This window comes from Clarias gariepinus, chromosome 22 (genome assembly GCF_024256425.1).
Source record: "Clarias gariepinus isolate MV-2021 ecotype Netherlands chromosome 22, CGAR_prim_01v2, whole genome shotgun sequence".
NCBI lineage: Eukaryota > Metazoa > Chordata > Actinopteri > Siluriformes > Clariidae > Clarias > Clarias gariepinus.
This window is the reverse complement of record NC_071121.1, coordinates 10990203-11097522: the sequence shown is the minus strand read 5'-3', so window position 1 is coordinate 11097522 and position 107320 is coordinate 10990203. Positions and strand designations below refer to the sequence as shown.

The 107320-nt window shown below is 38.0% G+C and overlaps 2 protein-coding genes across 2 annotated transcripts; one reads left to right on the top strand and one right to left on the bottom strand.

The window, feature by feature from the left end:
* Nucleotides 1–9863: 9863 nt before the first annotated feature.
* Nucleotides 9864–89070, bottom strand: ephb2a (eph receptor B2a). The gene is made up of 16 exons (XM_053482320.1): nt 88890–89070; nt 64874–64938; nt 63861–64545; nt 32600–32755; nt 28105–28440; nt 20766–20890; nt 20408–20570; nt 19661–19769; nt 19515–19579; nt 18228–18350; nt 17894–18141; nt 17342–17557; nt 16684–16833; nt 16246–16439; nt 15423–15578; nt 9864–14628 (listed from the first exon to the last, which is right to left on the bottom strand). The coding sequence occupies exons 1-16, from the start codon at nt 88999–89001 to the stop codon at nt 14520–14522; spliced, it is 3012 nt and encodes a 1003-aa protein (XP_053338295.1). The 5' UTR covers nt 89002–89070; the 3' UTR covers nt 9864–14519.
* Nucleotides 89071–98817: 9747 nt separating this feature from the next.
* On the top strand, nt 98818–105397 carry lactbl1a (lactamase, beta-like 1a). The gene is made up of 7 exons (XM_053483033.1): nt 98818–98917; nt 99029–99152; nt 100342–100451; nt 102800–102957; nt 103166–103410; nt 103937–104042; nt 104416–105397. Exons 2-7 carry the CDS (start codon nt 99047–99049, stop codon nt 105389–105391), a joined length of 1701 nt encoding a protein of 566 aa, XP_053339008.1. The 5' UTR covers nt 98818–98917; nt 99029–99046; the 3' UTR covers nt 105392–105397.
* Nucleotides 105398–107320: the final 1923 nt, after the last annotated feature.

The window sequence follows — 107320 nt, the reverse complement described above, 5'->3', positions numbered from 1 at the left end:
GTAGAATGGATTTTTCCAACAATCTTGCAGGAGCTCAGGTTCAAGCCATTCAAATCGAGAACACATTCTGCCCACAAATTCCTCCAGGAAGAATGTAAAGTTTGTCCTGTCACTCTCTGCCATGACATGTCAATCAAAGTCACACAGGTGTAGATATTAAAATGTTCTTTCCAAAAGTCTCTGAGGGGGATCTGAGTTGCACTGGTCATTTAGAAATAATTCTAGAATAGTTTTCTTGTGTAAATCCTTTTAAAGTTTGCAATCAGGCTGACTGATAGGGGTATTGTTGAGGGGAATTGATTGGATGGTAATTAAGCCGAATTCCTTATTTTTCAATATTTTCACTTACAGTAATCTATAGGACAGGGCAGGGGCATGATCCATCAAAATAACTTGCTCAAATGGCAAACTATTTTCCAATAAATATTTCTTGATCACAGGGCCTGCAGTCTTGATGATTCATTCAACAAACAAGGAGTCTCATGACCCAAGCACTGGGATTAGACCTTCACATCACGTTCTGCTTGCTCTTTATTACCTTGTGCCGCTTGAAAACTCTTGGGGATTCATAAGGGTAAACAACCACTGGTCTTTGCACAAAGCAATAAACTTAGCCTGTCTTTTATGGGCTTATTTCCAGACAGTTTCATCTTCTCCTGGATGATGTACAGTAGGTGCGTTTTGGAATTCTTTCCCAAAAAAGCAGTTGCTGACTGTCTGTACCCTCTAGCAAGATCGCTCGGCTGTTTATTATTTTTTTTGGCGATTGTTTATTTTTTTTTATTTTATAATTAAAAACATTTTTCTTGATACCATCCTTGTAAAGTTTCTTTGGACTTGTCTTGCTATATCGTCATTAAATCTTGCACAAATCTTGTTTTTTTATTTATTCTATTCGGCTACCAGAAGCATGCGCCACCAGAAGCTTGGTTGACAGTATGGCAAAAAAAAATGCTTCGCATGCTGAGGCAAATTTCTTAATAATTTTTGGTAGTTTGTAAGGCGTGTACTATCGTATCGTCTCAAGTGTGTGCATGTAATAGTGCAGTGGTTCTCAACTGGTTTGGCCATGGGACCCACATTTTTACAAGGTCATCAAGCCGAGACCCAAATTTTTAGGAACTATAAAATAATTTTAGGAATTATAATTAATTTGTATTTATTTGTTAACATACACAAGTAGTGACAGATAAATCATAAGAAAATCACCAAGACGTACAAATAAACAATATTTTATTGCTGTCATTTAGCAAAATGTATCAAAATATAAAAATATTACAAAGTAAAAATGACAAATACTGTAAACAGTGCTTAGGGTAAGGAAAGGTTCAGTTACCATGAACTAAACTGAACTGTTAATAAAACATTAACACTGATCCTGTTGAACAGAACAAACCAGCAAATTACAGTAAAATAATTAAAATTATCATAACCATTTTTTTGGGTGTTTTTTTTGTTGGGATGTTTGGTTTCTAAATGTCGTTTTAATTTAGAAGGTTTCATGCTTTCTTGTGAGAGCACCTCACTACATATGACACACTTAGGTTTTAAGCCTTTTTTGTCGTCAATATATGTAAATCCATACTTTACACATTTGGGATCTTACTTGCGCTTCGACATATTTGTTGCTGTAATCAAATGAAATTTCACGTGTCAACTGGAACGATTGTCACGCGCACATTTAAAAATAAAAGTCCGGTATAAGCAAAATAAGTTAAAAATTGAACTTTTGTTGTTTTTTTTTTACCAAACATTCCGCGACCCACTGAAAATGTTCCCGCGAGTCACCAGTTGAGAAACACTTTAATAGTGTATATATGTGCATCCGGAAAGTATTCACAGCACACAACGTTTTTTACATTTTGTTATGTCATAGCCTTATTCTAAAATGGATTAAATTTTTTTTTCTCAAAATCACATTATATATATATATATATATATATATATATGTGTGTGTGTATATCCTGACGTCTGACGTCCGTGTCAGATGTTAGAACGACGCTTAGCCTACGTATTTAAGACGCAAATGAATTAAAACGACCCTGATCCGCTCTTTAGACGATGTTAATCAGATGTTCACACATCTGCCAAATGTCTGATTCATGTCTGATAGACGTCGTTTTATTAAAACACCCCCCTTCCATTACTTTAACTAAATACCCTCGGTTATTGTAATTGACCATGGTCAACAGAATTCTGTGACGGAAGGGAGCATAAGACAAACGGGATAAAACGAAGATTTTTATTTTTTGTTTAATGTTTTACACCAGCAGCAACTTACAAATGAGGTCTCAATTTAAAAGAAATGTACAAAACATAAAACAGCACAAATAAGTATTAATCATAGAAAAAAAATTAAACACTAACAGAAACGTTTTGTACTTTATAACTGTACGTTATGACTTTTAAATATGACCGTTAGAGACGGTTGGTCAGGAAACTCCTGAAGTCAGATGCAGACAGGACATTTTCAGTCACAAACTGCTGTGAAAAAATATAGAGATAGATTTAATTAAAATTCATAATACTCAATTTAGCAAATAAACAATATTTATACTTTCTTCCTCTCGCTTCACAACTCATGAGAACAGACCGAAAACAGAACCGAACCGCAGATTAAGCACGCGCATATAACCGTTGGTGTTTTAAGTGTGATTAAAAATACAAGAAATAGCTTAAACCAAAATAACGTGACTAAACATCTCTGAACAGCAGATGACATTTATGTTCAGTATTTCGTTTCTATTTAGAAAGATGAGAATTAATTCCTGCTTACCTTTTCCACACGCCCGCCAAACGTTTGCCTTCTCAACCAGTGTTGCCAACTCGTCAGTAAGGAGAGTAGCTATTAGCTGTCGTAGAAGTCGCTGGATGACGTCACCACGTAATTTGCATAATGCACGCTGCACGGTGTGAAAAAGCAGCTTTACCTGCTTCTCCAATGTGATTTATGCCAGCATAGAACAGTGTTCAGCGATAACTAATGCCATGGTGGCTTCAGCTTTTTTTGAATTGAGTCTTTTTTTTTTTTTTTTTTTTTTTTTTACCATAAATGGCAGTTTGTTTTGTGTGAAACTATTGTAAGACTTTGCCTTTTGTGTATGTTTCTGAGTTGACATGTGTTTTTTTTATATCGCAAAGTTTGGCATAAAAATCAGTCTTGCAATACAGGCAGTATGTCCGTGTATTATGTCCAATAAAAGTAAAGAAAAATGTCGCTAGAGGGATTTAAAAAGTCGCTAAGTTGGCAACACTGTTCTCAACCAACTCTTCTTCTTCCTCTTCTTCTTTATAGTTTAACGGCCGCTTGCATCCGTAAGTGCTGCACTACCGCCACCTTCTGGTTGATTCTCCTTTGGTGTTTCTTCACTCTATTTCCAGATATACTGTATATATATTTTGCGTCCACATACCAGCAAATTTCGGATAATAAAGATACGTCGTATAGACGTCGTATAGATGTAAAGACGATGTATCATTTAACAGCTTAAACAGGCGATCTAGAGACGATCAAAATACGACTATAAAAAAACGAACGCGATGTTTACCAGATGATACGCTCTTTAGCAGACGTCTCCGCGACGTACCTGTGCTATCTGGGAAGTATAAAAAAATAATAATAATAATAATGTACCCACATTTGTTTATTTATGTATTTAATAATGAAGTCTCTTTCTAATTCTGACCTTCACACAAACACAATTATGTTCTCAGTGACATCTAGTGGTTTTAACATGGTAGGACCCCTCTAATAACTACTAAAAAATGTGTTCTGTTATTAGTAGGTTTGGGAATAAAACAATAACACAGTCACTAAATCTTAATATACAATTGTGAAATCTATAAAAACTGAGAAACTTGAAATAAAATTGAGGGGTTGTTGTCTGCTGTACAAGTAGATTATTAGTATTCATTGCAGTTAACATGTTAGCAATTGTTTTTTTTGTTTGTTTGTTTTTTTTTTTAATCAGGAAGTGGGTGAACAAAAGGGGCAAAAAAAATTATGTAAACCTTTTATGCCATAAATTTCAACCTGCATCTTTGCTAATTTTTCATTGGTGGATTTCATTTTAAGGGTAACAATTATTATCTGTTAGCTAGTTGTCTAATCATTAAACTGTGTTTTATGTGAATCTTCTTTCAAAAAATCTAATTGCAGAAATTTAACGGTAAATAAACACACAAGACACAACTTACCTTATTAATACATTATCGAGTTAGTCTCCAGCTGCTCTTCCACTCATATTGAAATGTAAAAATCAATGCAGGAAAAAATACATTGTGAGCTGCCAGCTGAGCCCCAGTAATTGCCCATTTTTGAACCCACTCAGAGCTTGTGCCCCAGGTGGAACCCAGCTGAACCATATGGAATATCTCACCCACTCATCCCTGTGTGAATACTCTACCTAGTCCTGAAACTGAAGACAATGGACCAAGTAAGAGATATGATAGAGAAAACCTACAGTATAATCCCTCCCAGGTAATGCATTTTTTTATTCTCAAACTCCCTCTGTTTGAATGTTTCTGTGCAATGCATTGTGTAAATACACCCCTCATAATTAATCAAATAGTGATGACTTCCTTTGAGTAACCAATGTTTAAAAAAACGCTGCTGTTTGATGTTCAAATAAATTGTACGATTGCTTAGACTTTCATAGTTTTGAGGGGCATTCAAGTCAAACTGGGACTTCTGATTATGCAGAATAACAAAACACAGTTATGAGAGTAAGACGGCCTGCTTTATGTCAGAAATACTGGCCTTTCCGGAACTCCTTTATTACCCCAAACACGCTGAAATCACTTGAAGCAAGGTCAAGACTGTACAGGGTATGTGGTAATAACTCCAAGACGAGTTTCTGTAACGTACAAGTGGTGAGGTGGGCGGGTAGCAAGTCTGGCATTGTCCCGCAAAACCAGAACACCAACACTGATCATCAAACCAGGCCATTTTTTCACAGAAACAGCTGCAATAGGCTTTAAACCACTTTATCCAGGATGTAAGACCATTCAAATGCCTTACTGTGGCTGAGAGTCTCATCACTGTACTGTGCCTGAATGTCAATCGATTTTACACCTTCTTTCATTAGAAATTTTATCACAATTTCCTGTTTGACTTGAACACACTTTGTATTACTGCACCTACTGGTCACAAATGGGAACTGCATCAAGCGTTAGTAGCGGCCCATTGGGGTCGGAATCACTCTGCCTCAGTGGGAGGAGAAGGAGCAGCAGTAGACATCACAAGACAAAATCTGGTTTTATTGCAAATCGTCAGAATTAATTATAAAATATCCACTCACAGAAGTCGAAGTGCAGTTGTATACATACCCTTAAAACAAGCTGTCGACTGTATGCTGTACTTTGAATTTAGCTTTTTCGCATAGAGTTACTAAAAAATCAAGACAATAGACTGTAGAATATGCATGACTGACTTGTTTATAATGATTTTTTATTATTTATTTATTTCATTTGATGTCATTATTAACACTAGAAGCGCCGAGCAGCGGTCATTTGACCGCAAGGGGGTAAAAAAAAAATAATACTTCACACTCGTTCAATTTCCAGGACCCTCCTTCCATGACTTTTCCTAGATCTGTGAGCTTAATCACCCTGTATGCTTAAATTTTCAAAATCGCACCAGTAAAAGCCAGTATAAAGCTATTTTGCTCTTATTTACGTGAAATCGCTGACAGCTGCGCGGCGGTCATGCCGTTTCCTGTCTTTTCCAACCTGCGATTCTCATTTCTCTCAGCAGATGGCGCAAGGAATCGCGCATACTATCTATGCGTCATTCAGTGTGTAACTGTCTCAGGTTTCATTCCATATATGCAGTTTATTATATATATATATATATATATATATATATATATATATATATATATATTTTATCCGTGAAATATTGACAATTCGCCATTCATTCTGGCGTTGATAATCAGCGATATTTTATAAGGAGATTTAGAGGATTTAGCTTTACTTTATTTTATAACGTTTCGGGAAAATTCATTAGTTTGTTCATTCTGTTAAAAAATTTCTGTTGCAATTATCTCTAAAAAATGCAATGACCCATCCTGAGGATATAAAGCTTTATTAATGTGTTTGAATAAATCAGATCTACCACAGCAGATAATAAACTATGCTATGTCATAACCGAATCAAACACCACGACTATGCCTCATTTCGTTCGTCGGGAACGTGGTTCACTTGGCCGCGGTGTATTATAAACCTGCGGAATGTTTCACTGTTTATGCCCACATAAGATTCATGTAATAAAAGCGAGTGAAATGTGGAAGTGGCCACTCAATGAGAACTAAATCAAAGATTTCGGTAACTACACTGAGTGTATAGTGATACTAAACAGCTGAACAACTTTATCGTTTACCTCTGAGAAAAAAAGCTGTATTTTGTTTGTTTATATTTAGAATTTTTATAACAGTACAAGCAGACACACACACACACACCTCCCCTGAGCCCTCGGTAAACATCCAATCACCGTCGGTATGCAAATGAGTCAAGACGTAGCCTAACGTGGTGTCGTGTCTGATTTCAGCGGTCACGGAGAGGAAAGACTTTGAAACACGTTGTTTCACTGGTTATGACATAGTGACACTAAACAGCTGAACAACTTCACTTTTTTGAGAAAAATAGCTGTATTTTGTTTGTTTATATGTAGAATTGAATAAATAAATGAATAACACCTTCATATCCCCTCTCAAGAGAGTGCCATAGTCTATTGTTAGTTTTAATGATTTGGCTGAAACTAATTATCACTACATAAGTACCCCAACACCATTGATCATGAGTTTCAGCTGAAACTAATTCATATGTGTGTGTGTGTGTGTGTGAGTAATCGAGGCCGGCTCTACGCAGGGCATGAGGGGCAGCGCACCCTCAAATATATTTGTCTGCACATGTTAATATATTCCTAAAATTTATATATTAAATATATTGTTGATATAAAGTTGCTAAACTGATCTGCAGTAGCGGAAAAATCCGCTGAAAAAGGGACAGGCTGCAGCGCACGCACGCGCGCGCACACACACACACACACACCTCTCCTGAGCCCTTGGTAAACATCCAATTACCGTCTGTCGGATTTCAGCGGTCACGGAGTGGACCAGTTTATATATTAATCTAAGCTTGAACTTATCAGCATTGTTTCGTCCAGATTCCGCTTAAGTGTGCACACAAAAAACAGAAACGTTTCTTGTAAATCAACTGCATATGTGTTTTATTTACAGCAATTCTTTAAAAAATGAATATACATTGTACAGTACAAGGTAAACACGAGAAAGATTACAAAATGAAAAAACAAACAGTGTCTACTTTATACACAGCTTAGTATATTGTGCGTCGAGATGCTAAAATCCCTTGCATGTTGCCCCTATATTTTGTGCTTCAATTCCAAGTGAAGAGATATTTGACCGGCAGCCTAGAAACAAAAGAACTGTAGGTGTGATCACAACCCCCTCCGAACGACCGTGCCATCAATCACTGACCACCTCAGAAGTTCCCTCCAATGTATTCTGATGTTTTGCAATTTTTTTTAGCACCATTCAAAGGCTTACAATTCATTTAACCTAAGTAAATGAATATAGTCAAATTTACCTCGTGTTTTTTACTATAAGATTATAAACCAATATAAACCAAATCTAAGCTAAACGTTACATTTTAAGTTACACGTCCTTGGAATCCACTATAGTAAAAGCCTGAATTTGACTCTTTATATATATATATATATATATATATATAAAAACATATGATCAGTTTTATGGCCCATCTGCTTAAAATGTAATGTATATGTAAACTGAAAATTTAGTTTTTTTTAGTATTCATAAGACAACCTTTGAGTTTTGTAAATATTCTAGTTACAGTGTGATAAGTCTTACTTTAGGTTCAACGTTTTTAAGAATTAGAACATCCAGCTAAGATAAATGTTATGTCGTTGCTTAATAAAATAGTATCTGAACTTCTGAGGTGGTCAGTGATTGATGGCACGGTCGTTCGGAGGGGGTTGTGATCACACCTACAGTTCTTTTGTTTCTAGGCTGCCGGTCAAATATCTCTTCACTTGGAATTGAAGCACAAAATATAGGGGCAACATGCAAGGGATTTTAGCATCTCGACGCACAATATACTAAGCTGTTTATAAAGTAGACATACTGTTTGTTTTTTCATTTTGTAATCTTCCTCGTGTTTACCTTGTACTGTACAATGTATATTCATTTTTAAAGAATTGCTGCAAATAAAACACATATGCAGTTGATTTACCAGAAAGGACGTTTCTGTTTTTTTGTGTGCTAAACTAAACTTCAGGGTCAAGTAATACGGATTTTATTTGTTATATAATATATATATATATATATATATATAAATACACATATATATATATATATAATATGTGTATAATAGTTTGACACAAAAATGTGGGGAAAGATTAAGAAACACACTGAAGCGGAATCTGAACGAAACAATGATGATAAGTTCAAGCTTAGATTAATATATTAATATTAAGATTAATATATAAACTGGTCCACTCCGTGGACGCTTCATTAATATATAAATTTTAGGAATATATTAACATGTGCAGACATATATTTGAGGGTGCGCTGCCCCTCTTGCCCTGCGTAGAGCCGGCCTCGATTACTCACACACACACACACACACATATTACACACACATATGAATTAGTTTCAGCTGAAACTCATGATCAATGGTGTTGGGGTACTTATGTAGTAATAATTAGTTTCAGCCAAATCATTAAAACTAACAATAGACTATGGCACTCTCTTGAGAGGGGATATGAAGGTGTTATTCATTTATTTATTCAATTCTACATATAAACAAACAAAATACAGCTATTTTCCCAAAAAAGTGAAGTTGTTCAGCTGTTTAGTGTCACTATGTCATAACCAGTGAAACAACGTGGACTCATCGCTGTGCTTGTTGTAACTGAAAAAAACGCTGCATCTGTTTCAAAGTCTTTCCTCTCCGTGACCGCTGAAATCAGACACGACCCCACGTTAGGCTACGTCTTGACTCATTTGCATACCGACGGTGATTGGATGTTTACCGAGGGCTCAGGGGAGGTGTGTGTGTGTGTGTGTGTGTGTCTGCTTGTACTGTTATAAAAATTCTAAATATAAACAAACAAAATACAGCTTTTTTTCTCAGAGGTAAACGATAAAGTTGTTCAGCTGTTTAGTATCACTATACACTCAGTGTAGTTACCGAAATCTTTGATTTAGTTCTCATTGAGTGGCCACTTCCACATTTCACTCGCTTTTATTACATGAATCTTATGTGGGCATAAACAGTGAAACATTCCGCAGGTTTATAATACACCGCGGCCAAGTGAACCACGTTCCCGACGAACGAAACGAGGCATAGTCGTGGTGTAGATCTGATTTATTCAAACACATTATTGTTTTAGCGATAATTTCACAGAAGCGAGTTTAGAACTAAATCGCTGCTCCTGCTCCATCCAAGACGTTCAGAAGTTTCAAATAGAATGAAAAAAACGAATAAATGTTCTCCATACGATATAAAATTAAGTAGAGCTTTTCTCAGTTGAATATGAAAAAAGATACCGCTGATTATCAACGCGAGAATGAATGGCGCATTGTCCAAGTGCAAGTTGATCTTGGAGCTAAACTATTTGCTTTGGGTGAAAGCGCCATCTAGCGATCATTGTGTGTCAGCAGCAGCTTCCCATTCAAAACAATAGGCGGTCAAAAGACCGCTGAACCGCGCTTTTAGTAGGTGACACTGGCGCGGCGCTTCTAGTGTTAATATGGTCCCTCTACACCAAAAACTATGGTCATGAGGTAACACTGAAAGACTGAATACTGAAAGACTTTATCCACCCCTGTTCCCATATTTGAGCTTATCCTCATTTCATAGCATGGTCGTGTTCTCTCATAGTTTTTTTTTGTTGTTGTTGTTGCAGATATGAAAAGCTAATGTGCACTTGAAATGTTCTCTAATCATACTAAAATAAGCAGACCATGACAAGATATAATTTTCAATAAACAACACTGATTGGTCAATTTCTTTAATTTCCCCTTCTTTTCTAAGTAATACAAGATGACAAATTTTGGTCCAAACAGGGCAAAAATGTGCACCATGAGTACAAAGACCAACAGGTGCATGTATAACATCATGGACATGCCTGAGCGATGTTTAGATCCTTGCAGTCCTGTCAGTACAGTCTGTGTACCTTAAATAAAGAGAAGAATATACAGCTAAAATCCCAAACATTTCAAATGTATAGCACAATGTCACATCCCTATGATGAACTCTGTAACCAGACAACAAAGAAAAATTTGAGCACGCGAGTGAAAAGTGGAAGACTGGATTACTAAATGAAAGCAAGCACACCGAGAAGACGCAGGGTGGTCACAATAAAAAAACTCAACATCTGCAACAACTGGATTTGTGTTTGTGTTAGAAATGTGAAATATTTAGAACCATCTGATGTAAAACTGAAATTTCAAATAAATAAAAAAATGTCAGTAATAAAAAGATTTACAGATTGTAAAGTATTTTACAACAAATAGACGGAACTGGGTTAGAGGCTTCTGTACAAATGGATGAATCTATGATTGTTTCCAAATGATGGTATACAAGGACAAGTTGCACTAGTACAGCCAGTCAGCCTACCATCAGTCCTGCATCATGCCAACAGTAAAGCATCCTGAGATCGACCATTCACGTGTGGAGTTAGCCAAGGGAGTCTTAAATCACTCACAATTTAAATAAAGAATGGTACAAAAACATCTGCAAAGAGCTTCTCCAAACCACCCAAGAACAGTTTGGTGATAAACAATGCCTTTTCCAGCATGATGAAGCACCTTGCTATAAGGAAAAAAGTGATAATGAAAATGATAACTCTGGGAACAAAGCATCAAAATGTTGGGTCCATGAGCAGCAAACTCCCAAGACCTTAATCCCATTGAAAACCCTATACCATAGTAACATCTGACAAAAAGATATAAAAACAATGTAAAAGCTGTAGACTGTGAAAATTTACATTTGTTTCATTCTGAAAGCTTTTGGCCACGGCTGTAAGGGTGCTTGTCTATATTTATGGAACGGGAAGATGCGTTTTAAAATATAACTCTACTAGCAAATGTAAAGATTTACAGCTTTAATTTTGATTTGAGTCTTAAATCATGTTAGGAATAAAAAAAACTCAAAATGAAAATGGACATTTATACCAAAACTGGTGAAAGACATGATAGAGGTATGACTGAAAACATTTTTCTAATGATTTCAAATGATATGTTAACATATCTGTATACACAACAGCCATAACTGCTGACACTCCACTATGCAGATTAACTTTCCTATACTATATCGCCTAATGTAAATATCATTATTATTGACTCCCGATTTTTTTATTATTACAAAACAAAGTTTAAAAAGCCAACCGGAAAAAGTATCGTCTGAGGTGTAAGTGTCAGCCCTGTATCAGGGAACCTTTCAGAATAAACAGCTGCCTTTTCATTTTAACAGCACCCAATCGGCTGTATGATTTAATATGTGTGCCGACAAAAAAACATAGACAGGAGAAGGAATAGAAGAATCCAAACTTTGCACAACATGATGTCTGATGAGAAATTAATGGGAACATTTACATACTTTGTCACTAAGGTGCATGTACCATATTAACACTGTAGAGAAAATTGTTAATTAACATCAAAACAAATTTAGGCTGCTGAGATTTAACAGCAATCGGCAACGGTAATGAAGTCAGAAAGTAAAGCGCTTGTGATATGTGTGCATATGGTACATCATTAGGAAATAGCTAAATGGTTTATTACACTGTAGGTTAAAAAGACGAAATAAATAAATATGCACTCACTTGACCACTTAATTAGGAACACTTGTTCAAATGTACTCGTTCAATGCATTTATCCAGTCAGCCAATAATATGGCAGCAGCACGAAGCATAAAATCATGCAGATAACAAATGAAAAGTATCAGTTACTGTTTACATCAAATATCACAACAACGGGAAAAAAAAAACTATTTCAATTACTTGGACCGTGGCAAGGTTGTTGGTGCCAGACTTGCTGGTTTGAGTATTTAACTCTGGCTTACAGCCAGTGCGCCCCATAAAAAGGCATTGTCTCACTCGTCCAGGAAAAAATTACATCCAAAGCACTATCAGCACCATGGACCATAAACTTCTCAAAAAAAAACGAGCCGTCATAATTCACTGGCATCAGCCACAGTGAATCACCTACCATCCACTTTCTATAAAAAGGCCCTGGTGGCGCATGCCAATAAGTAGGATGATCAATGCGTAATATTTCTTCCGGTCTTTCTCTCCCCACAGACTCGGCCCCCTTTCTCACATGCTGCCAAGAAGAAGCCAACTCTTCAACACACCTGCCTCGGCGGCCTGCACACCTCCTGCTCAGCCTGCTCTGCACAGTGCAACGAGTTGCCAGAGCACGGATCGCCTAACTATCTTTTGCGCTCCTCCCTCTCCCACTTCACAAGGCACCAAAAGACCTTTGGTGTGTGAGAGTGCCATATGTTGCCAAAATGTTAATAAAAGTGCACCTGAGTTTACCGCAGGCTTTATACAAGCAACAAAGCTTTATACTGGTGGAGAATGCGGGCAAGGAGGCACCCAGGACGGACCTTTCGTTGAGTCCCTAACAAGGTTGAAGTCTTTCCTCACGGACAGGCAGTTCCAGTGTCATGGCATGCATCAGTGATGGGCGTGCAATCGGTCATCGCAGCTTACTAGCTCCATAGGCTCAGTAGGTAGACGGCCTCACACTTGCGGGTGCGCAATGAGGGCAGGCCACTGGAAACAGGCATGACTGCGAACTCGAGCTTCTTCCCTTATAAAAACAAGGCAGGCAGTGTAACTCGGGGTCTGTCTGGCCTCGCGCTGTGGATTCAAGTAGGAGCGTTGTGCAGCAGACAGCAAAAAATGTGAAAGAGTGGCATGCAAGCTGTGTAATGTACCGCGCCCCAGGGACCCGCAAGGAGGACAGCTGCGTGAACACTGCATACGCTTCCGCTGCACTCGCACTCCTGCATGAAGCCAGTCTTCGGAATCCTGTAGCCTGAAGAGAAGGGGCGCTGCACATCCATGTCAAGGACCCCATTCCTGTGCCTGCATGCTAGCTCGGCACTGCCACCAGACCTGCATGTGCACACATTTACATGCCCTCCTTCCCTTTCTTCCGTCCTTCCTTCTTTAACCCTTTACCTTCGCCTTTTTTCTAAATAAAATGTATATCTTAAGACTTCACCTTATGCCTGTGTTTGTAGTGCCACCCATGCATGAAACCCGTTACAAACTCAAATAACCACTTTATAACTATAGTTAGAACTAAAGTTTTTAAAATGCACAACACTTCAAACTTTGAGGAGAATGGGCTACAACAGCTGATAACCACACCAGAATCCTGTCCTTTTAGCCTAGGGTAGGAATCTGTAGCTTCACTCAGTACAGGTGCACCAAAACTAGACGGCTGAAAATTAGCGTTGGCTTGTTAAGGTACTGTGCTACTGATTGGATGGTCATAATCTCAATTTCTTCCTCTATTAAGCTGCCCCTGTTGGGCACCAGTTGTCTCATACAGGTCCCACGGTCATGACAACAAGTTCATTGTACTTCTCGTCAGTCACAAGATCTTAATTCATTAAAGCACCTTTGGAATGTTGAACAGGAGATTAGCTGGATGAATGTGTAGCTCACAAATTTAGCAGTTACATTTTTTTTTTATGCAAGCATGTCATATACCATGGAATTTCAAAGAAAAGTTACAAACACCTTGTAGACCCTGTTTTGACAGCAAATACGTGGTATTAGTATGGTGTTCCTAATAAAGTCGCCAGGGAGTGTATACCAATAAAAAAAGAAAAACACAATCTTAACAGTAAGTGTATCCCAGGCTTGTTTGCCGCTAATTTTCACAATTTCTACATTGCTCCTCATGGGTTGCCACATGGATTCTTCCTCACCATATGGCATCGACAGGAGTGTAAGAGGCTCATTTTTGTGCCATTTGTCCATGGTCCATTTCGATAATTCTCTCTTTTCCTTACTGTGCCACTCTGTGCTCTACTTTTACTGTCAACCTTTTTTTTTAACATTGTACTGTCAACAATTTTTACCATGACTACTGTAGTACTGCTATAATGTACAGTAAATGACGAAAAAAATTGGATTTTAACTTATAGCCCCTTTAAAAGGTCTTATAATCTGACTGGTGATGATCAGCATCTCCCTTTGAGTCCTTAATCTTATACTTGCAATTAAAATCATCATCATCATAATAACACAGTACACGAGTGAGCCTCCAGACATCACAGTCCGACTCCATCCTGTCTACGGCGTGCTGGTGGTTTTGGGGGGGTGTTTGCTGTGTGGGAGTCCCTCCTGGGGATCTTCCCTGTTGGGGACATCTCCACAGGAAGAAGTACAGCTGAACTCTGAAGCCAGGGGGGCTGATGAAGGAGGGAGTCAGTCTGAGAGCCTCCAAGCACGAGGGTCAAACCTCCACCGACTGGATTTGGTTCATCTGAGCTCGCATCATCTGCACGCTGTTAAGAATCTTCTTCTGGTGGCCGGCCAAAGTCACTCCTACTCTAAGGATATCACTGTAAGGATGAGAAGGAGAAAGAGAGGAATTAAGAAAATTTTGAACCCAGGGAGCGTATTGAACGCCAAAACACCTGCAGTTTCGTGCAATTACATAATCATGGGGAAGCAATGAAATCATGCAGAGCTTCAGTTGTTCACATCAACCTGGTGATGCCTTTCCAATCTTTTCCAAAATGTCGAGTTATGATAGCTTCAGATTTCTGACAGCAATGAATCTTAACTTCCCCCACAATGTTTGACAAGTTGTGTGTTATTCCTCTCTCAACGGTTTTAGCAAGTGTGTATTTGGAGTACCATAGTTTTTCTTTTTTCTGCACCATTCTATGTAAACTCTATGGAACGTAGTATGTGAAAATCCAAGGAAATTGTCGGTTTTAAAAATAGTGTTAAATATTTAACACTTATGATAAAAAAACTATTTCCCCGCATTTTGTTTCTGTTTGACCTTTAATGACCTTTCATAATGCCCGATTTTATTTACTATTTTGCAGCCACATCATTGGCAGATTAGATAAATTCATCAATAAGCAGATGTACAGGTTCAATGGTCAGAGAATATACTGTACGTTTAATTTGTTCCTTAGCATTCGCAATCAATGCATTCATCATTGCACTCAGAATATACAGTACCTGCCAATAAATTACCCCCCAGGAAATGAAATAGTGATGTGCTATTGGTACATTATACTAAAATGATGTCGTAAGTTGGAAGCATAATATTGTAATCACCCATTACCTAAAATGATATTGATTCTCCTGACTTAAAGGAACTCAGAACAAGGAAACTTACTCCAGAGTCATTTGGGAAACAGCATCAAAGGAGCTGAAGCCCTCATTGGCAAAGTTATCCTTGTACTGCCCCATCTTTATAGCATCCAGCCATTCATCCACTGTACTGAAGCTGGAGAAGTCTGGAGTGCTGCGGTCCAGTAGAGGTAGGTGAACGCTGGAGTAAACCCATAAAAATTGATTGAGAGTCAGAGAGTCAGGCCATGGAGTATAATACAGTATTTATTGCTTCATTTACAACAATTTTATATATATATATATATATATATATATATATATATATATATATATTGAGAGTATACATGCAATGTATAAAACATAATACGGTACTGTTAGCATTTTTTCAAATTGTTCTTTAACCATATTGACTTTTGCATGCTTCCCTCTCCCTTTGTTCCCTTGAGTTCTTCCTCATTCCTTATACGGCAATGCCTTCTTATGGTTCACCAGATGTCTATAAAACTTGCATCTCTTTGTTTTCTCGGATTTCTATAGAACATGTGAACAAGTCATGCTCTTTGATGTAGCTGCGGATGTACTTGATATGCAAGCACTTTGTGTTTACTCAGGGAGTTTGGCTTAAGACTTATATATACCCTTTTTGTTGTGTGAATAAACCAAACCAAGAGAACATTCCGATGCTCCACTGCGTGTGATTGCATTCCTCGTTATATCGGCCAGCACAGTTCATTTATCTTATTTTTATTTCAATTAATGTTTACATTGTAAGTATAAATAGAAGAAGAGAGATTAAAGATCACTGGTGATGGACGTGATCCTGATGTCATCTATTATTTAGTCTCTATGTGAATAAAAATTCTTACCCTGAAGAAAGAGGGGTGGTGGCTTTCAGGCTGTTGGGGTTGCGGATCATTTTGTCCAGGGTGTTCACGATCTGGCTGAATTTAGGCCGGTTGTTTCTGTCTTTCTGCCAGCAGTCCAGCATTAACTGATGCAACGTACTGGGACAGTCCATAGGAGGAGGTAACCTGTAATCCTGCTCTATGGCATTAATCACCTGCAAGGATTAGCACAGAGTTTAAGATGATTTAGAGATTAGGATTAAAATTATTTTATCTTGGTATTTTATTACAAAAGAGCAAATTTCTTTTTTTTAATATACTGTAATCAAAGAATCATTTGAAGCCAAGCTGATTTTTTTTTCTCCACTAGAGGTCAGTGCTGTATTATAGCAAGACAGTATTATGGAATTCTTTTCTATTCACTATTCTATTCATGATAAGACTATGCAAATATCCTACATCTTGATTGCTCATGTCCCAGTATGGTCTCTCTCCATAGGACATGACCTCCCACATGACGATGCCGTAGCTCCACACGTCACTGGAGGAGGTGAACTTCCTGTACTGGATGGCCTCTGGTGCAGTCCAACGGATGGGAATCTTCCCTCCCTGTAAAAGAGAGAGCAGAATCAGAATAAAGGCGAGAGTAATTTACTTGAATTTTTATATTTACTTTTTGGGACACAATGCCCAATTTACTGTTTTTATTACAAGTAATGGAAAAATGGAAATTCCACTCTAAATGCACTCAGTCACATGTTACAGATCTTAAGTTCAGGTCATTTTCATTTGAATTATCCAAGTTATCATTTTTGATCCTGTCATATGATCTCCGTTAAAACTGAGCACACGATAAGCATCTAAAAAGTATTTTGTGTAAAAGAGCACTTAAATTTACTAATAAATATGCTATATAATTACTGTATATGAACAGGCTTAAAAAAATACAGCTGTATGGGAACAAAACAAACTAAAAACAGTCTCTGACAATTGGACATCCAAATGATCAAAACAAATGAGCAATAATGTCTTTTAATGAATATAACATGCTTTTCATTTTATATCAGTGATAAATTAAAAAAACTGGTAAATGTCTGTGATTGGCAAGCAAACTTACTAGGGCACTGGTGTAGGTAGGGTCCGATGTGTCATCCTCTAAGAAGCGAGAAAGCCCAAAGTCCGACACTTTGCACACCAGGTTGCTGTTGACAAGGATGTTCCGAGCAGCCAGGTCTCGGTGCACGTAGTTCATATCACACAGATACTTCATACCAGCTGCAATGCCACGCAGCATACCGACCAGCTGAATCACTGTAAACTGCCCGTCGTTTTGCTGAAAGTAAATGCCACAAAATAGCTCATGACCATGACAAATGAAGGTACTCGAAGTACTACAGTAAATATGCAATATATAAGCTACTGCCGAACACCTTTGTCTCCATATTTACAATAGAACCCATCCTGGCCCTCACCCAAAAATCACATTTAGATCTCTAATGACTAGTCCAGCTGTGCCTTCAGTCAGGCACATCTGGTCCCTGCCTACAGGGACACCAGTCGCTGGAGGCCAAACTACCATGGATGGCTTTGCCCAATTTGAAAGCTAAAGAAGTAGAAATTTTAGATAATGTGAGGAACAAAATGTATTATTATAAATTTTAAGACCCACCCTAAGGAAAGAGTCCAGCGATCCATTCTCCATGAACTCAGTGATGATCATGATAGGGCAGCTTTTTGTCACCACGCCCTCCAAGTGGATGATGTTGGGGTGATCAAACTGGCCCATGATGCTGGCTTCGCTCAGGAAGTCCCTCCTTTGCTTTTCAGTGTAGCCAGACTTCAGTGTCTTGATGGCTACCAGGATCTCTCTCTTTCCAGGCAGGCGCAGGTTTCCGCTGCACACCTCCCCAAACTCACCTGAAGGAAAATCAGATGCAGCACCTGACTAATACAAAACCTTTTCCCAACTTTCTCCCAATGTGGATTAGAAAAGTCTTTTTTACCTGCACCGATGACTTGCTCGATCTTCACACAGGACATGTCTATTTCTTTAGCGAACTCCCGTACAGCCTCGTTGGGATCCTCATACGTGAAGGGATCAATATAGATCTTCATACCTGGCGACACTTGGGAGGAGAAGGTCAAGATTAAATACACCCGTTTGCACTAGTACTACAACTGAATCGTAAAATGTCCAAAAGAAGCCGTGTATTAAAGTGCATTAAAATTTTTATAGCTTGTGTAGTTGCAATGAAAATAGTGAGCCTTCACCACTAACTATATTTAACTAATAAGGGATTGTATCAGACTGGGGGGAAAGATGCTTTTCAGTTTGGGGCAATGTAACAAAAAATACTAAATAAAAATGTAAATGAAGGCTATTAAGAAAGGTATTAGAACACAGTTGGATGTGTATGGGGCTTAACAGGTAAAGAGTTCAAAGTTGTTGATCTGGCCTGCAAATTCCCCAAATCCCAATCTGATCAAACCTCAATGGAATGTGCTGGATTTACAAGTCTGTTCCACACCTTATAAATTACAACACTTGAAGGATCTGCTGCTAACGTCCTGATGCCAGATACAACATCACACCCTAAGAGGTCTTGTAGAGTCCATGCCTCAATAGAAACTTAAAAAAAAAACCATTAACACTAAAATCATCCAGGTTTTATGTTTTGGCTGGCCTAAGACTCCTGGAATAGGCTCCAGGCCCTTTGCAACCCTGTACGCAGGATAAAGTGGTAAAGACGATAAGTGAGTAAGAGGGCTGATTGCTAAAGCATATGATAAGCTAAATAAAAAAATATTTTTATTTTATGAGATAAACTTATATCATCATACTATGGGAATTCCCCATGAATCAGTTATAAGTCCACTCTCGTTCTCTCTATATACTAAATCCCTGAGCTGACTAATTAGATCTAGTGACTCCTCCTACCACTACTATGCCAATTACACAGAACTTTACTTTAACTTCCTTGTCCATCGCCACTCACACTTTCAGTGATTTAAACTGCTGGACATGCTGTCTCACTGGACAACAAAACACACTTAGAAGGAAGCAATGTCTGCCCTTTCCACGCAAACATGTTAACAGATGCGGCAGACTGGTTAGCATTGCTATAATGGCGTCCTTCCAATTCCCAATGGCTGTGTGTACATTGTTCTGTTGTGCCACTTGAAAACTAAAAAATCGGACATTTCCTGACTAGTTTCCTGATGCCGTCGGCTCAGATTAGTATTATGTACCGAGATTACAATGGCATGGGACATCAAGTTTGGCTACTTACAGTGGCCGCTAGTGTAATGCTGGAGCTTGTCTGATAACTCCGATTCTGTCCTGTCACTGCCTCTCCTAGAGGAAAAAAAAGGGAGATTACGTGAAACAGGTTTAATTGGCATGCAGACTCGCCAAGCAGGATTTAGGTTAACTCACCGGTTACAGACGATGATGAGCACGATGACTGAGATGAGAAAAACAACGCCTGCGGCTGCAGAGCCGATGATAAGTGGCAATTTTTCCTTCAGGCTGGAATCGTACTCCTCTACACACATACACAATGGGAACATCGACATATAGTATAAAACAGATGCCCAACTGGATTGGTCCCACTTCGTAAAAAGTCAACACCATGCAATCCAAAGGGCCAACCTGACTAAGGTCAACCAACAGTAGAGTCACATCTTTTTGCGATCGTACAGTATAAACCTCTACGGCCGTTTGGAGGTTGGAAGTTTATAAAATTACCAAACACTTTGTAAAATCTCCTCTTAAATATTGGATAGAACCATATGACTGCCAACTGGCAAGGCTTTTATTTCTGTTAGTTTATAAGCAACTCTGTAAAAAGTAGCAGGGAAAGAGCAGTGTGCCAGTTCACGTTTGGAAAAGCAGGAGCATGTTGGGATGAGAGTTTTGACATCTGTTTCTTGGCTATGCTCTTGGCATTGAGATGTACTGACATGCTTAATCTGATTGAAGTTATTGCTGTTACAGTAACTGGCAGTAATTTAAATCCAGTAGCTCGTCAGTCAGCGTCAAGTGACCAGACTAATAGCTGACGAAGATTTGATTGGTCTGTGCTGTCAGGATCACACAATGCTGTTGAGAGTGAAATAGAGAAGCTCTTTTTTTAAAGGTATAAAAGACAAAAGTGTATGTAAAAATACACACAACCCTTACCTTCAGTCATGGTTTGGAAGTACATCTTCCCACTGAAACGTCCAAAGCCTGCGACTGTTCGTGCTCGCACCTGGAACACATAGATGGTGCCTGGCTTCAAGCCTCGGACTACAGCTGTATTCGTCTGGCTTCTCAGCGACGAAGAGTTGAGCTCAGCTGTGTTCTGGAACAGATCAGAGCACACTATAAAAATGATGCAACATACGCACTCTCTAACATGAAAGCTTTTCTTCAAGCAAATGAAAATGACTCTGTTAACTTTCTTGCCAAGTGCAACACATGAATGAATAAATGCCCCGATGTAACATGTGCATGTGGGTAAAGGTGTGTGTGTGTGTGTGTGTGTGTGTGTGATTACCTTCTCAAAGTACTGCAGCTCGTAGTCTAGTATGACTCCGTTGGGTTGGTCAGGCTGAGACCATGACAATGTGATGCTATCGATAGTCCTGCTCACCTGATGCATGATGGACACCATTGATGGAGCTGTGCAGGAGAAATATTGAAAAAGGCAGAGATAATTAGCATCATTTTAGGTGTAATGTGCACTTTAAATGACGTGTAAACTCAACACACAAACTGCAGAGGGAAGATCGCGCAAAAAGTGGGACGTCAGCATAATGAAATGGTTTGGAAATAAAACATGCAGTTAATTACATATTCCGCTTGGCGACTAAACTTTGGAAAATTTAAGTATGTGTGTGTGTGTGTGTATGTGTGTGATTTTGTCCACCTCCAGAGCCAGGTGTAAATTATGCATGCACATTGCTCGGAGCGGCATAGCCAGTGCTGCCAGGTTCATGCTCATCCTGTATAACTGGGAAGCCGTTGAGCTGGCACCTTTTAATTGGTTCTTGTAGAGATTCTTTATGAATAAAAATTATGGAAGATGATTCAAGACTATTTACAGTATGAACCTTAAAACCTAGATAAGCTATGATTTATTAATGCAGGGCTTCCTTTATCAATAGTCTTTTTGATGGCACAAATTTCCAATTAATAATTTTAAAAACACTCCCAGTCTGCATGATGGTACAGATATCATAAGAAAAATGCAGTTCAGATGTATAGACAAAAATGTCTCATTCTGTACATAACAGTGTTTTGATTAGTAGGTCATCAGCAGTGGGCAGCAGAGTACTGCATAGAGCAAACATATCTGTATAGAGATAAGCAGCATTTCTTCTTGCCTTCTGTTCTGTTTTCTCTATCGTGAATGGATTGGGGAAAAAAAAGAAGAAGGGATGTCTACTTACAAGAAAAACATTGACTTCCTGGATGCATATCATAACCAAACTTCTCCCAACATTTCAGATTCCGGTTGTCTTTCAAATAAACCATTAAGTGTATTAATATGACATAAAACAAACAAAAGTAAAAAGGCTTTTCATTTATTAGTTTTTTTTCTGCGAACATATCCCGTTTTAAGTGCGCACCATGAATCCAGAGAGCTAATATTCTAAATGGTATTTATTGTTGGCATGAAGAAGCCGTCTATGGGTGATGGCTTTGTGACTTACAGGCCTTAGACTGTAAAGCTTCCTTTGATTTAGGAGGCTTAATAATAAACATTATCACAAACCAGCTCGAGGAAAACCTGCCCATAGATTTAGATTCCTAATGAGCAAGCCAGAGGCATCGGTGGTGAGGAAGAATTTCCCAAAATGACACAAGAAACCTAACTACTCTGAATCCACTGCAATGATTTATACGCTGTTTTATCAGGTTCACCTCTAAATGCAATCCCATGTGTGAAATTTTGCCAAAAAGCCCAAAGCACACTAAGAAGATTCAAAGAAAAAATTGAGTTAAATTGTTTCCAAGCAATAACTGTTATTTGGCATACAGAAATAGCAGAAAATATTACTGCTCATTAAATGTTAACATTTAAGGCAACGCATTACTCTTCTGGCTTTAAATATATACAGTGCATCTTAAAAAATTTTTATTCTTGCAATCATTTATTTTAAAAAGTGAACCTCTTGTACAATCTAGATTGATTACACATTATATTAAATATTTCAAGCTTTTTTATATATTTCTAGGATTATACACATTTCTAAGCTTACAAGTGATCAAAACTCCAACATATTACAATACTTCCTAAGAGCATTTCAAAAAGGGTTGACGATACACAGATGTAAAACTTCTGAAAAATATGTTTGTTTATGCGCTCCATAAATGGTCATGGCTCCTTTAGCATGAATTACTCTATGAATGCGGCATGGCGCGGAGGCCATTGGCCTGTGGCAATGCTGAAGTGTTATTGAAGACCAGATCGCTTTCATAGCGGCCATAAGCTCGTCTGTATTATTGGGTTAGGTGTTTCTCATCTTCGTCTTGATAAAGCCTGATAGATTCTCTATTGGGATTCAGGTTAGGTGAGATGGTTGGCACAGTAATATCATGGTAACCAGTCAGTTACTGGTAGTTTTGGCACTTCCTTTTCAAGTTCTGTTTAAAAAGGAAATCGGCATCTTCTTAGACAGCAGATGGAAGCATGAAGTGCTCTAAAATTTTCTGGTAGACGGCTTACATTGACTTTGGACTTGATAAAACACAGTGGATCAACACCGGCGAATGACATGATACTGTAGCATCCTAAAATCATGAATGACTGTGGCCTCAGAGCAACTTAGATTCTATGACTCTCCATTCTTCCTCCAGATTATGGAATTTCATTTTCAATTGAAATGAAAAATCATTTGGATTGTTCAGCAACAGTCCAGTTATTTTTCTCCTTAGCCCAGATAAGACGTTTGGGATGTTGTCTTTGGTTAAGAATAATGGGGCCAGGGGTAGCTCAGTGGTTAAGGCATTGGACTACGGTTCGGAAGATCACAGGTTCAAACCCCACAACCACCAAGTTGCCACTGTTGGGCCCTTGAGCAAGGCCCTTAACCCTCAACTGCTCAGATGTATAAAATGTAGAAGTGGTTTGGTACTAGAAATGCAACCCATTTCCTGAAGATGTCTCTGCGTGGTGGCTCTTTACGCACGGACTCCAGCCTCACTCCACTCCTTGTCAGGTTCTCCCAAGTTCCTGATTCTGTTTTTCTTGACGATCTTCTTTAAGCTGCGGACATCCCTGTTGCTTGTACACCTTTTGCACCCACACTTTTTCATTTCAGTTAACTTTCCATTAATATGCTTTAACATGCAGTTTGCAAACATCCAACACTTTTAGTGATGACCTTTTGAGAATGAATCTCCTTGTTGAGGTTGTCGATGATTGTTGACAACTGTCCAGTCATTTGACCGCCCAACTCAACTGCCAACAATGATAACCAATAAACCATGGTAGCACACTATATTTTTTTTTATGGAATTGAGACTGATGAAAGATTTTTTTACCACAAACTAGCAAATAAAAAAGCATCAGATTTGAGGCTGCATTATATGCTGCATCTGAGTGCAATTGTTCCCTGTGTTTTGTGAAGCAGGTCCTCGCTGACAGAAAGAGCCACATGAATTCAGCCAAAAATCTTCTATATTTTCAGAAATTGTTCAGCTCTGCCAAAGTGATGTATTTTCCATTTCCCAGCGTGCTGTAAATGGTACTTGATCGCTCAACTCCTTGCTCGGCCTTCAAATTATAAAAAATTTAAGTAATGCTTTCACACAAATTCATGTGTCCTTGCGGTATTATGGTAGAGAACCAGAGGAACCAATTATGAATGTTTCCATCTGTAAAGAATTTGAAGATTTCTGTGCTTGCCAAGAACTGTTCCACTCCTTTACATGACAAAGTAGGATCCTAGTTAATCACGCTTTGAATCATTTCCTATAGAGAAGGTGCTGTTGTATATGTACCTATGCACCATGCAAAAGGCCAAAGGGGAGGTTTAATGTTATGTGGCAGGATATTTATTTTATATCATAGATCTTTACCACTTATAAGATCATGTGTATGCTCTTCCCCCACACAGTGAGGAGGAGGATGGTGAAGGAAAAAGGCCCAAAAATCACAACGTAAAAAAACAACTGCTAAATGCCACTTTCATAACAGCATGCTGTTTAAAAGTCTTGCCAGAAAGAAGCAATTGCTGAGAGCAGCTCATCTGAACTTTACCGTGCGTCATTAGAACTACAATTAGCATCATGTGCTGTAGTCAGATGAACTCGGGATCAAACATTTTGGCCATGCAAATTATCAGCATGATTGGAAACGTGACCAACGTGACAAGAAACACTATCACAAATGTGGTACACAGAAGTGACTTATTTGGACTATTTGGAATATTGAAGGTTGAAACCTGGCCTTTGGGAGGTGTTTCAGACATGGCCATGAAGAGACCTTTTAAAATCATGAAATAAAGAACACACACGCAGATTCAATGTTTTATAACCTCGCTCCCCAGACTTGAACTCTACTGGAACATTGTGGTGGGAATTCATAAATTAATTCTAAATTTATGCGTTTGCAGTGCGGCAGGAGGGGCACTGCTCCCCCTAGAGGCTAAAATATGGCACTATGTTGAGTCTAAAATAGGTAAACAATTTTTAATTATTCTTCGTACATAAGGGCTGAGGAAATTAACCCACAATGAATGTGGATTAAAAACATTAATGTTGTTAATGGAGCGTGCTTTTTCCTTTCTCTATATAATTCTAACCATCATCTCATTGCAACGTGTTCTTCTGTGTGGTAGTACCACTGACTGCTAGGGCATGCCTTTCCGTACCGATTCCCTTTAAACACGTTGCGTTCAGCTAATTAGACTGAAATTCAGGTGGGACTTGTACAAAACTTCTAGGTAGGACTGGTTATTTTATACACTCACACAACACACACACACACACTGTGAAAAATGTTGGCCCATATTGATAGGATAGCATCTTGCAGTTAATGGAGATTTGTGGGATGCACATCCAGGGCACGAAGCTCCCGTTCCACCAGATCCCAAAGATGCTCTATTGGGTTGAGATCTGGTGACTGTGGGGACCATTTTAGTACAGTAAACTTATTGTCATGTTCAAGAAACCAATTTGAAATGATTCGAGCTTTGTGACATGGTGCATTATCCTGCTGGAAGTAGCCATCAGAGGATGGGTACATGGTGGTCATAAAGGGATGGACATGGTCAGAAACAATGTTTAGGTAGCCTGTGGCATTTAAACGATGCTCAATTGGCACTAAAGGGCCTAAAGTGTACCAAGAAAACATCCCCCACACCATTACACCACCACCACCAGCCTGCACAGTGGTAACAAGGCATGATGGATCCATGTTCTCATTCTGTTTATGCCAAATTCTGACTCTACCATTTGAATGTCTCAAGAGAAATCGAGACTCATCAGACCAAGCAACATTTTTTCCAGTCTTCAACTGTCCAATTTTGGTGAGCTCGTGCAATTTGTAGCCTCTTTTTTCTATTTGTAGTGGAGATGAGTGGTACCCGGTGGGGTCTTCTGCTGTTGTAGCCCATCCGCCTCAAGGTTGTGCGTGTTGTGGCTTCACAAATGCTTTGCTGCATACCTCGATTGTAACAAGTGATTATTTCAGTCAAAGTTCCTCTTCTATCAGCTTAAATCAGTCGGCCCATTCTCCTCTGACCTCTAGCATCAACAAGGCATTTTCGCCCACAGGACTGCCGCATACTGGATGTTTTTCCCTTTTCACACCATTCTTTGTAAACACTAGAAATGGTTGTGAGTGAAAATCCCAGTAACTGGGCAGATTGTGAAATACTCAGACCGGCCCGTCTGGCACCAACAAACATGCAACACTCAAAAATTGCTTAAATCACATTTCTTTCCCATTCTGACATTCAGTTTGGAGTTCAGGAGATTGTCTTGACCAGGACCATAACCCCTAAATGCATTAAAGCAACTGCCATTAAAGCAACTGCACATGGAATTTTTCCATGTGATTGGTTGATTAGATAATTGCATTAATGAGAAATTGAACAGGTGTTCCTAATAATCCTTTAGGTAAGTGTGTGTATATATATATATATATAATATATATTTCAAGTGGAACTATTTTTACAAGAATACACTAGATGTAAGACATGGGAATGGTGACTCAGGTGGCTAAGACTCTAGGTTGTTGATTTTTTGGGGATCTGAGGGTCTGGGTTCAAGCCCCATCGTGGGTGAGTTGCCACGCCCAATACTACCCAGCCACTGCTTGCAGAGCCGGTCCTATTTGAGAGATTTTAATTTAACATTTGTTAAATTAAATTCATGCATACACTACAATAAATGTTTTATGAAGACTATAATGTTTGTCCCCCACTGTAAATTGCGAACTCTGCCTATGAATTTACATGCGCAAAAACAAAAGATTATAAAAGGGGCATAAAATGTTGTATGTGGGAGTGGACCAAGATCCTTCTACAAGTGTCTACAACCTTGTTAGAAATCACAGGAAAAGACTGTGCTGTTATTCTCTCCAGGGCTGGCGTCACACAGCATTCATCCCAAAATATTCATTGTGTGAGTGCTGGGAATCAGTATTTTTCTTTTCGTCTGCCAATAAATTTGGAGGCCACTGTACATTCCTCACTCACACACAACATACCTTTTATTATTAGCTTTATATTTAGTTAAAAACAGACCAGATCAAGGTTGGACAGGAGAGTAAGCATCATAGTAAACATCTATGACTCTAATCCTTAAAGCTTTTGGGCCCAGATCTAAAATTTCTACGTTTAAGCAATATTAAAAGAAATCATCTGTATGCACTTTATGAAGTGTGCGCAAGTTTTGGTGACTTTACAGAAATCAGTTTCGTGTCTTATACTGTAGAACGAATTTGCAATCAATAGTAATTTGTCTTAAGCATCTGTCTAAGCTTTGCATGGCTGCACAGTAAGCAGTAAGCATTTTCAACCTGGGAGGTAAACAGAAAGAACGAAAGATCTAAAACTAAAAACAGACTAATCAAGGCTACAAAACATTGCAAGGTTTTTCCCATCGGAAAACCCTGATACTCATTACCTACTTAACTAATTTAGCGCGCACATAATAGGATGAACTAAGGAAGCCAAGTGAATGCAAAAATGCTTAGGTGAGACCCAGACGATAGACACAACACAACACAAAGTTGTGAAAACAAACTTCTGATTTTGTTTTAAGCTGAGGGGAGAAAGCTTTAAAGCAGTGATACGAGGGAATGCGGCAAATAAAATTCCTATGCCGCATTCTGCGAGACCCTTAAACTCTTCTCTGCTTTTTTATTTCTTTTACCACTTAGTTTTCATTAACTTCACTATCATCTGTAACGAGAACTACAAGCTGAGAGCACTTTTCAAGCCCGCTCGCTCAGTGATTTCAGCACAGCCTGATTAAACGAATTTGGAGGTGGCTGATGCTGTGAGGTGAAGTTTCCCAGCACTAGTGAGGCTATAACGTACACTGACAGGCACACCAGTGTAGCCGCTGCCTGCGGTACAACCAGGTCCAGAGCTCTCATTAAACTGCCCTATTACCGTTTACTATGCTCCTTTGAACTGCTGCTTTTATGGCTTTTTTTTTTTCAGTCTACACACCAGGAGATGTGATGTGAACTGTAACTGCCACTCTGAGCTCATAAAAGTAAAGAAATCTGAAATATGATCAGGTGTCGAGTTCAAGTTCAGAACAAAGGACTGAGACATACATCACTTTACTAAAATATTTCTCAATTTCCACGGAACACCTGGGATCTTGGTTGTTCATTAACCTTAGTTCATTTCCAAATATCAAATTCTTACCAGCCTGGTTAGTTGTGATGTTGACCGAGGCAAACTGGGGCGAATAGGGGCTCTGGTCAGATACACCATTCACCGCCTGGATCTCGAAGGTGTACTGGGTGTGGGCGAGGAGCTCGCTGATGTGCACCCACGGCTCGGTGAGGCCCAGCTGGCGCGGAGCGAACTGCACGTTGTCTCCGCAGCGTGTGCAGGGACCTCGGCCCGAGCCACAGCTTTTGCAGATGATGTTGTAGACGAGGTCATTTCGGCCACCGCTGTCACGAGGAGGAATCCACTCGAGCCTCAAGGATGTCTCGTTTACACTGGAAATGACTCTCTGAGGGGCAGAGGGCACAGCTGTGGGTTGGAAAAAAACAACCATGATTATATATCGAAGAGACTCCATTAATCAATCCGGGATACCCAGGGGTTCTGGGTCATAAAGCAAAACTCATAAATTCGACGTGGAAAATGAACAAATGCATGCAATTTATAAATCGACTAGGAAGACAAAGCGGCACTTCTCTTTTAAGAGAACTAGACATCAAAATAATTCTGTCATTGTTTTTTGGAATTGACACAAAGCTGATGATTTTGAACTTTTATGTTCTTATTACAAAGAACTATATTTTGAAATTGATGGGGAAAGAAAAAAAAACACAAAATGGGAATGTATTATTTTGCAGCGTTATTTTATTTTTGTTGGAAAATATTCCTTTAATCGACGACCAATTTTTCATGCAAAGACGAGACAAGGACTCACTCACTCATCGTCTAAACCGCTGTAGCCTGTAGTCACGGGGAGCTTGGAGCCTGTCCCAGGAGACTTAAAGGACGAGGCAGAAAACACCCTAAATGGGTTCCAATCCAATCCATTTACACACAGCGGGAAATTTGGGAATGTCAATTAACCTAACCTGCATTTCTTTGGACTTTTTGAGAAAACCGGAGTACCTGGAGGAAACACACTAAGCACACTATGCACACAGACCCGAGGTGGGAATCGAACCCGGACCCTGGAGGTATTACTTCTAATCCACAATAAAATAAAGTATTACAAAAAACAATTGCATGGATAAATTATTTATAATATACAATTTATCTTTCTATCCTATAACCTTCACAAATTTAATAACTGCAGCACACTATAAAAAATAATAATAAATAAATTGCCCTGTCCACCAGCATTAAAAACAGCCCTCTCGTGATGTGCTAAGTTTATTAAATGCAGACACATAAGGTTAGATTATCATCATTAGCTTCTATGCTCACTACCATCACGTGCCACTCTTGAATTGGCAGCATTAGTTTTACATTATGCTATGTTCGCCTTTAAGTAACCTCGCTAATGGTAAACCCTGAGGGGGGTCACAATTCGAATTAACTGCAAGTGAATGCAATCCCTGCAACCTTTACAGTATCAGAAATACTACTGCTTTGCAAACTGCAATTACTAATTGCACGAAACTAACAGCGCAAATTAATGTCAGCTGTGTGAAGCCACTTTAACTCAAGCAGGAACGATTATTATGAAGTATTAGCATTGTGCATCCAGCGTCTATCTGCGGTTTCAGCTGTTTTTTTTTTTTTTTTTATTATGAGAGGGAATGGTGCGAGTCTGTTATCTGAAATCGGTAAATGTCCTGATTTGCAATTCTCCGATAGCACTGTATCCTCTTGTTGCTCTTGTGATGCTTTATGTAATTGCACTGATCATAAACAAAAGTATTCTGCAGTTATAGTGAAATCAGAGTGTTTGTGCTTACTTCACTGTAACTATATATTACACAAATGACAAGGTGAAACTGTCATTAGAAATCGAAATGTCTGGGAAAAAAAAGGAAAGAAATGTGACTAGGGCCAATTTCTTTCCAGTACAGATAATAGACTGGCAAAATCCATCAGTCTTATTTGTGTCATACTGTATACAGTAGGTAGTGTCTGTTATGGCAAGTGCCCTTTAAAGTTCTGGGGGATGAGCATCAGGGACATGCCGGGGACATAACCGGTCACACATTTGGAGACAGTAAGGGACAACAGTCCACTGAACAAACTCCTGTCAATCATGGACAATCCATCCCACCCTCTACATGATCCTATACAGATGCAGCGGAGTCCATTCTCTAACAGACTTGTTACTTGTTATTTGCACAAAACTATTTTTATCTCCGCTGCTACTTACAAGGAATGTTTACTACAGTATTTACTGTTTCTCCTCCCACTACCTCAATTCATTACGACGTGGTATTGAAATCTGTCACGTTGTCACTCTTGTTGCACATTTGCACGTGCACTTTGTTGTCTCTTTTATATATATTGCTGTTTACCTAAAAATGTCACTCTGTCATGTCTCAGGTGTCTCAAGTGACACCTGTCATATCTTAGGTGTCTTAGTTAGCTAGTTAATTTTGATCATTTATATTGTTAAATTTACGTTGTATGTACTGTAGCACCTTGCTCCAGGAGAAACGGCGTTTCTTTCACTGTGTACTAAAAGGTATATGATTGGAATGACAATAAAAGCCGACTTGAACTCGACTTGACATGAGACTGATCCAGCTTTGCTGTCAAAAAGAATGGTTCAGGAAATCATTCCTACCGTTCGCTATCAGTGCGCACTGTACAACGACCTACCTCTTATGTAACAAAAGACAAAAGCAACTTGTATACATATCCCATAATTCACTGTCACTTTACGCACACTTTATACACACTGACATTTTGCACATTTCATCTGTTTTTCTTATCTTAAATTGCCTGTTTGCACTCTATATTTTTCTATAGAGTATCTGCAATACTGTATTATTTTATATACTGTATTCTCCCAGCCCCTCTTCTCCTTCCACTTTACTACTGTTTGTGTAACCTGCTGCAATTATTTCTATCTATTTATAGTGAGGACCCTATTTTAGAATATCCGTTTTTAAGCCTGCATCATTTACATACATAAAACCCTTATTAGCGCTAACCAGAAAAGGTGAAGGTAGATAATAATTAAGCATTATAACACTCACGGTCGGCCATCTGACCGCACCACTGTGCTGATACTCAGTACAACAGCATGACCTTACAGGAAATCTAGTGAGATTAGTGGCTCATGGCAGCCCTGAACAAAATAACAGGGTTGGTTCAGAGGCAATTCAGAATGACTTAGATACATTTACTAAGGACACAAACTGTTGTGTAGGGTAACATAACATTATCAGATGCGTTTTCTTGCAGAACGTGCTTCCATAATTGACGTAACTAAATTCTGTATTTCTTTTGTTGGGGACATCACGAACTTCTAACACTTGATGTAAATCATAAGGAAGCACAAACGGCTGTTTTTCTCTCTTTCAATATGTACAGTACTGTATGTGCATGTTTCCTACATTATTCTTATGCCTACCTTAAATACCATAGCGATCAATCCTGTTATCTTCCCTGAAATAAGACAGAGTTAATAATGTATTGGCTTTCAAAAACACAGCCAAAAACTATAGACACACCAATGTGCAAAATGCAGTTGGGGACCTTGCGGGAAATTATGGTTTATTGCTTAAAATTCATTCGCATAAAACCACTTACCTTCAACGTTCGCTCAAAAGTCATGCCCCTAAAATACATGCATACACTCTTAGAAAAATAAGCTTCCATCTGGCACCTGAGATTCATTTGAATTTTTGAATGAATCGTCTCTCTGGGAAAAGAGGTGTACTGGTTGAACATAAAAATTTTAATTACTTTTTTTTTTTTTTTTTACCTTAGGAAGCTTCAAACTGTTAACTATTTAATGAACAGTTCAGGGTTATAATTGGCTGTATGTTGGTGGTATCACAGCGTCCAGAGGTTTTTCATTAAGCAGACATTTAATTGCCTGAGACGTTGCCAAATATGACAACAAAATTTGACATCAAAGCACTGATCGCATCTCTAATTTTCTGATAGTGAATTCTGAATCTGTGAGGCAGGTAGTCCAGTGTAGATCTGGATCAACAGCCTGCATCATTCCTCCAATGATTTCTCGAACACCAAGCGACCGTTCTCTTTCCTATATACTACAAGCTGGTTCTTATTCATTCAAACCATTTTGATTGCTCCATTAGTATGAATCAAATCAAAGCAGCCTGGTCCTTCTGGCAGCTCTTTAATGTGTGATGTGATAAAAAGAACATTGTGTTTATTATAATGCAAAGCAACTGTGAGAAAAGTATTCTCTACTTCGCTTCTCTCAAACAGAGTGCTGCTCTCATTCACAAATGGGCACTCCTCTAAAAAGCACAGGGAATTATGCAAATCGGACTAGGCTTGTTATTTCTTGGCTCCTTTTCAGTTATACTAGAGACTGACATTTTCATTCAGAGTGCACTACATCTACTAACCACTGCTTCAAAAAAAAAGGGCAAAGAGATAAAGCAGCACAGTTTTACATGTTTATGCAAAATGAAGGAAATTTTGGGACCGTCATGGGTCACACTGTATGCTGGTAACACTTAAAACATCGATTGGCCTTGACTCATTAAATCCAACATACTTGTACAGGGCATCTGTGCAGGATCTGAATCGGTGCGGTAGTAGCCAACGCGGCAAACGCAGTTAGTAGCTCCCTCATTAGTGGTGCGGCTGTTGATAGGACACTGCTGGCACAGCTGATCTCCCTGGGATGGTTTGAAAAATCCAGATGAGCATGCTGGGTAAAAACAGACAACATATTACGACAACATTTTAGACAAATGTCTGGTTAAGAGCACATCATTAGGACTTTTAAGTAGTAAGCCATTGTCATTGTGTGTTGGAATACAGGCTTTATTCTTTGTATGTAATCCATAGACACAGAGACTATGCAATCACAATACATTCATATGGGCCTCTAGTGCTGCTGGTAAGCTTGGCCTCTCACTGTTCAGCTTTTGTTTGACACACAAAGAGCAAAGCTCTACTTAGAAATATCTGACTACTCTCACAAAGGCAATGAAAAATTCCAGATCCATTTCCCTCTCAAAACCACCCGAAAGCACAGCAGAACCACATTTCTATTTGGGCTTTTAAAAATTAGTGTTTTAACCCTTTAACCCACAGTTAAGCACTTTTCATGAATATTCAGTTTTATTAGTACAAAGAGTACGTTTTCAAATGTTATGTTGCAGCCAGTTGTTTTTTTATTTAATTATTATTATTATTATTATTATTATTATTAATCTCCACTTAGTAACCCATAATGACAAACATCAAAGCAAAATTGTAGAAATTTTCTATAGTTCTTAAAAAGAAAAAAAATGAAATATTACATGTACTTAAGTATTTAGACATTTCTTAACAACAACTAAGATTTAGCTGAAAACCCTATAGGCCTTATTAACCATGTTAAATGTCCATGACAGCACAATTAGAAGAAGACTGAACATGTACAGTATGGTTTGTTTGGAATGGTTGCCAGTAGAAAGTCTTTTCTGCTTAAATGGAAGCAGGCCTGAGGTTTGTAAAACTGCATTTGAACTAGTTTTAGTATCGTCAACGAAAATAATGACGAGAAACATTCGTAGATGACCTTTTTTCCTATGACTAAGATGAGATGATGACAAGACTTCATGGATATCAATGAACAGTGACGAAATCAGCATGCAATATTGATGAAAAAATCTGAGACTAAAATGTAAAAAAAAAAAAAAAAACACATGCTGCGGTATGGTGTTCATTCATTATGGCACGAGCAGCAGTGTTTCCCGGGTCACAGCACGCGGCATATCAGGAGCAGTTTGTGACGGGATGTTCAACTAAAACTAGTCATTTTTAACTCTTCATCATTACAGCAGTGTGGGCATTTCCGCCTCAAGGCACACCATAAAAATCACGCAGTATTACAGTCTATTCGTGGTAATTATGCTACCACATGTTAACATAATTATGTTGTAATGTAATTTATTTTATAGTTAAACTGTTGGCAAATACAGTACATTAAGCTAATAGGCTAGCAAATAATTGTGACCCATAGAAGCTATCGTAAAAACAGTCCGATTGCGTAAATTCATAAAATAAAAGTTTCCAAACACTGTATATATTGTCCATACTGCTTCTATTGTTTTGTAGTTTAAAAAATATAGACATGCAGCAGTTGTTGTGATGCGTAAAAATAAATATAATTAGCTAAACACATCAGATGAAAAGATATATTTCAAATGTTAATTATTTATTATTAAAAAAAAAAAGAAATGTACAGACTTTTAGTTGACAAAAAAATGGCAACAAAAAAAGGATAAGATGGACTAAGTATAATAAAAACAAACTGGGACATTAATCCCGGGACTAAGAGTAGGGCGAACGCTAATCTAAACAAACCACAAGACTTCCTTGAAAAAAAGACCTATGGACAAATGGAACCGAAGTGGAGTTGTTTGGCCACATGGCAGTGCAGGGGTGATGATTTTGGCCTATTCCTGTTGCCACAGGACCTGGACACCTTGCAGGCATTAAGTTGACCACCTCGTCTGTATACCAAAGTATTCTAGAGGCAAATGTGAAGCAGCTAAAGCTTGTTCGAAATTGGGTCATGGAACAGGACAATGATCCAAAGCACACCAGTGAATTCATATCAGAATGGCTGAAAAATAAAAGTATCGAGATTTTGGAATGGCCCAGTCAAAGTCCAGACCAAACACTCATAAAGGCATACAGGAAACAATTACTTTCATTTATTGCTGCTAAAGATGGATTTACAAGCTACTGAAATCATGGGTGGTACTTACATAGTATTGTCCAGCTGTTGATTTAATTTTTTTATTTTAGTTACATAAGTAATGGTTTGGTGAAAAAAAAATTGTTTGTCTGAGATTCATCTAATACGATTTATCTAATCTACAATCAGAAGATTGTTATTATGCTTTATACAAAAAACATAGAATTAAATAAGAGAGTATTGAAACTTTTTAACATGTTTATATATATAAATGTGTTAAAATTTGCAAATATATATATCTCTGCTAACAGCCAGAAACAGTTCTATTCACATGCACACACATCATGTACATCAGAATAAACAGTAATCACATTACTAATTATACAATAATTACATAAATAACACAGTATTCCTGCCCTTGAGTATGTGTTTATAAGGCATAAAACCTTTTCACAGGCAAATGTTGCATCAAAGGTGTAAAAATGCAGTGAAAAATAAAAAACAACTTACCAGGGTGCCATTAAGACATAATTTTTAGAAGCTGATTCCAAATAATGGATTTATTTTGTCCTTAAATGGTGGAAATGGCCTCACGCAAAGGTAATATCTGCTATATTGTTGTATTCATTTCTGCTGACTTTTAGGCTTGCTGCAGGTGCTAAATAAATCTATTGGCACTTAAACCTCTGGTCATGTGTTTTCTACTTCAGGTAAAAAAAAAAAAAAGAAAAAAAAAAGAGGACCCAAATTCTCTGTTCATTAAATGTCTGAGGAGTGCTCTTTTGCTCAAGCAATGCTTCACAGACCCTGTTAAGACATCAGCTTGCGTGTACTTGTGTACTTTTCCTAGGTAACATTTTTCTACACCTTTAGGAAACGAGATAGCTGCTATTACTTGCCGGTTACGGGATATGATACTGTATGTAACTGCTGCGTTGTGATTTGGCAGGTAATAAAGCCTCCTAAACTTTCTCATCCATTTTGTGGCTGATGGCTGGATGATCCTGTCCGTCATCTCCTCATTACAAATCAATCAGCAGCTTCAAGCCAACATCAATACAATGATAGAAAAACAAGTATTTCCATGAAATAGAGTAATAATAAGACAAGTCTGCCTGACATTTAGAAATGAAAAAAAAAAAGGCAAATTAAATACGTGACACGTTTTGTGTAGGTGCGAGGCAGTCTGCTTTCCAGAAAACACGTTGAGCATGAGTGAGCACAATGAAGCTCATTCTATTAGGCTAATATCTCACGGTGGGTTTGACAGCAGTACATTAGTCTTGGCTGTATCTTCTATGTCTGTGATTGATGACAGAGCGTTTGCTTTCCATCAGGAGGAATATAAGGATTACACATTCTCCCATCAGTTAGCCAAAATGAAGGAGGTCCAGCACGAGGTATTGGTTATGCTCCAGTGGGCCGAGGGGTGAGTGGCAGAAACACGAGCGAACAAGAATGGGATTTAACATCAGCACTTCCACAGGGAGCCACAAAGCAAAGAACAAGGAAAGCAATATCCTGGTAATTTATAAGCCATGTACTAGATATCAGTACAAAATTGTTTAAGGAGCAGATGGGAATAAGACTAAAAAAGAGAGAGAGTGTGAGCTTGTGGGTTTGCAGCTCCAGATTTTATAGCTCTGTTCTAGGGTGTGATTTCTGACCCCACGAAAGAAGCTTGTTTATGATGCTAATGTTCTGTTTCGTATGACAGTCAATACATTATCATGTGGTGAGGCGGTATTGTACTGCAGGTGTTTTTACATGTCTCTGTAGGCTAAGATGCAAAAAAATGATAGAGGTTACAAAGAGTATATAGGTTTTCCACATTTGGAAAACATTCGTGTTATTCTACCGTGCTACCAGACGACTTGGAAATTTGTCAGTAATTGGACCCATGTGCAAGCCATCAGCATGTTTGGAGACAAAAGGGGACCAGCACCTGATACCCACCATAAAATATGGACTTGGATCATTAATGCTTTGTAGCTGTTTTATGACTGGCACTTCAGGGGTCTTTTATGGCACCGTGAATTCTGTTAAATCCAAGAATATTTCAGTACAAAACCAGGCCATTTTTCTGGACAGGCATCACAAACTATTAATTCTAAGGAAAGCCAGTGTTTTGAAAAAGAACCATGTTTAAACCACTAATTATACAGTACCTATGAAATGTATACACTATATCGCATAATGGCTTGAAAATCTTATTTTTTCACTTTTAACTCTATATGTATTTTATAAAAAATATTTTAATATATCTATTTATAAAATACATATATAGTTATAGTTAATTAAAAATTTACAGGGGGGCGTTCAAGTCAAACCGGGACTTGAGATGAGATTTCTCGTACATGAAGGCCAAATCAGCCACCTGTGAAAGAGATGCACCTGTCTGTGCGAACTGTGCACATAATTATTCTTAAACACCACTTGCACATTAAAGGAAGTCAGCTAGGAGTTATTGCCACATCCCTTGTACAGGCCTGATGTTTTTCCAAGGCATTTCCAAATGTTTGAGCCATTACAGGACTTCCTGGGAGACCATGAGTTTTAGATGTGAAGTCTGATCATTGCTCCAGCATACTGAGAAAACCTTGTAAAACGCTGGAGTACATTAGTGTGGCAGAAGATTATATGGGGAAATAAAGATAGTTTTTACTCTCACAATTGTGTTCCGTTTTTCTGCACAATCAAAAGTCCCTGACTTGAACATACTGCAATATATCTTAATGTACACATTTTTGCTCCTTTTCAATAAAGGTGCCAATAATTATGGAAAGCACTGCACAACAAAACTGAATGAGAGAAAAAGAGTTGTCCTGAATTTTATCTTTCTCCTAAACGCAGCAGGCACTGGCACTGTAGCCTTCTTCCTCAGACAACTGTAATTACATAATGTATTGATGCAATCTCTTTTAGGTCTTGTGTCATAGATTAAAGTTTGCAGCGAGCTTTGAGAAATGTGTATCTGAGCTTTCTCATTACTCCCCTTTCCTTTTCTTGGCCTATTTCAGCAGGAAGCTGCTCCCTGCGTCATTTCACGCAGCGGGAGAAATATTAATATCCATTAGAGGTACCTAGGTGCACTCTAACTCCGCTGTAGGGGAATGCTGGAAGATGAGCACCATCCAGTTCATTACCACTCTACTGAGTCTCAGCATGTCAGGGAAGTGAATGCGACATTCATTACCTGCACAGACGACACAATGTGGTCATAGGAGTGGCAGAATGTATAGAATGAAACTTGGCATAGTAGAGCTTACATGCTATAGACACATGGTTTTGATTTGCACATTCATGAAATTATTCAATCATGCCAGGAGCACAGTGCATAAAATACTCATACAAATAAGTAAGGGTAAAGCTTCTATTAATGTTCACTTCAAATAGTATAAGAAAAATTATGCTATAATTTTTTATATAATGTCAGCAAGCACACCATTCCAGAACATGGTGGTCTGAGTCAATCTAGTTTTAGTATTTCAGAAACTGCTGATCTGGGGTTTTCTTCTTACAGATTTAAGTGATCTTGCTGGTATAAATACAGCGGGGCAAAAAAGTATTTAGTCAGCCACCAATTGTGCAAGTTCTCCCATTTAAAAAATGAGGGAGGCCTGTAATTTTCATCATAGGTATACCTCAACTATGAAGGACAAAATAAGAAAAATTACATTGTAGGATTTTTAATGAATTAATTGGCAAATTCCTCTGTAAAATAAGTATTTGGTTGAGCAAGATTTATGGCTCTCACAGACCTGTAATTCTTCTTTAAGAGGCTCCATTGTCCTCCACTCGTTACCTGTATTAATGGCATCTGTTTGAAATTATCAGTATAAAAGACATCTGTCCACAACCTCAAACAGTTACACTCCAAACTCCACTATGGCGAAGACCAAAGAGCTGTTAAAGGACACCAGAAACAAAATTGTAGACCTGCACCAGGCTGGGAAGACTGAATCTGCAATAGGTAAGCAGCCTGGTGTAAGGAAATCAACTGTCGGAGCAATTATTAGAAATTGGAAGACATACAAGACCACTGATAATCTCCCTCAATCTGGGGCTCCCTCAAGATTTCACCCTGTGAGATGAAAATGATCACAAGACCTGTGAGCAAAAATCCCAGAACCACACGGGGGGACCTAGTGAATGACCTGCAGAGAGCTGGGACCAAAGTAACAAAGGCTTTTTTTTCAGTAACACACTGTGCCACCAGAGACTCAAATCCTGCAGTGCCAGACGTGTCCCCCTGCGTACAGTACTGTACATGTCCAGGCCCGTCATGTTGGATGATCCAGAAGAGGATTGGGAGAATGTCATAAGGTCAGATGAAACCAAAACAGAACTTTTTGGTAAAAACTCAACTTGTCTTTTGGAGGAGAAAGAATGCTGTGTTTCATCCAAAGACCTAGAAAGAAGGCTAGGTCTTTCAGCATGACAATGATCCCAAACACACCGCCCGGGCAACGAAGGAGTGGCTTCGTAAGAAGCATTTCAAGGTCCTGGAATGGCCTAGCCAGTCTCCAGATCTTAACCGCATAGAAAATCTTTGGAGGGAGTTGAAAGTCCGTGTTGCCCAGCGACAACCCCAAAACATCACTGCGTGGAAATCTGCATGGAGGAATGGGACAAAATACCAGCAACAGTGCCTGCCCATAAGATTGGCCAGGAAAAAAAATGCCAGACTTGGTTTGACATTTTGGTTTGAGTGAACAGAAAAGCTATGGTAACCCAACCACCCACTCTTTACAACCAAGGGAAATACAAAAATGTCTCAAAAAGCAAAACATATCAATGTTTGAGGCAGATGGGCTACAATAGCAGATGACCACATTGGATTTGAACCAGGTTAGCCATGAACATGAGTCTACACTGGACACAGTCTCCCAAAACTGGACAGTTAAAGGCTGGGAAACGTCTCGATAATGATTTTATGCATTCAGCTGTTGCCTCATGATTGGCTAATGGGATAATGGGATAGATATAAAAAGTACACATTTCTATACTGGAAGAGGTCCCTGGCTGCAAAAACTGTTGGACCTGTTACAAGAGCGAATAAGAGCGAGTTCAAATACATTTTAAATACAATAATGAGTTATGATGAGACGATAATGTGTTAGGCATCAGTCTCATAGTAAACATACTGTAGACCAGAACTTATGCAGTAAGGAGAATATATATATACAGTATATATATATATATATATATATATATATATATATTTTTTTTTTTTTTTTTTTTTGTAGCGTTTTTCATTGCTACGAAGGGACTTAGAGAGACGAGTGAGCTTCCTTGCTGCCCAATGCAAATGGCTGGGAGCATTTTATTCATCACGGCACAAAACAGCATAAACTACACAGTCAACAGTCACTAAACACAGATCAACAGGACACACTTCTAACTCACACACACACCCTGGCCGAAGCCACTAACCCAACCACCTTTCCTCGACAGGGTGAACACCTAACAACCCCTCCCGCAAAGCATGATGGTTACTAGTCCAAACCCCACCCACGCCACACTATATATATATATATATATATATATATATATATATATATATGATGCATTTTCTGAATATATTCTGACGTGTGTGTGAATGTATTAGCTGAAAGCAGCAAAACAGATTTGGGGTATGTGTGTGACAGCCAGTCAGCAGTTAAAAGCTCAAAGAGCATATGGTGCTCAAGCCAAATCCAGGTTTCTGCATCCCAGTGCAAATCTGCAGATGCTTCTTGACGTATAGTATACCATACATAATCATCCAAAACTAAAATATGTAAGCCTTACAGCATGATCGCATCTGCGCTAGTAATAATGTACACTAACGCTTCACTAATGATGCCCTTTTTTTACTCATTATGTGTGATTATCGTAGGTATTAACTCCTATACAGAATGTAGGTAAAAAACTGGCAAAAGAAAATTAGGGGAAATTACACAAACACACACACGCACACACACACACAAACACACACACAAATGTGGGCCTTTTGAGAAACTCCAAAACATGGAGCTAGCTCGCTACATACAGAAAATGATTCAGCTACATAGTTAGCTACTGTGTATACTAGCTGAGTTTCTAAAAAAGATTTAAAATATAAACAATTAAATTTTGTTCTTGCCATCCCATTAAAATCACAACCATTGTTTTTTTACATTATTCTTTTAACTTCATTTTAATGTAAACAAATTTGCATTAGTGGTGGGAAAATGGTGCATTTCCTCTATAATCCTGCAGGTGGTGCGTTGTAAACTATTCAGACATTGGCAGGCAGCGCGCAGCCTGTATAGAGGAGCAAATTATTTACTGAGTTTAATTAGAATTGTAACAAAATCTTTATTAAATAAATAAACTAAAGATGTAATGTCGAATTGGGATATTTCATGAAATATAACGGTAAGAGGATCACAATACAAATCGAATTGGCACCTACATGTAAGTATCATCATAACATTATATCAGCTTCATTCTAGTGATTCTAATCCTTAATATAATATCCTATAATACTTTGTACTCCCTGGATGATAGCAGACCCTTGATGGGAGAATCCCATAATGATGGGTGGGAATTGGCTATGGCTAAATTATGTAGAAAATATGAAGAAAAAAACCCCAAGAAAAATAAGAAGTATTTCTGAAATGTCATTTTGGCATTTGATATTGTATACTTAATAACTCAGGCTTCGTTTTGTCATATACAAAACACCTAATGTTATATTCTACTGTTTGATGAACTAAAAATAGGTTAGGTTATAAAATAGGTTAGCGATACATGCCTGCAATGTATAATATAGATTTTACTTTACTTTTAACTGTCTGATCCAAAAAACAAAAAAGAACAAAACATCATAAATAATACCTCTTGCTCTCAAAACCACTCTTTCACAATTCATCTTGTCATTGTTGTCCTGGAATATGTCTGTGCTATCAGTGAAGAAAAAAATTCATTGCTAGAACAACCTGGCCATTCAGTACATGCAGATAGTCAGCTGAATTTATTTTACTGCCACATAATGTTGCTGAGCCTTCATCAGCCAAACTGGAGCAACCCCAGATCAAAACACTGCTTCCGAGGGCTTGTACAGTGGGCACTATGCATGATGGATGCATTGCTTCATGCACTTCCCTCCTTCTTACCCCGACCCTGATAAAAACCCATCACACCGGAATATGATAAACATGGACTCATCAGACCACATCACCTGTGCTGTGTTAACCCAATCAGTGTTTTTTTTTTTTTTTTTGACCAGCCAATGTATTTGCTGAACTTCAGAAATAGATAAAAAGTAATTGCTGCCTGTGCAAAAGACAAGCTCCCAGCTGTGATGTAAATTAACAGACATTAACGGACTTATTAAGGCTCTTTGGGAAGGTCGAAATCTGTATTAAAAATACTAAATTCTCTGATGCTGCGTTCCGATCAACTAGTACGGCAGTTCCCTGTGAAGTAGACTGCACAGGGTATTCAGATATTATAAGTAGGGCTCTGAAACGTTTGGGAACAAAACTACTCAAATTAAATGGAACTGTGGTGTAGGGCAGTGGTTCCCAAACTGGGGTCGTGGAATGATTTCATGGGGTCGCGAGAGGGATTGAAAAATTATGTCTTTTTTTGTGATTATAATACACACTTTTCAATATTATATGTAAATGCTATATATAAATATTTTCTGATTTGTAAGGATATTACTGATTGAGTGTAAATGTTTAAACTGAGTGTTTAAAAAAAAAAAATCTGCGACTCAAAGATATGACTTCACTGTGCAGCGACTAGCTGACTAGTTACTGCTACAGCGCACAATGGCACGTGAAAACCGCAACTGCCGAGATGGATAAATTTGTTTTTCGCAAATCTAAAAATGTTAAGGAAATTGTGAACAGTTTGCCTGAGTCATCGGAACCATGTACATCGACCAAGCATGAGAGCAAGACCCCGTCAGACCCAAGTAGGGAAATTTGAGGAGAAATTCATAAAGTATGGATTCACTTGCTCTACTGTTGACAACGTAGATTTCCCCTTAATGTGTAATCTGTTCAGAAGTGCTTGCTCATGAAAGTATGAAGCCCGGCAAAACACATATTTGCTCAACAAGCAAAAAATCATCTGGGGAGCGCTGGTTCGAACCCCGGGTGATGCTGTTTTCCTCTTACAGCCGGAGGCACAAAGAGAGCTGATTGGCCGAGCTCTCTTAGGGGGGAGGGATGAGAGGTACTTTGCGCTCCCACATTTATTACGGCTCTACAGCCAATCAGGGGCGTCTGTGAGCTCGCTAGAGGCTAGCACTTTCCTCCGAGTGTGTTACTCCGGCTCTAACGGTGCGTTAGCAAGCAGTTCGACAAGATGCGGTCGGCTGACGTCACGCGGTTCGGAGGAAACACGTGATAGTCTTCGCCCTCCCGACTGAGTGGTAGTAGTAGCCTTAATGTGGAAGCCCCCTAGCGACGGGGAGGAATTGGCTACAACTAATATTGGGGGGGAAATTGAAAAAATTAATAAATAAATAAATAAATAAAATAAAATACTGTAAACAGCTTGTTATGTTTATTGCTTGTTTTTGATAGTGGGGGTCGCAAGATCTTGTCAATCTTCAATTAGGGGTCGCTGGCTTGAAAGTTTGAGAACCACTGGTGTAGGAAACGACCGTACAATGGATCATCACTTCAACCAAAGAAGACAAGCACAATTACTCATCAGACACTGCACATCACTGGAGAGCAAAAAAATAAAATAAAATTAAACAAGATCTTGCATTAATTTCATGCACCATTCATTATTATCAAGGACAACATAATGTTACTATAACTTAATTTGTATGCAATCTACATACAGTATAAGTGTAATAATTTGTTTATAGTACATAGGCTATTATTCTGCAAACTATTGATCTCCTTAGGAAAATCAGCAGGTTACTGGGGTCTTTTGGCTACTCCCATCAAACGGTCACCACCTCCTGACGCAATCTTCCCATTTTATCCAGGCTTGGGACCGGCACTGCATCCGGTTGCTTGGGTTTGAGCACATGGCAGGTGAAAATCCAACCACCGAGCCACCAATGTCCCAGAAAAGTTTTGTAATGTATCAGTTTTGTCTCAATATATAATCAATATTTTATTTCAAAAGTGTAAAAATGTTCATAGGAACTGTACAGGTATCCGAGGTGTTTACATTACCAGTGCAACGCCCTGAGGAAACAATGTCTGCATTGGTGACATTGCAGGGTGTTTGTACTATAATAGAGTATTATTGCCAGAGGAAGTTTCCTTAACCAACATTCCCTGTACTGAGAACAGGAAACGCCAAGCACACTTCACACAGAATAGAATAGAACACAGCACGACTCTCCAAACTTTGAAGAGTAACCATGTGCTCTTCTAAGCAGCTGACTGAGGATGTGAAAATTAATCTAATTGATGCCTACAAAGCAATGAAAGCTATGAAAAGAAATTAAAACACCTCCAGCACACTATTTCCACTGTCTAAAACACCACTTATGAAAACCTGGATAAGTCAAGGCAGGATCTTTAAGACAAAGAAAACTCTCAGGTAAAACTGCCAATATGCTGGCAAAGAAAATTATTACAACAAAGACCTGCAAGTGAGGTTGTGCAGCATTCTACTCTACTCTAATCATGTGCATGGGAGAGTCAGCCGAAGAAAACCCTACCAGCGTCCTTGTGACAAACATGAAGATCTGATGTATGCAAAATAATATCTAGATTGGAAATAAAAATAGAAGTATTTGGCCACAATCGATGAAAAGAGCTTCTTGCCACTGCTGATAAATCTATTATATTATACTGCACCGCAGAATGGATTTCTGTAAATAGTCAGTAAAGAAATTGGAATAGGTGTCTACAACAGGACATTGAAGTAAATCAAACTTAAAAATCACACTAGTGACTAGTGTGTCTTAATTTTTTTGAAAACAATAAAAAAAAATCTGACCTATGCAACAGTAAAATGCTGTTCTACAGGAGACAAAAAAGAGTGAACAGGTTTCTCAGGGTTCGATGGTCAATCAATAGCATTATTTAACTTTACAAAAGTACAACTGGAACATAATTACTCACTCATCGTCTATACTGCTTTATCCTGTACTGGGTCGTAGGGGGCCTGGAGCCTATCCCAGAAAACCTAGGGCATGAGACAGGGTACACCCTGGATGGAGTGCCAATGCATTGCAAGGCACACGCACACATGCCAATTGGCAATGCCAATCAGCCTAATCTGCATGTCTTTAGACTGTGGTAAGAGTACCCAGAGGAAACCTACCAAGCTCGGGGAGAACATGCAACATCCATGCACACAGACCCCAAGGCGGAAATCGAACCCCCGGACCCTGGAGGTGCAAGGCGACAGTGCTAACCACTAATGGCATATGAAACTACTGTATATAACACTATGACATAGAATTAGCATACATCTGGATGAGCAGTTATAGCCTCTTGGTGGCAAATGGTGAAACAAAAGCGCAGAAGAACGTTGCAACATGAAAAATGGTTAATTGAACACAAAGTCTTTGGCAAAGCTTTCACTGTCTAATTGCTAACTAGTTCCACTGTCAATGTCACTTTTCTCTTTTTAATACTAGATATGTTTAGAAGTTTCTAAGCCCTTTAAATAGAGTCTCACATCTGCAGCCACAAATTTTCCAATTGCCTTGGTGGGTTTTTCTTCTACTTGGATCGAATCTGCGATGAAAGACTGCCTGAAAACAGCTGTGTGTGTGTGTGTGTAGGTTTTCATCCAATTCCACCGAACAACTCACCACAGATGTTTGGACATGTTTGCGGTGTTAGCACTCGTGCAATGGTATTCCCCACAATTTACTGACCTTCAGTAGTGTAACGTGCTCCCATATACCAGACCTTAAAGATATCCAGTTCCTGCTTCCTGTTGACAGGAGCTAGTAGTGTATTGGCTTCTGAAATACAGGAGACATAGGTTGAATGTGTTTCTGTTGTGGCCACTTATGGCCTATCATCTGGAGATTGTAAGTTCTCAGGTGATGCAACGGCCATCCATACCCACAAGTCTATAGAACAGATGGCCGTGGTCCTCCAGGGGAGACGGGTGGCATTCCCGTACTCTCACATCAATCATAGGGACACTAGCCAATCATGAGCGTCTGTGAGCTCACATGAGCAGAAGGTGCAGATAACGCTTTTCTCTCCATGTGTTAGGTCATCACCAACGTTGTGTGAACAGCAGTGCAAAATAGATGCGCTCAGCTGGCATCATGTGTCTCGGAGGAAGTGATACGTGATAGACTTCGCCTTTTACGGTTGGTAGTTGTCGCCTTGATAGAAGAGTACCATTACAGAGAATCAGGCGGGAATCCAGAAGAGTTGAGTTTTATCTCTTGTAAACATGTTTATTATACAACAGTAATATCAGACCAAACAATAGGATTGGACAAGAGGCATTCCTACAGTAAGTACATCACTTGGACGTTTAACAATCCTTAATCACACTAAGAACATGCAAACTCCATGCACACAGAGACGGGAATCGAGCCTGGCAGGGAATCAAACCCGGACCCTGGAGGTGCAAGACGACAGTGTTAACCACTACACCACCGTGCCGCCCAAATTATAATCTGATAATAAATGGAGTTTTTAGAACTGAGGTCACGCTGTATTGCTGGATAAAGCACGGCTGTAATGTTTTCGCCAGTTGGGCTGCGCACTCGTGTCTACATGCCACAGCTATGCCATATGCAGCAATACAGCACTAAACAGTACAGACTGCAATTAGTACATGATTGATCTATTCTACTGCACCTTTAAGCAGACCTGCATATGTCTTACATCCTTTAGTATATAGTATTACAATAAAAGAATTAGAAAGGGGTTAAGAATGAGGTAAACCTTTAGAACTAAAGGTAAATCTAATGTATTGTACCCAGGATTGGCCAAATACGTACACATACACATTACTATATACTGTACAGTACAGTATATAATTATTTTTTCTTTGGTTCTTTGTTGTGTAAGGTCCAGCCTGAATAAATAAATAAATAAATAAATAAATAAATAAATGTCAATAAAGGACAGTTCAGACAGACAGATAATAAAAATGAGCTGGCATATAGTATGCATGGACCAGACAGGCAACTGTATTCCAGCTAGGATGAAAGCCCAGACATCACATGATCACTCACTGCTCAAAGCCACACACACACACACACACACACACACACACAGGATGCTATTTTGTATATAAACTGTATAAATAACTACTGTGAACTCATTTAATTATCTTAGCGTCTCAAAAAAACAGTATAAAAATACTAATAAATCATACCACACTAAATGCCATGAGAAAATATTCAGATTAAGGAGTAAAGATCTTAACCCTATGCACAGTATTTATTAGAAATATACAGTACTATCCTTGCACACTGTCCTAACAATGCGTTTCTTGTTCAAACTATTATGAAAAAAAAAAAAATACAGGATTTATTAACTTACTAAAAACAGATTGTTTTAGGAACATGGGGAAATAAAATGCATGATCTTTGGGATTTCATAAGACAATGTTCAGACAATACTTCAGATACGCCCTGATAAGCGACAGCAAGAGAAGGAGAACTGGGAAAGATTACTAAAAACTGATAAGATGGACAGGCTGGTGAAGAAGATAGGGGGAAACATATGGCATATGATAATACGATAACCAGTGTATTTGGAATGTTGCTTTCCTTTCTCTTTACTAAGTGGATAAAACACCTAATATGAATGAAGTTAATAACTTATAAATGTAACCATATACAGTAAGTCCCCCCATATGAACATTTGAGTTTCAACCTATCGAATATAAGAACATGGATTCGCGCATGTTCACTCGCGGAACTTAGATCACATGTCTGGTGTACATTGTCACATGTGTGCAGTGTGCATCCCAGGATGTCCAGAAACCAGCGAAAAATAAGTGGCAAGCAATAATGATGGAGAAAAAAGTGAAATGAATCGACAGAATGGAGCAAGGTGAAAAGATGGCAGAAGAGATTTGTGTTCTTTTACTATCGTGCAACCATCGGCCTCGATTTTAAAGATCACTACACTGTATTGTGTACAAGTCAAAATCTGTGCGGGCGTGTACTGATTACTATGACATGTGCGTGCGAAAAGCCAAACCAAATGTTTCATTAGAAAGGTTCCTTGTTAAAAATTCAGTTTCCAGAGTCTCTCTTGTCAGAGATTCCATTTGTGTGTGTGTGTGTGTGTGTGTGTGTGTGTGTGTGTGTGCGTGTGTGTGTGCGTGTGTGTGCGCATGTGCGCAAGTGTCATTAGAGAGATTCCTTGTTAAAGAAGTTTCCCAACAGAGCAGTGTTTCCGTAAGTGTGTGTGTGTATGTGAAAGTCGTCCTACACAGCAGCCCCCTCCCTCCTCCTCTCCCGTCTTATTTTAGCTTTACACACACACACACACACACACACACACACACACACACACTCACTTACAGAAACACTGCTCTGTCTGGATTATTTTTAAAAGTAAAGTGCAGGTTAATTTGTTTTATTTTTATTTTATATTTTGTATTCATTATTTTTATATGAATATTTTTGGGTTGTGGAACGAATCATCAAAGTTTCCATTATTTCTTATGGAAAAAAATCACTTTGATATACGGGCACTTTAATATACAATCACACCTCGAATTATATACAAGCACACAAAAACGAATTATGCTCGCAATTCAAGGTTTAACTGTACATGGTTAACCCATTTAATGTTTGTTGGAATTACAAACAAATTGGACTTATGAACAATCTCTCGGAATGGAACTCGTTCATATGTTATGGACTTGCTGTCTTTACTCCAATTTTCTGTAGCACTCTAGGTTAAGCAAATGGTTGGTAAGGCAAGACTGACCACCTGGTCTCACAAACAATAGACTTACTTGTGCATATACAAGTGTTGCCAAGGGTTCTAATTTTGCCGGTGATTTTCAATCACAATGCCTTGGCATTACTAGGTGACCTCCATCATCTGAATGAGACACTCAAATAAGACAGTTTTCTAAATTTCAGCAGATACCCCACTGGGTGATGAAGCTATACTGTAGATTTACTTAATGAAACCTTTTCTCAAGTTGCTTAAGTATTTTTCTAAGAGGTTCAACGGGATCATGCAATAAATGAGGTTTAAAGTGAAGTTTGAACTGTGATATTGTAGAGTGTTAAACATGAAGGACATCTACTATGTTTTAAATTAGTACATCTACTACGAGGGTTACAGTTAAGTGCAAAGCTGTAAAGAGTAAAGTCAAATTGCACAGAAATTAGAATTTTATCCTTTCTCTCAGTGGTATAATTGAATTGATAAAAAAAAAAGTAGTTAAATTTTCCACCTTTTTATATGTTAGTTAAGAGTTCTGATTTAAAATGAGATCTTCTAGTAGCAAGAGGACCATCTGGTCCAAGTAAAGAACTGAAGAAAGGTTGAGATTTATAGACTGTAGATAGGAATAGATTGTAGTAAAGTTATATTCCCAGAGTGTGACTGGACTAGATGAGCACAGGACTACATAAGTTTAAGAAGGCGGGAGACGAAAACAGAAATAGACAGAACATTTTTGAATGAAAATCATTTATTCTTGTGCAGTTTTCTTCAGAAGTGAAATCATTTCCTAAGATAGCCAACCTGCTTCTTTACCATTCCTTTTCCCATTGTAGTGGAAATTCGTCTGCAAAATTATTATTTGTTGTTGTTGGTCTTTCGGCTGCTCCTGGGAAGGGGTAGCCACAGCGGAATATCCAGTCCGCACTACAACTTGGCACAGGTTTTACGCCGGATGCCCTTCCTGACGCAACCCTCCCATTTTTTATCCGGGCTTGGGACTGGCACTGCATCTATGTATATAGGATAATATACATTCTTGTTGGTGTTGTCATATCTTATACAAGCGACCTAAACTCATGTAAATATGCCTGCTTACTTTGATTATATTTGACTGATTTTATTACTTGGACCCCATAATAATGTCCCTATGAAACTCTGAAAAGGCAAACACACTGATGTGGATATTACACATCTGTTATGCATTGTTCTAACAGTCTCTCGTACTGTAACACGGCACCACGGCTTTTCAGCCATTCTTGTTTTCATCCTCGGTTAGCCTCATTAACTCCAGACGACTTCCGAGGGAATTCGACCAAATTTTCATCACCGACCCGGGGGGACCTGCGGATTAGTCCTGGATCCTTCAGAAAGGCATGGGATTATCCAGCTGGATAGACTGGAGCCTGAGAGGCGCTAAGACAGGAATCCTACGCGTTAAAAGCCCTGAGAGAGACTGAAAGCCAGCAGGGGCACAAGGGCCAAAGCTGAGAGCAGATGACAGCCTAATATGAAGGGGGCAAAGTTCCAAAACACACGCTCGTCTTAATGTAGGGCACGAGAATAAAGTAGAGGAAACTCTTTTGAGTTATGTCACTCAGGCGCTCTTTGAAATGGTCTGTAATCTGCAGGATGACATTATAGTTAGTGCGTGAGGCTCAGAAAGATGAAAGTACTTCTTTAAAATATAGCCTAGCGCCCAGACACCGAACATCCAATATCGTTCTTACTAAATGATGATATGAAATTGTATATTTTAATAAAGACAGTATAGTCAAAGCTCATCTAATCGCTTTTTAATCCTTAAACTTGGCTTTTATTGACAAAAGTCCCAGACCACAATCCCTCCATTTCGACTGTAGCGTAATAAAGTGGGAATGCTGAATCCTGTCCTGAAATTCCGTAATGTTGCCGGTATAAATATGACACAACAACATGCAGAACCCAGAAACACCTTCTCCTAAAGATTATGCTTGAAAGCTACATGTAGCAACCATTGTTTGCCCAGAAGAGCTCATTTTCATGAAATCGTGAATACAGGCTATTACTAAATAATACTTGTCTGAAATGGTGTCAAAACCAGTTTGGTGTTATTTATTCATTCATTGTGTATGCTGTTAATATTTCATTAGACCCCGGTGCCTTAGACTCGGCTCTCCAGGGAGCAGTTTTCTGCTGACTGATCCCATTGAGCCGTGAATGACAGTTGAAATGTATTCATTTCATCGGGAGCCGTAAATATTAATAGTGTCAGCTCCATCTGCTAACTTCTACCTGAGACAAAGGCCTCGGCGTTAACCCCGACAAGCTCTTTTATGCGACATTGTGACACCCGGTCCAAAGCTGGCTGTGTGGTGTCAACATTGCACATCCACAATACTCGCTGCTCCTTTTGTACGCCTGACAACGGAATCCGAACACGTCAGTCATAGGCGGCGCTGCCGGGGGAGAGAACTGGCAACGAGTGAATGGCAACGGCAGATAATATGACACTGACAAAGAGGCCCGGGCCTTCAGCATTATGCAGAGGGACAGCGTGGTGCGATTTGAACGAGCTCCTGCAATCAGTGCTTCGCTGCAGGATGTGCCGAGACTGACGACGCGGACGCACAGGTGCCACACAGGGCTACTGAACAAATCGGATTTACAGCATGTGCTGTGTCGTGTATGAACCGTCTGCTAGAAAAGCCTTTTAGTGCAAAGAAATTATGAGGGATAAATAAAAACGCACAAGATTTAAAAAAGGGTTCCATTTGAAACATTTCAAAATGACTGTTGAAACACTTTTCATTCATTCTTCTCTCTGCCATTTGCACTGATAAATCAGGAAGTTCAATTAAGTTATTGCATGTAGCACTATATTCTACATTTTATCTTGTCATGCATGTATGCATTACTTAGTGCAAAGGGCTTTTTCATAGTTAAGGAATATGTTTAATTCATATAACCCTGCTCCTGGGTTATATGAATGAAGAGCCTGTGCAAGGCAAGAGTGCACCATGGTTCGGAAACCAGAGAATCTCAAGGACAACCATGCAGACACGAAGAAAACTGAAAAACTTTTTCAGCCTTCGGGAACATTTTAGAACCTTGGCTGAATGCACAGTGTGGTCCAGTGTACACGATATCTCAAAATGCACCAGAATACCTTTTGTGTGTGTGTTCTGCACAGAAGCGTTTAATATTAAAACAAGCTGTAGTTAACCTTAAACCATGGATCGATCTTGCACCACTCACAATCATTCCTGTATACACTTTATCTACATTAATTGAATCTAACAGCATATTTGGAGTTTGTGCAAGGTCTACAGGTTTCACTTTGAAGCTCATGGTGTTGTTTGTTATTCTGCAAAGTCATGTGAGTGGGAGATAAATGCTATGCAAATGAATCACTCAAAAGTGCTTAAACGTGAACAGACATGGAGGGTAACAAATATATAGCAGAATCAGCACCATGCATATGAGCACTTCAATGAGAGAGAATGCGCACTTGTGTGAAAAGTTTGGTAATGAACTGCGCTGAGAGATTACCACTTGAATAAGAGTGATGTTCAGTGTCATTTCACAGCTGCAGCACTGTAGAGGCCTCCTCACGAGCTCCATTTCCTCTCAAGCCCCCACGTGAGCTTTTCTGCCGCTCATTTGAGCAGGTGTGTCTGTGTGGGGGTTGTGGGCCATTTAGAGCCCCCAAGTAGGTCATTTGGGCACATTTATGTAAAGAAAAAAAGAATCAGTGCTGTTTTATGTTGTATTTTAACGATAAGGACATATCGAAAAGCAGGTTATGTTTAAAAAGACATTCTAAATCAATCCAGTACAGATCCGAGACCCAACAAAGGAAGCCTCATGTCTTTCTTTTGTCAAAGACAGTTTTTTCTTTGCTGAAGACTGAGAGAATAAGGAGAGGCGTGAGGAGGAGAGGCACTGACAGTCTTCGCTCATCGGACATTGTCTGCCTGTTGGAGACTGACGGACGGAGCCTAGACTCCTGACGGGCCTTTGATCAATGAGTGCCTCGTCGATGACAACAGGACACCTGCTTCTCATCAAAGAAAAGAAGGCCTGCTAGAGGCAGCATGGACAGCCAGCATTCAGCATAGATTAACCCTTATAGCCACAGAAATTATACTGCTGCAGATTTACAGGCTTTTTAGATAAAGGATGAATTACAGCCAACGTACACATAGCCAAGACACAATGCACTGATTGTATACAATGGGGATGGAACCAAATACAAATAAACGGAATGGAATGAAAAGATTAAGATCAGGAAGAATGATAACTGTATATACTGTATACATACATACAGTATATACATATTAAAATGATGAAATGATGCATTCAAACCAACTACTCTAGGTTTTGGATTCACCTCGTGCAATATGCTGTGGTTTGCAGGGTGGAGCCTCCCTTGATCAAACTAATTTGTCCAGCACATCCCATGAGTGCTGGATCAGATTGGGATCTAGGGAGTTTGTGGCTTTGGGCTCTTTGCCTGCTGGGCCCCATGCATGGTGGGCTGAGTTTACTGAGTGTTCTAGTGCCATTCTATTGTGGCCAGCATTAAGTTTTTTTTGTAATTTGTGTTGCATTGGCTTTTCTATGGGATTGGATCGTACAGGCTGGACTTTAATCCCAATAGGGGAGGCCTTGGGTACCTACAGTATGATCCTGCCATCGTTTGTTGGTGTCGATTTGGTGTTGATGTTACGAATAATCAGTGTATAAAGAACGGGCATTACAAGCTTTCTTCTGTCCAGTGAGAACACTTGATTTTGCCCTGACATGACAGTGTAATGTCTGCTCAAAGCAAAGGTCAACTTCAAAGCAGCTGCTTTCTTGAATGCACGGACAATCAATGAAGTGAAAAGTCTTGTTGCCACAAGAAAGTGAGTAAAGTGAATAAAACTGCACAATATAGTCAACCACAATCCAACTACGCTAATGTTTAAGCCAAGGTTTAGATCCAAGTACAGGTACTTACAAACATTCGAGTTATGGATTTCCGCAGATACAGACGGACCATGGTTCTACTTCCGGTTCATGCAGGAAGTAACTTACGTGTATTGTACAAAAAATAGACACTGCAATGCACCAGATACCAACATTTATAGTTAGATTTAATATTTGTGTGTAAGTGAATGTATAAAATGTCTAAAGTGTGCGTCTGGGGGTGCGGGAGAAATGCGGAAGAAATGAGTAGACCTCACCGGTTTCCATGAATCGGTCCGGAAGCACAATGATAGAAAACTGCTGTCCTGTAAACCTGCCCTGATGTTGAATAATCAGAATTTTCAGAGTTCAAATCCAATACAGTGGAAAACAGCTCTGAGACAAAACTGTGGTTTTTGGCCACATAATGGCAGTGTGAAAGGGGACATATTTAGTCAAGTGGATTGGTATGCTTTAAACTGTATATTCTGTCACAGGTGTATAAAACTCACTTTGTCTGACTTAAGAACAAATTGGACTTATGAACATGCTCCCGGAACAGAACTTGTTCGTAAGTAGGGGACAACCTGTATTAGGTTTATTATTTCTCTTAATTCAAGACAATCAATCACTCAATTCCTTATGTGTCAGCATTTATCAGCACACCAAGGTCAAGGAGGGTAATGTTGTTTTTCTCAAATACAAATAACACGTATTGTGAGGAATAGGCTTTATAAAAATTAAACTTTTAAAACTCTTAAAAAAGTTAAAATTTCTTCTTCTCAAACACAACAGAATTAGGAGTAAAACAGAAAAAAAACAAATATTTGCAATGATGTATACCTATTTAATTAGTATCCCCTCATTCCACTTTAATCCTCTTATTTCCTTTTTTTACATCCCTATAATTCTGTAAAGCATCAAATCACATGTAATTCATTGCAGAAGTCTAATAAGCACAAACACGGATTAGAGGCTTCATTTGCGCATAAAAACATAAAAAGACCAAAACCAACTAATTCATATTAATTTGTAAATTAATTGAAAACAGATATACCTTTTTTTCAGAAGCTTTTGTTCTTGTGGAATTTAAGCTACAGTATATCTCATAAACACCATGTATCTGTTCAGTCATATTTACGCTAACGTTTACTCATTTGGCTGACACATTTATCCAAAGCAACCTGAAATTAATGAGGAAAATACAACAGAGTAATTAAGGATTAATAAGCTAAAGTGGCAGATCTAAAGGTGCAAACTCACAACCTTCTGCTCAGTAGCCCAGTACCCTACTCACTGAGGTCGCAAAACCTGAATGGTTGTATCGATGTTGAATCAGATTTGCCAACATTGACCCACTGATGTACTTTATGCTGTAAATGTGTGATGTGATATGATAACTGATAAGAAAAAATATTGCACATTAATAGAACACATACACTTATTAGTTCATTCATTCATCTTGAGTATCACGTTCCGGTTTACGGTAGAGTCAGAACCTATCCCAGAACATTAGATGCATGTCTGGAACATGACATGACACACAGATTCACACACTTATTTACACCTATTGCGCAAAAAAAAGACATTTTAGAAAGTGAAAATATCAAACTTTCAAATTGTCAAATTTATCTGTTATTTTTGACAACTTCCAAACATGATATTACCTGCTTTACCTATTTGCAAACTTTATTTGCTTAGAAAAAATAAAAAACAAGATAATATTATACAAAGTTTAGGCTACACAGTTAACCAATCTTGGAGGCGGGGTCAAAATTCTTTAGAAGATAAAAAAAATTATGGGTGGGGAAAAACATTAAAGAAAAAGAAATTGTAAGAAAAAAGGGACATGGAATGCAAAAAAAAAACACTGGATAAGAAATAAAAATTGGGACATGGGAGGAAAAAAATCGAGAGCAATCGAGACTCTCTACTTCTGAGTCAGTGTTTCAGTGCCAAAATAAGTTAGGAAAGCGCGTTTCATGAGCAGTACGGTTTCTCTTGTGGTATTCCTCCTGCCATCATGAATGTTTCTGGGTCCCTCTCCATTGCAGCCAGTGGACAGCGCTAATGTACTTCAACACAACAATGGCTAAAACGCACTGACATACTTGCCCTTTCTCTATTTTGCTGCTAGAAGACTGACCTGAAAGTATAAGTCACATTGTCTCTATTTTTTTCCCAGTTTTTTCCTCGACGTGCAGATTAGGTGGATTCTTCTTTGTCTTTCGGCTGTTCCCTTTTAGAATCATCTGCCTCCATCTAACCCTGTCCTCTGCACCCTCTTTTTTCACACCAACTAACTGCATGTCCTTTTTCTCTAAATCAACAAAACCAGAGCTTTCTCTGGACCTCCGGCTTGGCTGTTCCACCCTCAGCATGCTTCTACCGATATATTTACAATCTCTCCTCTGAACATGTTCAAACCACCTCAATCTGGCCTTTTTAACTTAATGTCTAAAACATCTAACATGGGTTGTCCCTCTCATGGAGTCATTCTTTATCCTACCCATCCTTGTCACTCCCAAAGAGATGCAGATTAGGTTAATTGGTGTTTCCAAATAGCCAGAAGTGTATGAATGATCGTGTTGTGTATGTGTGTGGGAGTGCCCTGCGATGGATTGGCCAGGCTGTATCCCCCGTGACCCTTTATAAAGATGAGATCATTAGTGACGCAGTTTATATTGCCATCACAATGTGTCAAAATAATCGCATTACGATTTATGATCAAATTGTGCAGACCTTAAAAGTACAGTATGTAACCAGAATACTATATAAATATAAGAAAGGCTTAATACAATTTTAGAATATTTAAGATTTTACATTCTGACGTGTCATTTAGACAATTTTTTGTAGCTAATCAACCTCCAGGATCATTTTAAACACTCTGGTAAGTACTGGATCAGCATTGGGTATTGACCCATTTACACAGCTCTAATATCCATTCTGTAACAAAAATGTTAAAAATGGGTCAATTCCAATTCATTTCAAAGTATGAATTATGCAACAGCACTGATTGGATCTATCCATTTGCACAGTAAAATCCCCAGTGTTGATTTAACACGGTTTATTTGAGTCCAACTGGACTCCTGTAAACACTATTGTGTGTTAATTCAACACTCTGTGTGTTAATTCAACACTGGGGACGTGGCTGTGAATCCCTAAAGAGAAGGAATGCAATCTTCTATTTTCTGGTCATATAACAGACTAACACAGGAGTGCATCTTCTCGCCCTACTGCTGAGAGTAGTTACATAAGTATGCCTCTGCTGCAGCCTGATGTCCCTAGGCTAATGTGTCCCACCTATTCGGTCACAGCCAGTCATCGCTTTTGTACCGGGACATTCCTCGGACAATGCAGATCGGAGTTAAAAAAAAAAAAAAACATCACTCACTCAATTAGATGCTTAGCATGTTGCTTACAACATGAGGACATCCAGTTTCCACACTTTGGCGGTCGGACCCGCCAAGGTTGGAAATGATGGAGAATAATTATATTTATTTTGATTATATTTTAAATGAACATGTTTATCTGAAGATAGCACAATGGTGTAGTGATTAGCACCTTCAGGGTCCGGCTTCGATTCTGGGCCAGGGTGGATTCCTGTCTCTGTGTGCACGGAGTTTGCATGTTCTCCCCGTGCTTGGTGGAGTTCCTCTAGGTACTCCAGTTTCCTCCCACAGTTCGAAGACATGCAGATTAGGCTAATTGGCGTTCCCAAATTGCCCGTAGTGTGTGACACATGTGTGTGTGTGCTCTGCGATGTATTGGCACCTGTCCAGAGTCTACCCCTCCTCATGCCTTAAGTCTCCTGGGATACTGTAGCCTCCAGGCCCCCGTGACCCTGAATACAGGATAAAGCGGTATGGACGATGAGTAAGTGATGTTTGCCTGACTTTTCAAAAGTGGACAAACGGCATATCTCTGTAGTGATATTTGCAACTAGAATACTGTATAAGATAGAATAACAGCCAGTCCTCAGCCAAGTGCTGTCTGTTTATATTGCTGCATTTCTTTGTAAATATGGGGGTGCAATGTTTGTGAGCAAGCTGTATGAGCGTTCATCGGGTGAAAAAGGATGTGTTCTTTCTTTGTATCAATTTACCTTTTAAATAGCATTCACTGATATAATTTGATGGCATGGTGGCTTAGTGATTAGCACTGTCACCTTGCACCTTCTGCATCCGGGTTCGATTCCCGACTGGGGTCTGTTTGCATGGAGTTGGCTGTTTGCAAGCCTTGGGCTTGGTGGGTTTCCTCTGGGTACTCCAGTTTCCTCCCACAGTTCAAAGACATTCAGATTAAATTAATTAGCATTCCCTAATTGCCCTTAGTGTGTGTGTGTGTGTGTGTGTGTGTGCCCTGTGATGGATTGGAACCCTGTCCACCTTGTGTCCAAAGTCTCCTAGAACAGGCTCCAGGCTTCCTGTGACCCTGTACAGAATAAGCTGTATAGAAGATGAATGAATAATTCGGTGTCATTTTTCAACCACACCATTTTAAACTTTCCTACATATGTCTAGTCCAGTCACACTCAGGGTGCGATTTTGTGGGAAGAGGCTCCATGCCCCCAGTGACCCTGTACACAACATAAGCGATATAGATGATGAGTTAATTAATTTAGTTAATAGAGGAAATTAGCCAGCATCAGTACCAGAACCGAAGCACACCTGTACCAAAAAGAAGGAATTTCGACAGCATGAACCATGCATTAATGCACCTAATATTTGTACTGCATCTAAAATAGTTTTTTAAGTTCCCACTTGTGCCTAAAGTGTTGTCATGGTTCTATGCATTATATCAGAACTGAAGATTATGGTTATAAAACTCACATCTCAACATGTCAAATCTGTAAGTTAGTCCTAAAAAGAAGTCATTATAATACATTTAAATCTACTGTAGCAACTTACATTTTACTGTATACTGAGCTTTCAAACTGTCTGAATACTGCTGACACAATAATGCTAATTTCTGCCTGCGTGGCTGCAGAATTTTTAAGGTTATGTCAGTGAAAGCAAAGGGTAGTGCTCCATTCCATAACCTTCACGCCTACCAGAAAAACAGCAATAAATGGGCAAGCATAAGTATAACCGATGGAGTAGTAATACGATGTCACTAATAAGCAGGATTACTGCATAATGACTAATGCATAAAAACAAAAAAAATAAATAAAAATAGATTTTTTTTTTCTGTAGTTACATCCTCTAATGCACCTACACTGTGAATATTTAAAAGTTTTATATGATCACCTGGTGGAAACGTGAACATTATGCATGACCGTCCATCTTCACAGCAACTATTAGAGACATGGAAAGTATTTAGACTAACAGAATTAACACTAACAGCTGGTTACACTCCCACTGTAATCTGGTCCAGGGAGGGAGAGAGAGATCCATTCCTCCACACTGCCAAGAACAAACTATCAAGATAATGCAAGTACAATTATTCACAGACCCCGCATTAATATCATTTTATTTCTTTTCCACATATCGCTTTGCAGCAAGACAACTTTAATCCCACATGACACGAGCGCATCGCAGGCCAGATGAACAACTAAAGATTCAGATTCCACGCACTACTCCAAGAAAAACCTCAGGCCTTGAGAGAAGCCCTGCGGGGCAGATATGGCAGTATTACACATCATAATGTAATGAATGCATTATAACCTTCAGGAAATGAGATATTGATTTGAAGCTGCAACAATAATAATTGTGCTGATAATGTTTGCATACATACACAAGTCCGCGAGCCTCGCTTTTGGCTGCAATCCATCTACTCTAAGCTGAGTTCTTTCTCGCAAATGCAACGCTATACTCTCTCACAGGTATACTCTCTACTCGTCAAATGCACGTCTAAGGCTTGGTAATGTTCACATTACCAGCCTGCAGTGACACAAATCCTATTTTTTTTTTTACCTTACCGTGATACAGATCTGATTTTTTGTTTGTTTGTTTTTTAGACGGTCCAAGTGCAACATCTGATGTTTTTTAGATAATATCAGAGTCACTTTGAAACCTGGACGTACTGTAGATCGAATACATATCTTATTCACAAAAACGTGCAAATCAGAATTCATGTGACTTTTTGCCTCTGCGCAGGCATAGGGCGCTGACATCATCATCACTGTGCTATCAGTGTGCATCAGCAGTGCTAAGAATAGCTGCTAAACAGCTAAAGCTAGGTGTCTGGCTTTCTTCTTCCTTCTGAACCTCAGCAAATATAGCTGACTAACTGTTTGCCGTTCTCCAGAGCACAATCGCAAAAGCATATTTTGGCTGAAATCGCATCCAATGATTAAAATACATGTGTTTTAACCCAGAGAACATGAGCAAACGTGTATGTTCACATTGGAGACAGATTACTTGTAGTTTGAATGTGAATCATTATAACATGCAAATCTGATCTGATCAAATACAAATGTGGCTTGTAATGTGAAGTGGTGCTCTGGAGTAAAATAGATTTTTTTTTGTCTGGAAGCTTCACTCAACATGTGTTTTAATTCTGTACAGTAAGTCCCTTAAGGTTAGAACACATGTCCAGCGTACACTGTCACGTACAGTATGTGCAACGTTCTTTCCAGGATGTCAGGAAGCAAGTGTAAAATTATCGAAGATGAAACTGGTAAGAAGCACCAAGGAATAAGATGAAGACAAATAATTACGAGAATGGAGCGGGGTAAAAATATGATAGACATTACTCGTTTTTTTTTACATGAATTATTTTTTTAAATCGGCACGAATTTTCTAAAGAACAAGAACAAGATCATGGAACATGTTATTTTTATACTCGTTATATTGGTGCTAAAAAGTGTCTTATCTAGGTGAAAAAGTGAATTTTCAGATAGAATGATATAACACCATTTTTCATAATACTTAATGCTTCTTATCTCCCAGTTCATACTTTATATATATATACTTGATATATATTTTATCAGATAAAAAAACACATTTGCTGAATAAAATTTTAAGGCCTTTTTATGTAACTTTTTTTAATTCAATTCTTTTAATTATCTTAACGGTTATTTAGATGAAATTGAAATAGATTTCCTAGAAAGGGACATAAAACTAAATAAGTGTATTATTCTTAAATGCTTAATTGTTAAGATTTTGCAACATGAATTTGACATGGTTACAGACACTACATGTTTTTGCTTTTTAAACGTTTACCAAAAATCCATAATGCTTTAATTTAAGCAACAATTTTTACAGATCATATGCTTCTAGACGCTTGCACCAATCTTAGTACTAATACTTAATAATTAGAATTTCAATATGAATAATTTGCATTTTAATTTATTACTTGTTTGAAACGAGAAAAAATTATATGATAACGTGAAAAAATGGTCATTTTTGAGACAAATACAGTATAAAGTGATCTCTCCAAAATGGCTAAAGTTATCATCAAACGAATGGAAATTTTAAGGGAAGCAAGATTGGTCACTTCTGTGTATGTTGCATAAACTTTAGAAGTAGATTTTTGCCACATACATTTTCTGTATTATATTTATGACAAAAAATATATAAAATAAGCACCAATACTGTGCTTTGGCTGATTATGTATAGCAAATTGTGTTAATATCCTAGTACTTAGACAATGTCTGTTGGACTTACGAACAAACTGGACTTACGAACAAGCTCTCAGAATAGAACTTGTTCATATGTAGGGGACTTTATATTTATTTACGTCCAGTAAAGTTTCCTAACCGTAAACTGTTACTCAGCATGCACAGACTTCAAGAAAAAGGTTAGATTTTTAAACTGAAGTAGTAGATCCACTTAAATTGCTTGAGATTAAATATCTTTTGGTTGAGGGCTTTTTGACTGATATAAGAAGAGGGAAGTGTCTGAATATTTGCTCATGTATTTTTACACTGTAACTGCATTAAAATGAGCAAATTTTGGCTTAAAAAAACACTGCTAATTTTTGATATTAGGTGTTATGATGATGATGCATAAATGAGTTGGCAGTCTGAATGAGTGGGCCACCCATCCTGTTTAATATTTATAGCAAATGTGTTGAGCCTAATTCGTTTAATATTATGTTACATTTGCAATTCAATAAATTTGTTTGTTATTGCAGGCATGAAAATGTTAATTACATGAGAGCTTATGAATATCGGAATAATAGACTTTGTCTTTCATAATTCAAGCATGGTTATTTTTCCCCATGCATTATTAATAAGTGTAATAATATTCAGAATAATTGTATAACAGCCTACAGTTGAGTTTTGACTGTATACTAGTCATGTATACGATGTGATAATTCGCTTTAAATTTACAAAAAAAAAAGCATGACAAGATTTTTTTTTTTTTTTTAAAGAATAAACAAATAAAATAAAATTTATGTTTTCATGCCCTGGATAATGAGAATAAAGCTAGCACACAAAATACAGATCCTCAATCCTTTTTTTGTCTGCACACACTTCTTGGTTAACCACCACAGGGGGATACATTAGTTTTGCTTTATATTTGAATAAAATCACGAGGGAGAGCCGTGCCTAAGCGTGCACACTGCTCCCTCTCCACACTCCAAATTAGTCAATTAGTAGTGTCATTAAAGTGGTGCAGGCGAGGGGATTAACACCAGGGGAAATAAAAGAGACAATCTGCCGCGTGCTCGCCGAGGATATTGCCGATTTCCATCCATCAACCGCTCCAGATGGATGGACGCTAGTAATTTATATTCTGTCAACAGTGCCCAGGAGAACTCTGCCAAAATCGTTTCCTCATTTCAACTCTTCTGTCTGTATGAATGTAATCGTATCTGCCGAGAGCTGAGCAAGCGAGGGGGAAAAAAAAACACCTTCTCTGTATAAAATCCTTCTTCTATAGGATATCATTACCTCTCACTAAAGCATTAGCATTGCCATGGCATCAAGGATTTTTTTTTCACTATTGTTCCTTCATCCATACAGAATGAGGGATAGTCATGCACGCTCTGATGTTCGGACACTATATCCTCGTGTGTGCACGTGTGTTTGGGTATGTACTACTGCATATGTATGTGACTGGAGACACACAAATGGATCAAATGTAATGTCATGATTTATCTACAGTATGTGTATTGACTGATATAATACTTTATAGAGTTTTACTTTTTGAGAGACAGACAGACAGACAGAAGCAACAACATAATGGCCTGCGGTCTTTATCTGCATGTACTGTATATAAAATATGTACAGAGAACACAGTGGCTACTTTTACTTATGAAGTCTTATATGTTATTTTTTTCTTACTGCATATGGACAGATATTTATAACGAAAAACATCTGCATGCTAATTTTTCTTAGTAACATTTCATCTGGTGTTTTTATTTTATTGAAAGACAATTTTCATATGTAATAATATACATCATTTGATTGCACTGATAAGATAATGTCCCTATACTATGTATATAGTAACAGTATACCCTTATTATTTACCATATTTTACCTTGTTACATTTTAGCATAATAATCAAATCACCTTTTTTTTCACTGTTACTCAGTACTAGTAATTTCTTTAATTGATCATCGGATCGAGTAAACCAATGGATGATCGATTAATAATTGGTTAAACAGACTTTTTGCACTCGTTGTGCTTCCTGGAAATCAATCCCACCACCATTCACTATACCTACATGACTACAGACCGACAACTGGGATTACTCACTTAAGGCATCTGTTACTGAACAAATATTAACATTACAAAAATGACACAGCTTTTATTAATAATAGGGCCAACTATTATTTACCACTGTACCATACACATACTGCTTGTAATAGATTTAGCAAATTATGTTAAAATTTTCTTTTGTTGGTAATTTCCTTGTATAATTTTCCCTTATTCCACATCTGGGAGCAGCATATTTTTGAGGAAAAGAGTAAAACACATCACTCAGAAATACCACTCCGAAATCATCCCCTCATTTTATGCAGCCGTGAGCATGTGCAGTTATCCGCATTATACACAAGCCTGTTCCCCAGACTTTATGTGCGCTTCTGCTGCACAGCCGTTACCGGGTATACAGAAACGAACATGGAAACCATCTGATCACCTACTATCTAGTGCCAGTCAAAAGTCGGGAAACAAGTGTAGATTTATCGCCCAATTTTATTTTATTTTTCCTAGATTTTAGTTCTTTTGCAAAACCCACCAAGCATCATGGCTTTCAAGAAGACTATTCCAGGAAAGCAAGACCAAAACTTACCTCTGCTTCAGAGAAGTTCATTAAGAGTTACCAGCCTCAAAAATCACCAATTAACAACACCTCAGATTAGAGCCGTTATGAAAGCTTTGAATTCTCAAACATCCCATCTCATCAAACGGATTAAATTAAAATGAAAACCTTAGAGAAACTAACCTTTGCAGACGGTGCCATTCTCAGCCGCCTCGTATCCTGCTTTGCACATGCAGCGGCCGATAGGGACCAGCCACTCGCCATCTCCGTTGCAGTAAAGTTTAATCGGCACGTCGACTTCCTCTCCGTTGGGTACGCAGGTCCCTCTAGCCGCCACCAGAGAAGTGCTCTCAGCTCCTGACAAAGTCTCTGGGAAGACGGCTCCGTTCCGGACAATGCGCGGACACTTTCGGAAATATACCTTGACGGCGATGAGCGACATACAGGCGCCGTAGTCCTGAAACGCCAGGTAGAAGCCGTTGCGAGAAACGGGTCCGAAGCTGCGCACCTCCGTGTTGATCTTCATCACCCGTCCGCCTAGGTCCACCTGCGAGAAGCTTTCGTCGGCTGCGATGGTGTCCACCTTGGTCCAGGGGTTCTCCATCCACGGAGGGTGGACTTTAGTGCCTATGTCCGCGTCAGACTCGAAGTAGTAGAGGTTGAAGGTTTCCTTGCATGAGCCCGGTACATTAGGGATGCTGCTGCAGTCTCGCACGGAGAACTTGATCTCGACGTGGATTCGCTGAGCCCCTCGCCGCCGGATGTACTTGGTACGCACCCAGTTGTTTTGATTGGCGTCGAACACGTTGCACACCTGGTAGGTGCGGATGGTGTTCATGTTCTCATCGTAGCCACTCACCTCCTCCCACTGGAGACAAGAGCAGAGGCAAGACTGAATTAGTAATGAGAAACGAAACATCTCTGACAAATCCTTAGTGTGTCATAGCCACCGAGCTCATTTTCCAGGACTCGCAAAAATACACACACACACACACACGCACATCAAAAAACGTTTCATTACATTTTATTAGGCTTCATTTGGATTTCATTTAAATGCCCCTGTGGGAGCTGAACATCACGAGTCATTGTGCATTTGTGCAGTCAGGCGATAAGTTTGGATAAGGTAAAGCACTGAAGCGTTGCGTTTACACAGGGTAAACGGCCAAACCAGAGTAGGTCAGCTAAACAGTGCTCACCCCTACTGATGGGTAGATTGTCCAGCCCAGCTCTGCCGTAGCCGTCATCGAGTCCATCAGCACATCTGGAAACAAAAAAATGCAAAAAAAAATAAATAATCCCCAGTCATAAATATAATGCATTCCAAATTTCAATGTAGCTGCAGTAATGAGATTTTTTCCCCCCTCTATAGCATCCAGGCATTCATAAGGCAGTTAACTCTGCTCAAGCCTCTTGACAATAATTGCCGTCCATAATAAATAGCATTCCCGCATGCCAAATCAGTGACTCACATTGTGCCATGTAGAATAACAATGGCTCGTTCTGTCAGGCTAGGATGCCTGGCTTATCTGTTTCTCTTAATAAAAAGATGCGGGATGGGGTCATTATCAGATTCAAGGTGTCCTGCGCCATGAGTGAGGGTCACTCCAAACTGTTTTGGATGCCATCAGTGTGATAATAGATGAAATCAGCATTTCAAATCATTCTTGACAATATACTATATGGTACTGTATGTATCCGGAACAAATTCATTGAGTATATGGAATACAGTAGCTCGCTGCGTACGGATCTGCTTTTCAGAAGTGTGGGTGGACAGGAAAAAAAAAGAAAATGAATCTGACTCACACACTGTCCGCTGCCCTGCCATTGTAAGACACTTCCTTCTCTTTTACTGCCATCAGGATAAAACCCAGAAACGGCCCTGTAGTCTGTCACGTTTTCAATTATTCAGCTCGTTTATGCGCCCGACTACTGCTGCACATTTGTCGAGTCGGTAAAAAAATAAATAAATAAATAAATGCCCTTCAGTGTATGCCTTCACAGCTTCATTTATATAGAAAAAGCAACAAATGAGGGGATATTAGGGTAAAATAAATGACTATTATTCTGTCAAACAAAGGAGTATTTTACAAGACGCACAATTAAAAGAGAGAAATAAAGCAAGTATGTGGAAAGATTCTGCACGAACAGGAATAGAGCCAGCATTTCTTGATGAACAGACTGACCATCCAGACTCTTTTGAGACACACATCCGTGCGTCTGGAGTGCACTAGACGATAATGTGAGGCTATGAATTAGGCCATGAAATGAAGTGGGCCATGTGGCTGCATCCTCGGTGCACTGGAACACTATCATTTTTTTTTTCTCCACAAGAGATGTCAAGAAACATTGTTTTTTTTTTTTTTTTTTTTTTTTTTGCTCCAGCTATAGAAAGTGACCACCGAGTGCTTTTTTTTTTTTTTTTTTTTTTCGGACGTTGGCTTGGAGGAGAGGAAGCCAGAAACCTGTGTGACACAAGATCACGGAATTGGAAGCAAAAATTGGCTCAATACAGGCCCTCATTTATATTTCAGCAGCTTCTGCAGCTCAGGGACAACCGTAGCAATTCTGATCAGGCACACCGTCCACCGCCGCCCACTGCCTAGAGGTCGAAAAATGCCAACGGATCATGCATGTTAAAAAAATGTGCGATATGTAATTCTATAATCCTCATAGAATCAATCACGCCATGGCTTTAAATATCATCTTTGAAAATTACTACGACGTCTGTGCATTGAGAAAGAGAAAGAGAGTCCTCAGAACAGAAACCCCCACTCCATCTGTCTAAGCATTCCTGCAATATACCTCCCTCTTTCTCTTTTTCTCACACTCACGATACTTTAATGAAAAGTAGGGCAACAAGAGCGCATGTATAATCCTCACAGGCGAGCTACTCTCCGTACACCACGTCAGATTAGTCCCGAGGGAAACGCCTCACGGAATTTTAGGTCAGTGTGCCAGAAAACAAATTTTCCCTCGTACATTCTGTTTGTTTATTTATTTCATCATCAATTCTCAGGACTTGTGGAGAAAAGTGCAGGTTTATACGGTTGAGATGGCAAACTGTGTATGATGGCGCCCACTGGACACTGTTTTTTTTTTTTTTTTTTAATCTACAGTAAAAAGAAAATCTTCATCCTGAAGTGTGTTCATTGTGATTATATTAAAATAAATGTCCCATCCACTGAGCATGCAGAACACCCTTAGTGCCGCTCCTAAGCCCAGTGAGGGTTGCATTCTAAAGGGCATCCAGCGTAAAAACCTATTCCAAAATCAAACGATTGAGACCAATCAAACCCTGAACACTGATATAATGAAATATTTGGGGTATGATTAGCAATTTTAGTGCTAATCTGTTAGCCTGTGTTGTATTAAAATTCATTATGCCTGTGAGACGCCTTGATAGCGACCATTTTCAGAATGTGATGCGATGCAATGCGACCACGTGACTCCGAGACTCGGCTCAGGACGTGAGTGAGCTATAGGATGACAAGCACAATGGCGCTGATGGCAGTATCAGCACGAAGGCTCAAGCTGATCGGTATGAGCAGAGCGTACAGATGAGGAGGTGAGAGGGTTTCGCTGCTTCACTCTCTCTTTAGGTGGATATAAAAGTCCACTGATGCCACTGGCAGACGGCAGTCAAATTATATTCTGGGTATAAAAACTCCACTAAGAATTTCATTACCATATAAATCTTGGATAGCACTGAAAATCGCATGATTAATACGTCTTTCTTTACAGATTTGTACTTTAAAGGTACCGTATTTTACTCCTATTTTCAAAGTGAACATGGTTCCTTAAAGTATGTCTCAGGAAATATTCCTGGGATAATGGATTAAACTCATTGTTTTACTCCTCACCTGAACGTGCCATTTCAGTGTCTGTGTACTGTAAATGAGCTACAAGCGTAAGCGAGTTGTCCGCTTAAATCTAACTGGCTTGATTAAACCCTGGCCAGTACAAAAATGGGAAAAGGATAAAAAGCAGGGAATGTTTAATTATGTCATTTTGTTTGTACTTGCATGCTGGGGACCCACATAAATGTCTAAAACAGACTAAAAAAGGGAATTTTTTTATAATGCTGCACAATTAATCACATAAAAATCTAAATCAGTATGTACCTATGCAATTATTTGGACGCAAAAGGCTGCAACTTACTACAGATAAAGTGCAATGGTGACATAGTCGCAAATTTATGCAGCGGTTGTCAATAAATAATTTTTTTTTTTAATTATTATTTTCTTAAATACACTTGAGGGAATAAATCATTTTTGGCAAACATGCTTTTAATCAAATCATTTGTTCCATTATTTAAGACACTGCCTGTACAAACTTTTTTTTTATTTTTTTTTTTATCGCATACTAATATTTCATTGAACCAACTTTGTGCTTTAATTATGGCTATTCAGAGTTGCATTAGTTGCATCCAGAGTTGCATCAATTTCTCTCCAAGTTTGATGATGGGAGAACTGGACTGCTGAGTAAAGTCTTCTCAATCGGGTTAAGGTCTGGACTCTTGGCCAATCCATGTTTGAAAATGATGTCCCAGGCTCTCTTAAGTAAGCCCAATTACTCTATCAGGGAAGAAAAAAAATTCATGACCTGAACTGAAGCAACCCCAAATCATAACACTGTCCCCTCTCTGGATCACTCTGGAACTGGATAATTCTGTACTCATGATGACATCACCTTTTTCCAATACTCCACAGTCCATTCTTTATGCTCCCTAAAAAATGTAAGCCTTTTTTTTGGGGGGGATGGGGGGTGTTGCGGGTTCAGGTTCAAATCCCATGACCCTAGGTTGTCCCTGTTGGGCCCACGAACAAGGCCCTTAACCCTCAACTGCTTAGATGTATAATGTAAGTCAATCTGGATAAGGGCATCTGCCAGAAATGCCTAAATGTACCTTTCTGTAAACTACACAGCTGTTTAGTCCCAATCCCTTGTGTTCCATCACCTTGTGCATGTGAAAATGCTCTTACTTTCTCTATTGAACATAGCCATAAGGTCTAATGTTGTCTTTTATTTTTATTTTAAGCATTTAAGTGATTAACCATCACGCCCAGGATGTTTTTCCAACCACATTTCTTCCCCGATGATGTCGGTTCACCAAGATCCTTACAGGTTTTAATAAAGCGTTCTTAACAAATTTTAGCAGTTCCAGTAATCTCCTTAGTTGTATTATTTTCTTGATGCGGGCAGATAATTTGACCCTCTTTTAAAACAGAGTAACATCTTTGCCACAACTACAGAACATGTCCTCTTACATGGAAAGCAGCAGAAATGAGAAGCTACTCACTGCATCAGGTAGGGTTAAAAAAACTGCCAGCTAAACCGGATTAACCATCGCACTATTTTTCCAATTTAGGACTCTTTACTATTGGCTAAGTAAAATTCAGGTAATGACTTTTTTTGACTGCAGTTTTTTATTTTTATTAAATTTTTTGGGGATATTTTCCCAGATTTTCCCCCTAATTGAATTCCCGTCACTAGGGGGCTCCCACTTTAAGCTACTACTACCACTCAGTCGGGAGGGCCGAAGATTATAACATGTTTCCTCTGACCGCCAGCTGAACACCTCTTTTTGAACTGCTCACTCATCGTTGGGGGACAACGCAATCTGCTCCTTCAGCTTGCGTGAGCTCACAGACGCCACTGATTGACGGCTGTAGAGCCGTGATTAATGCGGGAGAACTAAGCACCTCTCATCCCTCCCCTCTGAGAGAGCTCGGCCAATCAGCTCTCTCTAGACCAGCTAGTTACAGCATCACCCAGGAATCGAACTCACAATCTCCGGATGATAGGGTGGTACTGTGTTAGTTTCACTGTAATAACTGAACAATCTTTTGTACCCCCTGAATAGTATGCTTTAAAGAGAATAATTGCATCATAATCCTGAATTTTAAGGGGTTAAATCAAGAAATCAGGTTGCGATAGTCATGAGGTTTTCTGTGGGGTAACTCTGTGATGATAGCTCATCTCAACACATCATTAATGCTCCATACTGTAAATAGAAAAAATAATTACTTGGTAATGTTTCAGCTGTAGCTAAAAAAGTGCATCAATCGACTGGAATTGGAGTCTCTCCTGAGTCTCACGTACCAATCAGTCGAAACAATTTATTTTGCTCTGATAGAGTAAAGGTTTCCAAGCTGCAGTAGAATATGAACTCATGTTATTTCACCCAGTAGACCTCATGGAACAGAAAGTACATTCAGTTAAACTGACACAAATCCGTTGGCATTCATCATCCGAAAATCAAAAATCCCCAACCACAGCATGGTACTTTACACCTGTCAAAAACCTAACTATGAAGAAAATAAGTTCTTTAGAGATAGACAGTATGTATCATTTAACCTGTTGAGATCTTTCTTAAACATCCAACATCTAACATTTAGAGACAGACGAGTTCATTTGTCCCTATAGGACGTTATCACGAGGCTGGCTCTTTGTCTGTTTTCCCCAAGCGGGCTGATGAAAAGACTCATACATTGCACTAGAAACATGCTGAATAATTCATGTGGAGATAATTAATTCACAGCGAGCTTTGATCAAACATGACACGTGCTAGAAAATCCCTCACAATCTCAGCAGCCCTAGCACGCTCGCAGACAAATTCCATTGCACCACAAACAAAACAAAGAAATCATCATGCTCATTATTTGAACATGGCTATGTGGTACAAACTGCATACGTTAGTGGCCTACATAGAATAGTCGTGTGGGACCGCTGGACTTTATTGATGATCCGTCCTCCTCCTGAATAAAGCTAAAGCTGAGACCCTGATTACAAATGCCAGTGAAGGCCTGGGAACACCTGCAGGCACTGTGGGACCTTGATGAATTTGCATCATACAGTGTTTGTTTTGGGGAGGAGAGAAATAGCTGGAAGGGTGATGTTTGGGGGGGGGGGATATTGATTTCAGAGGCTCTGAAATATTTTCATATTGTGGTTGGTTAATATACCATGCATACTTGGCTATATACAGTAAAGTATGTCTGGCAGATAACATTGTTTGTGCTACAATGCTGTTCATTCAAGCATGACAAAAACAATATAATTCCTATTTTACCAACTCAAATTTTAAATTACACCATCGTTTTGCTTGTTTAATTAAACTGTATTCTCTTCTAGCTTTTCTACTTGTAACACCCTACTTCACATCTTCAAATACTGTAATGAAAAAACTGACAGAACAGTCACACATGACTTCATCCACATATGTGACACATTGTTGTTGCTCGCACTACTCGTACATCTTGTATTGTATATTGTGCAATGCACAAAAAGTTATACTGTACACTCATATCTGCACCTTACTTTTATTCGCACTACTAGATAAACTAGATTTAACTATAAACTAGATACAGGGAAGAAAAAAATCTATTAAGTTATGAATTGTGATTCTTCTATGTCACAATTTACATAATTACACTGACTTCAAAATAATTGTTTTCACAATATTTATTTTTTACATTTATAACAAAGATGAACCGGTTGGTTGGACATTGGACTAGTGATCAGCTCATAAGCCATAAACGACTGCCGTTACATTATCAAAAATTGTGCACGTTAAAAAAAAATTTCTCCAAACTCACTTATTGCACAAAGTCTCAAAACACTACAAGCGCTACTTATTTAAAAATCACATGTTTTAGAAACCCTTTAGATGCGCCGGCGTGCTTGCAATCACCCAAGTTGAGTTTAAAAAACTTTGGAAGTGTTTGGGGTGCAGTTTCTTTATAATTCTATAGGAGGCACACTCTAAACAGAAGTGAATTATTTGCTAAGAAATAATACTTCTAGCGGATGACGTAGCTACTCTTGGTGCTTCTCAGTTGAACCTTAACCTGAAGTTAGTTTTTTTATTGTGTAAATGCAGAGTCTGTTTTTTTAAAGTGAGAAAACCATTGTTATAAGAAATAGGCTACACTTAATTAATTATTATACTTTTTTAAATGTTCAAAATGGTAACTGGAAAATGTAATTTCGAATTAGGATATTGTATATAAAAATTATAGAATTGGAATTTTAATCAGCTCGGTACCTCGGTATCGTGATGATATCATTATTTCCCTTGTACTGTATATGGTGTATTGTGCAAACCGTTTTACGAACCTTGCTTATCATGTGTAATGCACCTTACTGTTATTTGCACTACCATGCACACTCACACTTTATGTACACTGCTGTTCTGGTACATACTCTTAATACCATGGTCTTTATTTAATCTTAAATATTGTGCACTTTCTGTGAAACCATATGTACAGTGTTGTTATTTATGGCTTTACTTTTGAAAGTCACCAGCAGCCAGTACCAAATTCCTTGTGCGTGCCAACATACTTGGCTAATAGACGTGATCTGATGTTGGTAAGAACAGCGGAATTTCCACCTGTTTGGGGGGTTAGCCAAAGAGAATCTTGCACTTGATTTATTCATTCATTCATTCACTCATTTATCCATCTTCTATACTGCTTATCATATGCAGGTAATGGAAGGCCTGGAGCCTAAGAGCCCAAGAGTTCAGGCAAGTAGCAGGGCATCAGACCAATCTACTGTATCTCAGGGCACACCCTTATTCATACCGCACGGAAACACAAATTGTCCTAATCTGCAAGTCTTTGGACTGTGGGACTTAACCAGAGTACCTGAAGGAAACCCACTCAAGCACAGGGGGAACATGCAAACTCCACATGCACAGACTCAAAGCCAGGAATCTGACCCCATGACCCAGGAGGTTCACCACCATGCTGCCTTATTTATGTATTAATTCATTCATTTTTAAAGCCAGCTAGCTCAGTAATATCAAGGTAACAGATACTAAAGTATTAGGGTTTCTACTGCAGGGAAATGATTACTTGTTCTGGTTTTATTACATGAAATGCAATTGTCTCCTATTACCAGTATGTTACTTTAATCATTTATAGTGGAACTATCATAAAGGAACTCTATTTCATAGTTCAGTTAACATAATCAATTAATACCACAAAAATGTATGAGCGCATCACACCTGTGGATTTAATTGTACTACATACTGTATGTATCGTGCCAGGATTTTTTTTAAGCACTGTCCCAATCTCCCACTGACATAAATTCATGGCTACATCCATGTTAGGGAGATCCAGTGAGACATATAAAACATGGATTAGTCAAAGGTCAGTGTTGTGTTCCCTTCGCTAGAGGGGCTCACCGCGGTCCCATGTGGACCCAACCGGACTGTACAGAGAAAAAAAAAAAGGGACAGTGTCTATTAATCCTCTGTGCTCCAGTTCTGTCACTCCTGCCATGGGTCGGATGCTGTAACATGCTGAAATCCTCAGCCGCCATGACTCACTCAGCGTGGTTAAATATGCAAATGTGAGAAACAACTCACATGAAGCAAATGCACTTTTTTAGATGTTGATCACTCATATATATATATATATATATATTTTTTTTTTTGGTCAGAGAATTCATGCAATAATAGAGAAAAATGTGTTTGTTGGTCACCGTGGAACTTTGCTTCTTAAATCATGTATTCTAGTAGGGATTCACATTAAGAGTCAAGATTCAGAATGAATGTGTTGTCATATGCAAAGCAGTTAAACTGTACAATCAACTAATTCAATTCAATTTAATTCAGTTTTATTTATATAGTGCTTTTAAAAATGGTCACCGTCCCAAAACAGTTTACAGAATCAAAAACACTCTAAGGTATTACAAGTTAAAAAGTATACAGTAACATGAAAAGATATGATGAACTGTATATTATAAGGATGACTGCTTTCTATATTTAGAGCAACTTTAAGGATTCAGATAAGTAGCAATTATTGATGGGAAGTTAGAATCATTTTAGTGACTCGGTTCTTTGAATCTCGTTCATCGCAATAAATTAATCTTTTTTTGAGTCATTTTGTTCTTATGGTCAGAAATGAAATAAAATGTTAAATTTTTTAATAAACAGACCCCCAACACGCCCACATAAACCGATTTTGGCTATAGTTCCAGTAATGAAAATAGTAAAATGCAGCTAAGACTAGGGATGCACCGAAATGAAAATTCTGGGCCGAAAACGAAACCGAAATTTTTGGATGCACTTGGCCGAAAACCGATACCGAAACCGAAAATGGCTTCATTAAAAAAACATGTTTAAAATATTTTCTTTTTGTTTGTATTAAAAAAATGTTGCATATTGCAACTTTGCTGTCCTCATCTGAAACTTTGAAGTGCTTCCAAACCGCCGACATACTCCGTGTTTGATGCGTAATGACAGCGCGAACGAGACGGGAGGATGGGAGAGGTGTGGCGACAATTTCGGCTTTTATTTTCGGCGCTTTCTTTCGTTTCGGCCGAAACCGATAATGCTATTTCGGCCGAAAATTTTCGGCGGCCGAAATTTCGGTGCATCCCTAGCTAAGACATGTTGTGATAAACCAGATTCCTGAAAATGCAGTCGTTATCAAATCTATTTTTACTCTGTTACGAATTCACGTCACTCCGTAACATATTTGCATAATGTCCGCCCACGTTCTATGTCACGAACAACTTGCCCGCCATCTAACAATTAACGTTACCACACTCTTGTTAATGTGGCCGAGCATTCATGCCAGGTTCGCTTAAACACTTTGTAATATACAAAAGCAATAAAAATGAGAGCCCACAAAATCCTTTTTAACTGTTTATTCTCCACCATAGAAGCTACGGCAAGCCCTGAGGAAAAAAAAATGCATCCGCGGACGCGAAGTGTGCATGCGCCTTGTTCAGTTCAGTTCAGGAGCAGTAATGGTGGAACAGCGCTGCCGTTATTTGTTTGGACAAGAGAAGGAGAGATTGCTGTGGATCATTTTCTTTCTAAAATTTTTTAACCGGATTATCTTTGACTGGACATATTCCCCGGACTTCTCACCCTCTATCAGGGTCTCGGACTTCACTAACCCTGGTAAGACCGAACCATACTCCTCTAACACACATACAATAAACATGGACCAATCACAGCAGTGAGGGCTCACAGAAAGGAGGGGTTTAGACAGACTGAATCTTCGAACTGCTTCACACGAGTCGTTTACGAATTATTTAGAAATGGGGTAAAATTAAATCTATTTTTGGAGAAAACTAAAGTGTTTTTTGACCTTGCATACATTTTTAAGAGACTCATTAAGCAATATTAGCAATCTTTAAAATGGCATAGTTGGAGCACTTCTTTAGACTCGTTCAAAAAGAATGAATCATTCATGAACGACCCATCACTAGAAGCAATGTTCGTAATAGGAAGAACATGTAAAGATGTCCATCATGGTGGGTGCCATCTTTTATTCAAAGCATATACATTCCTTAAACCTTATATTCATAAAGGCTGAAAATATGCGGCACAAAAAAATCACTGTGTGTTATACAACTCTGAAAAATCTTAAAATTTTGACAGACCCTGAGTTACAACCTGCCTTTGCAGTACACTCAGTGAAGACATACTGCAGGTTTTACTCCCTTATTCACTTCAATACATCAGCGGTTAGAATGCTGGGCAGAAATAAAGAGAACAAAGAAAAAACGCTGTATATTCAACACATAACTTTTCACATCTCTAAGGAGGAAATGTCATACACAAATGACAGAAAAGCACAGTAAGACAAAAATGCTATATTTATATCACCTAATAATAATAATTATAATCATGATTATAACTACAAAAGCAATTAAACATGATAATTTTATATATATTTTCTTCTATTATTTTTGAAATTATAATTATTATTATTCAGCACAATATGTATAAATGTATACACACGTACAATATCTTAATACTAAATGTATTGCTATATGTCATTTATTGATATATATGATAATATAATAATATTATTAATATTATATCCATATTATATACGTCTTACTATTTTTCGTTTCCTTGAATGTGTATAATTTTTTTCCCTAGCTCTGTACGTATATACTGTATTTACATTTAGGCATTTGGCAGATGCTCTTATCCAGAGCGACTTACAAAAAGTGCTTTGAAGTTTACAGCACTGGATAGTTACTTACACTGGGTTACTAGGTTACTAAGTGCCATCACTCAAACACAGTTGGAAAGAGTTGTTTTTTTTGTTAATTACATATACATAAATAAAAAATTTGGTGATTTCCAATTTCCACCTGTCTTGTCAGGGCACTACCCCATTGGCGACAGCTACCAACCAGGGAAGGAATAAGGCATGCCAACTGCTCACGAAACTGCCTTAAGTTGTGCCAACCACACCTTTCTTAAACTGCTGATTATGCATTATTAGGGTGTGATGTAAAACACCATCTCTGATTGGTTAGCATCATTAAAATTTATGCAAGAGTGCAAATGTACCATCCCTCTCCTCTGACAGAGGGCAGCCAATTTGCTTTTTCTGGGCTCCCAGCTACAGATGACTGTAGCATCACCCAGGAATCGAATTTACAGTCTCGCATTTCCATTGAACCACTTGACAGCCCTTTTTAAGTCATTTTGATAAAAAATGTATGTCATATTATTATTCATTGTGATATGTCTGGTAATAAGCTTCAACGTGACAAAATCAACTGCTCCAAAAAGTTCCACATTGTATTGGCAATATATATATTTAATTATGGTTTTATCTTTTTTGTTTTTATCTGTCTGTTTTGTTTAAGCAAAATGTTTAATATTGTATTTTCTTGTGTCCTTGTATGCATTTAAAGGTAAATCATATTGAGTCGCTATATACGTAAAAATGTTGCTCGTGATGCTATTGTTATTATCATTTCTTTGTTGGATTACATGGCCCAAAATTTATAAAAATGTTCCAAAAACATTATTTTTTGTCATAGGTCAAGGTTTTTCAAAGCACTTAAACCACTCTTGCTTTTTTCTTGCGTTTTATAGACTTTTCCAAAGTCAGTATTGCAACTGTCAATACCCAATCTCAATGTAACAGTACGCTTTATTCAACCATGAACACTGCGTTTTAAAATGCATTAAATGAAGATTCAAATCTGAGACTTTTAAATGCAACAAAGTCTAGTTTCCTGGCCATGTTTTCCTCGCTTGTCAGCGTGCATGGGAAGTGTCATCGCCATCACTAAAGAAAATCTCTACTGCTACATACAAACTGCTGTCAAACCCTTTTCTGAGCCATTGTTCATGGCACGAAAAGAAAAAACGTAAGTACATTTGCAAAACTAACGTTTCCTTCCTGAGATCCTATCAGAATATTCATCAGGTGTGTGTCAAATTTCCCAAAGCTTAAAATATTTTTTTTAACCAGAGGAAATGAGTCCTCCTAAGGAATAATGGCCATTGATTGGATCGGAGTTGTCATCATAATCATTATTGTTAAGCCATTAGTTTAATGTCAAACTCAGGATAAAATATTAACCCGTTAAACTCCCAAAAGCCACCAGCTGGTTTATATTTATACTTTATATTCCCTCTAACTAAGCATGGCTTACTTCAAAAAGAGATAGGTTAGTAAAATCCGAATATTAAAAGATGTACGGACAGATCATTATATGTTTATTCTTCCTGCAGGTTTGTCTCATATGCTCCGAAACCATGGTGCTAATTAATGCATTGGTGTGGAATGCCACAATGAGATAAAACAAGCATACTGTATCCATAGCAGTCTGAGGTGAAGGTGTGTAAAATACCATGTGCCGAATGTAATAATCTACCTTAAACAGGGAGTGTATTTCACGCATTCTGACGACGAAAGAAATACAACTTAGCATAAACAAGGTGTAAGATACTCAATCTTACTAAATGTATTTCTTTGTATTAATAAGTTATGTAGAGTTCTTTCATACAGAATGACAGGCAGACATGTACGTGGGCTTTTAACTGAAATAATGATTTCACTAATTACATTAAAGCTCATCAGCTTAATTTTTAGCTTTAATCTTAATCTTTAATCTGATCCTAAAAACTCTGTAGCCATTAATGACGAGTACTAACGCTAGTGCTTCATGGCACCGAGATCCCATAAAGAGAAAATATAAATTATGATGTAAAAATACAAACAACACTAGGTCAACTTTAGGACATGCAACAGACAAAAAAAAAACATTAATAGTGATATTAATGGACAAAGACTTAATTAATAGTGAGGTTAACAATTGAAGACATTTTAATAATGATCTTAACATTAAAACATTAAAGTTATTAAGTAAAAGTAATAAAGTATTGAAGAATTTGAATGTCAAATAGAACATGTCAGAATAATAAAAACATTTATAATAATTTTAAATATTTCCGGCAGTACTTCAGTACTATGAGACACAGAAGAAAAACTACAGTACATGGGACATTGCAAGATTTTTTGCAACATGGATGCTAGTATGCTCTGTGTAAGAATAGTTAATGTAGAAATAGTAACTGCTATACAGTTTCTAAGATCATATCTTTAAATTGATTGTTTCTATAAGCAATTTTTCTTTTGGTTTATTTCGGTCTAAGCATGTAAGGAGCTTGTAAAGTACAGATAACTGAGCTAATGTTAGATTATAGCCAATTTGGCAAGATTTTTAATATATGAAAAACAAACCTTATTGGTTAATAAATTATTTAATCAAGAGGTTAAGGTTAGAAAATCCTACCTTCTGCATTATGAATGGTTAAACAGTCTTGTAAATTTAGCATTACACATCCAGTTTATGTTTAATAAAAGGTAAAACTATATATATATATATATATATATATATATATATATATATATATATATATGTGTGTGTGTGTGTGTGTGTGTGTGTGTGTGTGCTTATATGGAAGCCTTGCCAGCGTTAACGGAGAACTTTTAGTTTTGTCCGTTAGAATAAAAAGTCATCATTACTTTCGTAACGTGTAAATTTTACCACAACTGGAATACTGGCATGAAGTCGCAAAAATGCAGTACTCTCAAAAAAAGCACATTATTGTCATCATCATTATTATTATTATTATTATTACAACAGTGGAACCTTGGATTACGAACCTAATTTGTTCTGGAAGTGGGATCGTGTTTTAAAACACTCTTAAACCAAAATGAATTTCCCAATTAATACAGAATATGAAGTAAAAAAAAAATAAAATTCACCTGCACTTTACCTTTTAAAAAAATGTAAAAATAAATCCCGACATATAAGTGTTTCTGTTTATGCGCGCAGGTGCTCTGTCTTTGTGTGTGTGTGTGTGTGTGTATATGTGTGTAAATCTAAAGTAAAAGCGCATACGTGCTTCATGATACTCGTAAACCAAGACTTGCTTATTTTCCAAGTCAAAATTGATTGAAAATCTTTGCTCGTCTTGCAGAACACTCGCAAACCAAGTTACTCGTAATCCGAGGTTTCACTGTATCTTGTTCATGGAAACAACCCAAAACAAGTTATCATGTATATTTGTGCCATTTATTTGCCCATGTGACTGACACATTTCTATTTATTTGTTGCTCACTCATGTCTGTATAGTAAAAATGAAATCCTGATCTCTGTGTAAAAAAAAAGAAAGAAAGAAATAAAAACACACAAAGGAAAAAAAGTGGCTTAAATGCTTTGGGTTTGAAAAGCTACACAGTTCTGGCAGCACAAGCCAGTGTATCCCATATTGCCAACGCGTAGTGTATCACACTGATTTATATGTGTTGGCTGCCACACTATCAACATTGACCTCCACAAATTCAATTCCTACTGTTTAATTATTTAAAATGGGTAAATCCTTAATTAATTGTACACAGAGCATTGATTTGCTCAGCCTGTCTTTCACACACAAACACACAGACCCATCTGTGAATAGCCCTGCCCCTCCACTCGCACACATCCACTGTGTTTAGATGTTTGTAAAACACTTGTGAACATAGAACAGTTTATGCCAAAAGTGTGACAGAGCTTTCCTGAAACTGAAGATGACAGAAGAGGATGTGGATTGTAAGCAGGCTAAGTATGAAAAACAACCCTAATCTGTTAATGCATTTTATAATTCGAGTGACTGTCATAAAAAAAAATCTAACTGATTAAAAAATGTATTAACCACTAAGATGTGTTTTTCATATAGTGATAGCCTCAACAATCTGGCACTAATCTAACATGATCTTACTTACTCACCGTCTATAGTGCTTTATTCTGTATACAGGGTCGAGGGGGGCCTGGAGCACGAGGCAGGATACACCCTGGACCAGGGGTTCCAATCCATCGCATCGCACACACACATACACACACTCACACACTCTGGGCAATTTGGAAACGGGAATTAGCCTAATCTGCATCTGTTTGGACTGTGGGAGGAAACGGGAGTACCCGGAGGAAACCCACAAAGCACAGGGAGAACATGCAAACTCCATGCATACAGGGACGGGAATCAAGTCTGGCCGGGAATCAAACCAGACCCTGGAGGTGCAAGGCGACTGGAGACACCCTGGAGGTGCTAACCACTACACCACCGTGCCGGCTTAACATTACCTTAGTTTTTTTTTATATAATTGTTTTGGGATTTTTCCAATTTTCTCCCCTAATTTAGTCGTAGCCAATTCCTCCCCGTCACTAGGGGGCTCCCACATTAAGGCTACTACTACCACTCAGCCGGGAGGGCCGAAGACTATCACGTGTTTCCTCCGAACCGCGTGACGTCAGCCGACCGCATCTTTTCGAACTGCTTGCTCACGCACCATTAGGGGCGGAGTAACACACTCGGAGGAAAGCGCTAGCCGCTTCTTCCGCGTGTGTGAGCTCACAGACGCCCCTGATTGGCTGTAGAGCCGTGATTAATGTAGGAGCATAAAGTACCTCTTATCCCTCCCCCTGAGAGAGCTCGGCCAACCAGCTCTCTCTAGACCTCCGGCTGTGAGAGGAAAACAGCATCACCCGGGGTTCGAACCAGCGATCTCCGGATGATAGGGCGAGCACTTTACCACTGCGCCACTCGGAGGCAACATTACCTTAGTTATCCTATTATCTACATCACCTTAGTAATCCTGTAAGGTACACATTACCATACTTAGCATTAAAAATCTGTGTGTGTGTGTGTGTGTGTTTGTGTGTGTGTGTGTGTGTGTGTGTGTGTGTGTGTGTGTGTGTGTGTGTTAGATACCTGTAGATATTATATAATATATCCTATAATCCACATCCTGGTCTGTATTCTTATAACTATAGAATTCCTGTAAGTAGAAACCTCTCTACAAGAATTTGGTCTCAAATAAGATTAATTTGAGTCCTAAAGCATGTACACACATTTACAGTATGTTTCATTTAAAAGTGATTTTTAAATAAGACAGTCATTAATCATCCACACTTTGCTAATGCAACTGAAATTAGGTTTATTATGCTGCACTTTCCATCTTTTTCCAGCGAAGCATGCCTTCTGTCTCACAATGTAGCAGAAGATTTTGGTCAGATCTATGACTGATCATAACAGGATCTTTAATGTGCATAAAATGCAAGCCAATCTTAGAGTATAAGACGGGACTTGAGTCATCCTGTTTTTAGCACAGTTTAGCTAAAGTCCTGCAGTTAATGCTTATTATGAAATCAGCATCAATTTAAGTCTAAACACATTGACAAGTAATTTTAGTTCTTTTTATATTAAAATCGTTGTTGATGATGAGGATTATTTGGCCACTGTAACAGTTTGTCTAACAGCTGAAGAGTGACACAGATGAGTCACCCTGGGTATTGGGAGAATTTTATAAGATTTATTTAGATAGAATTTGTTTTCATCCATGTCTATTTAGGGTCTTCATACCAACCAGTAAATATAATTCCATAATATAAATAAGCAACAATTGATTCTGAAGAAAGAATCCAGCCCCAAACAAATACAAACGGCTCAAACAACTGTGCTAGCTATGCAATATTAATATAAAACATCACTTAAATGAACAGCATGCAAGCGCACAACCATGTCATCCAAAACAAAATGGAATAAAAACTTTTTCAACAAGATTTTGTTGTGTTTTGTGAGATACAGTTGTGCAAAGGAACAGTTTTGACAAAGCTACAATGACTGGAGCTAAGCTAACAAGAATGGTAGCATTAGCTCATTAGCAAGCATACTGTGTTAAATGATGCACGAGTCTTCCTGGCTATAAGTCTTTCACAAACATTATATGGTCAAATACAATGAAATAGATGGATTAATGACACAGCAAATAACTTATCTAACATTAGCTAGAGTCTGGGATACCAAACTGTCACTACACTTGCTGCTGCAAAGTTAGCATGTAAGCGTGGTGGTGGAGTTTTTCATGTACAAAGGTAGAAGTTGTGAGGGGTCCCATAAGTTAGTGATTGCCATTGATAGTATCATTGTAATTGTAATCTATAAATATAATTGTAAATGTCATCAGCGGTGGTCAGAAATCAAATATTAAAGGTGTATCAGGTCGTGCATCATAGGTTCTCACTCGACGCAACCACATGAGAGGATGACAGTTTCCCAAAGCCTGCATACTTTACCAGCTCCACACTTACAACTCTCCTAGTAATATAGCTAAAATTATATTATCATATCTTGGGGCTCAGCAGGTCAGCAATGTGCATCTTTCCTGCCATGCGGAAGGCCCGGGTTCAATTCCTAACCAATGCTCAAATCCCAGCCACTGGATGCAGTGCGTGTCCCAATCCAGAACAAAATAAAAAGGTTGTGTCAGAAAGGGCATGTGTTTTAAAACCTTTGACATGTTGTATGTGGATCAGATGCGCTGCGGCGACACCTCGACAGGAGCAGCCGAAAGCTTAGCAACATCTTGGGCTAGAAGATCCAGGAGCAAATGAGTTGATGCTACCCGACACATAAATGTGACACAGGTACCTGCTTGTTAGCTAACCAGTTGTGTGTGAAACAGAAAAACTAGTGTGGCCCAAGTGCGATAGCTGCATCCTTTTTTTCTCCATTGTTGAGACACCCCAAAAAAACTTGACTGTTTATAGGACCTCATTTTTAATTATTCCTCTTTGGCTCATTTTTGGCTGTCTCTCCTTTCTGACAATGTGTGGAGCCCGGCATGTTAGTAGGTGCCAGATTTATCACTGCTCTTGCTTTCACTGTCCCCTTCCCTCATTTTCTTTTCCCCTCCTAGTCCATCCGTCCTGTGCACAAGCACAAACACCCCCCTTGATGTTGACTGGCTGGAATAGGGTTGTGTGGAGCAGTCTGCACCACGTTGTTTGCTTAACATTTACAGAGCCGGGGCAGTGTATAAACACTAGATCTTTTTTTCAGCCCACACACAGAATGGACAGCAAAGAAGACAGAGATGAACTTGACAAAAAGTATACACCGGATTAGAATCGCATACTGTACTACACCTTTTAAAACGAGCACACGTTTCGGGAGTACACCACGCAGTTATAATGAGTGATATTTCATTCAAAGGCTGATGGTCTTTAAAATATCCATATCCATTTGCAAATCACATCAGCGCCTCAGTGGATGTGTGAGTAGATTAGTAGCTTCAGGGCATAGAAGCAAATTAACTTTTCATCTGATTTTTAATCACTCTGACTAGTGCATATTTAGCTCAGGGAACTCTTACACTTTTGCACAATTCTCCTTGGACCAAAAGCTTCTGGGTCAGATTTTGGATCAAACGTGATCCCGTCAACAGAAGACAAAGAAACAGAGGCACATTTCCTTTAGAATGACAATAGGCAATAATGACATTTATGGCAATAGTATTTAGTTAGGATTAGTTGCAAGTTTAATTTAGATGGTTTATTTAAAAAAATGTATATGTATGCAGTTGAAGTTTGTAGATATAATCAACTTCAAATAAAGATTTAATAATACAAATACTGGATTTAAAAATGCAAACTGGCAAAATATTGTATCGGTGTTAATAAGTGTCTCACCTAGGTGAAAAAGTGAATTTTAGATAGGATCATATAATGCCATTTTTTATAATACTTCTCCTGATCTATGCTTTAATTTCTGTAAATATGCATAGACATTTACATTTTCATCAGATAAAAAGAAGCAAACAATTTCATGCCCTTTTTTCTAGTGTCTGTAACATTTTTTAATTCAAATCTTTCAATGAGCTTACTTGTCATTCACAAGAAATTAGGCCAATTTAGATTTCAAAAAAAGAAAAGACAAACATGTGTTATTCTAAAATGCAAAATTGTTAAGGTTATTGCAACATGAATTTGACATGGTTACGGACACTACAGATTTTGTTGCTTTTGAAGATTTTACCAGAAACCAATTTAAGCAACAATCTTTACAGGTCATATGCTTCTAGAAGCTTACAACAATTTTTGTTTCAATACTCATAAAAAATATGAATAATTTGCATTTTAAATTATTATTTTGTTTAAAGCGAGAATGTAGACCGCTGAAAAATTATATCATACCGTTTTGTAAGGAAACAAGATTGGACACTTCAATGTTGCATAAACTTCAGAAGTAGCGTCTTTGGCAATCTCATTTTCTGTATTATATGTATACCATGGAAAAATTTTAATCAGCACCAGTACAGTGCTTTGGCCAAAAGAATTCCTTTGTGCTTGATTCTTTTTGTATATTTATTTTATTTTAGTATTTACGGTCAAGTTAAATTAACAAATGTCACTATTTCCAGCCATTCATAAATTAAAGATGAACTCAATGTTCTTTGAAGCATGCTAAACACAGCTTTGAGGTGAAAAAAGCAATAATAGACCGTCACTGCATGATGTATATAAATTCTGTTTTTGCCTCGGGATATTTTATGTCTGCTTCAAATAAGTCACTTATTTAGGGGGAAAAAAAACATCTTTTTAGCAAATTAGTTGCACAATATAAGCCACACTGAAAAGACAGTCCAAATTCATTGCCCAATTTCATCCAAATTGACACATTAAACAAAACTGAGGCGGCTGAGGGATAATTAAGCTGTCAAGGAGTTGGCAAGTCCCTCTTGAATACCTGATAATTTCACCAATCTGACCCCTGCTAAGCCTGCAGACAAAACTCCCTTATTTTAAAGAGAAGCCATTTCGGTTCTCTAAGGCTTTACAGCAACATCAAATTCCAATCAGACATTAACATTACACTTCTCTAGGCAGAACGTGAGCGAGTACACACTCACAACAGCTTGGATAATTACAAGCTGAATTCGCGCTTGATTATTTTTGAAATGGCGAGGCAAACAAAGGAGGCAGCGGCAGCACATTTGATTTTCTCTGTGCAGGCCAGACAGGGCTTGCCTAGCTGATGGCTTCTGACGTGGCTGAAATCGGTTAGGTTTGTCCTGCTTATATAAAGGAAAATTGTCAGAGGAGCTTTTCTCGGGGTGGGGGGGGGGGGAAGCGCCAGTGACTAACACAGCAGGACGGGAGAGAGCAGCAGGCCGAGAACGATGCTCGACACACGTCACATATGGAGTCAGCACTGCCAGACATCATGTGACTTCAGGACCATCATCCAGGTGTGCATGCACAACATAAGAATTTATTTATTTTTATCCTTTGCAGAGTTTATTCAAATGAAAATATATTAAAGATCATAAATGTTTGTTTTAGATACATCTGTTTTTTAGATAATAAAGCAAAACCTGTATCATTTAAGGTGTGACATTTATACACTGAGTCATCTATGATAGCTTTCCTTTATTTTCCATGCAAATCTTTAACAACCATTGTACGATTCTGATAGCATGTCTTTACCGGTAAAAACTATAATCTACTCGAATTTAAGCTCTAAAATACATAGTGCAGCATTTTCATTGAGTATCTTTGATGCAGTGTTTATGCTATTTACAGCACCGAGATATGAAGAAAGACAATTTGAAGTTAAAAATACTGACTTAAGATCATAACCAAACCTTAGTTGTTTTCAGCAACACATGTGGATCTGAATTAAAATTAAAATCATGAAAAGACCTAAATGTCAGTCTCAGTCTATATAAAACTGTATTAATTGTGATACATGCTGTATATGGTGGACGTATCATGATGCAATATTTTTGTCATATTTTTGATCCCTAGTGTATCCCATTTGTTAACCTTTCACCCTACCAGACATCCTTTACATCATCACTGTAGTTACTGGAAACCATGCCTTAAAATACATATTTATATTTTAAATTTATGATAAACTCTCACTTTAATGACTCAAGTGAAACTACAAGGAAATCTAGTTGAGCCTCATCTAACCTACATGAGCTCATTTGAATGAATGGTCAATTTACCACAGCACAGTAAACTAATAGAGAGATTACCAGAATTGATTATTCATTCTTACTCATCAGTTTTGGACAAAGCCTTTACAGCTTTGTGACTGATTTAAAAGATATGCACATGAGACGCTACATTGAGCCTTGGTGCACTAAACAAGTTTCCATGTAAAGAACTATCAGACCTCTGAAAGCACTGGACACCACATAGGCATGGTTTCGAAACTATTACTTAATTATACTGATCACACATTATCCAATGGAGTTTACTGCTAAACACTGAACAAATTAGAGTGTTTTGTTATTAGGGCATGGTGATAACAGGACTGACACAAAAAAAGCCATTCAGCTATCCTTGATTGTACCATTATGCATCCTAAAAATCAGAGACGCAAGTGGGTGAGTTTGGACATGTGAAGACGTGCTTAGTATTGACTGTACAGACAATCTGAAACCAGATTGTACAGTTGTTTTTTTGCACTCATTGCTTATTCATAACATTCGACTGAATTTGCCCAGCAACCTTAAAAAAGAATAAGTTACACCCAAACGTCCTGAAAAAAATTAATTAAAAATCATACTCTACATTAGACTCTGTGCTCACTCATACTTTTTGTGATTATCAGTGCACCGGTGGATTTAATTGAACCAAAAATCTACACAATCAGCTTGACGGGTAATTAGGACGTTAATCAGGGTAAAAGTCTTGGGTTTGGGTTTAGTCAATGCATATTACGACTGCTGCAAAGATTTATTAGAAATACTATACATAGAGAAATTAGCATGTTCTAATCACAAGCACATTAAAAAATAGTTTTTCCTTGAATATTTTATGTGAAAAGCGAAAAAATAATCATTCCAAACTGAGTCATTATCAGCCTCCACATTCTTATTCATTTGGCCAGTCTTTATCTAAGCCTAACACATAAATGTGTAATTTAACCAATTGACTTCTACATAACCACATTACATAAGCATTATTAACTGCAGAAAAATTACCGGCCTCAGCACTGATTTGCGAATTATGCTTAAAGATTTTTGGGTCTGAAATAAAACCTGAGTTTAAAGGGTACTTCCATAAGAGTGAAAGGAAGTCAGCTTGTTCCTTTATTACAACCACTGATCTGGTTGTAATAAAGTGAATGAGCTCATAGTGTCATGAGCAACAGGTATAAAAATAGTAAAATCTGTCTTGTATATGCACCGTGGTAGTGAAAAAGAATTTCTATGGTATTGCTTATGATAGCTTTATAGTCTTGGCTATATAAGATTTTTTTTCCGATTTCTCAGATTTTCCTTTAACCTAGCTTTATTATGCCCTTTGCAGTCCAGTTTAATATACTGCACTGTATACTGTATGTATATGGCTGGGATGACAGTAAAATTGAATTCTATCTGACGTTATGATTTATGTTGTTCAGGAACAGAATATCAACTACCATGAGGATGTCATAAGAATATGAAAAGAAGGGGGAAAAAATTATGACCTATTTATGGCTTTTAACAATGGCACTAGATTAGACGTGAAGACGTCACTGTCCTTGTAAACCTCATGCACACTTCCACACCACATTTGTGGACTGTATCTATTCCTCCAACAGATGTAGTGACATTTTCCTTCTTTTTTTTTTTTTTTTTTTGGGGGGGGGGGGGGGGGATGTAATGTTCCTTTTAAAATCACTGCTCTTATTTAGGGATGACTTGACTTTGTTTTTCATTTTATATTCAGACTCAAAGTGTGTCCACTGCCTAATGTATTTGGGTAGATACTGGTTGCCTTGATCTAATGCTAATTATAACCCCACCCTCTGGCAAGAGATCGATCTCCTAAAATGGTCACACCACCGATCAGGATGGATTTTGAGAGTATTCGGAGGATGATTGTAGTGTTCATTAAATTAAAAAAAAGGCTACTTTTGGTGTGGGTTTTTTTTTTATACATAAAAATGGCAGGAAGCAAGTCATGTTTTTTTTATATTAACAGTAATAATCATTTAATCATTTGTTCATCTTCTATAGAGGGTCACAAGGGGCCTGGAGCCTATCCCAGGAGACTTAGGGCATGACTGTGGGCAATTTGAGAATGCCAATCATTCTAATCTGCATGATTGACTGTGGGAAGAAACCTGAAGGAAACCCACCAAGCACAAGAAGAACATGCAAACTCCATGCACACATACCTGAGATGGAATACGAACCCTTGATCCTGAAGGTGCGAAGCCATACTGTTATCACCTACAGTACACCACCGTGCAGACTATTATTATTATTATTATTTATTATTATTATTTCCTATAATTTTTTTAATACCCAGTTTAAGTTTGGAAAAGTCCAATTAAGGACCAAGGTGTTTCTTTTGTGAAGTTAATGTAACAGTAGATTGTGTGGTCCTGCAAGACAAGCACAATCAGTGTGTAGATCCTAACAGTTTTATGGCAGATCTTGGTACGAGGTGACCTACAGGAGATGTGGGTGAGTTTTAAGGTTTAAAATTCTGACATACTATGCAGTACATTAGTATGCAGTTTGGGATGTAGCACCTATTCTAGAAGTTTCCAGTATAATCTCTGTGCAGCTTAAAAGTCAAATTTTAGATAAAAAAAAAGGCTGAATTTAAGTTTTAACCTTTCAACCCCCCCCCCCCCAAAAAAAAACTTTATTTTGGAAAACCCCCAAAGTTACCCTTATATATACTTGGATACCAAGTATTTCGTAATAAAATAAATGAAACAAAGACAAAAGGAATCACAATGTATCTAATACATTATTAGTGCTTAAAGCGCGCGAGGTTATGGGCTCATGGCAATAATAAAAAGGCAATTTCAGAGCCAAATAAAAAACAACAGATTTTTTTTTTTGTTTCTGGCAGCTGTTTATTTGCACCTGTAAGAAACAAAAAAAAGCCTACACAAAAGCGCACCATACAGTACATTAATAAAGCAAAAGCAACAAAACAACACCAAGCACCGTTACTATTCCCTCTAACCCTGTGTGTTCAGGACAACGGCGGAGTCGACCATCACACACACACACACACACACACAGCCTGGCACTGGTACACAATTCAAAGCAAACCACACGTTGTGACAAGAGATAATATCTGATCTGCACTCACCTTCTACAGCCCGGATAGGTGGCGTTATCCATAACAATAAAGCGAGACCGTGTAGAATGTGTAGCACTGCCATCACAGGGGCCATCTGACTGCGAGGAGCCGGGCTGTTCATTCACGAGCAATCCGCTGGCCCATCTGTAACCGCGCCGCGCGCACACAGACAGGCGGCCACAGCACACACTGCGAGAGAGGCAGCGTGCGCGAGCGAGCGAGCGAGCGCGCGTACACACATACATTCACACGCGGTAAGTTCGGTAGAAACCAATCAAATACAGACAAAGGGGGAGGGGGAGGGGTGTCTGGCTGGTGGGTAGCACTGTTTAACACACTGATCACTCGAGCTCTATAAATGATGATGATAATGAAAATTTTTATTGTTACTGTTGTTAACCTACACCCATATAACTAAAATATAATATACTATACATAGTTTTTTATATTATTATTATCCTTATTATTATTATTATTATTATTATTATTATTATTATTAGTGGTTTATTATTATTATTATTATTATTATTATTATTATTATTATTAATAAACCACTAACAATAACAACAACAACAATAATAATAATAATTAAAGATATCACTATGCTTTTCTTCATAATTTTTCATTCATATCACTTCCTTGCTGACCATTTTTTGATGTTTGAAATATTTTCATATAATTTAACTACTATTCAAATTCAAATGTAAATTCTATTTGTCACATACACAGTCATACCCTGTATGATATGCAGTGAAATATTTACAACCGCCCATGGACCTAAAAATTCCGATATATAAAGTATTCAAATAAAGAATATAAAATCAGAATATCGTTATAAAAAAGAAAAACCGAGTATGAATAAATAAGAAATATAAAATATGATATCCAAATATAATAATAAAAATTGTACACTATAGAAAATATAGAAATCTTTAAGCAGTAAAATGTACCTTATGTCCAAGTAATGAAATAGAATCGAAATGGAATTGAAATGGAAATGTCCAGTCATGAGCATAACAGCATAACAGAGTGCAAATGACTTTTAAATGTGCAAATGTGCATTGATGTGCAGTGTGCAATGTGCTGTGTGGTGTTCGAGTAGGAGCAGATCAGAGCATTTAGTCCTATGTGGTGCTGTGATTGAGGGTCCGTATAGCCTGGGGGAAAAAGTTTCTCCTTAGTCTCTCTGTGTTGGTCTTCAGGGAGTGGAATCGCTTTCCTGAATGCAACAGAGAGAATCATTCATTGCTGGGGTGACTGAGGTCCTTTAAGATCTTCTTGGCTTTGGCCCAGCACTATTATTATTATTATTATTATTATTATTATTATTTTAGCTGTGTCTATCCAGAAAAACCTGCTTAAAAGCCTAAAAACCTCTTGTTTCAGACGAACAACATAAAATTACAATTAATCCAGATAAAACCGAAACACAGTGTCTTCCAATAAAATGAACCAATAATTCATCTCAGTAAATCTTTTTTTTTTTTTAGAGTGATTGTACTGTCTTGTACTGTTTGCACATGTTTGCATGCACTTTATGTACTGTGTTTTAATCAATCTTGTGTAGTTTTGTGTTATTTTATGTAATATTTTGACCCAGGGGAAACGTTGTTTCATTTCACTGTGTACTGTACTAGCTGTATATGGCTGAAATGACAATAAAAGGCCACTTGACTTGACCTTACTATGCAAAAATATAAAACTTTTAATAAAATATACAGGAACCACTATTATTTACCCTGACAGTGGCAGAGAGTTAATGCTGTGCTGTAATGTAAATAATAATCGACCCCAAACCCCAAACCTACCCCTAATCTCGGAATTTCAGTTATTCCCTTTATCAAGAGATCTCTTGAGCGGGATAGTTCTCAAACAAGCAGGACTGCTGTATAACCCAAACAACTGGTTTATAATAATAATAATAATAATAATAATAATAATAATAATAAATGATGTGTTCTTTCATACTACACAATAAATTTCCCTGTGTTGAGTTAACACCAAGGGAGTTGAATTAACACCTTAGTTGTTAATATGAGACCAATTACTACTATTTTAATGTTGGTTCTTTTATGATTTACAGTACTTTACTGTTAATGCAGATGACAGCAGTGTTCAACAGTCTAAAAACCTCAGAGATCAATGTGCAGAAATACTTGTATCAGCTCATAATAAAAGAACGCAATCAGATCTTTTTGTATAAATGACCTAAAGTAATTAAAACCCACAACTTTTCCTAAATATCACTCAACAGAAATATCATATTATATCAATATATACAGTAACTGAACCCAAGTATTATTGACCAAAGACTGCTCAAAATGATTCAGACGTCTGACACTGTGATGGTTGATGGTTTCAGTAATGGGACATGGAATGCAGGTGCAATTCTATCAACTGTGAGTACTACTGTAAGTTAGGGCCAAAATGCATGAGTTAGCCAATAGTGAAAGCAATGTCAAAGGTTAACCGAGAAAACAAACCAGGAAAACGTGGCGAAGGTCAACAAGGCTAACAAGGCTAGTTTAAATTAACATCTCAAAACCTAAACAAAAGGTAATATTGACAAAGCTTCTCAATGACTCAATGTTCATAAACTGCTTATATATTCACAAACCTGAACACGACCTGGAAGTGTCAGAGGTCACACTTCTGCAAAAGTAGTTAATGATAATGGAGAGGGGAAAGTCTAATTCAGAAACAATTAAATGCAAGAAAAAAGAAAAATAAAAGTATGAAGTTATAAAAGGTTATGTGCCAATAAAACTAAATAGCATAAAAAAGGCCAGGTAAATTCCAAATACAAAACATGTTTTATCTGTTAAAAGTCAATGATGGAATGCTTTCATTACATTTTTTTTTTCTAATGCTCTCTGGGTCTTTCAGGCACCTCACGTTTCATATGTGAAAAGACTTTTTGTATGTAGTTCATTTGGCATTCAGAGATTGCTATCTTTGTTGGTGCATTATGCATAAGTGGAGTTTGTTGGACTTGTAATATGACTTAAGGTGGCAATGCAGGTGAGGGAAAAAAAAAAAGATGTGGGCCAATTTCTTGCCCTCTTGTAACCTGAAGTAGAGTTGCACCTGTGTTATATCCCTTAGATGATAGAGGTCGCTTTTAGTAACATTAATAATAATAAGTCAAAAATTACACCATAATTTATTTTTTCACAAACTTCAGCTTTAGTGGAATCATTAGAAATATTGCAATACCTCACAATTTGTTGAAATCATTAAATGCAATTATAACACTTTAATGAATACATTTGTGTTGAGATCCTGCATCAACAGTGCCACCTGGGGTTAACAGAAAAATCATTTTGGTTCATGGGGAAGCGTAGGGTATTCAGCTGTTGCATAATCCTCTATTAAATCATTATTTTATCCTCTTTCAGTCCTTATCACAGTGAGGATTGGAGGAGACTGACAGACCAGTCAAAGCATTGATGTGAGGAGGACAATTGGCCTACTCCTTTGTATCTGTTCACACGGTCTTTGACCTTTATGTGTCAGGCATTTCGATGGAAAACAGTCAGATGTGAAGACCTTAATACTTGGCATGGTCCGTTTTGTTAACCATGGCAGCACCCAAAGGCCAGAAACATTTACGCAGTCTAGTCGTGTTATTTCATAGTCAGCTTCGGGGCATGTTAGGGCCTGAAAAGGTCATGGATGAAAAATCTTTATGGACAATATTTATGGACCTCACTGCACAAGCGCAATTTCTGAATGCAAAAACATTTTACAGCTTGTTTTTCTACACTGCAGTTTTTTCTACCATTACACATATACCATATACAGTACATGCACATATGGGTGGCACTGGCCATACATGGTTGATTTTTCCCAGAACATTGATTTATAAGGTTATGTAAGATGTAACATACAGTATATTTACAATATATGGGTTGAGCTTGATGTCTTGCTGTTTTTATAAATATGTCTGAAGTCAGGGGAAGACTTATTGCTCACCCTATATGTTATAAATATATGCTACATCAAAGCAATATGAATAAAAGGTTGGAGAAACTAGGAGGGAAGATAGAGCTTTGGGAGGAAATAGAGCAGAAGAATATGGAGATGACATAAAGCAACCTAGAATAATTCAGCCTCAAGATGAGTGAGGGCTGAAAACCAGCAGACTACAGGAGATGGGGTCATTGCCATGGAAACCTTTGCCCAGAGAGATCAGCGACCCTCCTGTCCTCAAATGTGAGCACAGTACAGATTGTAGGTCACATAAGCCACCAGCAAGCCAATCAGCTCTAATCTGTCTTGGCTTGTCTGTCATGGATTGTCCTATGAAAGTGGTCTATTCTGGCATGTAACACAGATTAATCCATGTTAAAAAAAAAAAAGTTTCTATGTATTATTTTTTCACTTGTACAGTAATATTATAATTATAAATAGTTTACGACAAAATGAAATGATTTTTTTTGGGTTCTCCATTTATTTATTAGTCTTGCTCAGAGACGGGCTGCTCTTTTTTATTGATGGGTTTTGTGTGTGTGCGTGTGTGTGTGTGTGCGTGTGTGTGTACATGTGGTGTGTACATGCTGTGCCAGTGATGTGCTCACATGTCAGCCCTGGAGACTAGAGAGGTGGGCTGGATGTCGGTATAGCTCTCATACTCAAGTGAGTTCATAGGAACAACAAGCTCCAGTGTTGAGTCATATGATGGAATGTGGTGGTGCAAAACAGTCTGTTCTAACATGCCAACATGCTCTTATATACTGTAGGCTACCAACAGGCGGCCAGGGGTCAAGGAATAATTAAAGTCATCAACACTGGCAAGAGAAGAACATCCCTGTGTTTGAATAATATAGACACTGAATATATCTAAGTAGCCTAAAAATGGACAATTTTATTGCTTCTACTGTATAAGACACGTTTTCAGTTGCAATAAAAAAGTGCAAAATGCTTTTCTAATGATTAATTGGCGTCAGGGTGGTGTAATGGTTATCACCGTCGTCCTTGAGTGTTTCGTTTTATACTACACAAAAGTCTTGAGCAATGCCTTATTTTTAGATCCCAAGCACTATGACATCGACACGATGATGGCATGACTATTACGTCATTGTAATCGTTCTGATAATGTTGTTTTAATAGTAGTAATGTCATGAATGTGTGAGGGCCCTTTTGTTCTTCTAAAGATTATTTAGGGGCCCAAGCACTATGATATCAGCCCTATGTCGTCATAGTGTGTGAATTAGGGCCCAAGCACTATGATATCAGCCCTATGTCGTCATTGTGTGTGTAGGCCCTGTTGTTTTCCTAAGGATTTTTTCCCCAAACTTTTTCGGCTATTTGGTGGTCTTAACATGCTCAAAAACACATGAAAATTGGCAGACTGGTTGGAATCTGCTCCCATTAGGATGCCTGAGATTCTGGGCCCTCACACGAGATTTTGCTGCATAGCTCATAAACACTCGCATGCAAAACCCGATACACATTAAGAGCTCATTGAGCTGAACAAATTTCACATTGCATGTCATTTGCCCAACTCAACAGGAAATCAGTTATTTTATGTCATTTGCTAAAACGCACAAGAAGGAATTTGATTCGTTTTGATTTGTTTGAAATTCAAAATTTATCCCCTTTAAATGCATGTGCCCACTGTCCCCGCTGTTTTCCTGGTGTGCCTGGGTGGAGATAGTGCAGGGTGCTTGGGCCCGCTCATCATTGCTTGCAACTATATTTTTTATAGCTGAACAATTTAAACTATGCACACACCCAAGCACCTGCACCATCACCGCCTGCTTCCAAAGAGACAGACTCTCTTGTATTTTTAATGTATTGTTCAGAAAGTGTTCTCCAGATTTCCTAAAGAACTTTTTGCCTCTTGTTCTTGACTCTCATTTTCAGTCTAGTCCCTGTACCTTACCAGCTTCGACGGAATGTTTTTTTTGTTTATGAATCAGCCACTCAGTGACCCATGAATCAGTGGGAACCAGGTACAGATGATGACAGATGCTCAGGCCGGTGATTAGTATACTGCTGATCCTGAATGCTGAGTGGTTCGACGAGACGAGAGGGGAAATGAGGTTGCTGCTGTGGCTGTTACATAAACAACCAGTTTTTAAGTTGTATCTTTAGACACTTTGCAGCCTGTCACAGTAAAATTTTGTTATCTTAATCTGCATCATCTATTGTGGCTCAAGACTTGCAGTACCGTAAATTTATAAAATAAGGGATGTAGTGCTAAATAGTAATAAACCTCATCCATTTATATTACTGTATTTGCATTTTTACACTGCTTCCATATGAAACTAACAGATAATTCTTTGTAAAAATAAAAACATTTGGCAGACAGCCTTATCCAGAGCAACTTAAATTTTATCCCATTGTACATCAGAGGGTTGAGGGCATTGCCCAAAGGTCCAATAGGGGCAACTTGGTGGTGGTATGGGGGGTTTTGAACCTGGGATCAGTAGGCCAATGCCTTAGACATGAGGAATGTGTCTTCGTGACTTCTTAAGTAACACGTTGGCTTTCAATCAGAAGATCTGTGAGATTGGATATGCAATTGGATTTTGTACAATTCCAGTGTAAAATAATCATGTATTAATATGCTTCGCTTCCTGCCTGTGGATTGATTCACTAATTAGAAAAGGCTCATGATTAGCTGTCCTTATGTTATGTTTGCAAATCCATAACAATTCACACATATTTGCCACATTGGCATCAGCTGTTGCTATTGGTAGGTTGTGTCACAGTAACTCTTAAGCCTTTCTCATGTAAATCTGAAGGGCTGAACTTTTCATTTCAGAGACCTTTATAAGCCGAGGAGAAACACTCTTGACACCCAACTGTACCTGCCTCCTACAGGCCTTTGATATTAACGCACTGTGAGATGTGGCTTGTCTTCGAATGCTGCTGATGTAAATTGGAAAAATTGACCTTGTACAAAGAGGTGACATGGGGTCGCTCTGTCTGACATTTTTAGGCTGTGACGCAGTTTTCGTTAAAGACTGCTAAAATGCCTGGAGGACATGCAACTACTTCATGAGTAATTTAAAATGTGGAGCATGGACTAAACCCTGAAAATAGAAACTAATATAGAAGACCGTGCAGCAGCTCTAGAGTCTTTAAGGTGGGCAGGGTCATCAGCACACACACATAAAAAATAGAGTCACTAAAAATGTGATAGATAAATATGGCTGGTTTGTATTAGGGCCCGGTTGGTGACAAACTCTGCTGCTCACCTCATTTATCACGCACGGGTCCAACAAAAGAATCAGTGCCCTAAGGATATAAAAAATGGAAAAATGTGGTCAAAGCAGCGTTGTAATTATAACAAGCACAGATGGTGCATGTCCTTTGTTGAGCTTTGGTCATTCATATCTTTTCAATACATCTGATTGGTCAGAAGATAATTTTCTAAGATAATTAGTTTTCTTTGGGACAGTGACTTATATGGAAGATGCTATGTAAATCTAATGCTTTGTAAAAAATAAACAGGTTTAAATACATGCTATTTAACCAAGGCAAGTTTCTTTATAATAAATAGTGTAGATATTCCTCAACATTAAATATAACCGTAAAAAGAGTTTGGTATTCACTGATAAGGAATAAAACACATCATGACATGCTGCTAAAAGGAAAACAGTCAATACTGGGCACATCACATATAGATTACTTTTCTACAACAGCATTCACTGTGGCTTTGTGGTTAGCACTGTGGCCGCGCACCTCCAGGGTCCGGGTTTGATTCCAGTCTGTGTGCATGGAGTTTGCATGTTCTCCCCGTGCTTGGTGGGTTTCCTCCTCGTGATCTGGTTTCCTCCCACAGTCCAAAGACATGTAGATTAGGCTAAATGGCAATGACACAGTGAATGTGTATAAGTGTGTGTGCCCTGCAATGGATTGGCACCCCATCCAGGGTGTACTTCACCTCGTGCCCTAAGTCTCCAGGGATAGACTCCAGGCCCCCCTCATGACCCTGTATACAGGATAAAGCTCTATATACTGTAGAATGAGTGAGTGCGTGAGTGCGTGAGCATACACCGTTGTGTTTCATTCTATAAATAACAGGCACAAAGGCTGCAACATAATTTTATCATTTCTCAGTCTAGTATTGATCTTTTCAATGAATTACTTATTTATGTATTGAGCTCCGATATGTATTAAACTCCAATTTCATTGCCTGATATTTGATGCCACTCTTTGTGTTTCATGCTGTGTCAACATGCAGAAGAATCTGCTGCCCTCTAGTGCTGTTTGCTGTATAAGTGATCACACGTACTCAGACATTCCCTAAAAACAGCAATCAATCATATGATTAAAGAACGAACGTTTAAATCACCTAAGTTTTTGGTTCCCCCTGTGCCCCCGAGGAGGGTGAAAACATGCAAACAGGCCAATGGAGGTGGGAATCGAACCCGTAGATGCAAGGCAACAATGCCAACCACTACGTCACCATGCTACTTGCCATTATTCTAGTTCTTTCAAATACTTGCATTGTTGATCCTTGTTCCATTGTTCCCACCAGCTATCTGTTATAAACAAAGGATTTATACCAGTGTTGTGTTTATAGAACAGGAGCGACAAGTGTACATTTAAACCTACGTAGGCAGGTGTCTAATATGAGGAATGAGTACAGGTTGTATTTCAAACCTGACACTTTGATTACACCTTTGGCTTGTAGGGGAAGTAAAAGAAAAAGGGAACTAATTCATCTGAAAGAACAGATAAATCATGTTTTTCTTTCTTTTCTGCAGTACACCAAAGCAGACCCTGATTAAGAGTTTATGTTGTCGGCATGGTAGTCAGTTATATAAAACAAATTAAAACAGCTAAATAACAGCTTTCCAGTTTGCTTATTGCTCTGTTTTGTTCTGCTTATGACCAGAGACACACTCGATCAACTCAGTGTTCAGGGGGAGAGAAAGAGAGAGAGAGAGAGAAAGAGAGAGAGAGAGAGAGAGAGAGAGAGAGATAAAAGAGCTATTACATTCATATATGAGGAAAGCGCTTAGGTGTGCCATGTTAGTCATGCCACCCTCATGCTAAACAATGCCCTTTAACCTGCTACGTTTATGTATTTGTGAGAACCATATGCTCCACTTAATGCAATTTTTTTTCATAACTTCTGGGAGCCTCAAAATCAGATATGGTTTTTAAAGCCACCATATAAATATTTGTTCAAAATATAAAAATGCAACAAAAGCTATGAAATGGCAACATTTTACTTTTGCAGTAAATTGTGAAATTATCCTTCAAATAGATTTGATTAAATAATTACATTCAAGAATAACAAGAACTAATAAAACAAAGCAATTGGATAGAATTATGTGTAGGTTTGGGAATAGCTGGCTTGGCTGCATTTTTCAACCTGACTCTCGGCCTTATCATTCTTCTTGCACCAAGAACTTATGATGTAATACATTTTAAAAATCGTTTCATTGTTAAGAAACTGGTAGGTACTGAAAGACATTTTATCCCTGCCATCTAACATTACAACTAGACTACAAGTCATAAAGGTGAGGTACAGCAGGTAAAATTAAAAACTGCTGTAGCAATAATGCTCTGGTTTTAATTCACAAATAATTTGAACGTATAACTATTTATGTTCTAGAGACAATTTATCAATCACCTAATCAATCACCTAATTTGTTGTATTTCAGTGGAGTACAAAGTCTTTAGGCGTCAGTCTCTAAGACTAAAAAAAGCAAAATTAAGACAAAGTAAATAAAGATTTCATTAGGAATAAATAAATAAGCCATGCATGGATTAAACTCCATGAGCAAAATGCATGGGTCTTGTATATAGGTTTCCCACCTGGATGAAAAGTGTGAGGATTTAACAGATTATGACGTAGAGCGGATAGTGAGAAGACCGAGAAAGTTAAGGATTACATGACTGATGGACAGATGGTAGCCGCACATGTACTTGCAAACAGTAGCTTAAATCTACTTGTGATTTGAACATTTCTGACTGGAGCAACAGAATAGAAAGAAGATGCTGAGCAGTATTACATTATGGGGTTGAATCTCTGGCACCGAGTGCCTCGGCAAAGCATACTTTGAAAAAAGGTATGTTGATTATTAGCTCGGAACCAGTAAAAACTGTACTATTCATTTAATCTAAAAAAAAAATTGGATAGTCTTGATTTCCTTAACTTTACACACCTGTTGTACCTGAAGACAAATCCAACCTTCAATATGAAGCTGATTTGGATTAATCTAGGCTTCATCTTCTTCTTCATCCTCTCCATTATCATGACTGGATGTTTTATTTGGCAGTATAAGCTTCCCAAGGCCAAACCAGGTAAGAGAATAAAGTATTGCAGAATAGCATTTGGGAAAAAAAAGGTCTTTTCAATACATTTTGTAACTGAAAGTCTGTTTGTACTGTAACTTTGGGTTTCTGGCTCTCTAATCTCCTTACACTTAACTCATTGTTTGTTGGGGAAAAGCCAGAGGATTACACAGAGCTTGACATGGAAGCTCACTAAGTACACTGGACTGTAAAGCCTAATATTCACTTGGGGTGGGCTGTCGAAGGGAACTTAATCACTCTATAATGAATGAGTGAGTCACCCTAATGCACCCAATTTCACATTCACTCTGCATTACATTCAGCTGCAAATGCATATGAATATTTTATAATAATAGCCCAGGGTGAATAATGTGAGCAATACTCCTGACTGCTTTTCGGTGTTAGATGTCATTTTAGAATAAGTGACATTTTCTGTAATTTTAAACAAGAGAATAAAAGTGCCTCTTATAAAGTGTAAATGTAAGGATTGAATCACTTCTCGGCATGCCATTATAGGAAATCCATTAATGATAGGGAGGTGTTAGGGTCATTACCACCCTGACGAATGGTGATTATTATTCCTATAACTACACATCTATACATTTTATTCCTCTTATCCGCATCTGACAACATTGTGAAATAATTAACAAACAGCATATTTTAAACCTGTTGTATTACTGTAACTTTTAATGTTGTAGGACATCCAAGCACCAAGTTGGTTCCTTTTATCATTTATAATATAACAGCTTTAAACAATTTCTTACCAGCCTGTCTTGTTCCACACTCTTAAAGCTAATAAGACAAAATAAAAAATAATGCTTGTCATGTTACAAAGAAAACATAAAATGCAAAATCGTCCAGACTCTCACTTGGAAGAAAATGTGCAGTTAGAAAAGACTCATGGGTTATTTTATATTATATTATATTATATTATATTATATTATATTATATTATATTATATTATATTATATTATATTATATTATATTATAGGTAAATATTACAGATTATAAATGTCGTTTAAAAGTTTTTTATTAGCTGTAGATTATATGGAGCATACGCCACACAAGTGTCAAAGTAATATTTGTCCAAATATCATAGTCCTTGTTTTCCCTAGCAACATTACAGTATGTTATGTACACACATTTTTTTTCTTTCAGTAGTTACCTCACTCACGTCTGCAATCTCGCCCTGTTTTAGTGGCTGAAATAAAAGTCCAAGAGGTGAACGAAGAGAAATTGTGCCCTCGTTTCCCAGAGCCTGTGCCGCTGAAGCACCCAATACCTGTCCTAATGGAGGCTCTGGAAAAGGTTGGTCCAGCTGTGAATAAAAAGTTATAATGGATGACCTTGAACAATAATATACTTCACACAACACTTCAACATAGTGTGTCATGTGTAATGTATTTTTACTATTTAACCCCTTACTGTACAACTCAGTTTATATATATATATATATATATATATATATATATATATATATATATATATATATATATAGCAATAGTGCACATAACTGTACTTACAATGCATACAATTACAACCTGTAGCCCACTGCTATTCACAGTCTAGTCTCCTCTTCCTCATCAACCACAGCCCCACCTGCAAGTTATCAACCCACTCTTCAAGGTCATTTCTCTTCAAGGTCAACTGATATGACTTTCTATATCAAATGTCATCTCATAGATTGCTTATTCAGTCCAAACTCATACCATGTAAAAGGCAATGGTATAGAGTAATCATTCTAAAATATTACACTCCATGATATTCCCCATAACAAGCCTTATACCTTGGCAAGATTCCTTACCATAAATTAATTACTGTTCACTGTGTGCTTGTATACAAGATCGGTAAAACTCCACGTAGGACACCCAGGGAGACATATTTTTTCGATTGTCCTATATAGACAGAAATCACAACCCATAAAAATCACCTCTAAACTGTTTTAGTTTTAATTAAGTTTCTATAGTTCAGTTTAATCCAGTCCTTATTCAAGATCAAGCACATGCATAAACAAATAGTGTTACCTGCATTGTTAATATTTGCTAGGTGTGAGTCCTAATAACTTCATGTTGATTGGTGGAATAAAGGGTGTTTGACTATTTGTGTAGAGCAACATTTAAAAGTTGTAACAGGAGGCAGGTTGGTTGCCAAGCGGATTTAGAGTGGTAAAAAATGAGCGTCTTCAGGCAACATTGCAAACTTTGAGGCTCATGGATACTTATCTTTCACGCAACACCATCAGGGAGGCGTCTGATTGGCCCCAAATTTATTCTGCAGCAGGACAATAACCCCAAACTTACAGCCAGTGTCATTAAGAGCTATCGTCAGATAGAGAAGAAGAACTCTGGAAGTGATGTTGTGCCCCCACAGAGGAGAGCCCTGGTCTCAACATCATCGAGTCTGTCTGGAATTACAGTACATGAGGAGACAGACGGATCTGCGGCAGCGTACATACTGTACATATTATACAGTACCAGTCAAAAGTTTAGACAGAAGTTTGGATGTTTTGGATGATTTTCTACATTCAAAAATGATGGAATAACAGACATGGCATTGAGTAATTACTTAACAACAAAAAAAGACGACAACAACAAAAACAACAGGCAGTTGTTAATGATTAATACTGCTCAGAGGTCAGCTGTTCTGGAACAGTTCTTGCAAGAACATTATAGTCAAGTGCATTTGCAAAACCCATCAAGCAACATGATAAAACTGGCTCTCATGAAGGAAAGCAAGACCAAAACATATTTAACAACAGAAGTTCTTTTAGATAAAAAAAAGATAAACCAAATATCTCATCTCGGATTAGAGCTGTTATGAAGGTTTTACAGAGCATAAGCAGCAGACACTTCTCAAAATCAAATTAAATGAAATTATGCATATTCTTTACTAGCGTAAGTACCTGTCCTTGATTTATCGTACCTGTCCTTGCTTTAATGTAATTAAGTGACATTATTATTTCAGGTTAAAACCCATGTACATGTCTAGCTGTCATGTTTAAGTTATTAGTACAAAGAAAAAAAAAAAAATTCATAAAAACAAAGTTGTGCTTTTTTCATCGTCAGCCAAATACACTTCTTGAGAGTGAATCACAGATGAGAAATCAAAAAAGTAGATTGGATAAAGATTATGTTTCATCTTAAAAGCGCTTTTAAATTCACTTATTCCACTTCAGCGCTGTTGTTTCAGCTGTGAAAATATTAAGCATTCCCAGTAAAATTTTTCAGTTTTTCTAATTAATATACTGTATACTGGTGCAGATGTTTCAGCAAGAAGCTTATTTTAAAATAGATTATTAAATCCACCCCGTAAAAGGTTCATAACATCCCTTTAATTCAATATTTTGAGTTTCATTTATGGTGCAGGCAGATATCTAGGTACTAAAAATTTTCATTAAATTCTGTCAAGACAGTTTTGTGTGATGCGGTGTCGACACCTTTGTCTTTCATATAGAATACCAACTGCGTGGTTTTATAATGTAGAAATATTACAAATCAGTAAAGATCATCTATCTATCTATCTATCTATCTATCTATCTATCTATCTATCTATCTATCTATCTATCTATCTATCTGTCTATCTATCTGTCTGTCTGTCTGTCTGTCTGCATGATAAAATGACAAAAACTACGTCTATAACATGATAACATTTATTAGGTGGATTCTCTTTTGAGGACCAGCATTGATGTAACAACACTACCAGCAATTTCATGCATTGTCATTTATAATGACTCAGTGTTGTGGAATGGGAACTTTGGCAGAAGAAATAGAAGTGACCCAAGGTCTTTACCACCAAATGAGTACACAGTCTATAGGTAAGGAAATGACAGACTACAAATTCTCTTTATATGCCGATGCTTTGCATATTTGTTTGTCAGTTGCAGATCTTAGAAAATACATATTTATAGTACAGTATATGCAAGATAATACTGTTTCAAATGTGCACAGCTCAGTGCCTTCTGACATACCGATATATAAAAATATTAATGTATTTAGCATAAATCTCATTACTTTTTACACCAGAATTGCCGCTTTGTCTACCATCTTCCCCACGCTGATGCTATACAAGTTGTGGGAGGATGGTAAAGTGAAGTCCTTGGATGACACACTAGAAAAGTATGTAAAGAACTTCACCATAAAGAACCCATTTGTAAAAGAGACAGACACCGAGTTAAAATCTCTTCCTAATGGGGCAGCATTTACAAGAAATGGCAAAACACAATTCCATTCCTCTATCACTCTCAGGAGGATGGCCAGTCAACTATCAGGTACCAAGATCTACTGTAGATATGGGCGGCCAGATCAGTGTGACACTTAGTTTAGTGTTTGGGTCTAACCTATGTAATTTAGTTTGATGATTAACTGATTCATTGAATTGGGTATGTTAGTTGAAAAGAAAAGCTAAAATATAAAGTGGATCATAAAAGTCATCATAAAACTTGAGTCAGATGTTGCACTAGACACAAAATAGCTAACTGACCTTGATCACATTATGCAAGTAAATTATTACTTGTTGTAATTTGAAATATGTTGAATTTTCAGTATAATTTGGTTAATCTGTGTTTGAATAGAAAATTATCTTGGTTGTCCTAATACTCATTGTGATTCAGCATTTGACTGGCATTAACCTTCAATGTCTCTTTGGACAGGTACCAGAAATGAATGTAATAATGTATAACTTTCCAGAGTAATCCGCATAGATGTCAAAGCTAATAGGATTAATTTAGTGATAAAGTAATAGTGATATTCTGTCATTGTTAACTGTATAACATAATGAAATATTATTGCTTGCAGGATTGCCTAGGCAACTTAGAGGGACCAGTCTACTCTGGAAAGGCCAGACTTACGAGGCAATAGATTTATTGCAAGATGATATAATTGTGGCAGACCCTGGAACAACGTAAGATAACTAATTATGTGATAGAGTGCTTCTGAACCCTAAAACTGAGAACATTATGCAATGCATGCATTTTTTTGTGCTCTAATATGACTTATAGTATCAGCTCATAAAGCATTTGTCGATTTTATGTTTCATGTATTCTGACATAGATTTCTTACGGTATGCGTGAGTGTCACAGGTCTAAAACTGATAGGCATCTATGTATATGTTATGTATATGATCATAATTTTGGTCTAGTAAGTACAATCACCTTGTTATAGTTGCTAAACACATATAATTGGGATTAGATGCAAAATCCCTCAGGGCTTTAATCTCCAGGGGCAAGGTTGGACCTCACTGCCAGACAAGTAACCTTCCCGCTCTCTGTCCTCAGGTGCCATTACAGTAGCCTGGCCTTCTCCTTGCTGGCCCATGTTATGGCAGACAAGGTGACAGGAACTGATTACGAGAGCTGGGTATCCAAATATATCCTCGAACCATTAGGCATGGAGGATACAGGCTTTAACATCACTACAGAGATTAAGAAAGAGATGGCAGTAGGGGTTTACCCAAGTGGCCATCCCACACCTCTTAATGACCTTGACCTAGGCTGGTATCGACCCTCGGGACAGATGTACTCTACCACAGCTGACATGGCCAAGCTGATGATGGTTCTCCTGGGGGCTTATAAGCATCAAGTGCTCCGGGAGGACACACTGAAAACCATGCTGACACCCATTTTGCACTGTGACACCAGCTACCAAACAGGCACACCATGGGAAGTTTATGATCAGCTGGGATATGAGATTATCCGTAAAGATGGAGCTCTCGATGGCTATTCAGCTGTCTTCTCTTTTGTACCGCACCTTAACCTGGGGTTGGTCATTCTGATGTCCGGGACTAAACCTGCTGATGAAGATCTTGTATCCAAATCCTACAGTCATCTCATCCCTGCTATGGAGAGGGCATTCAGGGATGCACCACAAGTCCTTGTACCTCCTCCTGATCCAGCTCCCTATATGGGCCTTTTCACCTACAGTAACATGACCTTCTATGAAATTAAAGCAGGCTCTAATGGCCTATTGTCAATGCAGCAGTTTGGGCCACCTGTGGAAAAAATGGTCCCTTTGAAGTATAGCACTTGGAAGCTGAGCTTTTTAGAGGAGAGAGTGTTCAAGGTGGTGTTTGAGAAGGAGTACCCATGTCGGCTGAGGATCAGGAACACTTCTATTTCAATGGAGTTTCAGGACAGGCAGCTGTTTAACTTTTATGTGTTCAACGAGAATGGCCTTGCGCCTGGATTTGACGTGCCGGGCCTGAACACATACAATGTCATGCGAATATCACGCAGACCGATTTTCACCAGTTAAGGGGATACTTGAAAACAATTTCTAATTGTGAAGCCTACAATAATTTTTTTTTAAAAGATTGTATTTTTTCAGTTTTTCAAGATAACTTGATAAATGAGTGGATGAATATTATATAAGAAAGAAAAATTTGGAGAGCTACTATTGGTGGCATTCCTCTCTCCATCAGTTAGTGCATCACTAATCTGTTATGGCCATATGTGAGGTCATGTATGTAGAATTTTCTTTAAAGTCTTGTAAGACATGTGAGATGAGCAAAAACTCTAGCAGTTTAAAGAGTTGGTCACAGTTGGTTAGTAGCTGGTATGGGAGTGGGTGGGAACTGACAAATATGTAAAGTATTATAAGCCTATCCTTTGTCTTGCATATGCCATTACTGTCAAAACTGAAGCTAGAAAATGAACCAGAACCTTATGATCGATCAGAACTAATACAACACCACTTTGGCATATTGTAAGATTATTTATGTAGGCTTTCAAAATAATGCTGTACAAGCTGGACTGACTTATAATTCAGTAAAATATTTAGCTCTGCCACACTGTTGATCAAAAAACTGTCAATTCCTGTCGAGTCGAATGGCCTTGCACCTGGATTTGATGTGTTGCAAGCAGTAAAAATGGTTTGATAACTCATAATTTCTTGGACATCCTGTTGACGGCAGGGTGTATGTGCATCACCTATCCAGAAAAAAAGATGTGATTATTATACAGTCTGCTCACCACTATAAAAAAATAAAGATCAGCAATTACCTTTCATAACAAATTACACACAAACAAACATAAAAGAATTCATATAAAGTTCAGCCAAGTGCAAAAGATTTGTGCAGAAAGCACAAAGAAAACAACATAGGCATTCAATGTAAGTTTTACAAGCCTTATCAGTTACGATCTGACAAGTGGTTAAGTGTGAAAGGTCAATATTTTCTGCATTAGGCCTTGAGATAGCTGTATGTGTGAACATACTTAAAGTTTGGGTCTGCTACTTTTTTCCGTATCCAAAAATATTGTAATAAACTGACTTATTTTCTTTGATTACAAATAATGTACAGTATATCACAGCATGATATGCAAATAAAATTGCATTGAACTGAATTGAGTGGAATGTATTCTTTGCAGGAGTTTTAACTGAAATAATTGATGGGTAAAGTTGATACTGCATTGGAATCCAGTGGTATCACCATAAAAAATATTTAATTTACACTGGTGTAACTTCTATACACAAAATCACTAATATTGTGGCGTCATCATTAGTCCACTTTGAGCTATACAGTAGTGTGCAACAAACAAACACTACGCTGATAGTAAACCTAATGATTTATGAAGGTTATCAGAGTTTACATTAGTTATCTTTGTTATTAAAGAAGATGTCGTAAACCTCAGGGAGAAATAGGTCATTACACATGAAGATTCACATATGTGTCATACATGTAGTATGTATGTGCGTAAAGCTGAACCTGCGGGGAAAGAAAATCTAAACTTTTACCCCAGGCAGTATTTACAGTATACTTATGTGAAAGTAATACATAAAGCATAATGAGACCTCCAGAGCATCATTGGTAATAGGAATAAGAATAAAAATAAGATTATGAGTAATAGAGGTGCACCTTAATATTTTAATATATTAATGATAGAAATAAGAATAAACATGATGAAAATGATGATCATTATGATGATGGTGGTGATGATATTGTCATGGTTATAAATAAACATACTTCAAATGACCAAAAGTAAGGAAGGCATATGAATATAAACTATTTTTAAAAACTATGCCTATTAATATCTTTAATCTTTATAATATTTATATCTATTATATCTATATAGCTATAGCCGGGTTATAAATTGTGCTCATAAATAATACTATTTTTTAAATACTTTTATAAAAATGGTTTATAAAAGTATTTCGTAAACACACATTTACATCGAATAACACTGG

Coding starts and splice junctions, on each gene's coding strand:
- ephb2a (XM_053482320.1), bottom strand. CDS start 89,001: ATGAACAGCCCGGCTCCTCGCAGTCAGATGGCCCCTGTGATGGCAGTG. Junction 17,558..17,893: donor CGCTGGACTCTTTCCTTAGG/GTGGGTCTTAAA, acceptor ATTTACTTTCAG/CAAAACGACGGGCAGTTTAC. Junction 16,440..16,683: donor GGGACATGAGCAATCAAGAT/GTAGGATATTTG, acceptor TAATCCTTGCAG/GTGATTAATGCCATAGAGCA.
- lactbl1a (XM_053483033.1), top strand. CDS start 99,047: ATGAAGCTGATTTGGATTAATCTAGGCTTCATCTTCTTCTTCATCCTC. Junction 102,958..103,165: donor AATGAGTACACAGTCTATAG/GTAAGGAAATGA, acceptor TTTTTACACCAG/AATTGCCGCTTTGTCTACCA. Junction 104,043..104,415: donor GTGGCAGACCCTGGAACAAC/GTAAGATAACTA, acceptor CTCTGTCCTCAG/GTGCCATTACAGTAGCCTGG.